Genomic DNA, 144,179 nt, shown 5'->3' on the forward strand with positions numbered 1-144,179 from the left:
GAGAAACTGTGTTAAAGACATGTGCTTGAGATTAGAATTTTCCCTGTTCGAATCTCAACGTTAGAGGTCAGGGGTAGCGCTAGGAAACCTCCCATGAGTTTTCTAGTCATTCGGATGGGACAAAAACCGAGGCTTATCACTGTGGACATTGACATGCATTTAACACGAAACCTTGATAGTGGAAACAGTCCGAAACTTCTCTGTCCGTTTCAAAATCATTCTCACCATGGCCATATAAGACAAAAATAGAACACCAGTCTCAAAGTGTGATCACGAAGTTTACAAATATATTCATTTTATACCCCGATCATAAATTGGAAACACCCTGCTTAGAAACTTATAAAATTCTACTTAGTATATAAGATTCCCTACATACTATTTGTACAAATTGTGAATCAATATCTTAGAATAAATTTGGACAACAGATTGCACGGTTCGTGCGCAGGCGTCCTATTTCTTCTCTGGCACCAGGTGTAAAGGTGTATGTCATGTGACTAAAATATATTATTGATGGAATTTTGACAACATGGCGAACACGATTAAATTGAACATGGAAGTACTATGTGTTTATATTTTAGTATTTATATTTTTACCACAGGTATTCACAATTTATTATACAATTTTATTATTCAATTTTGGTTATATATTGTTTATAATTTTTAAAAAAAAGTACCTTTACAAAGGTGACAAAATTCCAGGGGGCTAACTTATTCCAAAAATATCACCTACTTCTTAAATGCATGAATAAATCATAAAGGGTCGAGAGTAATTCCTTCATGGATAAAATGAAATGGGGTTTAACGTCCTACTGTTCTGACCCGAACTGGGCTAATGTTGACGGACATACGCCAGGGAAATTTTGCCCGGACAGCGGCACTACGGCCTACTTTTATATCGAATTCCAACCGTCAAGGGATCTTTTACAATGTGTACGCCAATGTGTACACGGGACATCGGTTTTTCGTCCCATCCGAACGACTAGACAGTTGTCCTTGTCAGGCCCTCCGTCCTGCATCACTGATAACGGGAAACCACGCCGGAAAATCTGGATGAACTTTCTCGGCTAATGCAGGGATCGAACACCCGACCTCCAGGCTAGCGAGCCAGCAACTTACTCTTACCCACTTAGCCACCGTGACCCCCTTCTTGGATAATGTACCATCAGAACCAATCACATTTCATAGTCATTTGAAATGAAATGAAATGGGGTTTAACGTCCTACTGTTTTGCTCCTAAACTGGGCTAATGAAGACGGGCATACGCCATACAGTGTGCTATGGGGGAAATTTTGCCCGGGCAGCGGCGCTACGGCCTACTCTTATATCGAATTCCAACTGCCAAGGGATCTTTTACGTGCACGTCAATTTGTACACGGGACCTCGGTTTTTCGTCTCATCCGAACAACTAGACAGCTGTCCTTGTCAGGCGCTCCGTCCTGCATGAACTTTCTCGGCCAATGCAGATGGGCTGTCACGTCAGGCACATTTGATTTTCCTATCTATGCCATCGAATGAATTTACGACTAGCTGTTGTAGTATAATAGGATGGGACGACAAACCGAGCTCCTATGTACACGTTAGCGTATACGTAAACGAACACTTGATAGTTGAAATTCAATTGATATCCGGCCACAAATTCCTCGTATCACAATGTATGACGTATGTCCGTCTTCATTCTTCCGGTCGGTGCAGAAAAGTGGAACGTTAAACCCCATTTCATCCACTTATTGTACTCCATAGAGTTATGGCCGGTTTATTTCCGGTTTAATCACTAAATGCTATTGAAACAATTTAAATTAATTAAAGTATTTTTGTATTTTTGAACAAGGTATTTTCTAAGGACCCGGAAACAATCTCGGTGGTTATTGATAAAACGGACTCTTTAGAACAGGAATATATTCAGATTATGAAACCACCAACCTATATAGACAGCTTAAGTGTATTAACGTTAGAATATAGATGTCCTGAAAACAGCGTAGTGGGCGTGGAAGTGGTTATCCATTTGAATGAAATCAACAGCACAATCCAAACACCACATAGATATTGGAAGTGCTCACAAAACTATGGATTAAACAAAAAGAAAAAGATTCGAATAAAGATCCCAGACGCCATTTCATTCAGGCCTAGTATATCCAACAAAGTCTATTACAGAGTGTTTACGTCTAAATTACGAGCGTGGATCATAAATAAAACACAATTTGAAAAATCTAAAGATAAACAAAACGTGTATGTTATGGCATCAACAAAAGCGTCTTATGACGTCAGAATTCATGAACCGTATTCCAGACGTATGATAAAACCATGGAAGGCATGTCCCATATGGTACTGGCGTATGTTAAACAGAATTCCAGATTATGTCAATAAACTGTCTTGTGAAAAAGAAGAAGGTAAATTTAGTGATGCTTTTGTTTCAGCATACCTCTTCTTCGATTAGTGTTTAACGTCCACTTCCACTGAGGGTGATATCGCAGACAAGTTGTCTTATTTCCATTGTCTATCCTTTGGGCTGCACGAGAGTGAGAAGGTGTCCCTATCTTCAGCCCCACTCCCATCAGCATATTTTGTTCCCGAACCATAAGATACTATGGACATGGTCACCATTTAGTTACGCAGTCTGTAATTTAATAGTAAGTGCAGGGGGACTGCACCACACAAAATTTACACAAAAACAAATACACGGACAGGAAATCATACTCAGGAAAACACAAACATACACTCAGCATTTCGTAATGCCATTCTTTTGCTTTATACAAATTTCATAATTATATTTACCCAATTTCAGAGGTAGTAAAGGTGGTATCATATCCTACCGCTTTAAATGGTCGAGCCTATGGTATATACCGTAGTTTTGAGCCGTACAAATCACCAGTTTTAGAGAGTGAAAGACTGAAAAAATTCCATAACCCAACGTAAGTTATGAACTAAATTTTCCTTAGAATGTGCTTATACTGAGGACGCCGCTGAAATGTTGCCCGATATGGTCTAGGCGTTGTCACGTGTTGCAACCTAGGCCTTGGTCGACTTCAAGTCCAATGAACCCTGGCTTCTGGACACGACCGTCCGGTCTCGTGAATTAACACAATGGCGCGATCTCGTGTTCACTTGACAACATTGGCACATATCGTTGAGTGTTTCAATTCCATGAATGATATACTGACCCTAGCTTTTTAAACAGCTTGTTTCTTACAATTTTGTTTGTCCTGTTCATAGTCCTTTTATTTTTTAAATTTTAACAAACTTTACTCTTGTATATACACACATTGATATAGTAAAACTTATAACAAACTTTACTCTTATATATACACATTGATATAGTGTTTTACTATATCCATGTGTGTATATATAAGAGCTAATATATTCCTTTCATTTTTAAGTTTTACTATATCCATGTGGGTGTATATATTGGAGTACCTAGTTTTACTATACCCATGTGACCGTGTGTATATATACAAGAGTTAATATAATATATTCCTTTTATTTTTAAGTTTTACTATATCAATGTGGGTGTATATATTAGAGTACTGTCCGAATAAAGGTCCCAATGGTAGACGATTCTGTTCTCTTGTTATGCATTCTGATTGGAAGAGATCGAAAACACCCTGTATTATACTTACACCCGACGGTTTGTATATCGATTTTAAAGCACATATTATGAGTTCGACTTTCTAGAGATGTATGTTCTCACTGTAGGATAAAGTCACGAGACCGAGGTTGTGCTGGAGAAAGAAAGACTGAAGAAAGTAACCCGAAAAAAGAAAAACCGCGGCCGGTAGGCTGATGTTTTTCTGTCGAAGGTTTGTCCCGAAATCTTTCTTCTCCAGCATAACCGAAGTCGAGGACTTTATCTTGCTTATAAATCGTCTATGTTTATATGTACACAAAATGAAAATGACAATATCCCAGAATTCCCGTAAGAAAAAAACCCTTATAAATATCATGTTTTCTTATGGAAAAAAACCTACCCTGGAAGAATAACCTTTTACAGGTTTAAAGAATAACTTTCAGAAGAATAACCCCAAATTCCCCTGTATATATCTATAGCCGCCCCGACTTTCATACCACAAGTTATTTCGGGCATAGAACATACCGTTATAAGTTTATAAGGGGTCATAATTACTAACAGGGTTACATGGGTCATATAATTTGAAAGTTTCCTAAATGCTAGAATAGTTAAAATGAACGGGTTTACTGAAACGAACAGAATTTGGGGCGCGTTGATGTGTGTGTGTGTAGGTTGGGGGTGGGGGGCACTGTCACCTGTATCTTAGAACATCGGATGCCACTTCCCGTTTATGTGTGACTTTCACATAGCTAACAGTTATATGTGCTGCATTAACATTCTTTTGTGTTCAATTTCCTTCAGGGAGCTTCCAGATAGAAGTATGGTTTAAAGATGGATCTACTTCGGCCATGAAGCCCCACTTTATTCTGCCTAGACATCAATGGTTTAGATTAACCCTTAGCTTCATGTATAAAACGGTAAGAAATTATCATGCAAATCGGCTGAATCGGTAGAATTCTTATACCTATTTCTGTAAACATATAAACTTCTTAATGCTTCAATCCACATTCCCCCATAACTTCCAGTAATAGCGAATATTTCCCAAACGTTGTAACATTCCGGTATAAGTCATGATCTACAATGTTTCGAGATATCCCAATGTCAGAACAGTTAAAATAACAAAATGAAATGAAAGTTATAGAAATGGCGTTTTAATGTCCTACTGTTGTGCACCGACTGGGCTAATGACGACGGGCATATACACAATGAAGTGTGCTATGAGGGAAAATTTGCCCGGACAGCGGAACTATGACCGACTCTTATTTCGAATTCCAACTGTCAAGGGTTCTTCAACGTGCACATCAATGTGAACACGGGACCTGTTTTACCTCCCGACTACTATACGTTGTCCCTTGCCAGGACCCCTGTACTGCACCACTGGCAAGGGGAAACCACGCCGGAATATCCCAATGAACTTTCTAGGTCAACACAGGAATCGAACACGAGACCTCCAGGTTAGTCAGACAACGTCTTACTCACTAAGCCAATTTATACCATTCAGTTTAGATAAATGAGGCAAAAAACGAGCCAAGCCTCCATCCCCCTGAATTATTTGGTTTTTGAAGAGAGTTGTCCCCCCTCATTTATAAATCAAACGAGTGTCTTCATTACGTAAGTGCAACACACGAGGGATACCGCTATAATACTCAACATCATCCAAAACCCACAATTGAAATTATATATTGTATTTTTGTTTTGTTTTGTTCTGTTAAAGTGGCTGCTGACGGTCAACCATGGTAAAAACAGGAACGAGACTTTCCAGACGTATTACACGTAAGATATGATACACCCCTATCCTACCCTAATTAGAAAATAAAATTAAACAAGTGCTTGTATGTTATTAGTCTTGGACCGGGATATGCTTAGTAAAATGGGCCAATGCCAATTATTAATTATAATTCTGCTGGAAAAATGTCAGATATTAATATATGAATTTAATACACACACTGGACTGGAGGTATATTGACATCATTCATGCCTGTCCGTCGACCAGTTTATATCGTAGCAATCTACACAGCAGAATATGTTGATTGGGGTATAAGCGAGCAAACTTTCATGATGTATGTTTTCAGATATGATAAAGAGTTATTTATGGATGATACAACAGGATATTTTGTGTTTGGTGGTAATGAGAATAGTATGCCTACCATATTAGGTTATATTGGTGAAACTAAATATTACAGAAGAAAATATATGTTACCTACTCAGGTAGGTGACGAAGTTTAATCAGGGCCGTAACTAGCTCAGAGCAACGAGGGGTCGGGAAGTGTTCTCAGGGATGCTGTAATATTGACAGACAATGTATATCTGTGGTCGACAATTTTTTCACAGGGGGGGGGGGGGGGGCGAAACCCGCCCCCCCTTAGTTACGGGCCTGAGTTTATTTAATAAAAACTACCGCCCCAGGGACAAACAATTTGTTGAGGACAAACAAGAACCTACGGGCATTTGCTGTGATATGGATTGGGTTTGGAACGGGTATGCGAAGCGAATCCTTGCAACTGGCGGTTAAAATCAGCCTGGAGCTGGCGGTAAAACTGTTCGCAGGTTGAATTTTGGTTGATATTTCAGTTATCGACAAATTGTTATACGTTCTTTTTAACAGAAGAGAATGTTTCTCAGTAGAACTAGAAAACGTAAGAACGACCCCCCATTATTCGTCTGCTTCAATACATTTACCAAAACTAACGAAACTATCCCAGGATTTTGAATAAAAAACAAAACATGTCTCATGATCAAAAATATCTGCGATTTCACTACCGTGGAAGCGGGCGTTACAGATATTTGCAGGTGTACAAACGATGTGATTTGATGATATATTTCGGCTAAAACATATTCATAAACTAATTGATTCAGGAAGGGAGGGGGGCACAGGCTAAGCTTGTTCCACAACACCATTCAGATATCCTGAATAAAAATATTCTTTAAAAGAAAAGTAAAGAAACTCACTGATCTATCAAAATTTTGCTTCAAATCCATCTCAAAACTATTTAACCCTTATATTTTTGCCCTGTTCATCATGGAATCCAGTATTTTTCCATTAAGATTTGGTGTCTCGACTTTCCATATAACACCACTGGAATACTTTTATTGGAAATAACTACCCGATAAATACCCTGTGGGAACGTGTCGCTTAGAAAAATGATAAAAATACACGATGGAAACTTTAACTGGAATTCTTGAAGTTATCGGGACATTGGATATATTTAGGCGGTGTATTTAACTGGGTATGAGTAAGTTCTTCTTATTAAACTTTCTTTTTGACGTCAGTATGATTTGTTTGACCCTAACGAACTGGCCTTAGGCGTCGCGGGGCCTAATTTGGAACATTTTGGTGGGTTCACAGTCAACGGCTGGAGCATTGGGCCCAACTGGTTTAAAACCAGCCCTGGTTTAACAAAACTGTCATATCACAGTACTAAAACGTATGAATCATCCGTAACTATTGAAACTGTAGTTGACTGTATTATTTCATAATATATATTCTATTTTGCAGATACCGTATCCCAGTCCTTATCATCCTATGTTTGAATTGGGTTTAACTCATCGAGAGGAAAAGTGTGCTAAATTCATCAATTGGATTGATAAAAGAGTAGAGGTTTATAAACGGTTAACTAAATCAGTATCTTCAAAAGGTAATTTAATTGTACAAGACAGAGAAATGGGGTTTAACGTCCACTCAACACGAACTATGTCATTTGGGGACTAACATAGGGTTCGATATTTTATTTCAATAATTCGCTTAAGCGTAGAGGTCTTAGCTGTGGGAGGAAACCCTAAATGTCCGATAAACCACTTACCACGTTGCTAGCAAATGATTGGTAAAGTGAATTGGTTAAACATGCGTTACGTAAGATTTAGATAATAGAGACTTTTGACATGCGGAATTTTTCCCATCCGTACCACGTATCCGTATCGTGTACGTGATACGTTGAATCAATGTAGTTTTAGAGTTTTGGCTGATTTTCGCGTCGCGTACGTAGGCGTCGCTGGACTGAGCTTAGTTTTATTACGGCATGATGACAGAGTGTCTAGCCAACAATTTCCTAGAGGAAATTGTGGTACCGGACGTTAAATAAAGATACTTGACATGCATCACCGACTTGCTGTTAAAAATTCCTGAGCATATGATTAAAGGGGCATTATGGGAGATTAGATAAAGAGTTGACAAGTCTCGCTATAATAGTTTTAAAAAAGTGGATAACGTAATTAGAATATGCTCCACTCTGAACCGAGATATTAGCTTTTGAATTTTAGACCAGCCCCGATCATAATTACTAAAGTCGGTGTGATAAAAAACAAAGTCTCTATTTTTACGTTTAATTATCCTTCACAAAATGTATTCGATTCCGCATTATATAACGCAGACTAGCGATGGCATCGAGAGTTGATTATGGTCTGGATAAGTTAATTAATGTCTAATTAATAATTTAGATAACATTTCTGGCCCATAGAAAGTCCCGTAGTAGGCCGATTCAGCTCTTGCATAATGTATGTTTAAGATGTCTAATGCCAGGAACCGTGATTGACATTGGTTTAATATTTGATTAGATTTAAGGATTATTTATTATTTGATTGATCGACTATCTATTTGATTCAATGATTATTTGATTGATCGACTATTTATTATTTGATTTATCGATTATTTATTATTTGAATTTTCAAATATTTATTATTAATTCTGCCACTTTGCTTTTTTTACAGACGTCTGTCAGAGTTATTTTAACGAATTATTGAAATCTATTCATAAATCATCGCGTGTAAAACAATGTTCTGTTGAAAGAAGTCCCAGGCCTAGATACTATAGAATAGTTAATTCCTTTATTAAAAGATCCGCTTTAAAAGGAAAAACAGTTTCACATAAAAATATGACCGAAGTAGCAGACCAACTATATAATAACGCTACAAGTTTGATTGTAAGTAAAGTTATATAATAATATGAAATAATAATTACTTGGAGAAGTACGGCAGCACATTGTTGTTACAAATGTATATGTGTGTATGTCATAAATTCTAGCTTATAGGAAGAGTTACAACCCCTTAACCCAACTATTCAAAATGATGATATTTCAAAATTCTAGACAAACTTAATATGTAATAGATTTGAATGTTGTTTCGAAGTGACCAATTATAATATTGTGATAGAGTTTTGAGGGTGATTAGGTGACAAATCCTAACGGGATATCGAGGTGACAAATCCCAATGGCAAATTTTAATGGGGTTCCTGTGGGAAACAAATCTCTAATCGGACTCCAGTCAATATTATATCGAGATACAAGACACGGAATCTAATGTCAAAACGTGCAAACAAAATACTAAACTCTTTAAAACACCTCGAGATAAATATTTTTAGACAAAGCCTAGTCTTCAATGACTTTAAGCTTGACGACATTGATTGTATTATTTTATATTTATTCGGTTGAATCCTGAAATCTGTTTTTGTTTCAAGGAAGTTGGTTTAACAAAGATACCTAGAGTTGTACCCCTTTTAAAACAGTCGTCATGTTTGGGTAACACTGACGCCATGTTTATGTTAGCCGTTATATTAAATAATGGTGTTTATGTTAAATCTGATGAAATACAGGTATGATGTTTACTGAAATTTATAAAAACATTCAGAAATCTAGCGTCCATTCTGTAATATTTAAGAATGGTGTCCTTGTCGATTTAATCAATGATTAGTAATAATAATAATGAGACATCGTAATCGTTTGGTCCTGTTTGAACAAGTACACGTGCGATCGTACTATGGACGAGGAACCGAGCAGTACGTCATCGCCGCCATCTTGTAAGTCTGTCATTCGATGTACAATTGTCCAAAGAACACGCATGCCAAGTGTCATGGCGTATTTGAACTGATCTAAGAACGTCGCCCCAAGACGAAAACAAGATAAGAATTGCTTGATGACCATTTCCTCGCCCAACAAAAATGTGAGCAGTAAAATCAATAGCTAAACGTGTTCAGCTCCATTAATGTCACTGAGTCAAGTGGCGTGGCTTCGATTATCCGCTGATACGTGACAAGGATCGCTATTGTCTACGATATCACCCTTGGTGGAAGTGGACGTTTAACGCCAGGACCGACCGAAGGATCGCTTGTCCAACCTCGTGGGTTTTCTCCCCCCCCCCCCTACACACCGCTAATGACTCCTACGCGCAAGCGAATAATTGAAGTAATATTAAACCATATGTTAGTCCCGAAATGACCTAGTATGTATCGAGTGGATGCTAAATTCCATTTCTCTCCCTCGCTCACTCTCGTGCTCCTATGTTCACTGGCCCATTCGACAATGGGTGTTTCCATAACACAAATCCATAGTCATGGTAACATTACTCCAGAATAATACTAATATGCTGAACAAACTCGATCATAAAGTAAAACTTAATGTCAATTTTATTTTGACTAGGGACAGGCGTATCTAATGATGGCATCTATGGAAGGTAACATTCTAGCATCACTCGCTCTGGCACATAAACATATGTTTGGTATTGATGGAGTTCCATTTGACAAGCCACAGGCATATAGTAAGTCATGTATTTAATTGTAATATTTCATGTATTTAATTGTAAAATTTTGCTAGATAGTGTCTAACTCACTCACTTTAGGATAAGAGAGGTGGGGGTCACGGTGGCTAAGAGGGTAAGACGCTGGCTCGCTAGCTTGGAGGTCGGGTGTTCGACACCTGCGTTGGCCGAGAAAGTTCATCCAGAGTTTCCGACGTGGTTCCCCCTTGCCAGTGATGCAGGACGGAGGGCCTGACAAGGACAGCTGTCTAGTCGTTCGGATGGGACGAAAAACCGACGTCCCGTGTAAACGTTGGCGTGCACGTAAAAGATCCCTTGACAGTTGGAATTCGATATAAGAATAGGCCGTACTGCCGTTGTCCGGGCAAAATTTCCCTTATAGCACGCAGTATGGCGTATGCTCGTCTTAATTAGCCCATTTCATTTCATTTTCTTTGATAAAAGAGGCGATACATAGAGTTAGTTACAGTTGATTGCACCAAATACGAAAAGTTGACGATTCCCCGGTTGTACGTGACAAGGACTAGGGTTTTCTGTCCAGTCTCGTGGGTTTTCTCCGGGTCCTCCGGTTCCCCCCTACAGCTAAAGACCCCTACGCACAAGCGAAGTGTTGAAATAAAATGGAACCATATGTTAGTCTCTCTCTCTATTCACAGTTGAATATTTGTCAGTTGCTATCATCTAATCACAGTTGATGCAGGAGTGGCTAACATGAGTTCATCATTGATAGAACGTGGCTTGCTAACGTGAGTTCATATATGTACGTGTTTTACTATCATCTGATCACCGTTGTACATACATGAACGTGAGTTGCTATCATCTGACCACCGTTGCGTATATAGGTACGTGAATTACTACCATCTGGTCACCGATACTAAGGTATATATGTACGTGAGTTACTAACATCTGATTTCCGTTGATGATGTGTTGCTAACATGATTTTACCGTTGATTATACACAAGGATACAACCCTAGCATCGGAATCCCAACACGTAGCTTATAATCTAAAGCGGACGTGTTAGACCACTTGCACCGCACGCCCATCTCAAATTTACTAAAATGTATTTAGCCATGAATGTTGAAGGGTTACTAAGGTATGACATCTACATAAATTCAATATTGATTATAATAGTTTGTCATCTTTATTCCAGTGTATTATAAATTTGTTGCTGATAAAACGAGAGATGATATTGAAGAACATAAAAGTACAAATGTAGGTATCTAGATCTATACAAATCTTTATTTTCCCATTAAAGCCTCAACACGCCCGAATAAAGGTTACATATTGAGCTTAAGACCATACACATGTAAAATTAATTTTATTAAAATAAACATTATTCATATATAAATATGTCCTCATGGCTCTTTGTGCATGGTTTTGAATGGATTTAGCACTCTGCAAGTGTATATTACTATTATTACTGATCTAATTAAGATTCACCAATTGTTTAGGTGTTGACGGAGTTTGTCAGATTAACGGATGAAGCCACATTACAGAAACAGACAGATGAAGAAGGGGATGTTTTTCTGTGGTTAAAACATCAAGCCCAATCGGGAGTACTTTCAGCCCAGGTTGACCGTTTTTAAAATATTCTCTTTGTTCTTACAACTGTACAAAAACTGACAGTATCTCTAATGTGAGCTTCTGCGAAGTACTGAACTATCTGAAGAGCAATCTGGCAGTTTGATACAATTGTCTCCTGATAACGTAACATTTAAGAGCTCGTTCAATGTTTATATTAAGAAACACTATGCTACTTTCTAGTCGTGTACATATGAATATTCATTAAATTTTACAAACAAATGTGTCGAAAATCTTCTCGTTACCAAAATGTGGCGATTTACACATGTTTTCTACTTGTGGACCAAGAGTGACTTGCTAGCTAGTCTATGTCTTCATATTGTTATTTAACCGCTGACATCTCACTTATAGTGGACAGCCACACCTTCATTCACACCCAAAATACAAATAAAATATTAACTATAAAGCCGACTGGGCTTCAGTCGGATTATCCTATTTCGTTTAGTTCAAACATTCGTTTTACTTGTGGGGAGCATCGAAAGTATAAAAAACGAAACGAAATGTAATTGTGTATTTTAATCCGATTGACTGGGGCTAAGCTAGGTAGGAAACGTGGAAAGTATGTCGTTCTTATTGTGACTCATTTTTGGGCCTCGAATACAGAATCATGATTAAAATCTCAAAACAGGATAAACTCTTTGTGTAATTTTATTTAATTGTCAAAGATGACGTATTCTTGCAAACAAAACTTGTTATTCAGTGGTTATCATCAGGGTTTTCAACGCTAAACCATGTAAGTCATTGTGAAAAATACCGGGGGTGGGGATGGTAACCTTTTTTTCTTTGGGTATACTAGAATATTATTATTATATTTTAGCGCCATGTTGCACGATCTTTATTCTGGGGATCACAAGGTCTAAAGAGGAACATAGATGCTGCTATGAGTTACTTCCGTGAAGGTGCTGCCACAAAAAACCCAAACGATATGTATGATTACGGTATATTGCTATATAAGGTAATGGGGCTATTTTAATCGCATTATGTTGTAAACCTTATTATCAAAGCTAAATCTCCAATCTATAATCACCAACCTCAGGCGAAGGAACCATGTGAAGTATTCAAAGTTGAATAAGGCATGGTAATGTTACCAAAAAGGGAGATTTATTTATTTGTTGACACTAAGATTAAATTGTTCAGAAATGCGATTTATTCTTAAATTACTCAAATTAATCAATTACCACCGCATTTGTTTAGAAATGTTCTGTTTCGCAATAGATACCAATCAGCAAATCAGCAACATGAACTAGAGCTAAGCACAGCATTTGACGCCATAGTTCTACTATGGGGATTGGTGGATCTATACGGAATTGGAGTCAGTCTCATTTAGGTTAAGCTTATCCACAAAAGATATTACTTTTGGAGTTCCTAAGGGCTCTGTTTTTGGGTCACAGTACACTTTCATTTACATCCATATATATCTGTCTATCCTAAGATGTGAACGGCGACATTCGTAATTCGGTTAGTGGATGTGGGCTTACAAACTAATACGAGCGTGAGAAGGGAATTTCTTTATTAAGCTAGATATTACTTTCAAACTTTGTTAGGCTTGCCAACTGGACGCCAAATAATATTTATTCTTGGTTTCTGAATTCCGACAAATATTTGTAATTCTGTTTCAAGGGATCTGGTTCAAATAAGAATCAAACAGAGGGAAAGAAAATGATGGAACAAGCCGCTGAAAAGGTAAAATAAAATAACATATTTTAAAATTTTACGATTCATTCTTTCATTCATTCAAATATAATTATAAGATTGTGTGTATTTTGCCGTAAGTGTATACCCTTAAATCTCACCTGTGTTACTTTTGCAGCTAAATCCTAATGCGATGAGTGCATTGGGTTGGATTGCGATGAGAGAAAGAAATTATACAAAAGCAGCGACATTATTTGATCAGGCTCATAAGCGAGGTAGTATGGATGGTGGTTACTATTTAGGTATAATGCTTATGCACGGATTAATACCAAATAAACCTGTCGATATGGTAAGTATATCAAAGATATTCTAGGCCAAGATTATTAAAAAGAAGACATTTAGCCGCCATATGAAGTAAGTACACTTATAAGCCGGCGAATGGAGAGCGATACGTTACCTGTCGACGTGTGAAAATGCGCGCGAAGACATCAACGGCAAACTGGAGGTTCTGAAATAGTTAACATAGTTCATTTACTGATCGCCCATTTAGAAATTGAGTCTTTATAAATATTTTCAGAAATAAATACAAAATTATATTTAAGGGTCCAACCATGTTAATACCTTCACGTACATTTTGAAGATTCTGGCAAAGTTGTCAAACAATCATTCACACAACCTGTTAGCTTATTGAAACGAAAATTAACTTTCTAATGAAGATAATCTATATTAAGACACTTTCCACATTTAATTATGCCAGCCGAACTAAATTGATCAAAATCATTTAAAATGAAATGCAGGTTTTACAACTGTTATTCCTCCAAAGAAACCACTTTTTTTTTATTCTAGGACCTGGCTAAAATATTTTTTATTGGGGCAGCTAAAAGGGGTCATATAGATGCCGGTGTTCAATTTGCTTTAATTAGTATGAAGGGTACAGCTATCAACAAAAGGAACGTACATATTGCTACCGAGTAAGTATACTTGACTTCAGACCTGATTGCCATGTCTTTTATTACAAGTTCAAAGATTACTTTATCACTTAATACAAACAATTCATTCTTCAAAATATGAAAACACTCCTGAAAGATTATTAACGAAATGAAATTCAATGTATAATCGGTCTTGTAAACACCTATAGAATGAAGCGCGCATACGATATGCAGCGTGCTATGAGGGGAATTTTGCCCAGGCACATATGCTCAAGCCTACTTTTTTAGAATTCAAACTGTCAAGGTTTCTTTACGTGCATCCCAATGTGTACACGGGACCTTTGATTTTCGTACCATCCGTAGAACTAGATACCTTTCCTTGCCATGCCTATGCATCACTGAAAAGAAAAAACACGCCAATAAATCCCGAGGAACTTTCTCAGTCAATACCGGGAGTGACAAGACTGAGCCACCATGACTCCTAAGTAAAACAAGCCATGGGATTAAAGCGACATGTCCCAAACCCATAGTCTCCCCCCCCCCCCCCCCCCGACTTTACTTATCGTCAACACGGGACAATTTTACAAACCATAATAAAACAACTTACAGTTGTAAGGAGTTATTGATAAAGCAAAATGAAATTGTATAAGTCTTTTTTCTTGATATTTTTATGAAAACATTTAAGGTGGGCCAGACATATTGCTGAAAAGAATCCAGGTCTTGGGCATATACTACATAAAGCACTACATTTCTATAGACAAATGAACATGTAAGTACGAATTATTGTTTAGCTGGAGATTGTTGAATATTAACCACAAACCATATTTTAGTCAGCTATTTGCGGGGGGGGGGGGGGGCGAATAGTTAGCACATGCGCGCTGTATCATAAAGTGTGTCATTGAGTCAAATGGCGTGGTTTCGATTTTTCGCGTGTACGTGACAAGGAGTAGGGTCGCCTGTCCAACCTCATGGGTTTTCTCCGGGTCCTCCGGTTTCCTCCCACTGCTAAAGACCCCAACGCGCAAGCGAATTATTAAAATAAAATTGAACCATGTGTTAGTCTCGAAATGACCTAGTTTGTGTCAAGTGGACGTTAAGCCCCCCCCCCCTCTCTCTCTCTCGTTATCACTGAAAAAATAATCAGATCTTCATACCTGTTTCATAACATACCTTTCGTTAATTCCTGTAACCACTCATTTTGTCATCATAGGACAAATTAATCACGATCTTAAACTACTCATTTGATGTCTGTACTGGTCGAAGTTACGGAGAGATTCTGAAATGAGCACACTCTGTCCTTATGTCCCAATTTTGTTTCCGTCGCACATCTTTCTGAAACTTTGTACAAAATATTATAGCTGTGATATACGCCAACTAAGCAGATTTACCAATTTCCCCAAAAAACCCCACATTTAACTTAATTTTCTGTATACAGAGTCTATGGGTTGATTACAGAGTCTTCATGTTGTTCCGTCTTCATTGATCAATCGGTGCAGACTAGTAGGGAGCTAAACACTATTTTATTTACTTCTTGTAAGTTATAACTTGTTCTATGGGTGCTGTACTTCAGTGATCTCTTATAATGTGGGATGGGAAGTGAAACTAAATGCAGTTTTTGATAGAAAAAAACTTAAGAACACAAGAGAAATGTTTTGTTGAAAATAAGCTGGCTTGGACAAAGAATAATTCTATATTATAGGCCACAAGCGTTGTTCTATTACATGATGGCGGCAGATACTGGCACTGAAGTAGCAAGTTTTAACCTCGCCTATTTATGTGAAGAAAACAAGGTAACACGATATTTTTATTTTTTGTACAAAACAAAGGACTTTTGACTTAAGAAAAACTTCCGTTGGAATCAACATCAAATAATATGGCTATACCATCATCAATTACTAAACTACTTTACTGTCGTAAAATTTATATAGATGTACTTTACTGTTGTTCAATTTATATAGATGTACTTTACTGTTGTTCAATTTATATAGATGTACTTTACTGTTGTTTAATTTATATAAATATACTTTACTGTTGTTCAATTTATATAAATATACTTTACTGTTGTTCAATTTATATAAATATACTTTACTGTTGTTCAGTTCCTATACAAATACTTTACTGTTGTTCAATTATATAAATATACTTTACTGTTGTTCAATTTATACTTTACTGAAATTACATGATTACATGTAGTATTTTATTGGTTGTAAAGGACTAAACAATACCACTAATAAGAATAGATGTGTTAGGGGGAGAAACAATAGATATCCGTAATCGGAATTCCGCTTGCACAGATCTGACCAATCCCAGCGAGTTGGTTTTTGGTCCCGAGGAGCGCCGGTGTCAACGACCCTGCTGTCTATTATGATGATTAATAGTATGATGGCGGTAGATACGCTGATTATATGTTTATTTATATTAAAGGAAGGAATGGTCCATTTAATAGAGAAAGAATGTCAATGGAGAAATTACAATATGACGATACAACGAGAAATACAATTTGTCAGCTCATACTGTAAGTATAGTAAATAAAGAATCGGATAGGTTTTAATCTAAACCACTTTAGTATTAACATAGGGTTGTTCATCGTTTGGTGGGGTGTACAATTTTCAACCGCCAAGTTATCCTTTTTGCACATGTTAAGATGTTGGGGAACATCGAGTTTTGTATAAAAAAAGTAATACTAGATCTTGACCAGGTCCCGATAGTTCTCGATCTCGCATATTTTACGAACGGAATATTATTTGGCCTAACATACAATATGTTCTGTTATATGTGATCTGCGCGTCCACATTTCGTTTAAAACTGTTTCACAATGCTGAAAGCAAAATATCCGGATAACATTGCTCCGAATTGGTTTTAGATATTTTTTTAAATTTTTAAGCCCTGATTAAGATGGGTGATTATCATTGGTATGGTTGTCAAGCTGATAGAAATATAGAGAAAGCAGCTAAATATTATGGTCTAGCTGCTAATAAAGGTGATCCACATGTAAGTTATGGGAAGATAAATGTACACGAATAATGTTTACTGCCTGTGATGTTCAGAGGTTTGGTAATGCCCGGGCGGGACCAACTCCTTGATTGTATGCCTTGAAGACGCATGGTACGGGGCATGGTACTGAGAAATGTATGAAAAGAATACATTTTATATATGTAAAAACATTCTGATTAAAACAGATCCTATTTCATTTCGTTTTTTTATAGTTCAAAATTTCGTTTCACTTGTCTTTACTACACCAGAGTTGTTATATAACCCGCGTTCTGGTTGATGTGAGGGATTTAGCCAATGAAACGGTCTGTTGCAGCCAGTTCTTGGCGTGCGATTGCACGGAACTGTGTATATCCCACTAGAAACATCAACGCTGATTGGTTAATCAAATGTCTGACGTCATAGGTCACATCCGCTCGAATGACCCCTGACGCGACCTCCCACTGTAACTGGTCAGATCTTCATGTAGTGTAGGCCATCGAAAGTAAAAAAAAAACGAAACGAAATATAGATCTGTATTTTAATCAGATTGATGTAAAAACAGCTGAAAAAAACTTTTATTCAGATTAAATATAAATCAAACATATTTTAAATTTTAAAAAAAATACTTATTTAGATTTCCCTCTTTAATGGGATAACACCCTGACTTATATACCCGGGGCCTTCGCCCCCCCCCCCCACCCTTTCCTGCACGCTACTGCGAACTACTAAAATGTGATGTAGCATCATGGTCTCTATAGTGATGTTTATTATTTTTCAGGCATTATTCAATATAGCCATGATGGTAGAAGAAGGTGTGACTATACCTGATAATACTTGGACGTTGGCTAGAGTTGGTACCCAACACAGAATTGATAATATGACTTTATTAACACATTTATACTCACGGTAATCAGTTTTTTTATCGCCTTTGGGAGGAAGTGCGTGGTTTAGATCCCAACCTTGTGGGGTTTCACTGGGTTTTCCACTTACCTCCCAATTTTAAAGACTCCCATGTGCAAATGAATTATTGAGATAAAATTGTTAGCTCCCTCTAGACCATCGGGTGACTTAGATATTGAGCGGATTAGACAGTGCCGCTATATCTTCGTTAAAAGTTAATATGTACGCCTCTCAAGAAGAATTCCGATTGAAGGACTTCAAATCAAGACTTTGTTTATTACTTGTGACAATGGTACTTAAAAATCGAGACAATCATAACGTCGCTCAGAATAAAGTAATTTTTCAATATCTTCATCTAAATTTTACATACTATATATACAGTAATAACTGTAATGCTAAGGGCTATTAGAATTATCAGCTACTAAGGTACTTCCGTTTTTAACTCTTTTATATACATTTCCTGTGAATTTATAGGGTGTTGTTTTATTTTAGAAAGGAAACGCTCGAATAATAGGAAGACACTGAATTAAACGGATATGTATTGTCCACAGAATTAAACGGATATGTGTTATTGTGCTTTCGATTATAGGGTTTGCCATTGAGTCAGGTGTCGTGGTTTCTATTCCCAGCTTGTGTTTTCACCGGTTTCTTTGAATAAAACTGAACCATATGTTAGTACCGAATGACCTGGAAACCCGTCAAGGCATTCGAAAGGGATGAAAACAGCTACCAATGGCAGGGCAAAATTTTCCTCATAGCACATTATACGGCATATGTCCGTCTTCTGAAAAATAGGACGATAAATTCTATTTCATTAAATTTTGTCCAAACATTTTATCCAAACAGGTGTAAAGAATCGAGAAAGACAGAAGCCTATTTACCCTGTACAATAGCTTTATTCCGAATACAATTTATGGACCTGTGGACCAGATATCATATTTGGATGAAGGTAAAAGAAAAATTTGCTTTTTATTTACAGTATTAATATTTGAATGATGATGATGTACAAATAATCCGGATCGGTATAAAGTTATTTTTGTTTTAAAGACAGTGACATCAAAATGTTATTATTGTCTTTTCAGTTATCAAGTATTATTGGCATTGCAGTATTTACAACAATGACCTTTTATACCGTATGTCATCACTTCCGGCACAGGCGCCAATTAGAGGATACAGTTTAATGGACCCAACACTGACATAAATTTATAATAAATATAGATTTGTATTATTTAAAGGAAATGTGCCCCAATAAGATGCATATATTACAGTTTAATACAAGTAATATAAATCAGTACATAATTAGAGCTTTGTTATGGATAAGTGATTCATCGTAAGTCAGTACATTATTAGATGTTTAGTTATGGATAAATGCTTCATGTCAAATCAATACATTATAAAGCGTTTTGGTTTGGATAATTAAATGCTTCACCCCAAATCAGTAAATTGTTAGAAGTTTTGCTATGGATATATTAATATTTTTTATTCCAATCATGACATTATTAGAGGTTTTGTTATGGATAAATACTTTATCCTAAATCAATACATTGTTAGGCGTTATGCTTATTCCAATCAGTACATGATTAGGCGTTTTGTTATTGATAAACGAGTCATCTTTAATCAATACATTATTAAGCGAACATGTAGCATCTAGTGTGCTTTGGGGAAAATTTTGCTTTGCATGGAAAGCAGCGTTTTGCCTTCTTAAAATTCCAACTGTCCAGACTTCATTGATGTGCCCACGGTTCGGCCCACTAACAGGGGAAAACCAGACTGGAAAACACCAGGGAAATTACTCAGATCGAAACAGGTGACCTCGGGGTTAGTGACCTTATATAGTCGCCTCAATATTTCGTCGCAACTCCAAATTCATTATCTTGAAAAATTACCTTGAGTACAATTTCACTTTATAAATTTTCAGTCGAGAGTGGTGTATGGAAACTACTATTGATGTTTGACAAAGATTGTTTGCTTGTTCAATCCATGCGCTTGAAATGTATCGATTTGGGTAAACAATTTCTTATTTGGATCACGAGTGCGGAGTCGATCTAACAAAAAAAAAAGTAATATTTGAATTTAGACTACACAGTGAAAAATATTAAGGTAGTTTACACCAATTGGGTGGCAACTAGTTGCCACCTAAATAGGGGTAACTCCTAGCCTTTAGTGGTGTAAACCGATAACACCCAACTAGTGTAGAACATTACACCAATTCGGATGGAAACGAGTTGCCATTTCCAGTACTGTAACCTGCCTGATGCACTCAGAAAGTGTAACGTTACACCCGTGGATGTAGATTAAGCATTACCCCTTAAGGATGGTTTGTAAATTACACTTCCATTTTAATTATTGCACCAACGTGGGTGTAATTTGTTTTGTGTTGGATATTTATTTCAAGCCAACGACTTCAGAAAACTTGAAATTGGCAATCGGTCTCTATGATAATTAGTATAGGGTGTTTAGCCCGACCCAGATTACATTTAGACCGTCGGCTACTTCGCTTCATTTTACAACGACATTTAATTGACAAATACCCATCAGACTGAATCAAATTCAACTGATGTTGGGCAATTAGACAATCTGTATCAATTCACAATAAATATAAATCATGAGGAAAAATCAATACACATATCTTTACAACTTAGCTAAATAATGTGGTTTATTCATTTATGCACCTTACCTGAATTAAGAATTACTAATGAAGATATTGTACTTGGTAATATTTTGGAACATTTACACGTCTTTAAGTGTATACAAGCTAAAATAATCTATACTTTACTCGTTATGAGTAAACACTCTAAAATGAGTTATAGTTGTTGTGTTACTAGTGCAATCAACGCTATATTTTACAAAAAACATTCAAATTGGAGTACACAAATACTTTTGTAACGGAAGATACAGTGTAAAATTGACAACTTATTCAAAGAAATGTTTCCCTAAAATAATTACACCTGTTGGCGTAAATGCAATAAAACGCCTGTAGAGGGGTAGCTCATCCCAAACACCCTTTAGCGGCTACAATTAGACCTATCCTGGTGTTGAGTACTCATGAATATCGATTACACTTTTGCAACCCAATAAACGCTATAAAATTTACGCTTTTCTATGAATTATTCCCCAATAATAGTTACACTCTTTGGTGTAAATGCGGTATAACACTGGTAGGGGTGTAGCTTATCCAAAACACATCACAATTACACCTATTCAGGTGTTAAGTAGTCATGAATATCGGTTAGGTGTAATTCTATTAGTTGGTTACCCTTGGAAAGGTATTACATTTAAAAAACGCTAGCTGTGGTGTAAAGTTTACACTTAATTAACACTGCTTTTAGTTTTTACACCCATTTTTAACAGTGTAATTTCATAATCTGCTTTGCGAAGATGGAAGTCTGGCCCCGAGTGAGAGAGAGAGAGAGAGAGAGAGAGAAATGGGGTTTAACGTCCACTCGACACAAACTAGGTCATTTCGGGACTAACACGTGGTTCAATTTTATTTCAATAATTCGCTTGCGCGTAGGGGTCTTTAGCAGTGGGAGGAAACCGGAGGACCCGGAGAAAACCCACGAGGTTGGACAGGCGACCCTACTCCTTGTCACGTACAACCAGGGATTCGAAACCACGCCAGTTGACTCAATGACAGGCTTTATGATACAGCGCGCACGTGCTAACCATTCGGCCACCCAACCCCCCCTGGCCCCGAGTTCACAAAGCATTCTTAGACTTAAGTTAAGAATTTACTCTTCTTCCATTCCCTGTTTTTAAGAAATACGTTTGATCCAAAAACTCAAAACGTTGCACATAGTTTCATATTAATGTATTTCATACATTAAAACAACAAATGTTTTATAAAGGGATATATTTTAGTTACAATGAGACGAACAATTTTATGTAAATTCTCAACTTAAGTCTGAGAATGACTTGTGAACACAGGACCAGCACAAAAACTTAATTAAAAAGTCTTAAACGCAAAGTCCTTATACATTTGGATTTTTACAGGTTAATTACGCCACTTAACTCAATGACATAACTTGTGTTCTAACGTTCACGCGTTAAACCATTTGCCCCCCCCCCCCCCCACCCATATCAATAGAAGTAAAGTCATGAATATACAATAACCTCTGAGTGTTCGAATTTCGAGTTTAATATGTTTGTTTAACGATTAGTATGATAAAGATGGTTAGGTATATCTGTCAAATAGTTCAGGATACTAAAATAGCTTAGTAGTTAATCTTGAGTTTATAAATAATATCAACATCATTAGCAAAATATTTTATTTCTTGTGAAATAACAGAAATATTTTATTAACAATGAAGCTATACTATTCAAAAAAAGTAGGGGATATTTGATTTTGGGGGCATAATACTAAAATATGCAAATGACTACGAAAAAAGTCACTATAGAACCTAAGTTACATGTGACGCCCAAACGCACCAATAGCTACCGCATGGAATGCAGGTGATGCTTGGGATCATCATGGGGGTCCAACCCAAGATTTGCACGACTCTGACTTTGAATGTTACAGTCATTGTGGCATTGAATTCCAGGGTGGAAACATCAGTTTAATTGTTTTAGTGACCAGAAAACAAATTTTGATATGCGTCGGCTTACCCAAAATGAAAGGTTACGTGCCCTTGGCATGCTACAGATCGGCACAACACAGGCGGTTGTGGCGCGGACGATGAATGTTTCTCAGTCTGTCATAAGCAGGCTATGGTCCAGATACCGTGATACACAATCTGTACCGGACAGACCACGCTCAGGTCGACCAAGGGCGACAACTCAATCCCAGGATCGATTTATCCGTACCTTGGCCTTGAGAAATCGTGTCATCACAGCAAATCAGATCAGCGCTCGTCTTCAAACAGACACTGGTGTGAGAGTGAGTGGCCAGACAATTCGCGCCCGACGTCCTCGCGTGATCCCTTGTTTGAGAGATCATCACATTCAGGCAAGACGTCGTTGGTGTAGGGATCGTCAACACTGGGATAATCGACGCTGGAGCAATGTGATGTTTTCAGATGAGTCAAGGTTCACTGTTGATTTTTTGGACAGACGTAGGAGGGTGTGGCGTCGTCGAAACGAGCGCTTCCAAGACGTTAACGTCATCAGACATGATCGATTTGGGGGTGGTTCTGTTATGGTGTGGGGAGGCATCACTGTTGCTGGAAGAACGGCTTTACATGTTGTTGCAGGGCGTGTTACAGGCCAGTACTACCGGGACAACATCTTGGCAGTCCATGTTGTGCCGTTCGCACGACGTCATGGCCGCCGTTTCATCTTCCAGGATGACAACGCAAGATGTCACAGGGCCAGACTCGTTACAGGTTACCTCCAACAACAGAACATCACCACATTACCTTGGCCAGCACTGAGTCCCGACCTCTCCCTCATCGAGCATGTCTGGGACATGCTTGGACAGAGGTTACGTCAACGTCAACAACGTCCTGCCAATGTCCAAGAACTTGCTGCTGCGTTGCAACAGGAATGGGACAATCTGGACCAAAATGACCATAGACGTCTCATTAGGAGTATGCCACGTCGGATCAATGCTTGTTTGGCAAACAGAGGAGGATTTACCCGTTACTGACTTGGTTGTGATGCTGTGGTAACTTTGCTGTTTGACCCCGGGTATCATTTTACCCTTATAATGGTCAGTCTGTGCCTTACTTAGTCTAACGATCATTTGGAATAAATCGATGAATGTGAACTTCATTTCATTTTGTCATTTGTTTCTTCGTCAGTTTCATTAGGTGACTTTAATAACACTTAAAAATCAAATATCCCCTACTTTTTTTGAATAGTATATATTAATTAAACCACATAAACTCTAGAACAAAACATTATTTTATTCACCAAAAAATCCACTTATAATCAATCTAATTAAAATATAGATCTATACTTCGTTTCGTTTTTTATACTTTCGATGGCGTACAGTAGTAAAGACAAGTAAAATCGAAATTTTGAACTATAAAAACGAAACGAAATTGGATCTGTGTTTTAATCAGATTGACTTATAATTGGATTATATTTATTTTCAAGATCAATACTCAGTAGAGTTTGTTTGGAAAGATTTTATTTCGCCTGAAAAGACTGTAATATAAGACTTTAATGAAATGAAATGAGACTTAACGTCCTACTGTTCTGTTCCCAATGAGCTAATGAAGACGGTCAGGGGCCGTACAGTGTGCTATGAAGAAAAACTTGCCCATGCCCGGACAGTGGCACTACGGCCTACTCTTATATCGAATTCCAACTGGGATCTCGTTTTTAGAATCCATCCGAACTACTATAGGTTGCCCGTCCATTGACAGATTCTTCGGCCTGCACCACTGCCAGTGGGGGAGGACGGGGGGGGGGGGGGGCGGAAAACCCCGATGACAACAGGGATCAAACACGGGACATACCGGTTAACAAGTCAACACCTTACTTGGATTCCGAGACAAGAATATATGACATCCAGGAGGGTCTGTATTATCAATATCTATCTATGTTATATTTATAGCACGGCTTTCATGCTATAAATGACTTGTAACATTGACACCTACTCAACATGCTTGTTGTTATTGCACAGAAAACCCACCCCACTTCTTTATATGATTTCTAACATTGAACATGTCCAGTTATTGCACGGTTAAGCTCCACCCAATCTACTAGAGGGAAAACAATCTGCTTATTCAACGAAAAGAACAAAGGAAGCTTTCCCGTCCATGTTACAACTATATAAATCAAGGATGTCTGTGTGTAAGTTCGCCCTTCACACATCGTCGCCGCGATCCATCCCAACATGTGGCATCAAACTCATCAGCATGAACCCCTGAATGTTGTAGGCCATGATTTATAAAGGTCAAGGTCATAGATCTTGGGCCATGTGCAGTTCTTGGGCCCTGAGTGAATTTGGATATCCAGATATTTATTATAATATCGAATGCGGAAATACCAAATTTATTGTTCATACAGTATTAGAACTGTAGGAACCCTTAAACTGTTATTACAAGAGAAATTTCAAAATCACATTGATCAGATTAGCGCAATAACGTAAAGCTGCTTGTTTTCAAAGCACAGAAACTCTGGTTACATATTATTTTAATGTAGAATGTAAACATTCTTACGCCTTTATTCCACATATCTATTGTGGGTTTGCCATTTTACCATTCTTGTGATGTTATCGTCTGGATTATCTTGTTTGGAATGAGAATCACGCAGAACAAAGTACGTAGAAAAGGCACAATAAATAATGTTGTTTTAATCTAGATTCAATTTCTTATCCGGCATTGTTGTGTGAAGTAAAGAAAAGCAGATCATATTAGAATTGTGTACTTGATCAGAGAAAGGACACGGTTGACCTTAAAACATAGGTTCAACGCCTTACGTTACTGCACGGACAGGGCCTGAAACCATAAAGTTGCATGTTTGATCCTCGCTATGGTTGTGTGCCAAATCTAAACCCGAATGTAATTGAATGCGGGGTAGGATAATGCTAGGTAATCTAGTGTAACATGAAAATGACATATGTTGCAGAAATCGAGGTCGGAACATCACAGCATATTTTCGTGATGAAATGGTGTTTAACTTCCAACCTGAATGCCCACTTCATTCCTACCCACTGAGTCACCGCGGCTCAATATTTACTATTTAGAACATGTGCACTAGTATTTAGGTGTAGACTACCAATTACATAGAGATTCTCTATAATTGTACCTTCCAAAACTTGTCCAAGAGTGTGGCACTGTCAATTTGATTAAACACAGATCCTATTTCGTTTCGTTTTTTATAGTTAAAAATTTCGTTTTACTTGTCTTCACAACACTAGGATCTGGAAGAGTTGTTATATAACCCGAGTTCTCGTTGACGTGAGGGATTGGCCAATGAAACGGCCTGTTACGGCGAATTCTTTGCATGCAATGCACGGAACTGTAGGTAAACTAATAGAAACGTCCACGTTGATTGATTAATCAATGTCATAGGGTAAACGTCATAGGGTCAAAAGCCTCTCGTACGACCCCTGACGCGACCTTACACTACATCCGTTCAGATCTTCATGCATTGTAGGCCATCGAAAGTATAAAAAACGAAACGAAATATAGATCTGATCAGATTGTGGTACTGTGGAAGGAGTCCTTTGCTAACTCGAAATTTCTCTGTTGAATAACAGTTGTGTTTCCATGGAAAAGAGTTTTGGTCCACGGTTATTATTCGGGAGCTGATCCCTTAAACCGTTTTAGATATCTTTAGGAAACTTTGTATATGCATCAACCTATTCTTATTTGAATATTTTTGAATAGTTACATGGTGTCCGTAATTGAACTCAATTTATGCCCCCTATAACCGGTTATCAACAATTAGGATATTTGGTTGTTGATTACCAGTACATCGAGATTGTCTATCCCTGAGTACTTTTTAAAAACGAGTATCGTCGTCGAAACTTTGCATGTTATTAAACCAGTAATTGTTATTCCATAAATAAAAGAATTATATGATTTTTATTACAATATTGTTTAAGCTATGAAATACCCACATGTTTATCGGCCTAGTTATTTATTTTAAGTTATTAAATCTATATAATGATATTTATATCAAAATAGTCTCCCTCCATTTATGGAAACATGGCGTTCAATATAATCGACGATTTCCGTTTTTGCACTAATAGTTAAAATTTATGGAGTTACCCCCGCGAAGTTCCAGACTTCACCGAAATCAATGGAGTAAAAGTCCCCCAAGAAACATTTATGACTCACCATTATTGATATAGTTATTTACTATAGGACATTTAAAACCATAAATCGACGATTTTAGACAAAAATACTTTGAATACGTCAAGAATGTTGAGAAGTATTTATTACGCATCCATCCAATAAAATTCAAAAGGTTTATTTGTTCTTTGTGTGTATAACAGATGTAAAATGAAGTAGAAACGCATTAAAAATAGAATACTATATTTTGGATGTGGAGGCCAATTAGGGCAGAGATCTATTCTCGAAGTATGATGTAGATGGATCTATGTGTGCAGAATGTTGTTGTCCCGGTGACTGGTTTCTTATTGACGTGGTTAAGGAATCAACATGCCAAAATAAAGGTTACATTATAGAGTTTTTAAAGGTCGTATTCATAGTTCTATTAGAAAAACATCTCTGTCTAGCGTATTTATCCCAATTGATTACTTCTCACTTAAGTAATAGGATACTTAGATAAATAAAGTAATGTTAATTTTGATATATTTGATTACTGAGTTCTCAAAATACTAAATTCCAATAGGATACAGTGCGTACCTTGGGGTCGTTTAAAGATGCATTAGACAAAGAGTCAGTCCTTCTTGCTATAATTAGTTTTAAAATAGAAAATGAAAAATGAATATATTAAATTACCTTATTCTAAACCAAGTTATAACTCTCGGTTGTCAAGTGCCACTATTACGACAAAAAAGAAAGTCTCGATTAGCCACTTTTAAATTAAATAATTAAACGGAGATCGTGTTTCAATCAACTGAAAATTGCGCCCATCCGATGCTCTAGAGTGATGATTATGGGATTGTCATGTTAATAAATGTCTAATTAATAATTTAGATAACATTTGAGGCTAAACGAAAGACCCACAATTGACAGATTTGGTTTTTACATAATGTATCTTTAAAAGTAAAATATTAAACCCCATTTAAAAAATAAACAATGACACAAATTATTAAAGATGTTCATTTATTTACAAAACTCTTAATATAATCTGAATTTTATACGGTAAAATAAGACTGTAACGATTCGCTATATTTAAATACACAGTGCACATAAGTATAGCAGTAAAAATATTCCTGTATACTGTTGTGTTGGAGTTTATTTCCGTAAGATTATTCTGGATTTATTTAATTATCAACTGTCCATCAAAAACAATCATCCATCTTGAAGTTCATCCAATCCTAGAATCCTATAGGCTTAGGTTGATTTGACATGTCACGGTGGCTCAGTGATCAAACAGGTTTAAACCAGGTATCCTAGTACTCTAATATTCTGTGCTTATCGCTTTATAATCTAATGGAAAGAATTCAAAGTAAAATCGTCGTTCAAGATAAAATCTGGGTGGAATAGCGTCTCCGAACATTCCACGTCGACTCTTTGGTCATTAGTTACAAGCAGTGACATGTCCTTGATATGGACCATGACCCAATGACATCGCTTAAATAAGTTTTCCGAATAAGCAGTTCCACATAGAAAAGTGTCGAATTCAGTTATCCTTTGTCAGATGTTTTGGTGATTGTCCTTAAATTTTGAAATTACTAAAATACAATTAAGAACATATTTTTGCCGAACGTTGATTCGTGCTTTTACTTCTTCTGATCGATTTATTTATTTAAAAATGATTACATGACTTGTTTCCCAAAACAGAAAATAAAAACATCTGAAAGATTGTGTAGAAATAAACAGATCACAGAGAAAAATAATTAAGAACTTTGAAAACACCTTCGATAAGTGCACTAACATCTGGCGATAATCTGTATAGTGTGTATCGATATAATGTAAGTCAGAGAGCAACCTATTGGTTGTTATTAAGAATCGGTTGCAATCTACAATATGCTTAAGACCAGCATGTATTCATGATTTACACAAATGAATGGCGTGGACAACCATTTTCTGTACATCAAAAAAAATGATCACTGCTATCACAGTTGAAACCATTATTATCCCGAAACACCCAATAGTAATGGCCGTTGGTCTATGGTCGGCAATACAATTCTTTTTATAAACAGTCTTTGAAAGTACGCCTTTCTGAACAGTTAATTCGCCGACAAGGCTACTGACAATGAGGTTGACTGAAGATGTATGATAATCCACCACAGGGACGTAGCGACACAGCCATGTTTTCGACGAGTCCTCCTCGTACAATGAACTGTTGTCATTGAAGCTGGACATAATCGGTGGTGCTAGAGATGGCGTCTCTGGAGAATTACCGCATAAGTTGCTACTTCCTGCTAGTGGTATTTGGAACACTGTTTTATATACCGTGGATGGTTGTACACTTATCACTGTCTCTGTCACGGAAATTATAACGGTTGCTGGAACGGTTGTAACTACTGCTGTTGGTAATGGCGTCACCGTTTGAAATATCGTATTTACGACAACCGTTGGTTGGTTGGTTATCACTGTTGTGTACATTGTTTGAATGTGTGTTTCCGTAAACGTAACTGTTAAGGATTGAGTAACTACCACTGAAGTAGTTTCTGTTTGCGTTGCCGTCACCGTCTGATTCACCAACTGTATGACACTGCTGTATATGGTCATTGTTTCATAGTGGGTAATGGTGGGCATCCACGTCGCTACAACAAATACAAAAATCCATAAAATTGTAGCAATTTTTTAAAAAATTTGCCTGAAAACATAAATGAAATGAAATGAAATGAAATGAAATGGAGTTTAACGTCCTGCATAATCTTCTGCGAATGGGCTATACTCTGTGCTATGGGGAACACTTATATTGAATTTCAACTGCTAAGGGTTCTTTTACCTGCACGTCAATGTGTACACGGGACCTTGGTTTTTCGACCATCCGAATGACTATGCTATCTGCTCACCACTGACATTTGGGGGGGGGGGGGCACGCCGGAAAATTCGATTGACATTCTCAACCAACACCAGGATCGAAAACGGGATCTTCAGGTTTGAAAGCCAACGTGTTACTCGCAGAGGCACCGCGACTCCCATAAAAGTAAATGGAATTATTTCTCAATCAGTGGTGTGGAGAGTGCGGCACAAAAGTGGGTACGGCACCAGGCATCTATTTCAGGAGGGGAGGGCATTCAATCAAATATAGAATAAAATTAGCTTTCTTCTTTAAATTTGAAATTTGCCCTAATTAATTCATTTAGTTTTTCTGTTTTGACATATTTAAAATGTCTTTATTTCTTACAAGTCCCTACACTTAAGTCTTGGGGGAAAACAATCAAGGAGCTAATCCGGACATCCCCAGACCTCTGCACTCCCAGTTCGCAGTAGACTACTTTAGGGATGGGCGGCGAAATCTGCTATTTTTAACATTGCGGTATTTCAGTATTCACATTGCGATATAACTATATATTGTGGCGATATGCAACATGCTGTTTATTTGTGAAATAATCGCGATATAGACCATAATTATGACCCGGGTATCGTCTTTTTATAATTTGTTTCGTTTTACCGGAATGACAGATCGATATTTAAATGTAGACAGGGTTACGTTAGTCCCTATATGTGAGATTTCGTCTGCACATAAATAAGAAACAAGTATTACCCAGAATAGTAAATAACAACATTTCAATCTCAGAATTAAACACATTTCTTGGCCCATTCATATCACAAGGTCTGTCATTGAGTCAAATGGTGTGGTTTAGATTCGCCGCTTGTACATGACAAGGAGAAGGGTCGCCTGTATAACCTCGTGGGTTTTCTACTGGTCCTAACTCTGCTAAAGGCCCCTACGTTACGCGTGGATGTTAAACCCCGCACCCACCCACTCTCTATCTCTATGACATGAAAAATAGTATCCAGTGTTCTTTATAAAAAAATTTAGCCGCTTCTTCCAAACCGAACCTCGACCAACGAATATTTCCGATTAGCACATAGTCAAAACCATCGGACCAGTTGATAATATACCCTCCCCTTCATGCACAATATATGGTTAAGATAAGGACAATTAATATTAAATATGATCTAACCTCTTTCAGGACATTCTCCAGGGTTTCCTTCTTTATACTGAGATACCAATTTCGCTGAAATACACAAAACAGTATGAAACAAATTCGTAAGATATACAGGATAGTCGAAACAATAAGTGTATTCTATAGAATTGTGTCATGAGTAATTCTCTCCATTGAAGTGTTGTAGCAATATAGTCGTGGCGACATTGTTTTAAATTTATAGACAAAGAATAGAGAAAAAAGATGACTTTATATTTCATTAATTAATATATTTGGCAAATTAATAGTTTTACACATATTCACATATATATAGTGTGCACTTAAATCAACTTCGGGTATAAATGACATATTGTTATATAAAAAAGAGTTAGTTAGCCAAAACATGTGTCTATAAAATACCACAGAGAGCACGTGTGCAAGGAAAAGTACTATTGCGTCATTGGGTTTAATTTAACCAATCATTTTGTTAATTACACAAGTTCGGGGCCACGAACACGCTCTGTTATGCGTGATATACGTGAATGCTATATAAGATATCTATTTGAAACTTTCAAGCAGACTTCCATTAGATTCCAGAGAGGTTCCATCTGAGTTCCTAGACAGCCGCGAGGCTGGCTAGGGTGGAGAAATGGTTTTAGCTAGTATTGTAATCTGTGCTATGGCTGTATACCTGTATTCGGCTATGCTATATAAAATGTAAAAACGAACTGTTGCATTGTTATAACTGAGAAGACAAACGTCTTAAAAAAAACAGTAAGAAGTAAATACACAACGTGAAGCAGAAGCAAATACAGCTAGAGACAAATTCTAGACGATCACAGGCTACAGTAATATGTAGTAAGAAAGATGCATAGGTCGTATGTAGGATGTGGCGACCGATTTCGCCAATTCCCGCTATCCACGTCTGACAAAAGGCCCATGGTTCTACAGTGTGTCCTGTGTATTTCTTTCGGAAAAGCCGCGCTCACTAATACACATTATTCCATAGAATCGTGCCCGGTGTATTTCCATTTGGAAAGTCGCTTAGTAAAAAGTAGTACTTATATTCCAAAGAACTGCATTCCTGTGTATTTCTAGTTTAAATGTTGCTTAATAATAAACAACAATTGTATTCCGTGGAATTGTGTCCTGTGTATTTCTAGTTTAAATGTCGCTTATTAGTAATAAACAACAATTGTATTCCGTGGAATTGTGTCCTGTGAATTTCTAGTTGAAATGTCGCTTATTAGTAATAAACAATAATAGTATCCCTAGATATTCCTATTTCAGTTACATGTACTAAGTGCCATTGAATCAATATAAATTCGAACGAAATAGGCCATTTTAATTTCACATTACGTTTTGCATTCTCAACGACCATGTTTGCGTCACATTTCTAGTATCACATTTTGACACCAATCTCTCTAAAATAACCGCTTGTGTTACGTGACTCGTCAACTTGACATACTTTGGCTACCATTATTTAGATAAACAAATATACATAATTTAGAGTTACAGGCATATAAGAAAAGTCAAATAAATCTGTTCAATTGTAACAAAAGCAAACAAAAATATTTAAAGCTTGCTATCGCTTGATAGACATACATGTACATGATCGATTCTTGTAATGGTATTTCCATTCTTTAGATTTTGTTGAAAACATAAAAATGAGAATCAAAGTCCGTTTATTTTAATGAATAATAACAATCATAACACTAGTACTTATAGACTATATCTGACTAATCAATACTCTTCAGAACTGATGGTTAATTATTGTTCTTCAAGAACATCAAAACTGGACAATGAGTTCTGCAGACAGGAAAGTGCCACTGCACGTTGGGGCTATTTAGAAGGTTAAATTATTGTTCTTCAAGAACATTAGAACTATATTAAGGGGTTTGAATCGGAAACGGCCACTGTGCTTGGGTACTATTCAGAAGAGACATAATAAGTTATCATAGCAATAGTTAAAATCTTAGAAACTGTAATGATCTAAAAGTACCACTTGTTCGTTTAACTGTAACAAAGAACTCATTTTTTCCTAAAACCATTCAACAATTCAATAGTTTAAGTCCGGGTTTAAAATTCACTCTATCTTTATCTGAGTTTAAAACTAATATAAAGACTAACGTCAAACCTCCAAGATTAAGAAACATTGGCAATAGAATATTATCCATTTACCATAATCGTATACGCCACACCTGTAGTGGTCTAAATTATGATCTTAAAATCTAACATCGTTCAAAATCCATACTGTAAATGTGATAATAAAAACATTGAAAATTCTTTTCACTACTTCTTTGATTGCTCAAAATATGTGTTACAACGCCATCACTTACTTGATAAACTTGGCTTTATAGGCCATCTACCACGACCTGAGTTGCATAAAATTTATTTAGATGGTTCTACTCTATTTCCTAAATCTTTTAATATCCATATTTTTCTCACCGTACAAAATTACATTAAAGAAACGAAAAGATTCACATGTAATCTGTAGCTATTATTCTAATTCCCCAGTAGTTTATCACTGTTAATACTCATTGAGCATGTAACGAAATGGACTAATTTATTATCCTAAGGTAGCATGTATATATGTATATAACTATATATTAAATTAAATTTCAGTGGTAATTGTAAATATTTTAGATTATACTGGGAGAAAATTCGTAAATTGTACAATTTGTTCTGATCCCGTTTGTATTATACGCATATACTTACATGTATGTATTTGCAAATAAACTTTATTATATTAAAAAAAATAATAATAATAAATTATGTTTCTTCAAGGGTTTTCGGGCTCGCAATCTGGCTACTCTGTACGATGACTCTGTTCAGAACCTAAGGTTAAGTATTGTTATTTCAGAACATCAGAACACGATTACGGGTTTTGCGGACCAGAAACTGTAGTGTGACCAATAAAGTAAACTTGTATAAAGATCGTGTGAAGAATTTGTTAAGATTTAATTGACAACTGTTTAAACAGTTTGAAGGGATGGGTTATTTTTGCAGTTTGACTGTAAGGGGATGGGGGGGGGGGCTGAATGGTTAGCACGTGGGCGCTGTATCATAAGGTCTGTCATTGAGTCAACTGCTATGGTTTCGATTCCCCGTTATACATGACAAGGTGTAGGGTCGCCTGTCAAACCTCGTGGGTTTACTCAGGGTCCTCGATTTCCTCCCATTGCTAAAGATCTCTACGCGCAAGCGAATTATTGAAATAAAATTGAACCATGTGTTAGTCCCGAAATGTTCTAGATTGTGTCCCATTTCTAAGTGTGTGTTTGCTGTTTGACTGTAAGTAGGGGTGTTTTGTTACGTTTTGCCAGAATTCTATATCATCTCATTCCAACTGGTATGAAGCAATCGGGATACTTGGACTCTTGGAGACATAACAAATCCATGACTATACCAACAACTATTTGTTAACCATTCCAAATATTACTATATTCAGAAACAACAACCAAAATATTACTACCCAAATCCAACAAACCTGTTGCACACGGCTCCTCCGTACAAGTACCTGAAAATAAAACCAAAAATCTATTTTATATTATTTGCTGGGTGTGTTGTAGTAATAAAGACACCCCCTTGCCCGCAGGGAAGACAAACACTTACTGTGTTTTGGAAAGGAAAATAATAACTTACTTTTATTAGAAGGCTGTTCAATATTCTTACGTGCAGTGCACATAAGACGTTTATAGTCTTGTAAAAAAAACAACTTTGAGCATACAATACAGAAATGCTTCTATAAGGATTTGAGCATATCCTTATAGGTATGTGGACATTCGATTGGTCGTCCAGTAAAGGTCAAATATCTTGTATATGTTTAGAAGGGAAGACCAACGATTTTCAACACGGTTTCGATCAATTTTAAATATATATTCAGAAATAATCCCGTCTGTAACATAAGTAAAACAAAATGTTTTTTGTAAACGAGAAATTAATTTCTATTAAAACCGGAAGTGATGTTTGTTCAACGCGCTGTTCTCTATAGTAAACATACAGATTTGGCGTAAACATACAGATTTGGCGTATGTTTAGCACTCTATTATGTTCACGCATTGTCGTTTGGACGAAAATCTGATCAAAAGGACTGTTTATTGACATATTATAAGTACGAAATTATGGTTTTTTTTTTATCGTTTAAAGGAGCCAAACCTCTGTCTCACATAGTTTGTTTGACACCCGACAAGTAACAGATAATTTGAATGCTTGAATGTGTTGTGCGTGCTGACAGTGTTTTTATAAATATTCAAAAAAATATATAAATATCCAAATCAATGTCAACGTCAGACACCAACGCATCTATGAGTCTACAATAATGTCGTATACAGATTCTAGCACAGCCATTCTCAAGAGGAAGTGGAAGAACAAAATGAAAAGTCGTTCACGTCGACATTGTGTGCTAAAATCAAGAAGCTTTAATAAATTACGATAATGACGATTGAAGCCAGTGATGCTATTTTGGTTAACCCAATACATTAAATTAATTGGTTGTGTGGATTAAATAAAAAACGAGAATAACGTAAAACCTAATTATCTCAGAGGAAATTTGTTTTACACAGTGAGAGGCAACACATATATAGATATAAATAATAAATTATTAAGTTATAATAAATCATGCAATTTCTATAAAGTTATAAAATTAAATATATCATCTCAAACAAACAGATACAGAAGATTGTATAGATTTATGACCAAATTAAACTTGTTTTACACGGTGAAAGGCGGCGCATATACAGTTATAATAAATCATGTAATTTCTATAAAGTTACAGAATTAAAAATATCAGCTCAAACCGTGTAGGCTTTATACAACAGATTGTAAAGATTTATGGAAATTTCAATTCACATAATGTATTTCATATCGAATCAAATGATGGCTATATTAAAATACCGTTTTGATAGTGTTTTATAGGTAGGTAGGTAGGCAGGTTAGGCAGTGTTTGCAAAAACAAAAGAAACTAGAAATAGTTGTTAGCACTCGAATCCGGTGAGATTTCCAAACGGGTTATAGGTGTGGGTGTGGCTATTTGCCCTCTGTTCCGAAACAGCCCCCCCCCTCCGCCTCCCAATCTACGTGGGTTCAGTGGGTAAGACGTTGGCTCACTAACATGGAGGTCACGTGCTCGATACCTGCGTTGGTCGAGAAAGTTCGTTGGGATTTTCCAGCGTGATTCCTCCTTGTCAATGGTAGGGGACAACGTATAGTCGTTCAGATGGGACGCACAATTGAGGTCCCGTGTACACATTGGCGTGCATGTAAAAGATCCCTGGACAGTTTGAATTCCATATAAGAGTAGGCCCTAGCGCCGCTGTCCGGGCAAAATTTCCCTCATAGCACACTGTCTGGCGTATGCCCGTCTTCATTATCGCAGTCGGAGCAAAAAAGTAATACGTCAAACCCCATTTCCTTTCATTTCAAAGAACGTACTTGCACCATTTATCAATCCTCATTCTTCGCTGGCTTTAGTCCTCAGTTGGACAGCTAACCAGTTAACGCTGCTGGTGATCGACTTGTATGGCTGGTATCTAATTTCCTCTGATTTCGGTTTCGATCATACTTCCGAATTTATCCCCGGATTAAAATTGTCAGAGGTCCACTGGGTAGTTCAATTCCCTCAGACCAACTGGTTTCGTTGGGCCCATATCGCGGTGAAGAAAAGGTGACCTGACGAGAAAACGATATTCCTGCACCTCACTCATATAGATCGTTTTTCTCCTCAGATTGTGGCCGTTATTTTTTTCAGTGGATACGAAGATGAATTTTAGTAACTTTGAGAAAAAAATATATATGTCAAATTATGTTTTTCCAAGCCCGCCTCTGACCAGAGATGAATAGTAGCTGTACTTATTGCCCTGGCCAAACAAAAAGTGTCGGATTTTGGCATACATTTCTGGAGAAAATGACGAAGTCCATATTTTGGAGATTTTTAGCCATTTCCACCAGGCCGAGATTAAGTGGGATTCTGACCAGACAGCAGCCAAGAGCCCCAATGTTAAAGGTGTCCCCCAAATTAGTTCTAAAAAAATATTTCAGGATTTGATTTATACTCTTCAAAAAAAGTAGGGGATATTGAAATGCAAATACCTATGCAGGTTGTTATATGATAAATAGTCATGGACACTTGACATGCTTTGAGAGTATGTTCACAGATGAAGAACTTATTGCCCCAACAGAACCACTGAGCTGCACATGCGACACGCAATAGCGCCATACACGTGGGAGGGGTTCATTGTCAAATTTGACACTTCAATGAAGGGTTGATGAAAACTGCCGCCTTCTGGTTTATTCTATCCATGTTTGCTTTCCTATCGGTCTTTGCATAAGATTTACTGTTTAGCGTATCTTTGCATTAGTGTGTTACGTTTAATTTGATCGGGAGACGTGTTCGTCGACATCAACGTCAACCGACAACACTGCAAGAATTGGCCGCGGCACTGCAAGAGGAGTGCGTCAGATTGTCCCAAATCGTGACTGAACGCTTGATTAGGAGCATGCCACGACGAATGGCTGAATATCTGAGGATTGGTGGAGCTATTACTCATTATTAAGACAAAAAAACAAAAACGTTCATTTTCACTTTTGACAGTGTATCTCTCTGCGAGTGAAATGTAGCCGTCAGATAAACCGCCTGTTATTAACATACACTGGTTACCTCTAATAAAAACAGCAGTGCATTTCCGCAGTTTTCTATTGTTTCTGAATATCCCCTACTTTTTTGAAGAGTATATTATGGTGTGCCAAAAAAATCTAATTGCATTTGTGTGTGCGACGGACAATGTCCAGAATATGCTTGTTTTTAATGTTGACATTTTCAATTAAGGGACTCATGGAAACTTCCACCGATGACTTACAGATTAGATTGCACAACCGGATTAATATTTCCATAATAATCAAAATGCTTATTTTTCTTTCCTCGTCGTATATCGTTTAAATCTTGTTTCTTGTCCATGTTTACATTTTCAGGAATTAAAACATAATCCCTGAACCAAGTGTCAATGTATAGTATGCCACGGCTCAGATATACGCCAAATCCATATTAGCATGTGCCGCCTCCCTCTAAAGTGCCCCAAGTTTGGGCTGTCTACCCCCGGAGGCCCCAGCACGCCTCTGGGGTTTATTATTTATTAGAGATAAGGGACAATTTATGTGACGTTTCACCCATTTCAAATTAAAGCAATCCGCTTATTTAAATCTGTTTCAATTAAAAACTGAGTACGCCAATCTATCACAAATAGGTTGGTCTACTTTGGTTTTGTAAACACGGCGCACTATATAATAGCTAAATCTGCAGGGCTTTCTTTTGGCTTCAAATGTTAGACATTTATTTAAACGTAAAGTCTATAATCAACTCTCTAGACCATTTTGATGGCCAAGATTTAAATTGATTTGGACACCGGTGTGATCTAAAAGTTTAACGATAATGTGAATAATTGATTCTTAGTCTCGTTTGTCAAGTACAGTTGCTACGATAACAAACGATCTGCGCTACATCTCTAAACAATCATAACTTCGCCCAGAAAAAAAAATAAGTTGGCAGTTCTCACTATAATAGTTAAAAACTAGATAATGTAAAGGCAATTTGTTGAAAATTTTATTCAAATTGATCCACTATGAACCGAGAACTAAGTGATTGAAATTTCCGCCTAGCCTCGATCATCATTACTAAAGTCAGTACGATAAACAGCATAGTCTCGATTATCCCTTTAATTATTAAATCGTGAAGGAAAGTTATGCAGTAAATCGGCTTATAATCCACTAAACATCACAGGCTAGTGATGCGATCTAGAGTTGATTATGGTCTGGATAGGTTAATTAATGTCTAATTAATAATTTAGATAACATTTCAGGCCTAAAGAAAGGCCTGCAATAGACAGATTTAACTGTTGCATAATGTATGTTTAATATATTCATTTTTCGTTATCTATTTTAAAATTATTATAGCAAGAACTATCAGTTCTTTATCTAGATCTTACGTAACGCATCTTTAATGGCATATTTACCCATGACTTGTTGACAGATAAAATATTCCACATTCTGACATACATCTAGAATAAGTAGACCACCTTCAATCTGAAAACAAAGTCTCTCTGCAGTATAGGTTGTAGCATGCGACGCGGTCGTTAAGAGCTCGGTAGCTATTTCACTAGCATTCGGACAGAAGTAATCATCCCATAATAAAATGTCTTCTGAATACCAGTAAAGACCGATCCAGGCATCACGATTCGAGTCAGTAAACCTACAAGAAACCACAAGAACATGAAACATTTCCCTGATGCGGAAACTGATATTTTGACTCAATTTGAAACATTCGTTGACGTTGCTCGAAAATATTTTAAGAATATAGATAGGTTTCAATTTGTTTCTTGTACTTACTTTAGTTTCCATTCATTTGCTATGAAACTATTTACTGTATCTAACGTATCCTTGTCAGTAATCGTTGCTAGGGTTCCACCATTTAAACGACAAATCATTCGAGCTTTCCAAAACTGAACTTTATCTGTAAACAATGTGTATTCCACTGCTGAAATAGAACATGCATACCATGTCTTGTTAGATAAATAATAACATAATCTTTTAGCTATATAAACATTTTAAATAAATGACATATGTTCCAGAAAGATTAGGCACATTGTTTCTGGTTAAAGACACCATTGTCGCGGTTTGAATAGGAACTCGGTTTGACTAGATTTCTAGTTTAATTAGGTTCCTGGTTTAACCCGGGTTTAACTAGATAACCAGTTTAGCTAGGTTCCCGGTTTAACTTGGGACCTGGTTAGGCTATATTCCCGAGTTAACTCGGTATCCAGTTTGGCTAGATTCCCGGTTTAACTTGGTACCCGGTTTGATTAGGTTCCTTAAATAGTCAAAAATTTAGATAGGCCTATGGTTTTAACTCTAATTATGTCCCTAACCCTAAACAGTTAGCTTCTATTAGCACCCATTTAACCTCCGTGGCCAAAACAGTGCAGAAACATCATCGCTTGACAAAGGATAACACTCCCAAATATTTTTTTATGTAACTTTATTTTTATATGTGTTAAGAGTTTTAAATTGAACGATTGGTATTACACCATATACTGCACTGTGTAATCAATAAACACTAAAGTTCAAACCACCTAAACAGTCGGAGCCATGGTGGCTAGGTGGGTAAGACGCTGGCTCGCTAGTCTGGAGGTCGGCTGTTCGATCCCAGCGTTGGCCGAGTCAGTTCATCGGGATTATTCCGACGTGGTATCCCCTTGTCAGTGGTGCAGAAAGGAGGGCCTAACAAGGACAGCTGTCTAGCCCTTCGGATGAGACGAAGACAAAAACCCGAGATCCCGTGTATACATTGACATGCACGTAAAAGATAGTGCCGCTGCTCGGGCAAAATTTCCCTAATATGCTCAGTATAGGAGCAGAACAGTAGGACGTTAAACCCCATTTCATTTCACCTAAAATGTCATTATCGCCAGCCATCCTAAAAACTCATCCCTTCAGCCACAATCACAAAAACCAAATCTCAAAAGACGGAAAACATAACAAGAAAAGTGATAAATTCTCGTGTTGTGTCATAATGAATCTCACAGACTATATCTCGGCGGCAGAAAATCAGTTAAGTAACACTAAGCAAATTAACCGCAAATGTAAGTCATAACAGCATAGATTTCCTTGACACCACCGTATTTATAAGAGCAGACAAAAACAACAGGTCAATGAGAAACGAAAGTATTTTTTAAAGAAACCGACATACATCAAATACTGTTGAGCTCTTTCAAATGGGAGTTGGGGGATGGCCAAATGGTTAGCGCGTGTGCGTTGCATCATAAGGTCTGTCATTGAGTCAACTGGCGTGGTATGGATTCCCTGGTTGTACGTGATAAGGGGTAGAGTGGCCTGTCTAACCTCGTGGGTTTTTCTGGGTCTTCCGGTTTCCTCCCACTGCTGATGACCCCCTGCACGCAAGCGAATGATTGAAATAAAATAGAACCATATGCTAGTTCCGAAATGACCTCTGGCACAATAAATCACAGATCCTTCGTTTTCATAGGATATGTACACAGAAGGACGACATTGAATCTGCGTGTAGTCTAGTCTTTCGCAGACTAAGGGAAAGGGGATACTCTTAACAATGTCTTCGGCGCATAAAAAACAATACTCTAGCTGAAATTGCCGTCAAAGAAACAAATAATATACAATTAACATCTAAAACTAAAAGTTGTGGCCATCCGAGATGTCAGACATGCAAAATCATATACATATACCATCACTTTTAAAATATCTGGTACACAATTCCCAATATTAGACCACTAACTTTAGTGCAGCAGTTCAAACATAATTTACCCACTTTCCTGTAGAAAATGTGACAAACAGTACGTAGGAGAGATCAAAAATGCACTCAGGGAAAGAATTAACAGTCACCGGTCAGACATAGTTACCAAAATAGACAAACCCGTCTCAAATCACTCCAACCAACCAAATCATGACATTTCTGATCTCATTGTCACGCCCATAGGAAGAAAATAAAACATTTAGGTTAACGAGAAAAAAACCCTGGATTGACAAATGGAAAACAACAGCCCCCTAGGTTTGAATATTCATACGGCTAGCTAGCACCATAGCCCCCCTTTTAGTCCCATTTAGCGCAACAGCAGCAACCGAATCCAAAATCATCAAAAAACATTACACTGATCTCCAGGAAATTCACCTAAAAATCTTCACACAGAAACTTATAATTGCATAAATAAAAAAAATAAAATCTGAACAACATCTTAGTGCACAGTAAATTAGACTAAGACCAAACCTTATCCTAAAGTAGAGTCAAGAATATATCGAACCCTAGTTCTAACCCTTAGTAAATAAAAACAATTAGATGTAAGAATCCCTAGCCCTAACCCGGGGATAGTGGAACAAAAACATTGTTAGTAGGAAACACACTAATGTGGTTCTCACCCGAGAGCCCCAAATTTATTCCTTTTACTTCAGAAACACAATTACCAGAAAACCACAAGAAAGTTCTTCAGCACCAGCAGCAACCAAAACAGCGAATCCAACTTTGTATCTAAATTTCATGTATCTTCCGTATTTTTATGAAAACTAGGAAATATCAAGGACTAAGTTTTCATCATCCTAGGTCAGTGCTTATGTGGAAACCTAAACTCTCCCCGAAATTCTTAAACCTAAACAGTTAGCTCCTATTAGCACCCACTTAACCTTCGAGGCCGAAACGTCTGTCGTTGCCGAAACGTCTGTCTACCAAACAAAAATACACAATGCAGAAACATAAATAAATAACATTTATAAAGATGATAAATTAATAATAAACTATTTACTATATCTAAAAACACGAATTAACAAACACGTAATGCTAATTACAAAAACAACACATGACATGTTCTATTTACTGAAATCAAAGGCGTCAGTAAAGATAAACAAATGAAAACGCCTACTCGACACAAACTAGGGTATTCCGTGCCAAACCTAATTTTGATAATTGCCTTTTATAATGATAAAACGGATTAATAAATCCGCGTGGCATTCATAATTTGTTTGAGTCGGAGGAAGCTGATATTCTTAATTTCCTAATCACGGGAAAAGTTATTAAGCTGGAATCAAAATAATGCAATGAAGCGGATATTGACAGTATATTGAGTTTATGATTAACGTTCGTTTGTTGTTTTATTGTATACAGCGGATCTATTAATCCAGATCTTATCCACCGTTAGCATGTGCATTTATAAAAAACCTTTACAGGAAATCTTTACAGTTGCTTAGCGTTACAAAATAACACCAAACACTTTTCTATGATCAATTTATTTATTTCGTGTCTGTTTTAAAAAAGAGGTGATAAAACATGAAGATCTAATTACTCCTGTAACAATTCATTTTTTCTATCATTCCATTTTAAAGAAATGAAATGAAATGAAATGGGGTTATGTCCCGACTGAGCTAATGAAGACGGGAATACGCCATACATTGTGCTACGGGGGACATTTTTCCCGGATAGCTGCACTACGGCCTACTCTTAGATCGATTTCCAACTGCCAATGGATCTTTTACGTGCACACCAATGTGTACACGGGACCTCGGTATTTTGTCACATCCGAACGAATATCTGTTGTCAATTGCCAGGCCCTTCGTCCTACGCCACTGACAAGGGGGAACCCCAACGGAAAACCGTGGCCGAATTCCGTGGTTTAACACTTTTTTCTGTTAATCGATGGCTTTTTTTTGGGGGGGGGGGGAAATTGTGTTAAAAGTATAAATTATTTCTTCAAATTACGTGTTTTATGTATTTTTATGGAATATTCAGTATTAAACAGGAAATTTCCGTGAAATTTAGGGATAAAATGTTTCATTCCCTTCTATAATGGACTTAATTCTGTTATTTTACGGAATAAACGGTGAAATGACAAGGAATTTCCGTGAAATTTAGAGATAAAATATTTTATTCCATTCCATAATGGACTGTGTATAATTGTATTATGGTAATCAAGCATGCTTAAATACGGATAGTATAACCGATTGGCCAGTGTAAGTCGGTTTGCTTCTATGGCAGAGTTTACATACCAGCTAATTGGTAGTACCGTAAGCCTTTAACTGGTCCAAACACTGACGAGTAGCGGTTTGCGATACCTTGCGCTCGTCTTTCGGTTAGAATATTCTGTATTCTTATATTAACAGAAAGAGGTTGCGCGTAGAGATTGTCTGTGATATCACTTCGGTGGAAGCGGTTGTTAAGTATTGTTTAATGGTTGAGAGCGAAACATTAAGTAATATATCGTAACAACAAGAGAGCTGTAGGTCCGAGTATTTTTACAATATATTACGCAATGTCTTAATATAAAACGACTTAAAAATACAGAAACCCCGCACGTGCTTTTACAGTGAAATACGTCACGCGATTCCAATATTTCACTAGTATAAATAATGTACGATTACTGTTGCGAACGATGTATGAGAAATCCCGAAATGGATTCTCAGACTGGGCCCATAAATAGCAGACTCATGGCTTCGAGTTACGATGGGTGAAAAAAAAGAACAAAAACGATGTTGATGGTACGAACTCTGTAGTGCATCTCACGTGCTTTATTTTGGACTACATTTATATTATTGCATGCTTGTATTAATACGCCAGTAGACGTAATTAACCAAGCACTCTTCACAGCTGAAGGGAGTTTATTTCTAACACATCCCCCTCCAGGATGTAACATACAATGGCACATCCTAAAACACAGATTCCGAAGCACATTACAGATTCACGAAATACGATATAATTGAACATTCCCGAACGACGATAGACGATATAACTAACACTACTTTAAATAGCGAACTATATAATATACACATCACTATTTCGATGTACACTTTGCGATGAATTCAACGATGAAACACTTTCGATGAACTTTACGATGACTCCAACGATGAAACACTTTGAAACAGCTGCATTTCCACATGGATAATAAGCACACCATATAACGATAGACACGAACAACGGATTTCGAACGATGACGATATATAACTAAGCACATTATCGATAGCCACTTCTTCACACTACACCTAGGTATCTAAGCTTCCAACGGACACAGACGATGTATCGGCCTTTTAAGTATATTATCGCCGACTTTGACGTCAACTACTCTAACACGATTGTCAATTCCAGGATACGACTTTACTATACGACCTAAGGGCCATTTTCCCCTTGGGGAAAGTGGGTCTACAACTAGTACTAAGTCACCCTCCAATAAGTCCTTATAGGGGGTTTGCCATTTCGAACGATTATTTAATGTGGGTAAGAACTCTCGTAGCCAGCGTTTCCAAAAAGAGCTAACCAAATTTTGAACCATGCGCCAACGATTACGTGGATTAAAACGAACGCCATCGATTAATTTGGACGACACTAATTGGTCACCTGTTCGGCCAAAAAAAAATGATTTGGCGTGAGAACCGATTCGTCCTTCGGGGCATCACCTTGATAACAGAGGGGCCGAGAATTTAGTAATCCCTCTGCATGAATAAAAACGGTCATCAATTCTTCATCATTTGCATCCGCATCGCCTAATACGGACTTTATAGCTCTTTTAGCCGACTTTATAAGAGCCTCGAACACGCCTCCAAAATGGGGAGCCGCCGGGGGGTTAAATCTCCACTCGATGCCCTTAGTACCGAGATCACTTCCAATCCTTGAATTGTCCAACTTAAACAAATTCCCAAGTTCTCGATTTGCTCCCACAAAGTTAGTCCCATTGTCGCTCAAAACGAAATTCGGTTTTCCTCTCCTGCTAACGAAACGATCGAGAGCCAGCAAAAATGAATGACTATCGAGTCCCCAGGCCATTTCCAAATGAACTGCCCTAGACGACAAGCATGTAAACAAACATAAGTACCGTTTCGTCCTAACTTTACCCCGTCCCTGTTTTGTTACAAAAGGGCCTGCGAAATCAACACCAACTTCCGAAAATGCATGTGAGGGGGAACCTATTCGACACAAAGGAAGCGGTGCCATTAATTGCTTAGCCGGCTTACATTTTCTCCTTCGACACTCAGGACAATGATGCTCTACGGATTTGATCACTTGTCTAACGCGCAAAATCCAATACTCTTCTCGAATTTTACTGATACAATGAGAAGTTTCTAAATCGTGGTTTCCTTCAACATGAATGTGCGTTGCAATTAATCGCGTCACATCGTGGTTTCGTGGTAGTATTACAGGAAATCTCGATTCATACGAAATGTGATCGGCTTGTCTCAAACGACCGTCCAAACAGAATACACCATCTTCATCGAGACAAGGATTTAACGACGCTAAAGGAGAACGACTGTCAACCTGTTTATTTGAACGAATAAAGTGTAGTTCACTTGGGAAACAATCATTTTGCGCGACTTTATGCCAATAAGTCTTTGAGGCTGACAACTCGTTTGTTGTCAAATATTCTTGAAAACATCCATCTTGATGCGAAATACGAATGTTCTTAATGAAGCGAAAAATCCAACTAGTTATTCGCAACAATTTAATCCAGCTTGAATATCTAGAAGTCTCTAATCTACCAAGATCGCGCGGTGGAGCCGCGACAAGGAATGACTTCTGAGCTGAACGAAGCTCCAATAAAGCATCTTCAGACGGATTAGAGCTTGTATCATTAGCGAGGGGCCAATTCTCCGACGACTGACTAAGAAATAAAGGTCCATGCCACCACAAGTCACACTTCGATAAAGCGGAAGCCGATAATCCCCGTGTGGCTGGGTCGCTAGCATTCGATTTAGTGTCAACATAATGCCACTGAGAGGGTTCAGACATAGAATGAATTTCGCCAACACGGTTTGACACAAACGGCTTGTATTTCCTCGATTCTCCCTTTATCCAAAACAGAACATTTTGGCTATCAGTCCAGTAAATAACTGCCGAACTGGAAACATTAAGCACCCGACAGATAGTTTGTGCGAGTCTTAAACCCAATACTGCTCCCGATAGTTCTAGTTTGGGAATAGTGATTGATTTTAGGGGGGCGACGCGAGTTTTAGAAGCCACCAAGTTCGAAGAACAGGACTGATCGGCGTATTCACAATGAAGATAAACAGCTGCGGCATAAGCAGAGGAGGACGCGTCAACGAACGTGTGGATGGTCTTGCGGATAATCTCTTTATTACTGACTAGACATCTAGCAATACTGATTCCTTCGAGAAGCGCTAGTTCACTCAACCAGTTATTCCATTGGCTTGATAGATCTAACGGCAGGGGTTCATCCCAACTAAGTCCTTTTACCCACGTTTCTTGAATTCCTATTTTAGCGCGAACCGTAAAAGGTGCTAGCAAATTAAGAGGGTCGAACAGTTTTGCAGTTTTACTAACGACAATCCGTTTTGTCAAAACGTCAATGAGAATAGGATCTATTTTGAAGATAAAACAGTCAGTCACTGTGTCCCATAAAACCAGACCAGAAGGATCAGCGATCTCCAAACTACCGATTCGATCATTGCTTGGAATTTCGGACAATACATCAACCGAATTCGATATCCATTTGCAAATGTGAAAACCTCCCAAAGCGAGTAATTCCGATACTTCACGCCTGAGACGGGTTGCTTCTTTAACTGAATCCGCACTATCCAGTAAATCGTCTACATACATAGACTCCAGAATAGACGAAGCACCATTTGGATATTTCGAAGTATGCGACATTGCATGTTCTCTTAATACAAGTTGTGACAAATAAGGCGACGATGCATTCCAGAAACCGAGTCTTTGATATTCATAAATTCGAACTGACTGATGGGGATTCGTGTCTCTCCAAAGAAATCACATTTCACCGATATCAGCTGCAATCGCGATCGATTTACTCCTAAATCTGACAAGGATGTCTATTAATCCCCTTTGAAGTTTTGGGCCAGCATGTATGCAATCATTTAAAGATTTACCGTTAATCTTTGCTGCGGCGTCCAAAACAATCCTTACTTGCGTAGTTGTCTTATCAAGGCGTACGACAGGGAAGTGGGGAATATACCAAACATTTTTCTCGTAATAATCCGAGGGGAATACCTCTTTAATGTAACCCTTCTGTTCATAGTCGCGAATGATCCGACTATATTGTGATGAAACAAGGGGTCGGTTTGCCAAAGATCGCTCTAAATTCCGCAAACGAGAGAGCGCTAGATCGTAATTATTCAAGATAACTGGTTCATTCCGTTTCCAAGGTATTGCAATTTCGTAACGATCACCTGTAAATTTTAAAGATGATATAGATTGTTCTACAACTTGCTTGTCGATCGACGAAATAACAGCGGAATCGTTACTAATTCCCGATGTATCAAGTTCCCACATATTGCGCAATAAAGTGTTTGTATCATCTTGTACAAAGAATGTTCGAACAAAGTGATTCGATGATTGTCTACACGAGTCCAGTTCAAACAAGGGACCTATACATGTCCATCCCAACGGCGTAAGTCTTGCGATGGGCTCTCCAGGTCTACCACTAATTTCGGTGAGCGCGCGATGTACATCAGATACATTAAGTCCTAATAATAAATCGACGTGGACTCTACCACCAACACGAGGAAAGTCAATATCATGCAAGTGGGGCCAATTATGTACATATTTATTCCAGTCTATCATTTGCAAGTCATCGGTAACGTTTGCAACCGTAAAAGCGTCAAGTTTGAGACTAGTCTGTCCATCAGGACTAGTGATAGTGAAGCTAACTTTAGAACTTTTTAAACAATCGCGTTTACCACCCAACACAGAAACATTCAAATAGGAAACTGGCCCTTTAAGTCCCAATTCCGATGCAACAGATTCACTAACATAAGAGTCGGTTGAACACTCGTCCAACAAGGCGTTCAGCTGGAGCGTACGATGTCCGGTGTTAATAACCGGGATTATGCGCATTCCCACGTGATCTCCAGAGGTGGCCATATTTGTTCGTGGCCATCGACGATCGGCTCCCGAATTGAGAAACGGTGGCACAACTGGATATCCCCCTCCGTGCAAAAGAGTATGATGAGACCGGGGACAATTGTCTATTCCACGGGGACAATTGTCTATTCCACAGCGACGAGAGTTCTTGCAATCGCGCCCTTCTTGACTTGGACTTAGACATCGAAAACATAAAGACTTATCCTTTGCAACTTGCCATCTCCGGTCAACAGAAAGCGATCGAAAGTCTGGACAATCGAAGAGTCGGTGATTGTTAGTACACAAGTCGCATTTCGGCCGGCTGTTAGTTGTATATGCGCGATTCTTTTTGTAAGCGTTACCGGTACCACCTTGATTGAGACTGGTCTTAGGGGCGTAGAAACCGTCAACCTCTTCAAGGGCTTCAATCCTAAACTTAACCTCTAAAGCCAACCATGCGTGAAGATTAACAAGACTTTCAGTTTTCTTTTCTATAGAGACCCAACGCTTAAAGTTTGCGATGTTCATTGGCGACAATTTTGACTTCGCAACAGAATAAAACATTGAGTTTTCTTCGAATTGGCGAGTTTGGCGAATATAGTCTAAATGTAGCAGAACAGTACGACGATGACCACCGTATTTTTCTTCCGAGTCTTTTCTTAGCGGACGCGTAACCCAAAGACGACGCTGAAAAACCTTCAATAGCCCTTAAAGCATCACCCTGTAGGTACTGTCTAAGCTGAAGCATTTTGTAACCATCACTACACGCAACCCTATCGATGCAATGTTCAAACGCGTCCTTAAAAAGTGGATAGTCTCTTTTATTGCCACCAAATCTTGGAATAGAAACGCGTTTCAACTGATTATGCATATCGCTATCTATCGAATACGGCTCACGGGATCGAGCAGTTATAGAATTATTTTGACTCTGTTGAATATTATCTGGGATGGGCTGCTCGTTTTCAGTCACAGAACTATTCTGAGGGAATTCTACATTTTCTCTAGGCGACGGATTATTCGACGATGATTGACGCGTTGTGTCTATCTCACTCGATTTTGACTTGATCAGAGCTAATGTACTAGATACAGTTTCTGTAAATCTTGGATCATCTTGTATCGCATCCAGTTCATCACCGTACCTATCTGGATCAAGCTCGCATAGCGACAACAAAACATTGATAACATCTTCTTGTGTTTTCAAGACCTGGTCAACACCACTTTTCAATTGTTCTAAGTTCGCGGTTTCTGAACATAGTAAACTAGTTAAATAAGACTTAGCTTTAGTGAAAAAAGTTTTCAGCAAACGTTGTTGTTTTAATACTTCTGACTTACGATCAGCTGGAGTTTCCTGTTGGTCACGATCGTGTATTTCTGCATCGATGATACCTGATCCATCACGTTCAGACATTCTATTGATTGTTGAAAACTTGATAAAAAATTAAATAATTATCAAACCTGGTCTAGGAAGATGACTGTCCTTGGATGACATTCTGGCGATTTGGTGGTCATGCACGTGGAGCTCGATGTAAACAGCAACCATGGAGTTCAGTTGTACCATATTATCATTCAGATTTCATATTTTCCACACAGTAAAACCACGCTCTGCTACCAGATTTATGTTGCGAACGATGTATGAGAAATCACGAAATGGATTCTCAGGCTGGGCCCATAAATAGCAGACTCATGGCTTCGAGTTACGATGGGTGAAAAAAAAGAACAAAAACGATGTTGATGGTACGAACTCTGTAGTGCATCTCACGGGCTTTATTTTGAACTACATTTTTATTATTGCATGCTTGTATTAATACGCCAGTAGACGTAATTAACCAGTCACTCTTCACAGCTGAAGGGAGTTTATTTCTAACAATTACCATGTTGCCCGTACGATTATTTGAAATAATGGTACGCCAACATCAAAGGGTGACGCCACATCTGTATTTTAAATGAAGCTATTTCACACTCGCGTATAAACTCAATGGTTAATTCAATGAAATTTTTATCACTTTCATGCACAGAAACAATAATTACCAGGATTTATTTTCCTGTATTTGAAAATGGAATTTATGTTATTTGAAGGAATTTCTGTAAATTACAGGAAAAACAAATACGGATAAAATTTTCCTCGTAATTTTTGTTTCCGGAATTTTTTACGTTTTTTCACGGATTTTTTGTTAAAGTGTACGTGACAAGGCGTGGGGTCGCCTGTCCAACCTCGTGGATTTTCTTCGGGTCCTTCGGTTTCCTCTCACTGCTAAAAACCCCTACGCGGAAGCGAATTTTTGAAATATTTGTTAGTCCAGAAATGCCCCACAGATCACTCTCTCTTTCTCTGCACAGCATACCACCGTCGACGAAGTGTCGGTTCAGAAAAAAAAAACCACGACAAAATATAGATCTCGGCGACAAAAATTCCATCATGGGTGGAGGCCTGTAGCATTGGACTTCTTGACTGTATATAAAACAACGCAACAAAAAATCAGGTATTTTACTTTCTTATCAACACTATACTACCCCCCCCCCCATATTTTATTATTTTGATCAAGTTACCAACAAAAGTGTGTGTTGATTGAACTTACCATCTAGAGCTAATGTAAAATACAGGAAAACGTACCATCTAAAGCTAATGTAGAATTTAGAAATCTTACCATCTAGAGCTATAAATGTAGGACATAGAAAACTTACCATCCAGAGATAATATAGAAAAGATCTACAGCTATGGTAGAATACAGGTAAACTTACCACCCAGAGATAATGTAGAACATAGAAAACTTACCATCTAGGGATAATGTAGAACATATAAAACTTACCATCCAGAGCTAATGCAGAACATAGAAAACTTACAGGGATAATGTAGAACATATAAAACTTACCATCCAGAGTTAATGTAGAACATAGAAAACTTACAGGGATAATGTAGAACATATAAAACTTACCATCCAGAGTTAATGTAGAACATAGAAAACTTACCATCTAGGGATAATGTAGAACATATAAAACTTACCATCCAGAGCTAATGCAGAACAAAGAAAACTTACCGTCTAGAGCTAATGTAGAATACAGGAACACTTATCGTCTGCGGTTAAAGTAGAGCATAGAAAACTTACCATGTGCTGCTAATGTAGAACATAGAAAACTTAGCATCCAAAACTAATGTGGAACATATAAAACGTAAACCTAACACCCAGAAACTTACCATCGGGAGATAATGTAGAACATAGAAAACTTACCATCTAGAGCTAATGTAGAATAGAGAAAACTTCAAATATATAGCTAAAGTAGAATATAGAAACTTACTACCTAGAGATAGTGTAGAACATGGCAAACTTACCATCGAGAGGTAATGCAGAATACAGGAAAACTTACCATCGAGAGATAATGTAGTATACAGGAAAACTTACCATATAGAGCTAGTGCAGTAGAACATAATAGGAGACTTACCATCTAGAGCTAGTGTAGAACATAGAAAACATCCAAGCAAATAAATATATATCTTCATGATGAAATATCCCTCAATAACAAAATTAAGATATTTTTTCTTTTCAATATGTAAAACAAAACCTGTTAATATTTCCTCCAGGTTACTTAAATATCCAAATTCTCAACGTATAAATGAGAAATAACTTTTGCCATGAGAATATCTCTAATAATATCCTCATTCAGACACAAACTAGAAACAAACGTCTATAGATCGTTTACACAATATCATCTAGGTATAAACTCAAGATATCCCTGGCCAGTTAGCGAGTATAAACCCCGTTTGCTTCAAGTCTCTAGTAAATCTGTGGTTTATGTATATACATGTATGTTAATCGATAGTATAAACTCAATACTTAGTTACTATTTAACGCAGGCGATGTAGGACTTTCAGTTTCTAATTCCGTGATTATTTCAATGATAGTGTTCACTGTTTATAGAGAATAACAGGAAAACAGTTAGGCACAACTTATCGTAACCCATAGCAATGGGGGTCATGGTTGCCAAGTGCGTAAGACGCTGGCTCGCTAGCATGAAGGTCGGGTTCAGACGTGATTCCCCCTTGTCAGTGATGCAGGATGGAGGGCCTGAAAAGGACAGCTGTGTAGTCGTTCGGGTGTAAAGAAAAACCGAGGTCCCGTGTACATATTGATGTGCACGTAAAATATCCCTTGACAGTTGGAATTCGAAATAAGAGTAGGCTGTAGTGCCGCTGTCCGGGCAAAATTTCCCCCATAGCACACTGTATGGCGTATGCCCGTCTTCATTAGCCCAGTACGGAACAGAACAGCAGGACGTTAAACCCCATTTCATTTCCAATAGACGTTGAGTTGACTTTAAAATCAAAGATAGGGCAACCCCTTTGTACCATAGTTTCATAAAAGCGTATGTCTAGCGCCCGGGGCACTTTGTAATCAAACGGATCAAGGGGATCTTAAAAGCAAAGTGTCTGGGTGTTAAAAGCGGTAAACCTGTTTAAGTTATCTTCTTTGAGCGGCATTTAGCAAACTGACATACGTAATAAACACAAAACATAATTTGGAACACAATTACTATTTTACTTAAAGCGATGTTTCTTTGAGGGTTCTCTCAACGTTTTCAAGCAAATGATGAAAGCGTTAGATCAAAATAAATTATTGAACTGGGTTAATCTGATGTGTTATATCCCAACACTGACGTCAAATGTTCAACAAATTGTCAGACAACAAAACAAATAAACACACAGAATCTAATGCTAGGTTCTCGCTGGCGCACGATACGACTGTCCTTCTTGAGTCCACGATCTGGTACGCGCAGATACGTTCGGATAAGTTTCGATACGGAGAGAGGGAGACAGAGAGACAGAGAGAGAAATGGGGTTTAACGTCCACTCGACACAAACTAGGTCATTTCGGGACTAACATATGGTTTAATTTTATTTCAATAATTCGCTTGCGCATAGGTTTCTTTAGCAGTTGGAGGAAATCGGAGGACACGGAGAAAACCCACGAGGTTGGACAGGCGACGCTACTCCTTGTCACGTAAAACCGGGGATTCGAAACCACGCCAGTCGACTCAATGACAGACTTTATGATACAGTGCGCGCACGCTAACCATTCAGCCATCCAACCCCCCTCGTTTCGATACGATCAGCGCTATTGCTACGACTAACCTTAGTATATGATAAGATCTAAAAGGATCACCACGATTACTCCACGATTAAAATTACGATTCCAATCGTAGCACGATTCTTGGTAGTGAGGGAGAGAGAGAAATGGGGGTTAACGTCCACTCGACACAAACTAGGTCATTTCGGGACAAACATATGGTTTAATTTTATTTCTATAATTCGCTAGCCCGTAGGGGTCTTTAGCAGTGGGGGGAACCGGAGGACCCGGAGAAAACCCACGAGGTTGGAATCTTGGTAGTGGGAACCTAGCATTACAAAATCGGCGATATTAATTTTAACCCACAGTTACATAACGTATGACACTTTCTGAAAAATTTAATTTCTTGTCAGTTTCAATTTGGAGTAGCCTTTATTTGTGGAGAAAATTATCCCATATATATCCCATATATACTATTCAAAAAAAGTAGGGGATATTTGATTTTGGGGGCATAATACTAAAATATGCAAATGACTACGAAAAAAGTCACTATAGAACCTAACAGAAGAAACATTTCCAGTTACATGTGACGCCCAAACGCACCAATAGCTACCGCATGGAATGCAGGTGATGCTTGGGATCATCATGGGGGTCCAACCCAAGATTTGCACGACTCTGACTTTGAATGTTACAGTCATTGTGGCATTGAATTCCAGGGTGGAAACATCAGTTTAATTGTTTTAGTGACCAGAAAACAAATTTTGATATGAAAGGGTACGTGCCCTTGGCATGCTACAGATCGGCACAACACAGGCGGTTGTGGCGCGGACGATGAATGTTTCTCAGTCTGTCATAAGCAGGCTATGGTCCAGATACCGTGATACACAATCTGTACAGGACAGACCACGCTCAGGTCGACCAAGGGCGACAACTCAAGCCCAGGATCGATTTATCCGTACCTTGGCCTTGAGAAATCGTGTCATCACACCAAATCAGATCAGCGCTCGTCATCAAACAGACACTGGTGTGAGAGTGAGTGGCCAGACGATTCGGAATCGACTGCATAGGGGTCACCTTCGCGCCCGACGTCCTCGCGTGATCCCTTGTTTGAGAGATCATCACATTCAGGCAAGACGTCGTTGGTGTAGGGATCGTCAACACTGGGATAATCGACGCTGGAGCAATGTGATGTTTTCAGATGAGTCAAGGTTCGCTGTTGATTTTTTGGACAGACGTAGGAGGGTGTGCTGTCGTCGAAACGAGCGCTTCCAAGAAGTTAACGTCATCAGACATGATCGATTTGGGGGTGGTTCTGTTATCGTGTGGGGAGGCATCACTGTTGCTGGAAGAACGGCTTTACATGTTGTTGCAGGGCGTGTTACAGGCCAGTACTACCGGGACAACATCTTGGCAGTCCATGTTGTGCCGTTCGCACGACGTCATGGCCGCCGTTTCATCTTCCAGGATGACAACGCAAGATGTCACAGGGCCAGGATCGTTACAGGTTACCTCCAACAACAGAACATCACCACATTACCTTGGCCAGCACTGAGTCCCGACCTCTCCCCCATCGAGCATGTCTGGGACATGCTTGGACAGAGGTTACGTCAACGTCAACAACGTCCTGCCAATGTCCAAGAACTTGCTGCTGCGTTGCGACAGGAATGGGACAATCTGGACCAATCTGGACCACGTCGGATCAATGCTTGTTTGGCAAACAGAGGAGGATTTACCCGTTACTGACTTGGTTGTGATGCTGTGGTAACTTTGCTGTTTGACCCCGGGTATCATTTTACCCTTATAATGGTCAGTCTGTGCCTTACTTAGTCTAACGATCATTTGAAATAAATCGATGAATGTGAACTTCATTTCATTTTGTCATTTGTTTCTTCGTCAGTTTCATTAGGTGATTTTAATAACACTTAAAAATCAAATATCCCCTACTTTTTTTGAATAGTATAGTTACAATATTCGCCGACACAAACACGGCAAAGTCGAAAATAAATTTCACTTTGTTGACAGACATTTAACCTATGTCCTTATTTCTGATCGGGAGTCGCGGTGACCCCATGATTAAGAAAAGAGGACACTGTTTTACTAATCAGGCGGCCTGGGTTCGCTCCCAGTAGGAGGTTAAACGAATTTCAATTCATTCGTATTTATTTCTATCTTATAAAGATCGCGCAAAATAGTTCAGTTGGTGTATGAGGTGTTTGTGGTGCTGGATGTCTCAAACGGGGCGAGCCAAATAAATTGTTTTATAGTACTTTAAATCTATTCGTTTAAAGTTTAAATACAGCCAACATGTGTATATAGCCCATCACACCACCACCAACCTGCCGATAAGTTGTGCTAAATATACATGTAAACCTCAAGGTTTGAAAACAATGCTGTTGTTGAATATGTGTTGACGTATTCAAAATCTCTAACTTGTAGGGTGTTTAAATGATTGTGAATATACGTATGGGCGGAAGGGCAGTGAACAGGTGTAACGAAAACCAGGGGTGTGTCCATGAATTTTGAGCAGCGGGGAGTTAAAGGTGGAGACAACGTCTAATGTGGCTTTAGGTTGGGGTGGGGGTGGAGGCTACCCGCGAAGCTTTGAAACAATATTTCTGCCCCTTTAGGTGTATATAGGATTACAATACGGCGTTATTTCCATGAATGTAGGAGATAAAAAATATCTCTGGACCCCCATCCCCCCACACGCCCCCGCTCCCTCTGGAAACGCGCTTGTCAGCATACTATCCCATAAAACCCGCTCGTATAAAAATATCACTAATGTTCAAATCTTTAGCATCATGAGTTGCACATGCGAATATTTATAATGTTCTAAACATGTATGTATACAAATAAATAAATAAATATCTACATGTGAACATTACATCATTTGCCTCACAGCCAGTTTATGTCTATATCTAATCATTTGTGAGATTTGATCGAGAGGGAGACATTAAATTTTATTAAATTACAACGGGGTTGGAGAATCGTTACACATTTTCAGGAAACAAGACACTTCATCCGAACAACTAATTCTGCTGGTACTGGACCTGTCGGCCTTAAATCCACGACAAGTCTTGTATTTATCTCTTGTATACAAAATACACCGTGCATCCAATGAACAGGTTTTGGCACACCTAAGATTAGAAGCTTTTTGAAGAATCATTATTTCCACCACTGATTCGTCAACAGTGCTTAATTTCGAATACATAATATCCAGTATAGAGCCTGGGTTCATCCATTTTGGATCTGCACAATATCCAAATATTGAGGTGTTCGGGTCTGTGGTTGAGTGGGACGTTGGTTCTAAGCTGCTTACTGTCACATCACCAGTAGTCAAGGACTCTTTATAAGCATTAGTACTACTTTCACCTTCCGTACTACTTTCAACTGTCGTTGTGACTTCTGGATCCTCAATCCACGCTTCCCCATATATCCAATCACCTCCAATATTCTTAACCTTTGCCAGCTTTAAATAACCTTAAACACAAGAGTACGAGTTGTATTAAGTGCTGGTTTAATGAGCGTGTCACTGCCTCACTAGCCTGGAGATCCGAGTAGTCTAGAGGCTCAGCGCGGGGGGGGGGGGGGGGTCCACCAAATGGGCACAAAACCAGACCCAACTTTTCTAGAGTAAAATTTTGCGTAGAATACGATGCCGAGTGGTAATCAGTCCGCCGTTGGGGCGCTTTCGAGATATTCGGGGTCAAAGGTCAAATGGGTTCATTTGCACTGAAAATGAATGTGCAGTCTTTCTTGTATCATGTATATAAGCTGAAATTGATCGAAAGTAATCACACTTTCAATAAAAATGTAAACTTTGCTAAATTCACCGTTGTTCTTTGTGACCACAGAGGTCAAAAGGTCACATTTTCCGTTTTAGCACTAGGAAGATTTAAAGTAATAAATGTCAGTGTAAAATATAAAAACTAAAGCGAAACCTGTTCTAATTAATAATAGGATCATTTAAAATTTATCTTTAGGTGGTCTTAGCACCGAACTTTTACTTTGGAACGTCGAAAATGATCTTGCATAACAGAACCAAAACGCTTCGGAACCTGTTTCAAAAATACCTAAAAACTGTTAAATCAAAATCTCTCCGAATTAGTTTTACAGCGAATGCTACACATAATGATACTAGTTGTCTGAAAAAAAACCCAATTGAATAGTTTCATGGCTGGACTCCAGCCTGCAGGCCGTGTCACAAAGCCTGCCAAAATTTCCCCGCTAACATTTACCAATACGACTATTATACAACCTGTGAACTAATATGTACAATGCATCTGTCGGTTTTATCTGCGTCCATGTTCGGGCGAAATTCATAAAAACTCATAAAAAATTTGCAAACTTTTAATCTCGCGTCAGATACGTGTTTTCTCGTCACAGATTAACGTCGGTTTTCCTAGACTGGGATTCTCGGAAATCCACGCGACCGGCAGGCTGGAGTCCAACACTGAAACTATTCAATTGTTTTTCAGATAACTAGAATCTTTAAGTATAATAATCGCTGTGAAAATAAATCGGAGAGATTTCAATTTGACAGTTTTTACGTATTTTTGAAACAGGTTTAAAAGTGTGTTGGTTCTGTTATGCAAGATCATTTTCGACGTTCCAAAGTAAAAGTTCGGTGCTAAGACCCCCTAAAGATAAAATTTAAATGTTACTATTTTTAATTAGAACAGGTTTCGCTTTAGTTTTTTTATATTTTACTTTGACATTTTATTGCTTTAAATCTTCCTAGTGCAAAAACGGTAAATTTCACCTTTTGAGCTCCAGGGTCATTAAGACTAAAGGTGAATTTAGCAAGTTTATATTTTTATTGGAAGTGTGATTACTTTCGATCATTTTCAGTTTCTTTTCATAATACAAGAATGACTGCGCATTCACTTTCAGTGCAAATGAACTCATTTGACCTTTGACCCCGAATATCTCGAAAACGCCCCAACGGCGGACTGATTACCACTCGGCATCGTATTCTACGCAAAATTTACTCTAGAAAGGTTGGGTTTGATTGTGTCCCCATTTGATGGACACCCCCCGCGCTGAGCCTCCGGTCTAGAGGATTGATCCCGGTGTTAGCCGAAGAAAATATTCCAGGGATTTTCCCACCTTTGTTCCCCTTGTCAGTGGCAAGGGCCAGTGTACAATTGTTCGGGTGGGGATGAAAAACCTGGATCCCGTGTACACATTGCTGCACACTTCAACGGGCCCTTGACAGTTGAATCTTGAAATATGAGCATGCCGTAGCACATTGCACGGTGCATGCCCGTCCCCATAAGCTCGGTTGGTGCAGAAAAGTTGGGCGTCAAACCTCATTCCATCCCATTTCGTTATCAATATGTGCTTGAATGTTTATGTATTTCATTATAACAGTTCAGTAACGTTATTAAACAAAACAGTTGGATCCATACATTTCAGTAACGTTATAAAAAAAAGTGAAGACCGCGACATTAGATTCCCCGAGAATATAATATACACCCGATCAGCGCCGTGCATGGCATCTATAAATACAGAGTAGCATTTTGAAATCCAGAAGACTAAGCTAAGCCTAGAGATTGTATATTGGTAATATTGTATGGAAGCGGAGAACTTACTGGGGGTGACTGAATCCTCACAAACAACGCCATAAATCTCTGTTGAAGCAGCTTTCTGCCACTCGCCATCTTCCGTGAGCCGTGCATAGGACATGTCGGTAGAATCGATACCACCGTTAGGTACCATATCCGAAACTTCTAAGTGGTTCTTATGGTACCAAGACCATTGTCCTGGAGCAGTTCGGATTTTACCAAGCCACACCGTTACTGGCAGACCGATATCTGAAAATGATAAAGGGTTTAAGCGATTTGACCTATGCCTTTCATATATATTGTAGAATTATGCCATGATTTGACTCCGACGATGGCAAATACAGTTCTAAAATAATATAAAGTCGTTAGGGTGTATTTTTTGGCACGATACGTACAATACTGGCTGATCAGGCAACAATTCCATATTACTAATTAGCTCACAGCATTGCGTATGTCCACATTTCTTTTCGTCTCATTGTAAAATTCCAGCAATATAAAAAGCACAGATGGATCAAATTTCCAATTTTATGATAAAATATCTCTAGTGTAAATTCTGTCCAGGACTTAATACTTATCATTGTACCAGTCAGGGTGGTCATCAACCATGATTTCTCTTCGTCTGTATTGGGTTGAACGACGTATGTTGATTCTGATGTACAGGTCTCTCGAGTTTGTGTCCAGTCTCTTCTATCTTCAAATACATAATAACAAGATCTGGTTTCATAGTTAAAGATGGCCAGAGCTGCTCCACTGAACTTGTGGCATATTCGATCATCTACCATATCTGTAAATTGTGAAGAGGCATTTTAATGAATTTTAGGTCAGGGAAATGGCATATGGAGGGGATGCTGAATTGAAATGGAGATTAACGCCCTACTGTTTTGCAACGACTGGGCTAATACAGTGTCCTATAAGGGAAACTTTGTTCGAACAGCTGCAATACGGCCTACTCTTATTTCGAATTTCAACATTCCAGTGGTTCTTTTACGTGCACGCCGGCTTTTTGTCCCATACGAACGACTTTGCACCGTCCTTGCCAGACCCTCCCCCCCCCCCGTCCCGCACCACTTACGTGGGAAAACCCCGAGCGAATCTAAGATCTCCTGGTAAGCCCGCCAGTGTGTTACCACGGCTCCAGATGGGGATACACTATACTTGTATATAGTAACAGAAAATTAGGTGAGATGTGGATGTAGGTAGAATGTATTGGAAGAAACGGGTTTGGGTTCTTTACAAATTTGACAAACGTTTTAGAATACATGAAATTGAAAGTTCCGGAAATGAATTCTCTCAATACCTCGGAGAGAGTAAAGACGAGAATTTCATGATTACGTCATGATTCTGCATCTGTGTTCGGGTTTGACATTGCAATTAGGTCAATTCCGAAAGCTCTGCACTATTAATCGATCGCCCCATCCCCACCCCCGTCCATTTACCCCCGGGCCATTAAAAACTTACCGGCAAACATCCTACTTGCCCTTCTCAGATATTTAGTAAATATTTCGTTTAGTTACTTGAATTTGACCCGCGTAGATACATTGTGTCACTTGAATTGTTGGGTCGGGGGCTTCTGGCCTTGAAAATACAAGGACATAAAGATACGTACCCATATGAATATGCCTACCTGTATCAACGACTTCTTCACATACACAACTTTGCAGGCTATCCTTTGTTTCCTGAGACCACAAACCGTCTTCAACACCAATTGCATATTTACGACTCTTTCTTGGGTCCATCCATCGTTCTTCGTCAACTGCCTTTGTAAAATCTGGCCCAATCCAACGCCATTCGCCATTTTTCCCCTTCTTCATTCCAAGCCACAATCCGTATGGATGTGTGCCATCAGATTCATCCATATCTATATATTGTTAACGAATTGTATCCATTCAATGTTACGATACGGCTGTCTTATTGCTATGCCCATCCGTTCGATGGTACGTTGCGGCCGTCTTATTGATATTTTCGTCTGTTCAAAAGTACTGTACGGTGCCGGAATTGGTATTCCCATTCGTTCTATGGTATGACATGGCTGCCCTATGGCTATTCCCATTCGTTAAATTAGTGATTCTCAACGAGATCTTCCTAAGTGTGTCGCGAAATTTTGAACCACGTGATCCCAAATGAGTATTCATTGGTGTCGACTGATAAGTTCATAGCTGTATTTTTCTTTCTTTAGTTTGAGTCATTCTTGTGTCTATGACTAGTCTCTGTCTACGGTTGTATTCCGTTTTTATTTTGCAAAATTCAAATACTTTTCAATTTAGCCAGATGTGCCGCTATTTTTTCGCGTGTTTCGTGTGTCGTTGGGAAAAAAGATTGAGGGCCACTGCGTTTGACAGTACGGTAAGGCTGTCGTATAGATATTAACACCCGATCGATGGTAGGTGCGTCTATCGTATTTATATTCCCATCCCTTCGGTGGTACAGTACGGACATCGGGTTGATATTCCCGTCAGTTTAATAGTACGGCACGACTGCCATATTGATATTCCATCAGTTCAGTGGTACGGCACGGTCGTCGTATAGATATTCCCATTCGAATTGATCGTTTTCTCTACTATAATCCGAGAATTTTGGTTGTCTGCCAAAACCAACGACTGAACAAACTCTGTGTATACATTGGCATGTACGTAAAAGATCCCTTGGCAGTTGGAATTCGATACAAGAGTAGGCCATAGTGCCGCTGCCCGGGAAAAATTTCCCTTATAGCACACTGTACAATCTGGTTAAAACACAGATCCTGTTTCGTTTCGTTTTTATAGTTCAAAATTTCGTTTTACTTGTCTTTACTACACTTGGATATGGAAGAGTTGTTATTTAACTCGCGTTCTGAATGGTGTCAGGGATAAGCCAATGAAACGGTCTGTCACGGCGAGCTTTAGGCGTGTTTTGCACGGAACTGTGGGTAATCCACTAGTAACATCAATGCTGATTGGTTAATCAAATGTCTGACATCATAGGGTCATAAGTCGGTCTTTTGACCCCTGACGTGACCTATCGCTATAACTTGTCAGATCATAATGTAGTGTAGGCCATCGAAAGTATAAAAAACGAAACGAAATACGGATCTGTATTTTATTCAGATTGCATGCTTTATGGCGTATGCCCGTCTTCATTAGCCCAGTCGGAGCAGAACAGTAGGACGTTAAACCCCATTTCATTTCATTTTATTTCTGAACAAACTTTTCAAATAAATATTACTTTTTGTTTTGAGGATTTTGACAAAAAGAATATACATGTATACTTGACCTTTAAGCGTACTGATGCACATTGCTGTAACAAGTTATCCAACGCGGTAACATATATATGGCTTGTAAGACTAACATGACCAGTTTGTATTTCCTAATTTATTTTTTTTAAAAATGAAATAAGGGTTCAATATCCCAGTTTTGTGCAACAACTATTCTAATGAAGACGGGCAATACCCTATGCGGTGTGTTACGAGGGAACTTTTGCATTAGGTCTACGTATTTCGAATTCAAAATGGCAAGGATTCGCTTACTGCACTAACGATTTATACACAGTACCATCTGTTTTGTTTTTGTACCATCGGAACCACTAGACGCTTATATAATGCGAGGTCGTACATCGTACACAACTAAAAAGAAGACACCAGACTAGACAATACTGAGGGACTTTCTCGGCCTACAACTGGATGGAGCCCGAGATTTTCAGAGTGGGCCAGCGACATACTCACCAAGCCACAATGGTTCCAATATTGAAGATTAAAATTACAGAATATATCTATTAATTACAATAAAGCATAATAAATAGAGTAAATCATATGCCACCATTAGTCAGGTGTTTGTACTAAGGATACAATATGTTTCATCTTCTATAAAATTCTGCTCCGCTTCATCCTCGAGAAATATCAAATTGCTACCCTTGCTCTCACACTGCATTCTGGCATCATCGAAGTTTTTCACTTCATTATAAATGTAATAGCAGTGTTGATTACTGGGATTATATACCGCATGGTAGGAATCCAGATGATGAAAGCAGATTAATTCAGAAATAAGTTCTGAAATTTAAAGAAAGACTACTGTATTTGAATTACACTAATTAGCTCGCACAAGGATTGACAAACACTCATGCAAACAATAATTCGGCCATTTTTGGACTATTTTACATATCAAGTAAGAAATAAGAATTCAAATAAGAATTTTGCCCGGACAAGGATTCGTTTACGTTCACCCCAGTGTCCGCGGGTTATAGACATAACGGCCAAAAGTAAAAACGACCAAAACACATAACGCCCAAAATCTAGAAATGAAATAAAATGAAATGGGGTTTAACGCCCTACTGTTCTGCTCCTGACCGGGCTAATGGAGACGGACAGTGTACTATGAGTGGCAATTTTGCCCGGGCAGCGGCACTACGACTTACTCTTACATCGAATTCCAACGTCAATGTGTTCACGGGACCTCGGTTTTTCGTCCCACCCGAACGACTAGACAGCTGTAATTGCTAGAGGATGAAAGCCGACACCTTAAAGCGATGTAGAAAAGATCATTAAAGTGTGTATAAGTACTTATAATTATATGATCTTACTTGGAAATAAATCTTCTTCACAAACGAATGGTTCTAGGTTGTTTTGGGTCATAGTCTCCCATTTATTATCGTTATAAATCACATTTGGGTTATTCAATGGTAATTGCAGACGTGGATTGGATTCAGGATATCTTTTATGACCATATTCCCAGTTCCACTGGCCGGTGTCATTTTCTTGAATACCCAGCCAGAAGCGTGGCGTTAGGGTTCTCAGTTGCAGTTCGCTGCTCAACCAGGTTTCCTCTTTCGTGGTTTCCAGGAAAATAAGATTGGTTCTCAGATATTCGCAGGTGCGTTTGCTATCCAGATACGACTCTCTCAACCCATAGAATATATAATAACAATGAAAATCGTCAAGGGGTCCTAATTTAACATTTTGAAGGTCCCATTGAATCGTGCATTGGGTTTCTGTGAGTTCTTGCAAAATAAACAGAAAAGAAAAATATATTTATAATACAAATGGTATAAATACTATGTTAATCATATAAATGATGCCAATAAAATTTTATAATAATAATAATAATACAAATAATAATAATAATAATAATAATAATACAAATAATATCATCCTTTAACATCAAAATCTGACATTTTCCCATTCGGTTTCTTATTTTTCTTTCATTCTGTATTTAATATTGTACAGGTTCCTGTTTTGCTTAACATATAACAACCGTTATCGTTATGTCGTATATTATAAACATCAAATGAAAACACAACATTTTTAATCTTGCCAGGGCCTGTAAACAGATCTTACACTGACAGAGGTCGCGTGCAGAAATGAAATGAAATGGGGTTTAAGGCCCTACTCGTGCAGAACATAATTGTCTGAACCGTAGATATTATATTGTATAAAAATCGGAATTATAAAGATGAAATGAAATAAATATACTATTTGAATTAAATTGATCAGGTAAAACATTGATTTCAATTCAGATCAACGTCCATAATAACTCTTTTATGAAAACCCTCGCTGGTATTCTGTGTGGAATTATAACAACAGATATTTTAGCACATTTAAAGAGGACGTGAATGGAGGATCAAAATTCTTAAATCGGGTCTTTGCTAAACTTTTGTGGACAGAGGGACTAGAAGTTTTCCGTCTAGAATTACGATTGGTTTATAAACATTTAAACAACCAATCAAGTGCCGGCCGTACAGCAAATTAAAAGAGATTACAGATGTATGATTGTGTACGATTTAGAAAAAAATTGGTCTAAAATAGATAAAAAAAAAGTGAATACATTGAAAATTTCAGCCATATTACTGAATTCTGAATGAACTCATGAATGGTTGAAGTTTTGGCAAGATTTAGTCTAAATAGTCTCGATTGTAAAGTACCATTGCTACTACAATAAACGAAGATTTGATTATCCATTTTAACATTTAATATTCGATGGTCTAGATGGTTGATTATTGTATATCATGTGAATAAATGTCTTCATAATAATTTACATAACATTTTCTCTTAAAAATACACCCCCTCCCCAAAAAAAAAAAAATAGATAAATAAATAAAAAAATAACTACCTGCAATAGACAGAATTAACCAGAAATATTAACATGTTAATGTTAAGTTGATAAGATGTAAATCTCAATTGAGAACAATTAACAGATCGGGTTTAAACTGTAACGGGAAATATCATCTGTACATCTGTAGTTGCAAGCTATTTAGACACAAAAACGAGGACTTAGTACAGATCAGTATAGCCTGTGATCAACCAAAGAAGATTATTACGATGATGACGGACGGTGAAGACTAAAACATACTTGGTGATAACGGATCTTCACAAACAAAAGGTAGAGTCTTGTCCTTGGTGGCCCCACTCCATGTTCCTGACCAGGAGGTTTGAGCGGCATCTATATTTGGGTCGTTGGGTGTTTGGTTGAGGTACCACCTTGTGCGTGGCGGGAGAATTGGGTAAAGACTGTCTTTATAAAACCACGCCCAACTTCCTTCTTTAGTTTTCTTCAAACCAATCCAGACGTCATGAGGTAACGTTTTTGCGGCTATTTATTGATTATAAATTAATAAAATATTTAGTTATTTAATTAGAGCTGTTTTCATATTAAAATAATATATCGATATGTATGAATGCATATATAAAACTATAAAAATGTTACCACAATTTGTGCCACCATTTCTAGCAATATGACTATGAGAGAGACCCTTGGTACAATTTTATTTCAATAAATTGCTTGCCCATAGGAGTCTTGAGTCTTGAACAGGAGGATGGGGGGGGGGCAGATACACTGAGTAAACTTCAAGCCTGGGACCGAAATCACAACATTTGACTCAACTGGTTAGGCCAGTGATTCTCAACCAGTGTGCCGCGAGATCTTCCTATGTGTGCTGTGCGCGAAATTTTGAACGGCAGACTAAGAAAATGCGAAAAACCAGTGATCCCAATCGATTATTCACTGCTGTCTACTGATAAGTTCATAGCCGTGTTTTTCTTTATTTAGTTCGAGTCATTCTATGTGTCTACAACTAGTCTCTGTATACGGTTGTATGCCATCTGACTTACCATGCTTATATTTTGCAAAATTCAGATATTTTTCATATATATTTAGCCAGGTGTGCCGCTATTTTTTCATGTGTTCCAAGGTGTTGGCAAAAAAGGGTTGAGAACCACTGGGTTAGATGAAGTAAACAACCAAAAAAAAAAAACCCCAAAAAAACCCAAAAAACAAAAAGGATCAAGTTGTTGTCGTAATTTCAATTATATGATTGGGTGCAATATTATTTCTTACCCCGATTCGTTGCCATCATTACTTCATCTTGTTCTAGCCTGGTTTCAAAATGAACCAACTGCATGTTCTGCGACTCACAGAATTGAACAGCCCCACTCCAGGTACGTCCATTGGAATAGAAATAATAACAATGGTTTTGGGAAAATAGTATCAAATTGGCCTGTTTCTTCTTCACACACAGGTTGATGTTATCCTCGACTAAATAGAAAATTTGAAATTCCAAATTAAAAGATTAATTAGAACATAGAACAGCATACTATCAATTTAGATTTTGTCCAAACCATTAGTTATATTTTAAAGTCCCTGATTGCCATTTGTGTTTTTGAACACTATGATTTTTATTGGCTAAATTCACGAATGATGTATTGATTATTTATTTTGTTATGTAACATTTAATCAAGAAAGCAAAACCAAAATATCAACTTGAATTAAATGGGGCCCATGTAAAGATTGTACCCAAGAAGGTGGTGCTGATTGGTGTTTACTTATATTTTCTGAAGAAGATGCCGAATGTTGTTAAATTTTGTAATAGGAAAACGTGATCCGACACCATCTTGAGGCATATTAATAAATATTTATATTGCTCGAGAATTCATGAACAATAAATTTTAATCAATGTGCATTACCGCATAGAAGAGAAAAAAATAATTAAAAGCACATAATAAAAAAAAAAAGGCTTAACACTGGTATCCTTATTCAAAATCACATTTCACATAATTCTGTAGGTCATTTCCAAAAGCACTATCACTGATTTGAAACCATTCAATAAATCAAAATATTATGTTAATTTATTTTATGTATGCCCATAACAAGTTGTCCGGTTTGTATATTATTTTCTGAGGTTATTGTAGCAGTGGAAAATCCAACTTCAATTATTTCTTCCTTTAAGAAAAGCGGTTTTCATCAGCGTTATATTAGTCCTTATATCGGAGAAAAAAAGGCAACTAAAAAATTTGTTATCTCTTACCTGCTGGATCAGGGCCAGGACCAGGACCAGGACCAGGGCCAGAACCAGGCCCGGGACCCGGTCCAGAAGCGCGACTGGGCTTCATGAAAACACAAATACTTCCTATGTTGCTTATTATCAACGTAAACAGAAATAAGGTCCGCATTTTATAACTCCGGTTCTTACACCCAAAGGATCTCTAACTACACGCCTTATCAAGGAAACGATGTCATGTTACTGTAATGTATCATAATTAATCTCATATTTCGATACACTTTAAGCTTTCATAATGCTATTTACACATTGACATCAACCCATTTTTAAGTTTATTTAATAATATTGTATGTTACATCTGTACATGATATCTTCAAAAGAGTTTTTTTCTCTGGAACAAATGATGTTTTTGTAATATTTAATTAAATCCGTCAACTTGACACCTTGTAAAGAAATCACTGCACTTTGATATTTTGTTGGTCTGTACAATAATGTTTGGTTTTATGATGAATAGTAAACTCACAACATCGATCTATAGATAATCGGCTCAGTACAGTCCATCATTTTAATTTATCCACAGATCGTTTTATAAGCTCGGCTTGTCCATTGTGGTCGTAAATTAATGAAACAAAAATATGCCATACTTCTATATTAAAGTAATGACAGTGTTTGTGCTGACTGGGGGGTTGGATGGCTGAATGGCTGAATGGTTAGCGTGCGCGCGCTGTATCATAAAGTCTGTCATTGAGTCGACTGGCGTGGTTTCGAATCCCCGGTTGTACGTGACAAGGAGTAGGGTCGCCTGTCCAACCTCGTGGGTTTTCTCCGGGTCCTCCGGTTTCATTCCACTGCTAAAGACCCTATGCGCAAGCGAATTATTGAAATAAAGTTAAACCATATGTTAGTCCCGAAATGACCTAGTTTGTGTCGAGTGGACGTTAAACCCCATTTCTCTCTTTTTCTCTCTCTCTCTCTCTTGTGCTGACTGGATGGTAATCGAGTCACCGTAAAGAACCCTTAGCAGCTGGAGTTCGATGAAGAGTAAGCGGAAACGCCGCTGTCCGGACCAAATTATCCCGATAGAAAACTGCATGAGGTTAGTATTTCGGTCTTCGTTAGTCCGCTAGAACAAAAAGTAAGACGTTCGAATTAATTTCATTTCATCCCCCTCGAACTCCATACAAGGGAGATAACTGCAATATATTGAAAGCATACCGCTAGAAGAACTAAGAATTGTTGCGAGAGAGATAGGCTTTAACGTCCACTCGACACAAACTAGGTCATTTCGGGACTAACATATGGTTTAATTGTATTTCAATAATTCGCTTGCATGTAGGGGTCTTTAGCAGTGGGAGGAAACCGGAGGACCCGGAAAAAACCCACGAGATTGGATAGGTGACCCTACTCCTTGTCACGTACAACCGGGGATTCGAAACCAAGCCAGTTGACTGAATGACAGGCCGTATGATACAGCACGCACGGGCTAACTATTCGGTCATCCAACCCCCAAAGAATATTTGCGATCATTTATAAAATGAAATGAAATGGGACTTAACGTCTTACTGTTCTGCACGGACCGGGCTAATGAAGAAGAGCATACTCCACCATACAATGTGCTATATGAAGATAATTTCGTCCTGACAGGCTTCTTTTACATGTACGCCAATGTGTACACAGGACCTCGGTTTTTCATTTTATCCGAACGACTAGACACCCTCCATCCTGCACCACTGACAAGGGAGAACTTGCTCGGGCAACAAAGGAAGTGAACACGAGATCTGGTTTCTCACAAAGCCACCGCTGCTTCCCCATTTATAAAGAGGGGGGGGGGGGCGAATTGTTAACTCATGCATGTCAGAAGGTCTGTCATTAAGTCAAGTGGCTTTGTTTCGATTCCCCGCTTGTCCCACTGTTAAAGACTCCTACGCGTAAGCGAATTAGCCACAGCTGGTCTAAAGGGTGTCAACTTCAGATAGACCTGATTGTGGATAAACTTTGTTCGGGGCAAGTTCCTGAATATCAAACCACAGGACGGCCTGACATAAAATATATTGTCAATGTTTAATTCTGTCTGCATGATAAGCTAATATTTATTACAATTTTGAAAATTAACACCTGAGTTTTTATATTAGGTTGAATGTTCACGTGAGAGAATGCTGCTGACAAATATTGCGGATACTACACTATAACCCTTTACCAAATGCTGCAAGAAACATTGGTGTTTTTATCACTCCTGGTTTGCAATATACGTAGAGATAAAATGAAATGGGGTTTAACGTCCTACTTTTCTTAATCACTGGGATAATGACGACGCCATGCAGTGTCCTGTGATTTAACTCCACTCTATATAAACTAGGTCATTTTGAAAATAACATATCTTTCAATTTTATTTCTGGTTCGTAGTGGTCTTTCCACGAGATAGGGCCGACGATCCTACTCATTGTCACATACTACACAACTTGACTCTGTGTGACAGACCTTATTATCTAATGTGCGTACGTTGGACTTTTAGAACATTCGACACCCGCTGTACCTCTAGAAGAAAGTTGTAGGGGGTAATGCATGAACAAAAAACCAGTGTCAATTAACGCTTATTTATACGACTTTGAAGCAAGAAAATATTAAAATAAAAGAAAGTGTAATGTTTATCTCTCTTGCGAATATTGAAACCTTTGTAGATAGTGTTTTACTTTGGAATCTCATAGAACCATATCACTGGGGGCCAACTAAAGAATAACAACTGATCTGAACCTAGGTTAATCCACATTATGGTTCTCCATGGATGTCTTTCAATTAACTGTCTTTTCTTTAGATAAGGAACTCTAGCCCTTAGAATAGCACAGCTCTCATTATGGTTATTCTTTCCAAACAAAGATCATACAATAAAAAAAGACAAATATTATCTAAAAATTAGATTCTGTTATTTGAATATACAATCTTAATATTCTATAATTATTTAAGAATTATACCCAGTAATGACATTTGTAGTTATAATCTTAATATACAATAATTATTTTAGAATTATATTCCATCAATTTAAATTTAGCTTCTAATACAACAATTAGATTCTTCATTTGTAAATTAAATTTTAATAGACATGAATTATCTGAGAATTAGATTCTTCATTTGTAATAATTAAAACTAACAGACCTGAATTATCTGAGAATTAGATTATATATCATTTGTTAACTTAAGATTCTGATATTTGTACAAGAATATAAACCCTTAGTCATCAATAATATTACACTATAATTATTTGTGGAATATACTCTGTAATTTCTCATTTATAATCTCAGTAGGCAATACTTATCTAAGAATTTGCAATTAAAAATCCTATAAGACAAATAGTCTTCTAGGAATTAGATACTATAATGTAATTTACAAAATAAAATCTTAGTAGACGATAATCTTCTAAGAATCAGATTCTTTAATTTGTAATTGATATAGATCTTCTCTTCTCTGTTTAGATATAGGCACCATTTCTCTAACTTGTTTTAAATATTCTAAATCTGAAAGAACAATAATATCCATATGTACCTTCAGTTGAAATCTTAAAACTGCACAGGTTTTGAATACTACAAGGACGCTATACAGGGTGGACCCCAGATGGATCAAGGGATGGTTTGACAACCTAGTGGGGTTGATGAGTCCAGGAGAAAATGTGGTATACAGGAGATGGTTTGAACAACCTGATTTGAGCTGAGATGATTCCAGCTCAAAATTTGTTGATCTGTTTTAGCACTGGGCTATCGACTGGAATGTGGAGTAAAACCTTCAGATACTTTTAAACCTAGTTGTTACTGGTTATCTTTGGCACCTGCAGGGACGATTAACATTGTGCACCTAGTCATTCAAATTGGATGAGAAACTGAGATCAACATTGACCCAAAACAACAGGACCTGTGACACAGCTGGAATTCATTGAAGAGCAGATTAAATTGCTACTCATGTTCTGGTAAAATTATTTTGCATAACAAATTACACATATTGACATTAGACATTGACCCAAAAGTAATGTGATGTGAAGTAATTAAATTTCATGTTTTTATTTTCCTTTTAAAATATTTATAATATGTACTAAATATGTTAAGTCATCTATATCACCAACCAGCAGTTGCCATGCAAGATACACCCACATTTTGCAAAAGATGAATAGAACACAAGCTAAACAAAACCCGCAATATTTCGTACAATCAGGGGGCATAATCAAAGAATTTATGGTCTCAAATGAGTGAATATCGAGAGGAACTGAGATCTTTGGGGTATAAACATATATTTTAAGTTCCATCACAATCGGACAAAAATTGTGAACTCTAGAGCATTCACAACCTTCACATTACATACTTTTATACTATGTACATAAAAGGACAGGCCATCTTAGCAATTCAAACTCAATAGATCTTTTTGGAGATAAAACTATATATCAAGTTTCGTCAAAATCAGAAAAAAATTGTGACCTGTAGAGTGTCCACAAATAAATTCTGGATGGACAAGGGTGACTACAATATATGTATTCGACTCAAAATACCCAGTAATTATAAATGCCCAGTTTCCCATCCATATAGCCACCTTGATTGCTACTGTACTGTGGTAACTTAAATTTCCTCATAGTATAAATTACTTAAAAAAACTCACCAATATCTGAATAAACAATAGTTTTTTCATGTTCTGTTGTTGATATAACATCTCCCCTGAAATACCAAATTCTATATTTTTAACATATCACACATTTTTTACATTGTTTATAGTTTACCAAGCACTATTCTACAAGTGGCATCTTACACTTTACTAAGCACTATTCTACAAGTGGCATCTTACACTTTACCAAGCACTATACTACAAGTGGCATTTTACACTTTACCAAGCACACAAGTGGCATCTTACACTTTACCAAGCACTATTCTACAAGTGGTACCTTACACTTTACCAAGCACTATACTTCAAGTGGTATCTTACACTTTACCACTATTCTACAAGTGGCATCTTACACTTTACAAAGACAAAGCGATTATACTTTATTTTAGTAAATTTCAAGTGGTATTTATAGCCTAATTAATAATCAACGATTGTTTATCCCTTACCATGGATTAACTACGGTGCTATGTCCCCATGCTGTATATTTGGCCTTTTCATCTCTGGCTGGTGAAATGGTTGCAACATAGAGTTGATTATCTAGTGCTCTTCCACGCTGTAATAACTCCCAGTGTGCTGGTCCAGTCGTCATATTAAATGCTCCTGGATACAGCAGCAACTGACAACCTTTAAAAATAATATTCCAAATTAGTTTGTATCACAAATCTATATGGATAATGATTTTAACTTGAATAATTTTCCATTATTTCTATCCTAGCTAATGAGGGATATTTTGCCCAGACAGTGGCGCTAGGCTGGGGTCTACTCTTATTTCAAATTCCAACTATCAAGGGTTATTTTACGTGTGGGCCAATTTGTACACAGGACCTTGTAAACTGTAGGTAGTAATGCCTTGGTTAGATGTTAGAGCAAATGTTGACTTTCAAACACGTCTTTCACAATACGCATTCAATATTACTTTGAAAAAAAACCCCTGATCCATTCATGTATGGAGTCGAATCGTTGTCATATTAGGAGAAAATATCATGGTTAAAATTGAAATATTGAGTGAAAATGGTAAAAATGGGCATTTTTGGGATTTTTCACTTGTTAATATTTTGATAACAGATCCTGATTACTTGAGATCGGCATGTCACTTTTTTACCCTAATAGAAACAGCTACTTTAAACCAAGCTTATTATGTGATCTAGAATAAGAATAGGGTAGTTTAGATAAAGATCATCTTATATTCATAGTCACACATAGATCAAAACCTTGCATACTCTATCATAACTATAAACCCATGAATCAAGATTATATATATATTACCCTTGAAAATAATTTATTTAAAGTTTAACCATTAACTTAGTTTCTATGGTTACACAGGGTATATCTTTATTTCAATATTTGTCTTACATGTAGGGGTCTCAAATAGTAGGAAAAAACCCTGAAGGACAAAGAGAAATCCCACGAGGTTACCCAGGAGACCATACCGCATGTTCAAGCCTGGGATCAAAACTAAAAACAGCCACAGACCTAATGATCTATAGCACATACATTTGAACATTCTACCCCATTCATAAGAATCGGACGTCATTTTGAACACTCTACCTCATTCATAAGAATCAGACATCATTTTGAACACTCTACCCCATTCATAAGAATCTAACGTCATTTGAAATCAGTGATACAATCTGATAAATTCTAAACAGAAAGTGTAGCTCATTGCTTTTTCACGTCAATTTTCGTTTTATTTAATCAAGTAAAAAGAACTGTGAGGTGATGGAAACACACCACACATATAACAACTTTCCTTTAACTCGGTTGACTGGTTAGTCCTGCCTATTGTGACAAGGGAGGTAAGTGAAATTGTAAGTGAATAATTGTTCTATTTAAATGATCAGGCCTCACCTTTTCTAGCATACGCTTGTCCTAACTCAGCAAATCTAATATCATAACATATGGCTACTCCTACTTTACAAAAAGCTGCAAATTAAACATCATAAAAATTCTTAATACAAAATATATATCAGATGCATGTATTATTCTTGCATAGAACATTAATCTTTTAAAACCAAAAATCATCACCAATCATTTTTGTCAGATATTGTAGTTATACTTAAATCCTTAAAGTATAACTTATCATATTTTGTCCAAATAGTGTTGACCACAATATGTTGTTATCATTAATAATGTAACAACTTGGACTGTTATCTGTTAAAGTAAGGCTGCAATAAAAAACATATAAAAGATCAAAACAGATATTTAGCAACTGGCAACATATATTTTGTGCTTTGAATCTTAATCTGTTGAACTGTTTGAGTTATCTTCCTATATTCAATTAAGGATGATAAATCATTTCCTAAATAGTGCTAGGAAACTGGAGAACACTGAGAAAACAAACGAGATTGGACAGACAACTCCTTGCTGTCAGATATTATCAGGGAATCAAAACCACGCCACCTGACCCAATGACAGACATTATGAAAACCACGCTGGAAAATCACAATGAACTTTGTTGGCCAATGCAGGGATCGAAAATACAACCTCTACTCCCGACACCAGCTTCACTGTTATTATGAAGTCCACGGTGTACTAGTAAATTGATAGCTGGTTATGTCCATTTGGGTTCTGTTAATAATCAAATAAAGATATAAACAAACTTACGAGTATCGAAAGTTGTATATTGACTGCCAGGACTTAAAACTTCAGATTCTTGAAATCTAATTTTACCAGGAACATCAATGTCAAACAAATGAATCTTGCAAAAAATATAAAAAAAAAATACAAATCTAGATTTTCCTTCCTAGGCCCAACTGAGTAACGTTTTTGTTGGAACCCATGAATTCCACCGGCATGGTTTCGAATCGCTTGGTGTACGTGACAAGGAGTAGGGTCGCCTGTCCAACCTAGTGGGTTTTCTCCGGGTCCTCCGGTTTCCTCCCACTGCTAAAGACCCCTACGCGCAAGCGAATTATTGAAATAAAATTAAACCATATGTTAGTCCAGAAATGACCTAGTTTGTGTCGAGTGGACATTAAACCCCATTTCTCTCTCCCATGAATTCCTGTTTATTGCGCCAGTGCCATGTTCACCGAGCGTCTCAGCACCTCAAGATTGGCAACAAGCATATTAACAACCACTCCTATTGGGGCATTACATTGTAACAGCAATTACCTATTAACGAGGGGATCACAGTGGCTAAGTGGGTAAGGCGCTGGCTCGCTAGCCTAGAGGTCAGGTGTTCGATCCCTGCATTGGCCGAGAAAGTTCATCCCGATTTTCCGGCGTGATTCCCCCTTGTCAGTGATGCAGGACGGAGGGCCTGACAAGGACAGCTGTCTAGTCATTCGGATGAGACGAAAAACCGAGATCCCGTGTACACATTGGCGTGCACGTAAAAGATCCCTTGATAGTTGGAATTCGATATAAGAGTAGGCCGTAGTGCTGCTGTCCGGGCAAAATTTCCCTCATAGCACACTGTATGGCGTATGCCCGTCTTCATTAGCCCAGTTAGGAGCAAAACAGTAGGACGTTAAACCCCATTTCATTTCATTTCATTTCACCTATTAACGAAGTCGTCAAATTTAACTACTTTCTCATTTTAGCAATTTTTTATGCTTCAGACGTGACATTTCAACAAAATCCAACCATTGAAAAACTATATTGTGTTTTTATCCTGTATGCAACAGCCTTCGACAGAACTTCCAACTTCCTAATACATGTAGCTATTATATGTACTTATGTGTCAATATGAAGATTCTATACCTACCTTTCTATGTTTGGCTATCAGTTTTCCTTCTGGATTGAATATTGTACTAGTGTTATAAAGTTTGCCATTGTGTTCTTCTGGAATTGACCCTGGAAATATACATTTAACATGGTTAATATCTTATTTATAAGTAGAGCTGGTCGCTTTTTTAAAATTTTAAACATTCACTTTTTCAATACTTTCAGTAATCTAAACATGGAGACTCGTATACTAAAAACTAAGTACAATTTGTGGAAATACACAAATGAAAATAAATTCAAGAAATTACTAATTAGCTAAATGCACACAACTTCCATGATAGGTTAGATTTGAGCACAGTTATAAAGATATCTTGAACAGTTTATTTGATATATTTCAGAAACAAATTTGTGACATCAGGATGGTGAGATGGATCCCATTTTAATATCTCTTACTTAACTTCATTCAGCATGCGATAATCATTGCTACTAAAGTTCAGAGAAGATTTACTTCATACGCCTAAGAGACTAATATATAACCCACAAACATTAAACAGACACAATGTCAATGAGCATTGGACGCAAACACAAAACAAACCTATATGTATTGGTGACCAATCCGTTCAGTTTATCTGAGGATGGTATATCATAAGATATGGCTGCCAACAATTTAAGAAAACATTAATTGTACAAAAACTATGAAATTATTATTTTCTTTGCGCCAACAGAATATTAAGTAGGGCCAACATTTTCTACTTTAAAATGATAACTAAAAAACATTATGTATCTAAAATTAAAATGACAGGTATGATCTCTTTAAAGTTTTTACTCCCCTGCCAGTTCACATAAGGGATTTGCTGGTGTTTTGATTGAACACTTTTTTCTTACCTCCAACAAGGAAAATCTGATTCTCTTTAGCAGCTTCAGCCAAGGCATCAGTTGATGGACCTGGTATTTTCTCAGCATAGTCAGCAAAATAAGATGTACCATATGGGGAGTTAAAGCATTCCTGTAAACAGATATTATAAGTGGTTAAAGAGAGAGAGAGAAAGAGAGAGAGGGAGGGTTTAACATCCACTCAACACAATACGAGTAAGCAGTAGTGCTACTAGTGCAGCTGTCTGGTCAAAATTTCCCTCATAGTAGACTGTATGGTGTATGCCTGTCTTTATTAGCCAAGTTCGTGCAGAAAAAAAGTAGGATGTTAAGCATCATTTAAATTTTAGGAAAAATGTACTGGTTTGTAGAAATAACACAGCAGAATTATTATTACTTTATGGCAGTGTAAAATCAAATAGAAACCAACTTTAAATAGCCATAAGTTAAGCTTGAATTTATTCATTTGAATTATTTTTGGACCAGTAGGTTTTTTAATAGAACTACTTTTGTTCTTGTGTGATGTAGTCCTACACTATAATTATTCACTTAAATTCTGGTATGTTAGGCCTTCAAGAAGTTCAACAACCAAAATTCAAGTAGTATCAAGCCTGCTAACTGCAAATATTTGTCAATTCTGATACAAAGTGAAATGGGGTTTAACATCTTACTGTTCTGTTCCGACTTGGCTAATGAAGACAGGCATACGCAAATCAGTGTGCTATGGGGAAATTTTGCCCAGGCAGCGGCACTATGGCCTACTCTTATATCGAATTCCAAATGCTAAGGGATCTTTTATGTGCACGCCAATGTATACACGGGACCTCACCTTTTCCCCCATCCGAACGACTAGACTGCTGTCCTTTTCAGGCCCTCCATCCTGCACCACTGACAAGGGGAAACCACATCAGAAAATCCTGATGAACTTTCTCGGCCAACGTCTTACCCACTTAGCCACCGTGACTCCCAATTCTTATACAAATGGGTCTTAACTTCTCATTATATATATTCTGCTCCAACTGGGATAATGAAGACATGCAATTCTGATACATGTATCTATATGAATATACAGTGGACCCTAATATTGTGTTAATCTTAGACTTACTGGTAGTGCTACTATCTTTGCTCCATTAGATGCTGCCTCTTTAATTAATCTTACAGCTTTAGTCAGATTATCTACTTTTGAGGCCCCAACAGCCAACTGCAGTAATGCAAGCTTAAATTCTGTAAGACACAAAATAAAGGACTTATCAACATTTACAGTACCGGTATGGTAACAGCAAGAGATCTAAGAACCAGCACCCTTGTAAACTCCAATTTGAATTGGAAAATCCCATGTATTCTATTTTTAGCTGAAATTTGTGATGACAGCACAGCTGTTTCCACATACTCCTCGCAGTGTTTCATTTGATTAGACCTAATCCCACTCGATCACCGCTGTAATGAAAGCAAATTTCTGTTAAAAATTATGACAGGTCAAGTCAGATTAACAACCAAAATCTAACTGCGTAACAATATCATTCAGGTTTAAACAGAGCCGCAGATAATGTTTACATAACGTTACGTCATGACTCACAAAATTTATTATGCCCAATTAACCAGTGTATAGCAGAATATTGCAGAAAAACTAATTGCGTGACAAACCGACTACAATTTAAACAATACTGCTTTGAGACGAACAATACTTTTGCCGTTTTTAATACCTTAAATGACTGTCCAAAGTTTTAGCGAAGACCCCAGATTAAACGAATGGGCTGTCATGTTGCTGTACTTAGGTGAGATTTGATTGTACGGGAAGAATAGACACACTCCCTCAAAAGCTCAAGTATCAGAAGTCAATCCAGCAATGGCCAGAGAGGGATTTCTCGGGCCATTGCTTCAGGAATATGCTGTTTCCATCACTTTTCATTTTTTTTATACTGAGAGAAAATTTGATTTTGGTGAGCTTTACACAGAGAGAGAAAAAAAATGGGATTTAACATTTCAGACTAGCATATGATTCAATTTTATTTCAACAATTAGCTTGAGTGCAGGGCTCATTTCACTGCAGTTGACTCATGACCTTATGATCTGAAGCGCAGAATGTAAGATGTAAAAGAATAACAACTGTTATATACTCTCTCAATCATGCTTCAAAATATATCTTGGTATAGGCATACAGGCCTGATGAGTTGGAGTGGGTGGGGGGGAGAAATGAAATGAACGAAAAAATTATTGTGGCAGCTGACACGATCGAAGCACAGTGTCAAGGGACCCCACCCCAACAACCCAGCAGATTCAACATGTGAGTAGGCCTACATCAGTGCTCAGTAGTTTAATATGGGGGACATCCCCTACAAAATTTACAAAAATTAGACCGCCATGACACACACGTTTACCTGCAATTTCAGACTGTAAGTAAGCTTACACAAACTTGAAAGCCCGGCCAAGTTAATAATAATAATAAAACTATCTAGCTTTAATTATTTATACGGTTTGGCATTTGAATTAAATCCCACGTTTTGTCCATCTCAATTTGAATCAACTAATCAATTAAAGTGTTGCAGATGCATTCACCGGACACTTCACTTTCAAGTAAATAAAAAAATAACCATCTAACTTTGTATTTATTATATATATACTATATAGTGGGTCAATATTTGTGTTAAGAATAAAACCATCAACGTGGAGCATGTACAAGTTATCCGATACGGGCTTACTAAACTATAAATTATGCATGTGTTATATATAATATATTGAATGTGAAAACAATAAATACTTACTGGATGACATGACAATTTATGCAACGGTTCTCCTTGAAATAATTCTCTTAAAACAAAAAGATCGTTTGCAGAGCTTCAATGTAGGTCGCCATTTTAAGTGTCACGTGACGATGGTTTTATACCAGATCAACGGTTGATCATGAAGTGGTCTATTTATAATTCTATGAATTTATTACATTTAAAGCCCGCCCATCAACAAACTAAATGAATCTACTTGAATTGGATTGACAAATATAAATAATTTGTATGTCTAGGCTATTGATTTTTTTTATTCAATTCATTTGTCTTCGTACGTATCGTCCAAAGTCTTAATCGACAATGAAAACACGGATTAGGCCCTATTTGTCAAAGTCAACATTGGTGTTGTGATCTTACCGAGTAAAGATGAGCCTCTGACAGAGCATTAGCCTAATGCTTGTCTGGTTATTTCAATGCATCAAAATACGTTTTCTTTCCTGGATAAACCCCAACCCTAACTAAAGATATATATGCACCCAACAAACCGTCGATAGCTAGCACATACACCAGCTATTTAATGCATCTGCTGAAACGAACCGATTTGTACACCTAAAGCCTACACATTTTCCTCCGAATAGAACAACCTCTTACTCCAGATATTGATGCGTCCGTTGACAAGAAGGGCTTTCCCCAATGAAACTCATCCCCCATTCAAGATAGTTAATGGCCCTGCTGCAAAGAGCGACTTTCCCCATGAAACACATCCCTTACTCCAGATATTTAATGCTTTTGAAAAGTCCAACTTTTCTCAATGAAACCCATCCCTTACTCCCGATATTTAATGCTGTTATTGAAAAGAGCGACTTTACCCATTAAAACCTACCCGTTACTCCAGATATTTAATGTTTCTGTTGAAAGGAGCGACTTCTCGCCAGATATCTAACGCATCCTTTGGAAAGAGCGACTCGCCCCTATGAAACACATATCCCTTACCCCAGATATCTGATGCGTTAAAAGAGCGATGTTCACCTATAAAACCCTCACTCAAAATATGTATTGCTATTGTTGAAAAGAGCAACTTTCCCCAGATATTTAACGCATCCTTTGGAATGAGCGACTTTACACTGTAATAACCATCCCTTCTTCCAGATATTTAATATTTCTGTTGAATAGAGCGACTTTCTCGGATATTTAACGCATGGAAAGAACGACTTTACCCAAGAGAAGCCAGCACTTACGCCAGATATTTAAGGCTTTTGTTGAACAGCGACTTAACCCTATAAAACCTATCCCTTACTGCAGGCCCGTAGCCAGCCTCCTGACTGCGGAGGGGCGGTGAACTTTATTTAATGAGGCAACTTATTTCGTTTGCAAAAAAATAATCTTCCATAAGTTGGAACCAGTACCAACAAACACACAATGTTGATGATAGACCTCGCTCAGGTCGTCCTAGAGCCACTACACAAGCCCAGCATCGATACATTCGTATACAGGTCCCGCGAAATCTAGGACAACCGGCCAATCAGCTTTCTGTAAACTTGTACCAAGTCACAGGAATTCGAGTTCCACCCCAATCGATTACATGCAGCCCATTTGCATGCGCGACGACCGCCTGTTGTGCCTCCATTAACTCGCCAGCACATGGCAAACAGGCGTCAATGGTGTAGGCAGCGTAGAAATTGGGGTTATCGTCGATGGGCGCGTGTAATGTTCTCAGATGCGTCCAGATTTACTCTGGATTTCACCGATAGGCGTGCCCGCGTTTGGAGGCGTGTAAATGAGCGTCATGCTAACGTTAACGTCAGACAGCATGACAGATTCGGGTGTGGGTCTGTTATGGTGTGGGGAGGAATCACCATGACTGGCAGAACGGACTTGCATATTGTTCCAGGAAAGGTCACTGGTGTGTACTACCGTCACCACATCCTGGTACCGATAGTTCTGCCGTTTGTTCAACGTGCAGGTCGACGTTTCATCTTTCAAGATAATGCCCGTGCGCAACGCGCTCGTGTCGTGAATGACTACCTCGAGTGTCACCATATTGTCCATATGCCAACCATGAGTCCTGACCTTTTCCATATATAGCATGTCTAGGACATGATCGGGAGACTGTTCTTCGACGTCAACGTCAACCGACAACACTGCAAGAATTGGCCGTAGCACTGCAAGAGGAGTGGGTCAGATTGCCCCAAATCGTGATTGGACGGTTGATTATGAGCATGCCACGACGAATTGCTGAATGTGTGAGGATTGGTGGAGCAACTCATTATTAAGACAAAACTCAAAAACGTCCATTTTCACTTTTGACAGTGTATCTCTTTGTGAGTGAAATATAGATTATATTAGGGTATACAGGTTGTGGGTGTTTATAACATACTGGCTGAATGGCCGAGCTAACTATGACAATTATTTACCTTTACGCCACACACAAGAGCTACGACTCCGTTACATGGAGAGAGAGAGAAGGGAGAGAGGGAGTTCCTGGCGAGAGTGTTATCAGTGTTTAAGAGAGAGAGAGAGAGAGAGAGAGTGTGTTTAACGTCCACTCGACACAAATTAGGTTATTACGGGACATGGTTCAATTGTATTTCAATAATTCGCTTGCGCGTAGGGGTCTTTAGCTGTGGAACATCATAGGTGGATGCAGACTACTTTATCCGACTCAGAGATATAGAGTTCCTAAATGTTGATAATACATTTATAGGGTCTAACATTGTTAGTTTTGGAGTACCTACGGACCCCACCTTACATTTGAGACCAAGTTTGCTTTGATGCGACTTTTTTCCAGGAAAACACATAAATCTGTGTTTATCCGGCAGACTATATCCCGAAATCACTTTGTCTGATACATTACCCTGGGCAGTGGCGGATTAAGCTCCACCAAGGCCTGAGGCGACAGTTGCTGGAGGGCCTATTTAGTTTTTAAATAGGGCCTATTTAAAATGGCGTGGGCCTAATTAATTTCGGGTCAGGGCCTATGTTGATTCCCGTTGGGCTTAAACCCAACCCCCTTAACATTCATTGTCTATGCGTTTTTAATCGTATCAGACAAGTCTAAAAAATTTTTTTTACAAAATCTTTGGGCCTGAGGCTGCAGCCTCATCAGCTTCACTGATAATCCGCTACTGACCCTGGATTTCACAATATGCAAATGCGTAGTTCGATTGATGAGGTGCGGTGGGAGGGTGAGGGTAATGCGTACTACAGTCCGTCTTAAACAGGTGTCTTGAAATGATTAAGTCAACTACGATATTAAGTCTAAACTTTTATTACAGTAAACCGTTCAAGGCATTCGACGTCCGTTCTGGAGTTTGTATGGTCACACATCATTAGACATCTTAATAAAAATATTTTGGATATTGCTCACGGATCCATTCATCGAAGCTTAATGGTGTTCGACAGTATTTACCGCATGCATCATCACAACATATTTCATCAGCAGAACAATTAGCATCAGTCTGACAAACATCTTCTACTGCAGCACAAAATACTACAGTTGGATCTAATGGAGCTGGACATAAACCTGAAGATAGCAAAACAATTTGGAACCATCATAGTAACATCAGAAAGTTGAGACGCTTTCGTGACCAATATCGGGATCAACCTGGAAGACCTGATTACTGCCCCATCGCCAAACATAGCGAGTTACCGTGTGTCCCCAGCAAGGCCATAAGTGTTTTGTTGGGATTGAGCTATATCTAGTTAAATATCTTACATAATATAAATAGTAAGAATCGAACCGAATATTAACAAGAGAGGGGGAATGGAGTTTAACCCCCACTCGCACTCGACGTGAACTAGCTCATTTTTGGACTAGCATATGGTTCAATTTTTTTCAATAATTCGCTTGCGCCTAGGCGTCTTTATTTAGGAAGGAAACCGGGTTACCCAGAGAAAACCCACAAGGTTGGACAGGCGACCCTACTCCTGGCTACGTAAAAGTGTGGGTTGTAAACCATGCCACTTGACTCAATGACAGACTTTATGATCTAAAGCGCATTTCAACACATTTTAGATTTAATGCACTTACTGTTTCTCGATCGTGCAGATATCTGAAAGCAAAAGAGAAAAATGTATTTTAGTTTTAGCTGAAACAAGATTAGTCTGTTTATTTCGTCAAATATGGAAGAAATAAGCTAAGCATTCCTAACAATGCATTAAGTTTATAACAGATAAGATTGAATATTATAATTATGAATATATTCATATACATAGCTTTGAATCAGAAATTCGAATAGATCATTACATATTTATAATGACGTATCGTTTATCTCTTGGGTTATAATTTGACTTATTTATTATTTTTATTAAACAAAACCATTTTATTGGTTAAAAATGATGAATGAGTTATACTTTAGTAATCGACAAGTAATGAATCGGATAATGTTAATGGCTTGTAATCTATATTGATGAATCAATTATGTTCTAAGGAAGTAACCTGTACCCACGGTGTACTAAGGAAATTAACTTTAATGAATTAAGTGATGTGGTAAAACAGGATGCCCTTTGGGAAAATTGGTCCTTTAAAACGAATCAAAAATTTTGATTGTACATTGTACATCGTTTTCGTTTTAAATGTTCGTAAACTGTAAATTGCAAATAAACATCGTCTCCAACATAATCTATAATTGATGAATCGGACAACGTTAACGGAATGTAATCTATAATTAATGAATCAGATAACGTTAAAGGAATGCAATGTATAATTGGTGAATCAGATAACATCAAAGGAATGTAATCTATAATTGGTGAATCAGATAACGTTAAAGGAAAGTAATCTATAATTTGTGAATCAGATAATGTTAAAGGAATGTAATCGATAATTGGTGAATCAGATAACATTAAAGGAATGTAATCTATATAATTGATAAATCCGTTATACCCTAAGTAATTATTTTATCCACCCTCTTTGTAAAAACGCCAGTATTTTAAGGATTAACGTCCACTTGGCTATGCAGATCGTAGAGGAATGGTCAATAATGTGTATCCAGATTTCTAGCCTAGCTATGGCTCATCGTAAACTTTGGAAGTGCAAAGTAGACAATTTGGAACTAGTTGAACTTGCAGCTGTCTCGCCAAATGGAATTAACAATATAAGATAAAACCCCAATGGATAATAAATTTAAACACTATTTACCCAAACAGGTCCAACAGCAACAAGACAAACCAGAACCAGACAAAGTTGTACAGTATTCATATTGATGACAATAGTTGTTATACTATGGAATACTGTCAAACGGCTCATGTTTTATACTTATTATAAATATATGTAGGTGTATCATATTATAAATTAAAACAGGTGTTTATCTATCTCAACACTTGGCTGATGTTTATATATTTAACTTTATAAGATCATTTTACTACGAATCAATAAAATATATCTAATTTTTGATATATGTAAGTAATCGTATATTTAGAAGCAAGGCTAAACAAACAGAAATTATTTACATATTGAGATGTCTTGTATCAGAAAACTGATTTAGAAAATAAATATATTTTACTGTGTATTTATCTTGTAGACCGGTGGGTAGAATCGTTTCAAGTTGTTATATGATTCGTGTCTCTTGAATTAACACAAACAGTCGTAAAATTGTGTATCATTTAATTGTAATGAATGGTGTTCAGAATAAACTGTATTCACAAAACTGTAATGCAATATACATTATACTGATCTACAAAACACCTAAAATCGAAAATAAAAGGCACAAGGACACGATTCCGTGGAATACATTTACGGTTTATAATTGATCAACATTTTGACTAAACAGTAATGCGTATTTCCAGTTCAATTGAATGGGTTTAGAGTTTTCCCCCACCCACACTACCCTTTTAAATGAAAAACAAATCATCTTTGTTTTTTTCAATCATTCATAATCATGTTGCCCAACCAATGCCAAACAGATACACTCCCTTGCAAAAAGAATACATTTTTCCAAAATAATATAAGTGCAACTTACTCACAAGGCCTCTGAATAAAAATCCGTGCTTTGAAATAGGCTATGATTTCTGTTTCAAATGTTTTGTATTGTCGATGTATTCCCACTACCACCTAAAACAGGTGACAGTGAAGGTTCGTTTGCCTTTGGATCGACTTTGGATGTGTCTTTACAATGTTAATGATACTGACACACCGTTATAAATATGTTAATTCTGTTATATTTTGGTTATAAAAGTGTAAGCGTGGTATCGTGTTATCGGAAGTCAAAATCTGGAAATTTTCATGGAACCCTAAAACACCGGAAACTGTGCTTCGCCAATAAAACCTCAAAATAGACACTGCTTTCTTATTAGTAAGTCTTCTAAATCCACCAAAACACACTGCTCTGGTTTTACAACTTTTATATACCCTGTAATTTTATTAATAAACTTCTCAAACTAATTATACTGACCTCGTCCCTTTTCAATGTTGTAATTATTTGCCCTGAAATATAACTTTATTTCTGATATTGGCCGTGATGTACATTATAATCACATTTAAAACTATTACTACGATGTAAATATTACATATTTAATATACTCTTAATATATCGATATATTAATTGTTCATTCCATAACTTTGGCCACGGCGAAATGTGTCTAATACAATAAAATAAAACCAAGTACGAACAATCCAAACCATAAGACAGAATTCGAAGTCCTAAAAAACGTTATAGGCAAAATAGTGTAATCAGCAAATGGACTGCTCCTCGTGTACAAAATACACGACAAACAGTGGTAACAAGTGTCCGGAAGAGTAAGCTTACCCTGCCTGGCGCCACACCCGCCATAGCTGCATCCAAACTATTAGGCGAAATCTCGGTAAAATAGCGTGATTGGCCAATGGACTATCAATGACAGCCAAAACCGGTTGTGTTCCCAAAACAAACGGTATAGGCAAATATATATGTGTAAATTTGACTGCCGACCTGTCAATAGGCACAATTCAATGAATCAAACAATTCAATATTAAAACACACAACCAATCAATTTAATTCAGTTTTCAATCAATGTCAATAGAACGTCATAATTACTGAACCCCGTGTTCAGCATAAATATAATATTCCTGAGCTCCGTGCCCACATTCCGATTTCGGATGCTCAGAATAATCACTTTATTTAATGTTCAATATAATAATATTCTAAGTAGTAGCCACATGATTATGCTTTTACTAGGAAGCGTACTACTACATAAACCGTGGTCAAGTAGATGCCTAGTATACAAAATATTTACAAGAAATCATTCCACAGTCCTTTAATATTATTGTATCCCAAACATTAATACAAAATACATCCTTTATAAACTTAGGGATATACCTATTTAGCTGACGTGATAAACGTTTCTATTGCCCCCTGTATTGTATTTATAAATAAGTAATTCCCTAATGTAGATAAGTGTGTGTGTGTTAGTTGTATTTTACGTCCGCTTCTACCAAGGTGGTATCGCAGACAATGTAGATAAGTGTGTTCCATCAGGGTAACGAATGTAGAAGCCTCCAAGTTTTAATGTTTCATTAGCTGCCGACGAATTTACCCCTTGCCCAGCTTTGTTATACTGAGTTGATGCCTCCCCGGTTAAATCCACTCGCCACTTTATTCTAGGTAATATTTGTGACCAGACGATTTTTGTGTTTGGGAGCAAAGTCTGAATCAATAGTAGAGTTTCTTCCCTGATTCGCTTACGCATTTTCAAAGCAGAGATGAAACCAATATCATTCCCACCAAAATATAAGACAAGCCAACAGTGAGGCCGATGTCCCCCGTCGAAATCCCAAAATAAATAGATGGCACATATTAATTAATCGCACTTTTTTTTCAAAAGTATCGAGCAATCAAACTATACACTAAGTTTCATCACTCTCGATCAGATAGAATCAAGATTATCTTGTCCCAAAGCATCTACCAATGAAATCGATTAGCTCTGCTTTAGCTTCAGCTCGAAATTTTAATCATTGAACTCAGTCAAGACATCCACCTAATAAACATCTACATCACGTTTAAACATTCTACCTCAATTAAAAGCACAGTTATGTTCCAAAGTCTTGACCAATCAAACTGTTTATCGCTCCTTAGCCTAAGCAGAAAATTCTCACCATCAAACTTAGTCAAGGTAATGATATAATGAATATATATCCGGAGTTTCATTGCTCTCACTTCATTATAACCAAAGTTATCGTGCCCCAAAGCATCAACCAATCAGATTGCTTATCTCTGCTTACCGTAAGCAGACAATGTCCATCATCGAACTCCATCAAGGCATTCACCTAATGAAAGCCTACACCGATTTTGAACATTCACCTCAATTAGAAGGAGACTTATTGTGTTCCAAAGTCTCGACCAATCAAATTGCTTATCGCTCTGCTTGCCCTCAACAGAAAATGTTCATTATCAAACTTAGTCAAGATATTGATGTAATAAAGCTATACACAAAGTGTCCTCACTCTCACTTAATTAGAACTAAAGTTATCGTGTCCCAAAGCATTAACCAATCAAATTGCTTATAAGAAAATTCTCATCTTTGAACTCCATCAAGGCATTCATCTAATAGACACCAACGCCAAGTGTGAATATTCTAACTCAATTAGAATGAGAGTTATTGTGTTCCAACGTCTCGACCAATCAAACTGCTTATCGCCCTGAGCAGCAAATACTCATTTTCGAACTTAGTCAAGGTATTGATGTAATGAATCTATACATCAAGTTTCATCACTCTCACTTAATTAGGACTAAAGTTATCGTATCCCAAATCATCAAACAATCAAATTGCTTATCTCTGCTTACCGTAAGCAATGTTCACCATCGAACTCCAACATGGCATTGACCTTAATAAACACCTACACCAAGTTTGAACATTCTAGCTTTATAATTAATTAGTTTATTTGCAAATACATACATATAAGTATATGCGTATAATACAAACGGGATCAGAACAAATTGTACAATTTACGAACCTTCTCCCAGTATAATCTAAAATATTTACAATTGCCACAGAAATTTAATTTAATACATAGTTATATACATATATACATGCTACCTTAGGATAATAAATAAGTCCATTTCGTTACATGCTCAATGAGTATTAAGGGTGATAAACCACTGGAGAATTACAATAATAGCTACAGATTGCATGTGAATCTTTTCGTTTCTTTAATGTAATTTTGTACGGTGAGAAAAATATGGATATTAAAAGATTTAGGAAATGTAGAATCATCTCAATAAATTTTATGCAACTCAGGTCGTGGTAGATGGCTTATAAAGCCAAGTTTATCAAGTAAGTGATGGCGTTGTAACACATATTTTGAGCAATCAAAGAAGTAGTGAAATGAATTTTCAATGCTTTTGTTATCGCATTTACAGGATGGGTTTTGAACGATGTTTGATTTATTAAGATCGTAATTTAGACCACTACAGGTATGACGTATACAATTATGGTAAATGGATAATTTTCTATTGCCGATGTTTCTTAATTTTGGAGGTTTGACTTTAGTCTTTATATTGGTTGTAAACTCAGATTTTAAACCCGGACGTAAACTATTGAATTGTTGAATGGTTTTAGGAAAAAATGAGTTCTTTGTTACAGTTAAACGAACAAGTGGTACTTTTAGATCATTACAGTTTCTAAGATTATAACTTTTGCTATGATAACCTATTATGTCTTGAAGATAAGACGGCCCTGTTTCGTGAATAAGCTTATGTAGTAAGCACAATCATGTTATCCTTCTGCGATCATACAATTTAGTCCATGCAGTTTCAAAATAAAGCGATTCACGAGATGCATAAATAGTGCAACCAGTTACCGTGCGGGCAGCTTCAAACTGCAATTTTTCAAGTTTTTCTGAGTTATAATTTGAACAGTTATCCCATACCTTACAGGCATACTCAAGAATTGGTAAGATATAACATTTATATAATTTATTTAAATTGGATTGTGTAAGTTGAAATTTAGCTCTATGTAAATGGTTAAGTTTAAAAGACGCTTTTTATATTATAGATTCAATATGATAGTTCCATTTAAGGTCATCTTGGATATACTTAAATGGAACTATCATATTGAATCACATTCTAGCTCATTAAGAAAGTTATTGTATCCCAAAAAGTGTGATGGACAGACAGACGGACGAACCCATTTTAATAGCCCGCTGCTTTCTTCGAAGGGCGGAGGACAATAAGAAAGTTAGGTGGGTCTTCATAATTTAGGAGTTGTTTTAGGCGATTTTTTTTTCTAACCATCTCATTCCCGACTTACTTTGCTACCACAACGCACAGTTTACTCTATTAAGTCCAAAGTTATTGCCCCCAGGTCTATTTCTTGCTGTTGGAAAGGCACGCGTAACTATGGATGAACCAACAATCCAAATCGACGTCAACGGACCTGCAAAGATTGCACAATTATTTAGACAAGTGATTGGATGTCATTGTTTTAGTGTCCATGCGAAGATAGCTTTGAAAGACCCCTGATTTCCACCGACCTTATCCTTTGATTTCATCTTCTGTCATACCGGACATGCTAGCTGCAGTGGCCGCGCCTATTCGAAAGGAATGCGACTTATAACGGGTTTGGTCTAAGCCTAGTTTCTTGATTGACTGTAAAAAATATATGAAAACTGATATTTAGTAAGGGGCTTCCCACCGAAATGACAAAAGAAAGGGCCTCCGTTATTTTGTCGCACATGAATAAAATCTAAAATAGCTTGAACGGGGCAGATTCCTTGGTCTCCTTTGGCTATTTTCAATATCGTACCTTTTCCCAATTGATCAGTTTTTGAATACGGGATTCTAACCAAAACGGACATATTTTGCTGTTCATGACACAATTTTATATCTTCGAATTGAATGACTTTACATGTGTCATTTTTATTGACCGTGGCTATTTCCCCCACCCTTAAAAATCCAAAATATGCTGCAGAAAACAAATTTGTTTTAAAATTTGAGGAACATAATGTGGGTAGTACTTGCAGAATTTTCCTCGGTATATCATATATAGGCGTTCTACTATCTTTCCCTTGTTTACCCCGTATGATACCCTCTAACATATTGCGAACCACACAGTTAAGGGTGATATATTCATGCTGTGATATTTTACATTTATCTCCAATTCCTGATAAATTTAATTTAAGTTTTACCGCTATAACCTTTTCATGAAAGGTGAGCAATGTATGTTGCGAATTTTTCGAAGATGGCACACGAAATAGAACAACTCATAGGCAGGCACTTATCAGAAAAATAAGAACCATTTAGTTTAAATCCCGATAAATAGGGAGTAAACGAAACACCGATTTAATATCCATCTTCGCTAGTAACGATCCCTTCTCCACTTTACTAATCATATCCATTACTTTATCAAAACTTGTATATATTGTACTGCGTTTATCTGTGGGTCTATAAAATAGTTTACACTGTTGAACTCCGAGTGAGATAAATGAATAATAAATCTCCACGAACCGTCCGTCTTTGGTATAAGGCCTACGGGTGATACCCTTAAGTTACAAATGGATTTCTCCGAGATACGACCAAGTTTTATTTCTTTTTGTATTTTTTCCCAAACCTCAGCAGGATTTTCCCTTGCCAAAATTAAATTGTCACAATCGGTACTTAATCTTGGACCTTGATAATGGAGTTTAAAACTAAAGATAAAACCCCGTAATAATTCGAATGCTATATCTTTCTTTGGATAATTTCGTAACATCTGCTGAAGAATTGCCTTATTTTTTGGAGAATATCCTATTTCCCATATCTCCTTGTTGGGTGCTGGGGTATCGAAAAGTGAAGTTTGGGGATTTTGTTTTTGATTGTAGATGTACCCACGAAAATTATCATTTAATTTATTCGGATAACGGATATGCTGGTTATTGTCTTTCGCATAACTATTATTATTATTATGCATTCCTGAAGCCTACTATGATTACATGAAGAAACTGATTGCTGGGAATCACAATTCATAGATGTGTGTTTATATAAACACGGATTTTTAAAACAACGACCTTTTAAATTAAAATCGTAACATTTACCCATAGCTTGTGAAGTTCGAGCTGTTGCCCCTTGTCGAATTGGGTGGTTACTTATATAACCAAAGCAGCTGGGAGAAAATATTACAATGTCAATACAGACCACATAACTGTTAAATCAGAGACAGAACTCAAAACTCTGACTACGGGATATGTAGAAAATGTGAGCCATGCAGGAGCTGAAGGTGCCGCAGCATACAAATATAAGTTACAAACTTTAGAACTTTTGACTAACTGTAATTGTGATGAGATTATTGAGGCTTTCGACTTTTGGATGACAAACCGAGCCGGGGACTGTGTCACGCTAGTGTTCGGCGCATCTAATCCTTGTGGTAGATTATGCATGTGACAAGGTCTTCCGCAGTGTTGAACAGAGGATAGGGGCAGTTACTCAACTGGAGACAAGGTATTTAACTCACCGGGATCAAATGTTCACACCCTCGGACAAATCGCCATCTCAAAACTGCTGTCACCAAGCCATGCGGCCAATACTGTATACATGGAATATACCTCTTGGATGGACGACCAAGGAATTAATCGAGCAGGTTTCAAAGCATTTAAATCAAATTGGTTTGGGAGAATAGCAGAAATCGCTAAACAGTTTCTGCGTATGCACGAACACATAATGAAGTTCTTTGAGATGGTGGTGAATGTCAATATGAACAAACTTGTTTTGGCTGTTTCAACCTCTCTGCAATCTGAGTGGTTCCCCACGTGCTCAAAGATATATAAAGAAATCAGTGATCTTGTGATTTTCCCATTCATGGGGGTTTTGGGTATTCATGAAGCAAAGGCCGTTAAACGTGAGGAAAGGAATTTGGAAGGTATCCGTCAGTTCTTTGTTAGTAAGCTACCAGAACTCGAAAAACTGAGAGATGATGCAGCACAGTTAGACAGTAATAAAAAAAAACTCTTGGTAACCTTTGTTTATTTTATGTATGAATATTGTCCATAAATAGTGGTTAAAAAGAAAACTAAGATATTAAGGCTAAACTTTTATTAACGTAAAATGTTAAAGAGATTCGACTTTCCTTCTAGATTCGTTACGATCACCCATCCTTAGAAATTTAAATCTAAATATTTTGGATATTGCTCTTGGATCCATTCATCGAAGCTTAATGGTTGTCGACAATATTTACCGCATGCATCATCACAACATATTTCATCAGCAGAACAATTAGCATCAGTCTGACAAACATCTTCTACTGCAGCACAAAATACTACAGTTGGATCTAATGGAGCTGGACATAAACCTGAAGATAAAAAAACAATTTAGACAATAATAGTAACATCAGAATGATAAGACACTTTTCAGTACCAGGCCTCTAGTCCTGTTCCACTGACAAGCGATAAACCAGGCCAGAAAATCACGAACAACTTTTGTGGCCAACACCGGGATCAACCCGGAAGACCTGGATTTTAACTATATCAGGCTTGGAAAAGTTTCGATATAAATATCCTACAAATTCGTCATACCTCAGCTAGAATCCAACCATAAGATACATAGGGACCTTATCAAGGTCATTTCGGGACTAACATATGGTTCCATTTTATTTTAATAATTAAATTTGTGCATTTATGTGTCTTTAGCTGTGGGAGGAAACCACATTGTCCGGAGAAAACCCACGAGGGTTGACTCAAAACCACGCCACTCGACTCATTGAAAGACCTTATGATCTCAAGCGCACGCGTTATACCATTCGGCCACCCAACCCCCATATTAACAAGATAAAACATTGTATTTCTGATTTGAGAGTAAAGTTCACAATGCTAACAAATTTTTGTTGTTGCGCATTTCAACACATTTTAGATTCAAAATACTTACTGTTTCTGGATCGTGCAGAACTCTAAAAACAAAAAAAAGAGAGAAAAATTGATTTATTTTCTGTTGAAGTAATGTCGACAGTAAAATTTGAAAAGAAATATTGTTAAGCGTTCCTAATAAAATATCAATATAGTAACACTCATTACATTAAAATATCGATACGCCATTTTTTGCAAGAATATCAATTACAATGATAATTGAGACATCAATTATGCTGTAAGGAATGTTATCTATTGTTGATAGTTATGTTATAAGGAATGTAATCTATATATGACTGTTTATCAACCATCTTGATCCAAACCCAATGTCTTAGGTTCACAATTATTTGAACGAAAACCTTTCAGAGATAACGTTCCCTAGGCACTTCAGGTTGTAGTAGAATTGTCAATAGTGTATACCCAGTTGCATGTACGGCCTCCCTTAAACTTTGGAAGTGCAACCACAATCGGCAATTGGAACTGGGGGAAGATGAACATGCAATTGTCTTCGCAAAATGGAATTAACATTTTAAGATAAAACCCCACTGAATAATAGATTTAAACACTACATACCCAAACAGGTCCAACAGCAATAAGACAAACCAGGACCAGACAAAGTTGTACAGTATTCATGTTGATGACAATAGTTGTTATACTATGGAATACTGTCAAACGGTTCATCTTTTATACTTATTATAAATATATGTAGGTGTATCATATTATAAATTAAAACAAGTGTTTATCCATCTCAACACTTGACTGATGTTTATATATTTAACTTTATAAGATCATTTTACTACGAATCAATAAAATTTATCTAATTTTTGATTCATGTATTTAATTATATGGTGCTCCTCTGATTTCACTCAGTTGTAACAGTGTGTGTAAAATAAAATGTGTTCACAAAACTTACTGGCTCACAGAACAGCACTACAATCCTGACCAGGTTTTAATTTAAGTCTGAGAAACATATTTCTTTATCTCATGAATGAATTCAAGATTTAAAAATTTAAACTTACTGTAGGTTTTCCAGTTGCTATATCCGGAAGGGAATCTGTGTCAGATAATATGTCCACATTAGCAGAAGCTCCATCACATTATTCATCACATGCGTCACTGATTTTCTGTGTATGTAGATATATTCTGACTGGTGATGTGTCTATTTGTTTGATGTAAGCATCAATAGTGAATTCGTCTCCATTTTCAAGATTTTTCGTGATTGGTGTTCCTGTAAAATTAGCTAATAAACTTCTACAGTCTTACAACAGTAGTTGGTGACCTCCCATTAGGATTCATTATCTTTTCCTGTAACCGAACCAAGGTGGGCTACATTCTTTGGATATATCTAGCAGCATTGTACCTCCACCTTTACTAACTGGTACAACTGAATAAATAAATATCTGGCAAATATATAACCTTTTTACAAACCAGCGGTTGACGGGCAAGATACGCCAACATTTTTCATGAGATGGATAGAGAAGAAGATGAAAAAGAAAAACAAACTATTTTTTGTACAATTTTGGCCATATTCCAGATATTTACGGTCCGATTAGCCCGAATATCGAAATGAAATAAGATCTTTTGGATATAAACATATTTTTAAATTTCATCAAGATCGAAAAAAAATTGTGACTTCTAAGGGTCCACAACCTTAGTATTAAATACTTTTAAACTATTTGCGTACAAGTAGCAGCCATTTTGTCGGGCAGTTTTGGTCTGATTTTCACTAGATTCAAAAATCAAACATCATTAAGGTGTAACGGTGATATATTTAAACGGTTTCTATACGTCCACGTTCATAATGTGGACGTATATTGCCGTCGCCCCTTCTGTGTTTGTGTGTGTGTGTCGCCTACAGGCCACAATTCTTAAGGGATCATCTTGAAACTTTACATACTTATTCCTTATACCCCAAGGATGATCCCTGTTGTTTGTGGTGCATGCCCGACCCCCAGGGGCAAAGCTACGCTCATTTTTGATATTTCTTTCTCAGCTACAGGCCGCATTTCTTAACGTATCATAATGAAACTTTGCATACTTATGTTTTGTACCCTGAGAAACATCCCTATCGTTTGGGGTGCATGCCCAACCCCCAGGGGCAGAGCCACGCCCATTTTCTTTTTGTGTGTCTGTGTGCCGCCTACAGGCCACAATTCTAAATCGATCGTCTTGAAAAAATTTCGCATGAATTCCTTATACCCTATGGATGATCCCTATTGTTTTTGGTGTATGCCCGCGATCCCCGGGGGGGGGGGGGGGCAACGCCAATTTCTGGTATTTGTTTGCCGTCTACAGGCCGCATTTCTTAACGTATCATCTTGAAACTTTGCATACTTGTTATTTGTACCCTAAGGGTACATGCCGAACCCTCAGGGGCAGAGCCACGCCCATTTCTTGTTTTTGTTTGTTTGTCGTCTACAGGCCACATTTCTTAACGTATCATATTGAAACATTGCATACTTATTTTTTGCACCCTAAGGAACACCCCTCCCTGTCGTTTGGGGTGCATGCCCAACCCCCCAGGGGCAGAACCACGACCATTTTATTTTTGTGTGTCCGTCGCCTACATGCCACAATTCTTTATCGATCGTCTTGAAAAAATATCGTATGAATTCCTTATACCCTAAGGATGATCCCTACTGTTTTTGGTGCATGCCCGAACCCCTGGGACAGAACCATGCCCATTTCTTGTATTTATTTGTTTGTCACCTACAGACCGCAATTCTTAACAGATCATTTTAAAACTTTGCATACCTATTCCTTATACCCTAAGGATGCCCCCTATTGTTTTGGTGATTGTCCAACCCCCAGGGGCAGAGCCACACCCATTTTTTCTTTGTGTCTCTGTGACTTGCCTACAGGCCACGATTCCTAATGGATTGTCTTTGAACTTGGGATATGTACTCCTTATAGCCTAAATTTTTGTGTTTATCGTTTACAGGCCGGAGTTCTGAATGGATCAACTTTGTACTTGGTATATGTATTCCTTATAGCCTAAGGGTGTCAACTATTGAATGCCCCGACCCCCAGGGGGCAGAGCCACGCCCAAGTTTTGCCTTTAGCGCCCGAAGGCCACAATTCTGAATGGATTATCTTGGAACTTGGAATACTTATTCCTTATACCCTAAGGACGGCAACTATTGATGTTGTCATTTCAATAAAAGGGTGGTACCTATTTATATTGTTCCATATCCAACGCCCAGGGACAGAGCCACGCCCAATTTTTGTATTTATCGTCTACAGGCTGCAATTCTGAAAGGGCCATCTTGGAACTTTGCATATTTATTCCTTATACCGTAAAGACCGCAACTATTTATTTTGGTGCTTGCTCCGACCTGTAAATTTGGCAACAAACCCAACGCCTAGCCTTTTTTGCCTCTTATCATATTACAGCCATTTCATAATTTATTCTCTTCTTTTTTAAAAGTACCATATCAATCAATGCTGGAATGTGGACGTATATTGCAGCGTTAGCGATGCTCTTTGTTAAATTTGAATACAAATTATGACTTCTAAAGGGTCCACAAGGTAAAAACGTGATTTTTCCAAAATTCAGGGGCGGGCCACAATCAATGAAGTTACGTCCCGATATACGCGATTATCAACAGGAACCAAGATCTTTGTAATATAAACATAAATTTAAAGTTTCATCAAAATCGGATCAAAATTGTGTGACCTGTATAGGTCCACAACACTTTATACTATTTGCTTATGCGAAGCGGCAATTTTGTCCGGCAGTTTCGGTCCAATTTTCATGAAATTCAAGCTCAACGTATTAGGGTGTAACTGTGATATATATGAACGTTTTTTTTTTTAAATTGGATAAAAATGCGATTTTCCGTACAATCAGGTGCCAAAATCCAAGAAGTTACGATATGTGCGAATTTTGACAGGAACCAAGATCTTTGGGTTATAAACGAACATTGCAAGTTTCATCAAACTAAGGATGAAAATTTTTTCACCTATAGAGTGTCCGCAAGCTAAAAACGTGATCTTTCGTACAATCACGGGTCATAATCCATGACGTTACGGTCCGATACATGCCAATTTCGACAAGAACCAAGATCCTTGAGAGATAGACCTATATTTCAAGTTTTGTCAAAACCAGATAAAAATTGTGACCGTCTAAAGTGAAAATGAACGTTTTTGATTTTTGTCTTATTAATGAGTAATTGCTCCACCAATCCTCAGACATTCTACCAATTCGTCGTGGTATGCTCATAATCAACCGTCCAATCACGATTTGGGCCAATCTGATTCACTTCTCTTGCAGTGCAACGGCCAATTCTTACAGTGTTGTCGATTGACGTTGACTTAGACGAACACGTCTGCCGATCAAATTAAACGTAACACACTAAATCAAAGATACGCTAAACAATAAATCTTATACATGAACCGATAGGAAAGCAAACCTGGATAGATGAACCAGCACGCGGCAGTTTTCATCATCTCTTCCTTGAAGTGTCAAATTTGACAATGAACCCCTCCGACGTGTATGGGGCTATTGCGTGTCGCATGTGCAGCGCAGTGGTTATGTTGGGGCGATAAGTTCTTCATCTCAAAGTATGTCAATGTCCATGACTATTTATCATATCGCAACCTGCATAGGTATTTGCATTTCAATATCCCCTACTTTTTTTGAAGAGTATATATGCGAAACTTATTAGACTATTAATTCATACAGTAAAAATACCTAGGCCTAACACAATAACTTGTCAAATGTAATTTCAATAGTTAAAAGTAAAAATTTCACATATAGTGAAAAATTAATTTTCAATATAGATGTTCTATGTGGTAAAAACTTAATTATTATCACAAAGGAAACATTTTCTGAAAATTTCACCCCAACTGATTCACTAACAGAAAAAGTAATGGCCATATTGAATTAAAGCTAAATTAGCTTAAATTCATTACATTGAAGTTAAAGGGACTATCCTGATTTGAACAGAGCCTCAAAAAGTAAAAGTCCGAGTATGTATGAAATTTAAGCGCAAAAATATAGTTGAAGGGTGTATTTAGCTTGTCTCAAAATTTCAGCCCAAAATATTGGACGTTTGGACATGAACGTCAAAACTGCTTATCCGGACATGTAACCCTTTTAAGATTTTTGGTCGATTTTTTTGTTGGTTGACCTGATAATCGATTCCCGTTCCTTTAGAGGTCTATACAGTGATTGACCCATGTGCTGTACTTGATAACGAAAGGTAAATTTCACCTACACATTATTTTTATAAAATAAAAGTCTGGTTTTATCCAGACACCGTATAATACCGGTTGGGACACCGGTCTCCATTTTCAGATGAAGACTGACAGATTTAAGTTGTTTGAAAACGTATCATATATATTGAGTTAGTTGCTCGGCTTGAGGTAGGGGATTTTAACAAAAAATTAAGCAGTTTCATTCTCCAAAATATTATCGGGATTGGCCCTTTAATAGAAAAATGAAACTAGGCCTATAAGAATTTTAGTGTGCCTTTTAGAAAGTGAATTATGACCATTCCCCAGCTTTCAATGTTGGCATGATATTCGCCTATTCCACTACGGCACTAGGCCAATGGCCTAAACAAATTATATTCTTGAAGATGGCCAGTCGCCAAGTGGAACAGCACATTGACATTGTATGCTGACAGTTAGGTGCCTGACTCTGGAGTATTCATGGGTTCAAGTTCTGTTGTAGGGCCAACTTTTTTTCAGTTGTGGATTTGCTACTTGTCCAGAGGACATGACCTTGAACTAGGCCCTGCCGCCTGGGCCTAATGACAATCAATAAGGGGGGATTAAACTTTGAATGCTTTGGCTTTAAACAAAGTACATAATAAGTATGTGTTCAAATTTGAATTGTCATGAATGTTCCACAACACAAGTACAAAACCAAATACTGACATGAATAAAAACAAAGATATGACCAAGTCGAACGTCGACAAGACGGTACACAAGCCAAAATGCAAGTTGAAAATTAGAAATTAGGAAAAAAATGAGAGGCTCTATTATCCCTGAATCGTAGTTATATTTTCTTCGTTTATTTTAACACGTGTGGTTGAAAATGGGCACTTATGAACTCCGCCCACCCCAAAGATCACCGTTGATTTGGAGTTAAAGCCTGAAATATGTACGTCATGTAAACAGTAATATAAACTAGGGAGTTATCATCATCTCCACAATAAATTGAGCAGCTGGGACCAGAAATTGTTTATTATATTTTGAATTGTATCATCAAACAACTATATCATCAACTATTAGGTACATTTATTTATTCAGAGGGTGCGAATACATGGTGGTCATTCGCTTGTGTCAGTCATAATACTTATGATTTATTTTCGTCAGGTGAATGTCAAGCAGGTAGATCCAACCACGGCAGTCTGTCGTCCAAATTCAACAGATGAATGTCTTTTTGATAATGAATGTTCTGGTGAAATGAAATATAACAAATTCTGCGTCCAGAACTTGTTTGTTTTATTTTGAATTGTATCATCAAACAACTAGAAATATCATGTATCAAAAAATAGATATATGTATTTATTCAGAGGAAAAGCCTTCTAAAGTTAGATACATGTAGTTAGCCATGTATTCAGATGGACAAACACCTGCTACAATACTTAAACTGATACACCTATTTATAATAAGTATAAAAGATGAACCGTTTGACAGTATGTCATAGTAGAACAACTATTGTCATCAATATGAATACTGTACAACTTGTTCTGGTTTGTTTTGTTGTCTCAGCCATAACCAGGATTGAACCCGGACTTTCCACGTTTATTATAATTATTTAAATTACAACGGAAATTAATTTTTGATAATAGTAATGATGATATATACACTTGGAACAAAGTTAATCACCCACTGTCAAAATATATTAAATATAATGTGAAGTCACAATACGAATACAGGGCGTCCATTCGCTTAGTAGAGCGCAAGTTGAACATCGTCATCATACCAAGTTATCTTACAGACGATCAGTACGTTAGGATTGTCATAGAATCGGTTGTAATCGTCCATTTTGCCAACCATGTACACGCTACAAGGCCAGTTTACATGGATGGCAACGCAAGACTGTCCTTCATTTTCGCAGTTCGAACAAGATCTATCGTTGCGGTAAATCCCAAATTCAAAATATATGTATATTATTTTTATATATAAAATGTTGTTATTGTGCAAGTACACATATCCAAATATTAAAATAACCCTTTAAGATGGGTTTCCAGAAAAGTATTTATCGGGTGGTTATTTCCAATAAAAGTATAGTAATTTTGGTATATATGGAAAGTAGAGATATCCAATCTTACTAGAAAAATACTGGATTCTCTGAAAAACACTCATGGAGAGTATACAGGACAAAAATGTAAGGGTTCCCCTAATCGACAGCCCGAGGATTAGGAATTTCTGCACGCGTGATGTCAAAGGTCACACGCGAACATTGAGTGCTTGATGTACAAGTTGATAAAATTAATGAAGAGTTAGACGTACAACACTTTCTGAGATAAAAAAAAACGGAAAAGGACGCGGGTAGTGGATAATCCGAGAATTTAATTAGGATTCGATATTTGTAATAAATATACTGAGCTCCATGGAAAACGCATCACTTAGTTTGTCGTATAACAAAATGATCCTGTAAACATATCTTATTTATGTTGCTTCTTATTGTGAACAATATTCAAATGGGAACACATCAATAACAACACATTTTGTACACTTATGGATGTTTAATCTGTAATCAAGGGTACAAAGTCAGAGGGGTCAAAACCAAAAGTACAACACAGACGTCAGTAGCGCGTGTGTCCTCCACGGGCCATCATCACGGTAGGCTACAGCATTAACGCGACCCCTGCAAATGTATAAGGCGGTCCGGTGATGAAATGTGAAGCCTCCCCACACCATTACACTTCCCCCACCCCATCGATTCGTTTCGAAGACGCAGCAGTCTGCAAGACGTTCCCCAAGACGTATCCTCACACGTTGACGGCCATCAGCGTGATAAAGATGAAAGCGACTCTCATCACTGAAGAGCACACTTTGCCAGTCTACTCTTCTCCATGTCTGGTGTCCTTGAGCCCATATCAAACGCCGCTGACGGTGATGATCCCTGAGGATAGCTCCAACATAAGGTCATCGTGCACGGAGTCCTACTTCTCTTAGACGACGTCTTACGGTGTTGGCACTTACTGGTCCTTGTCTTCCGACGACTGCTGCATCTGTTCGAGTCGCTGGGCGGAATCTGTCACGCAGATGAGTGACCCGAATGTAGCGGTTTTGAGCCTAGGTTGTAACCGTTGTGAACCAGGACGTTGACGGTCACGTGTTGATCCAGTAACTCGAACATGTTCTACCAACCTTACAAAAGTGGACTGATGACAATTGAAGTGTCTGGCAATAGCACGTGTAGACATGCCAGCCCTGGACATTCCCATGGCTTCATTCCGTTGATATTCAGTAAGTCTCGGCATCGCTAGCTCGATTCCTTCACACGTCCAACAACAAATTACGACAGATTGACGTTTCACAGTTCATGTACTGCACATTAAGTTGAAAACATGTTTTTAAAGGGCTCACACACAATGCTGCACGTGAATATTGGGTTTTTCATGTGCATCTCGTGCAATTTTTTTTTGCACACGGGGCGATATTTTTTGCGTTTGGGAGCATTGTGTGAAACAATAGTTCATAGTATTGCATAATATTATACAGACAAAACCACCTAGTAATAAAATATTTGGGAAAAAAAGTGATGCGTTTTCCATTGCGCTCAGTATAGTAAGCGATTAAGACAACGTCGTCTTATGTATGCAATGAATTCTTCTCCGACTTCCAAGAGAGGTAAGTCACGTGACGTAAACATGACCTGGTTTGATCGAATTTTTATAGCAGGACATTCCTTCGCAATTACAATGTTTGAGAAGGATTTGAAGCAAAATTATGACCCATTAATTAGTTTGAATAGGTTTTTAGTCCACATATACCATTAAATCACCCAGTTTGTACGCGGGAACCCATCTTTAATTTAATATTTGACATATCCAAGACACATAATGCTAGCATCATCTTTTAAGATATTTTAAATTTTAAAATTAAGTGTGTTTTATTTGTTTTCAGAAATTTTCGCAAAACAAACCTGGCAAGTTGTCTTTCTCACAACACGCCAGTAACATCATTATTTTACTTATTTGACAACTTATTATTGTTTACATTTTTGAACCTTTATAAAAATTGAGGAAGGACGATTTGCAAACATAACATTGATAACGAAGGGGTTCGATATTTTAAAGGTTGGTGATATTAGATCGCCACATAAGGCAAGTTAATGCTGACCAACATCAATGTGTAGTCGTAAAACCGTATCCATATATTGTCCGTAATATACTCCCATATATGATATACATTATTCAAACTTTCTTCCAACCATGGGCCTGGATTTAGGGGGGACGGGTGCCCCCTTAGAATCGGAAGGGGGACGAATAGGTCTCTGCCCCCCCCCCCCCCTGATTTTGATCGCCAGGACAGATTTTCAGTTTTATATCTACTGAATCAGGTTTGGAACAAGAATTGGCATTCTTCAAGCGACAGTTTTCAGCCAAATCTATTTCATTTGTGCGCGAAGTGTTCCTAAGTATGTCATCTGAAGTGAGACAGATGTTCCCCTCTGTCTCTGTCCAAGCTCCTCTCCGTCTCACACTGCAGAACCCGGCTAGTTCCTGCTCAGCCGATTTGGTAAGTAAATCTTAATTGTTAAAGTTATAGGTAATAATTGTTGGCGTCACATTAGTTTGTAGCCGTTATAAGATAATTGTATCCCAAACACAGATGAAAAAGTTGTTGGTGGGTGTATTTCTCACTGCCTGACAATCTTACTTTAAAACATTTTGTATGGGTATTGTCATAAGTAGTGATGTTTGTCCTGTCAAGAGAAGGTAATGCGTACTACATTCCGTCTTAAACAGGTACCTTGAAATGATTAAGTCAACTACGATATTAAGTCTAAACTTTTATTACAGTAAACCGTTCAAGGCATTCGACGTCCGTTCTGGAGTTTGTATGATCACACATCATTAGACATCTTAATAAAAATATTGTGGATATTGCTCACGGATCCATTCATCGAAGCTTAATGGTGTTCGACAGTATTTACCGCATGCATCGTCACAACATATTTCATCAGCAGAGCAATTAGCATCAGTCTGACAAACATCTTCTACTGCAGCACAAAATACTACAGTTGGATCTAATGGAGCTGGACATAAACCTGAAGATAACAAAACATCATATTAACATCAGAAAGATGAGACACTTTTTTTCTGTACCAGGCTATCCGCCCTGTACAACTGACAAGGGTGAACCAGGCCAGGAAACCCCAAAGAACTTTCGTGACCAATACCGGGATCAACCCGGAAGACCTGATTATTGTCCCATCGCCAAACATAGCGAGTTACCGTGGGTCCCAGGCAATTACATAATTTTATTTTTGGGATTGAGCTATATCTGACTTGAAAAGTGTCGATATGAATATCTTATATAATATAAATAGTAAGATTCGAACCCAATAAAACATGGGGATATTAACAAGAGAGGGGAAATGGACTAGAATATGGTTCAATTTTATTTCAATAATTCCCTTACGCGTAGGCGTCTTTATTTAGGAAGGAAACCGGGCTACCCGGAGAAAACCCACGAGGTTGGACAGGCGACTCTACTCCTGGCTACGTAAAAGTGTGGATTGGAAACCATGCCACTTGACTCAATAACAGATATTATGATCTAAAGCGCACCCAATCGCCGTATTTCTGCTTGGGGAGTTCACAATGCTTACAAATTTTTGCTTTACTTTTGCATTGTACATTTCAACACATTTTAGATTTAATATACTTACTGTTTCTGGAACGTGCATATATCTGAAAGCCAAAAAAAGAGAGGTTTATTTAGTTTCAGCTGAAATAAGATTAGTCTGTTTATTTCATCAAATATGGAAGAAATAAGCGAAGCGTTCCTAATAAAAAATATTAATATGTATATTTTGTTGAACGATGCATTAAGTTTATAACAGAAATTCCAATAGATCATTACATATTTGTAATGACGTATCGTTTATCTCTTGGATTATAATTTGACTTACTTATTATTTTTATTAAACAAAACCATTTTATTGGTTCAAAATGATGAATGAGTTATACTTTAGTAATCGAATGAATCAGATAATGTTAATGGCTTGTAATCTATAATTGATGAATCAATTATGTTCTATAACTTCTAAGGACGTAACCTGTACCCACGGTGTACTAAAGAAATTAACTTTAATAAATTGAGCGATGTGGTGACAGCTCTAGAAAATAAAAAATAGCCTTATTCTAAGTACTAGATGTGTTAGTGTCCTACCTGTTGTGTGAATTATCCATTAAATCTTATTTTACTTGTCCAGAGGGTTCAAAAATATTTTTAAATCCAAGTCACATTTGAAAAGCTTTACGTCAGACTTTTCAAATCATTTAGTTGAATTTTTCCAATTTTTTAAATTAGGTGTGTTAAGATGAAATTTGTATCCTCAATTAATTGGAATATTGTAAAATAGTACAATTTGTTGACCAGAATAAAGATTGGGACATATTATTCAGTTCCAACAAGAGTGGTATTGAGCCTTTAAAAAGAATCAAACATTTTGATTGTACATAGTTTTAAATGTTTGTAAATTGCAAATAAACATCGTCTCCAACATAATCTATAATTGGTAAATAAGATAACGTTAAAGGAAAGTAATCTATTGGTAAATCAGATAACGTTGAAGGAATGTAATCTATAATTGGTGAATCACATAACGTTAAAGGAATGTAATCTATACTTGATGAATCAGCTTATGTTAAAGGAATGTAATCTATAATTGGTGAATCAGATAATGTTAAAGGAATGTAATCTATAATTGATAAATCCGTTATATTCTAATTATTTCATCCACTCTCTTTGTAAAAACGCCAGTATCTACTGTTCAATCTATTCGTGAAAACCCTTTTAGGGATAACGTCCGCTTGACAATGCAGATCCTAGAAGAATGGTCCATAATGTATATCCAGATGCCTGCAGCCTTCATAAACTTTGGAAGTGCAAAGTAGACAAATGGAATATAAGATAAAACCCCAATGAATGGTTAATTTTAAACACTACTTACCCAAACAGGCCCAACAGCAACAAGACAAACCAGAACCAGACAAAGTTGTACAGTATTCATATTGATGGCAATAGTTGTTATACTATGACATAATGTCAAACGGCTCATCTTTTATACTTATTATAAATATATGTAGGTGTATCAGATTATAAATTAAAACAGGTGTTTATCTATCTCAACACTTGACTGATGTTTATATATTTAACTTTATAAGGTCATTTTACTACGAATCAATAAAATGTATCTAATTTTTGATATATGCAAGTAATTGTAGATTTAGAATGGACGCTAACCAAATAGAAATTATTTACATATTGAGATGTCCTGTATCGGAACTGATTCAGAAAATAAACATTTATTTTACGGTGTATTGATCTTGCAGATGGGTGGACAGAAATCGCTTCAAGTTTGTGTGTAGTTTGTGATTTAACAAAAAAAATAAACAGGTTTTTTTTTAAGTAAAGTCCTAGAATTAGGCGGTGGAATTAAATTACATATTGCACAGTTCTAAGTTGACCCATATGTTGAAAGGTGGAGACATAATACAAGATTTTCAAGAATCCTTAAACATTTTGGTTAACCCCATTTCTTTACCTGTTATTGACGAAATGCCTAGCTGGATAAAACCGTAGACGGCCGTACCGTTGGCATGTATAAAACATAGGATCGGAACCATGACTTAATTAGATGTGAGGCATTGTGATATACAACCAATAAAGGAGTTATCCGTCTAATTTTTGTAATATGTAGAAATATGAATTGTAATATTTTTAAAGATGTCATCTTGTAATTATCTGGGTAAGCAATCTATTGTCCATGTGACCCTTTGATACAATTGTAGTCGTTTCCGGAAATATTCCGCCGGTTTCGCAATATGACTTTCCAAATGGCCATACTAATCGACACCTCGGAAGTTAGTTCCACCCGAAAGACAGGGTTCTTTGCCCTGTCTGGCCCCTGTCCAACACCACTGAAAAGGGTAAATCAGACATGAAAATAACGATAGCTTCTGCGGCCAACAGTCTTTATGGAGAGAGAGAGATGGGGTTTAACGCCCACTCGACACAAACTAGGTCATTTCGGGACTAACATGGTTCAATTTTATTTCATTAATTCGCTTGCGCGTAGGGGTCTTTAGCAGTGGGAGGAAACCGAAGACCCGGGATTCGAAACCACGCCAGTTGACTCAATGACAGGCCGTGTGATACAGCACGCACGTGCTAACCATTCGCCCCCCCCCCTCCCAGTCGTTATGGACCTTGTCGCACAAGGCGAAAAAGGGCTATTTGCCCTAGTAATTTGGTAAATAAATCTTTATATTTATTTGTTAAATTACGTTTATTTTAACACGTGGTGGGGAAAATGGACACTTTTTTTTATAAAAAAAAATATGTAAAATCTGAATTTGCATTGGCAAACAGGCAATGCCTATGTGTAACCCCTCTCCTTGTTTTAGATACATGTACACATAAATTATAGACATAATTATATAGTATACCTAATGGACAATCTAGAGATATATTTTTTATAAATATTTTAGTCGGTAGAAATACATTAAAAATGGACAATTGACCCACACGCCACACATAAACCCTATCTACTCCAATGACCACCCTTGATTTGGTATATTGTACATGATTAAATCCTGAAATATGTACACGTAGTTAACATTAAATATTAACTCAAACAAGGGGATATGATGATGTAAGCCCCCAAAAACATGTTTATTTTATTTTGAATTGTATCATCAAACAACTAGATATTGATGTATCAAAAATTAGATATATTTATTTATTCAGAAGCAGAATCTTCTAAAGTTATATAAATAAAAAATAGCCATGTACTCAGATGGACAAACACCTGCTTCAATATATAATCTAATACACCTACATATAATTATTATACGTATAAAAGATGAACCGTTTGACTGTATGTCATAGTATGTCAACAACTATTGTCATCAATATGAATATTGTACAACTTTGTCTGGTTCTGGTTTGTTTTGTTGCTGTTGGATCTGCTCAGGTGTGTATTAATTACTATCTCCGGGGTCGAACCCGGACTGATACTTTATTAAAGTGAAAGTAGCTATGTCTCTAACTCAATATCATCCAAAATCTTCGACATTGAAAACACGATTTATTTGTCGCTTTATATCAACATTGATGTTGTGATCTTACCGGGAAAAGATGGGCTTTTGATATCCAATATTTAAGACAAAATAAACATTTTACAATTGGTACACGAATCGTGTACCATAATGCGTTTCAGTGCTATTTGTAATAATGGACTCGAAAAACGAGGCTAGGCATATTCCACAAGTCATGTCAAACGGTGACGCTATATTCTTATCTGGAGAGCAAGCCCAATAAATACTATCGGCGTAGACTAGAAAAACCAGACGCTAGACATTGAAATTCGATTGAGAACATTGGCGTATTTCGCCGAACCTAACTGATTAGAAATTACAGTAACAACAGAAACGATTGAATGTAAATCAATTTATATACATTCATATTACATTTTTGCATGCGTTGCGACCTATTTGTGTCAATTTCTAGTTCCCAAAAGTTAGCGACTTAGCTCCTTTAAAGCAAACATTAATATTTGAAGATAATAATGGCGGTAGGCCTATACACAGCTGGAACAAAATCAGGCACTCCCTTGTCAATATGAACTAAATAAAAGTCTTATACTTTCGAGTTTCATATTAATGCTGAATTTAATAAATAATCATCTTTCCTACAAACAACTGATTCTTCATGAGTGACTACAATGCTGCCATATTGTACACTGGCATAAATAGGATATATCGGTTTCTTGTAATATCGACATATTCTTAGTGGGGTTGGCGCGACGTAGATTGTCAGAAATACAAGTGTGACAGAAAACTGGTATTCATTCGACTGGAATGTCCTTCAAAACTATTAGTAGTCAACTAGGTTTCCATCACACGGTCAACAGGAAGGGTCATCAAAGATGCCTTACTGCAAAATGCCCATCAGAGCATACGCTTAACATTGTGTTCAGCACTACGGGGCTGGGATCTGAAGACGTGGCTGAGCAGGGTGAAAGCAGGTTTCTGCTCCACCGCAAGGATGGACAAATGAATTACTGTGATAAGGCACAAAGTTATTCTTTATACACCTATAATTAGCCTAAATCATTCCGTACGGTGGAGACTAAGTCATTGGTGTAAGAGAATGTCCCACACAATGCAAACTTGAAGGCGAGTACAAATGCATTGTCCTGGAAACGGTTGTAATCCCCAATTTTGACAAGGTCTGAGGACAACGCCCGACTTCATCGTGCCCGCGTTGTACTGGCCTACCTTCAGTTTCACTGTTCGATCATTCAAAATATATGTACTATAAACTGTTATTATTGTGAAATTAAGCGTAGCCATGAATTCTAAGAAACCGCAATTTAATCTTTGACGTAAGATAGCGTTACCTTTAAAAAATGGGGGTGGGGAATGACTTAACGCGTGCGCATCATTTCGATTCCTCGCTTGTGCGGGATAAGAAGTATGGTCGGCTGTGCAGCTTTATGAATTTTCACTGGATCCTTCGGTTTCCCTACTGCTAGAGACCCCTAACCGCAAAAGAATTATTGAAATAAAATTGAACCATTTTTTATCCCTAAATGACAAACTTTGTGTCGAGTGGACATTAAAACTCTTTGCACTCCCACCCCCTACTCTCTCTCTCTCTCTCTCTAAGAAACCAATCTAATCTTTAAATGGCAAACATGTTTTTTGTAAATACCTTTGATTACGGACGGTCTTTTAACTCTATATTAAAACTCTATTCGGCTATGTTGATATTTTAAATCTTAAAATTAAGATTATTTGCTTTCAGCGATTTTAACGATCTAAACCTGGTAAGTTGTCTTCTCCACACATCGTCAATGATATGCTCAATTTAATAACTGTGTACGAGGGTATTACTTATTTTTATGAACCTAAAACAGAAAATCTCTTTGATCTTTGGGGTATATTCTATGTCGGGAATAACTTGCGGCTTTGGATATATACAGGGGAATCTTGGGTTATTCTTCTGAAAGTTTTGCTTTAAACCTTTAACGGGTTATTCTTCCAGGATATGTTTTCCCATAAGAAAACATGATATAAGGTTTTTCCTACGGGAATTCTGAGATATTCTCATTTTGCGTACATGTAAACATAGACGGCTTATAAGCAAGATAAAGTCTCCGACTTAGGTTATACTGGGAAAGAAAGACTTCAGACCGACCTCGGGTTTTTTTTTTCAGTCTTTCTTTCCCCAGTCTCGTGCTTTATCCTACATATATAGAATTTCACAGGTTGGTTTGTAGATCCGGTGAAAGTCACCGTGAACTGTGGAGTCCAACATATAGCCACAATACGCATTATGATGCACATTATTCAAACTATCTTCCAACATGTAGCGATACGTGAAATTGTACAGGAGGGTATATAATCCCATTTTCACGCTTCTGTAAAAGTAGGAAAATCTTTAACTCAGTATCATCCACAGTCTTCGACATTTCAAACACGACATATTGGTCAATTTAAATCAACATTGATGTCGTTATCTTACCGTGAAAAGATGGGCTCCTGGTATCCAATATTAATTAAGACACAATAAAACATTTTAAACTTGGCACACTGATCGCGTGCCAGAATGCCTTCGAGTGCCATTTGTAATGAAGTGACTGAATGAACGAGCCTAAACATATCCCACAAGGTAAGACTATCGCGTTAGACTGGGCTAAGCAGACGCCAAAGACTGTCATTCAATGTAAATCCGTTTATATACATTCATATTACATTATTATATGCGTTGCGACCCAGTTGTCTCCATTTCTAGGTGCCAAAAAATAGCGATTTAATTCCTTTAAGTAGAGCCTAAAATGTCTTTCATTAATTTGTGTTTGATATATAATAAAGGTCGATGCCCTGGTATAAGAAACCCGTATTCAACATTTTATGGTCCCAATGCTAGAAACGTGTGATTCTGATAATGATTGTCCTGATGAACTGAAATGTTGTGATGGTCCTTGTGGAAGAGGATGTGATCTTTCTACACCTCAATCACAAACTAAAGCCGGTAAATATAGTTAATTCAATGTATCACAAAATACTATATATATTTATTCTTATAAGGATATGCATCTTCAATGGTTTATCTATTTAAAACATTTACGTGTTAATGTTCTTATTAGTGATCTAATGAGGTCATGTGTGTGCTTCCAAAATGTATTTTTTACCCAACGTTGCACAGGTAGTATTTGTTACAACGATTGTGATTACCATCACGTTTTTAAAATTGCATAATTTGTATTTATTCTTTTCGAAGTTATAGTGCCTATAGTCATGCCTAGATACTAAATTTACGTTGTATTTTCAAAGATTTCAATGAGAGATTATACAACAGTACCACAGGGAAAACATTTGTAAACAGAGAGTGTCCTGTCTTAATTTTAAAAATTATTTGATCTTGTGTCAGTTATATATATCTTATTATCTTCAGGTGAATGCCCAGCTCCGATAGATCCAACCACAGCATTCTGTCTTCCAAATTCAACAGATGAATGTCTTCTTGATAATGAATGTTCTGGTGAAATGAAATGTTGCACCGGACCGTGTAATGACAAATTCTACGATTACCCGAATTTCATAAAAACACCCAATCACCCGTTCCATAACATCATCGATTGGCTACGCCAGAGATATCCAGCATATTTCAACCAATTCTAGATTTAGATTAAACAGATGCTAAAACGAAATTAAGCCGAAGCCTTACGATAATAAAACTTACAACTGAAAGGGACAATAACACTCTTGCTGGCTTGACAGATCCAGGAAATAAAAAATAGCCTTATTCTACGTACGAGATGTGTTAGTGTCTTACCTGTTGTGTAAATTATCCATTAAATCCTATTTTACTTGTCCAGAGGGTTCAAAAATATTTTTAAATCCAAGTCACATTTGAAAAGCTTTACGTCAGGCTTTTCAAATCATTTAGTTGAATTTTTCCAATTTTTTAAATTAGGTGTGTTAACATGAAATTTGTATCGTCAATTAATTGGAATATTGTAAAATAGTACAATTTGTTGACCAGAATAAAGATTGGGACATATTATTCAGTTACAGCAAGAGTGGTATTGAGCCTTTAATACAATATAGTCTTTCCTGCACTAACCTGGTAAATGAGAGGGGCATTATGGAAGATACGATACTTCATTCTGGGCCAAGTTATCACTGTTTGTAGTTTGGACAAGATGTGTGCATTGTGGTAACCAGGGCACTGTCATATTTCTGACTTGACCTCGCTTTCTCATGGTTCGACATTCTAATCTAGTTAAATCTGGAGTATCCGACCCCATCGAGAGTTGATTATGGCCTTGTTTTGCTATTAATGTCCCATTAATACATCTAGTATATATATAACATTTCAGACCTACAGAAAGACGTGCAATAGGCAGACTTAGCTTCTGCATAAGTTTTGAATATCTCATTTGTATACATGTATCTTTTAAATTACAAGGCTTGCACAAGAGTTTGGATTCCCAGTTCAGAAAAAACAATATGAAACTCGAGATACTAAAATTGTATTTATTCTTAAATATCTGAACTGATTATAGGTTTAGTTTAATGGGTATCGTACAGACGATGCCTGATAACTCTCAAATTGTACCCGTAATTTATAGGTTAACAATTAAAATATAATTGTACTTAAACGATTTAATTCCATGTTGTCTAATTACAATCATCTTCGCTGGATTCTTTAGAATTTCTTTCATCTGAATCTGGTGTACTTTCCTTACTTTCTCTGCTTTCTGGACATTTTCTTGGTTTCTTTCCGGCAGATGTTCTAAAACTGCTAGTTTGAGAACCATACATTCCGTTTATGTCAAGCTGGCCGACATTTGAGATTGTTCCACCAGCAACATTGTTTCCTGCATTAGTACTTGTAAACACTGAAAAATAATAAAATATCAACGTAGGCCTATTTCAATGTTTAACTCTCATGCTAGGTCCCAACTGCCGTGCGATGCTTTCCGATATGATTATCCCTACTGAGTTCATGAAACGTTCGGATACGTTTCGATACGATCAACACGATTGCTACGACTGACGACAAAATATGATAACACCTGGTATGGTCACTGTTAGTCTGAGTATATAACCATGTAAAGTGTAACAGGCTAAGCCTCACTGTGGTCACGTGGTCATATACGTAGGCATATTTCCCCGGGTTTATTCTGTAGTGTAGTAATAAAGCTATGAAGCGAAGCACATGTGTTGTGTGTATATAATGTCATTAATGACTGATAAGACGCTCGCAAACCCCGAACATTACAGTCACCACAAAACTACGATTTCAATCGTGGTGCAAATCGGGATAGTGGGAACCTAGCATTACATAATAAGTGTACGCTTGTAATGCGTCGTCACGTCTTCATATCCCGGCTGGTGCAGAAGAGTAGGACGTTAAGTCATATCTATTAAGGATGCATCAACCGCCAAGTCCGAAACATACTCAAGTGTGGCTATTGTAGTGACGGACAACATGCACAAGACATGATATTTTCGCTCTTTATAGAACACCTGCTACCACTTTTTATTTGTGTAATTCACATAGCTGTCGGGTGACTGCTGGTGACCTATCCAGGAATTTTTAATATGCATTTAAAGATCTTTATCATCGGGGCTAACAAAGATGCAGTGTAGCGTGACGAAATTTTAAATTCACGTCATCGTGTACACGGGACCTAGGGTTTTTTTTCTCGTGTCATCGGAATGACTTGACAATGATCCCTACAATATACATGTATTCATTTTGTATTATTTATTTTTTGAACTATTATAGCAAGAACGACCAGTTCTATATCCAAATCTTACATACTCTATCTTTAAAAGCGATAAAGAATGTGTGAAACCAATGAAATGAGATTTAACGTTCAACTGTTCTGCCCCAACTGGGCCAATGAAGACGGGCATACGTCATACAGTGTGCAATGAGGTAAATTTTGCCCGGGCAAGACTATGGCTTACTTTATATCGAATTCCAACTGCAAAAGGGATCTTTTACGTGCATGCAAATGTATACACGGGGCTTCGCTATTACGTCCCATCCGAACGTACTGCATCACTGACAAGGAGAACTCACGTTGTAAACCCGATGAATTTTTACGGCCAATGCAGGGATCGAACACGCAACCTCCAGACTAGCGACCCAGTGTCTTACCCACCGTGAAACAAATAGAAACTAAGGTAACCTTAAAATGGTCTTAAATTACAGGATTTAGCCATTTATAACCAGAGCAGAGGACATGTTTTAAGAGGTTCTGGGGGTATTTTTTTTTGACGATGAATAATGTCATATTGTTGGGGTTTTTTTTCAGAAATAAAAGGAACGTTGTGTGGTCTTATAGTGAGTCAGGTGGCGTGACAAACTGATTAAAACACAGTGTTCAAAATTTTGTTTTACTTGTCTTTACTACTCTAGAAACTGGAACAGTTGTTATATTACCGGCGTTTTGGTTGAAGTGAGGGATTGGCCAATGAAACAGTCTGTTCCGGCAAAATCTTTGGGTACAACCACTAGAAACGTCAACGCTGATTGATTAATCAGTCTGACGGCATAGAGTCAAAAGCCGCTCGTACAACCCGTGACACGACCTTCCAGGTGATCAAAAGTATAAAAACAAACAAACGAAACGAAATATAGATCTGTATTTTAATCAGATTGGAGGCGTGATTTCGATCCAACACGTGTACAGGGTCAACACGTGTACAAGGAGCAAGGCCGCCTGTCACGTCTCTGTGTTCCTGCTACTGCTAAAGACCTTTACGCGCAAGCGAATTATTGAACTAAAATGGATCATATTAATCACAATATTTTTTGTTGCGAGGACGTTAAACCCCATCTTTCACTCAAAACCACGCCACTTGACTTGATGACAGATCTTATGATTTAACGCGCCCGTGTGGAACCACTACCCAACCAAATGAAATGAAATGGGGTTTAACGTCCTACTGTTCTTTCTTCGGACTACCCAATCAAACAAAGTAAGAATTATAGTTGTACAAATATACTTACATGCTGTTGAAACAATAAGAAACACAGCTATATAAACACAATTCTTCATTGTAAAGCTTTCGTGAATTTATTCAGAAATGAGACATAACATAGTTCATCTTTTATTATATAATGAAAGCAGTTGTGAGGAATTTGGGAGGAATAGTTCGTTTCAGTTAGATAATCATGGTTGAAAATTTTACCTACCAAATACCCAAAGGTCACTTCTGAACATTTAACCTCATAATAGGTTATCTTTATATTTTATTTCTTTCATCTGTACAACTACGGCTTACTGTAACATAGCTTTAAGTACAGACTTATTTGTTTAAGAAATCGACGACCTTTCTGGCCATAACGTAAGAGTTATAGCTTTAAAACATAATTGCATTTTCTAAAGTCATATGTTTAAAAGAATTAAAATACATAGATAGACAGGCCCACCTTGTTAAAGAATAAATCCTGTTCATCCTATAATCCACTAGTGTCTGTTGAGAAATTGGCAAAACGTCAAGCTTTTGAAAGTGTCACAATGGGTAGTCTACATCATTCAGACAAATATTCTACGAATAATAGTCTGTATGGGTTGTCAACATTTGAAAATAACTAGGTCATTATTGGCTCGGTTTTACGGTTATTTACATTATCATAATGAAAATCCAAGGGAGATAACTAGACGTAAAACAAGATGTCGATACCCATGAAATTAATTCAAGAATTGCCATTTCAGAAAATCCATTTGCATTGCGAGTTCAATATCCAACACTCTTAATTTTTTGTTGTTAAATTTCTCTCTTCATGGACTATATCTCTGTGTTTTTAATTAGTCCTAATTCGTCGTCACGATTCATGTTTGTTTATAATAATGCGTGAATTATTATGGGATTTATTTAAGGAAAGGTTGCAACTCTTACTTGACTTAGCGAAATTTACTGAATAATCAACCACATAAAAAAACAAATTCCCGGTTACGCATGGGCCATGGAACTTTTAAGCTAATGTTGACAACTGACCCAAACCCTCCGTACATTCAAGGATATGAGGTTCTGTATGAAACCCGACTCTCACTATGTTACATACGTGCACGCAATCAGCGATGTTCTAGTGTGTATAAGGGTCCAACATGGAGAGAGAGAGAGAAATGGGGTTTAACGTCCACTCGACACAAACTAGGTCATTTCGGGACTAATATATGGTTTAATTTTATTTACATAATTCGCTTGCGCGTAGGGGTCTTTAGCAGTGGGAGGAAACCGGAGGCCCCGGAGAAAACCCACGGGGTTGGACAGGCGACCCTACTCCTTGCCACGTACAACCGGGGATTCGAAACCACGCCAGTCGACTCAATGACAGACTTTATGATACAGCGCGCGCACGCCAACCATTCAGCCATCCAACCCCCCGTCCAACATGGAAATAGTCAATCAATCAGTGTTACGGCGAAACTCAAGAATATACATTGTTTTTGTTTGTACAAGTTGTTCCTTTCTTATAACGGTCACTAATCTGTTATATCACGTTTTGTAAATATTTTAAGCACTAAAAATATTGATTGTCATTTGGTGAAGTCTCTTTCAAGTGCTGTACCAAACGAACTGATCTCTTCAATACCTTGACTTATTCGTTATAATCTGAAATCGTTTTATGACATTTTGTTTCGTCTGAACGTCACATTTATTTATTTTATTGTTTCTGCTCACACCACATCAATTCTCTTAATTAGGAATTTTCAGTATCTTTCGAACTGACAATCGAGAACTATCATAATGTTAAATCTTATAAAAGTGTTAATGTCCAACATCGTTTTTTCATTATTATTGTTATAACTATTGTCATTTTTTGGAACATTATATCTGTTGAATCTTGGTAACTGTGATTGTTGTCTGTATAGTGAAGTTGTTGTTTTCATCAAGAAATCCATTTTGTTTATCAGAAAATCTATTCCAGTCTATAAATCTAGGCCAACCTCTCCTTTTACCAGGTGGATATGTATCACTATGTTCTGCCCTTTTCAGAGATTGATGTTTATCTTTGTTATTAACCAGTGTTACCACGCGTTCGGCCTGACACGATATAATATCAGCTGTTTCTGGGTATTCGTTTAGTCGGAGATAAATACCTAGAGATGGAGGAATGTTTGTAGTTATTTTTTCAGCGTGAATACACCACGGTAACCCTTTAATACAACAACACATCTCAACATCAAGTCCATCGAAATGTAAACTTGTTGTAAAAGTCGAGTGTTCTTGGAAAAGTAAATCTCCGAGTTGTTTTGCTATCAGTGTTTTATCAATCGCTGATTCTTCGAACCACGTGCATTTAACATCAGGAATATCCAACTTTCTTAAACGGCCCCTTTCTATGAGTCCCTGAATTTGTGATTTTATGTTTAAAATCTTGACGATAGATGTATCTTCTACAACACAATTACGGCTGGATTTTAAATCTTCTATGATTATTTCCACCTCGTCCTGACGTTTGGTCATTTTATCTACTTCCTCATCACGTGATTTTTTAATTTGAACTTTGATTTCTTCAGCTTGATTCCTGACTTCACAGCAGATTTTGCCAACTTGCTTGTCGACAGCGTCACAAGATGTTTGAGCAGAGTTTTTAATATCTGAAATAAATTGTTTTATGGAACCGAGACATTTATTATATTCTACGAGTAGTGATTCAAGATCAAATTTTAAGTATATCAAACTTTCTCTCTCTTCATCTGTTTTCGATTTATCCTGTAAATCAGTCATTTTATGTGCTAGGTGATCTGTTACAAAACAATCGGAACAAACAGCTATTGAACAACTTTTACAATAGCATCTCACTTCTTTCTCTGTGTGATTTGGACACAGATCTTTCTTAGTAGTAGTGGAATTATCTTTTCTTGGCGTCTCAAAAGCACCTATCACAACGTGGCCACGGCTCAATTTGAAAGAATCGTGTGTTGTTTTACAAGACTTACACATATATTGTTCACAGTTCTCGCACCTGAATACGGCATCAACACCTGTTTTACAAACATCGCATGGTGGACCTTTAATAGTAGAAATACCACTCTCCAACTTCTGTTGCACATCTTTTGTATTGCTACTCCCCATATTGAATACACTAAGAAACATTTAATGGATGTGGTCAGTTTTTAAAGTCGATATTATCTTCGCAATTTGAAATCACTATCCCACCATCCAATTTATAATACACGTATATGTTGTATGTTTAACTCAACCAATCTTATTTAATGATGTGCAGTTGTTTGGCGTTGACGTACATAATAGATTCACTATCTATATAGGTCACTGGTAAGTTAATCACTTGTAAATATACATGTACGATTACCAATTATAACAGATTCACGGAGACTGGTGAATATTATAATAAAAATGAGTTTAAAATGGATAACGGTTTCTCGGAGAATGGTGAATATTTTGATAAGTATGTCTCTCTTAAACAAGCTCGAAATGAAATGAAACTGATTTAACGTCCTACTGGTTAATAGGCTATATCCCTTAAAGCACACCGAATGGGCTAATGAGAACAAGCATACGCCATACAGTAGCGGTACCGCGCTCTACTCTTATTTCGAATTCCAACTGTCAAGTAGCCGTTCGGATGGGACGAAAAACCGAGGTTCCGTGTACATATTGACGTACACGTGAAATATCCCTTGGCAGTTGGAATTCGATATAAGAGTAGTCCGTAGCACCGCTGTCCTGGCAATTTTCCCTCCTAGCACATTTTATGGCGTATGTCCGTCTTCAGTAGCCCAGTCGGAGCAGAACACGAAACCCCATTTCATTTCATCTGTCAAGGGTTTGTTTACGTGCACGCTAATGTGAACACGGGGCCCCGGTTCTTAGTGACATCCGGACGACTAGATGTTGTCCCTTGCCTGGCCCTCCGCCAATGTGGCCTGCAGAATGAGTACTACAAACAAAATGTGTTTACGAACCGATAGGGGCAATGGCAATATCATAATGGAAGAATCACGTTCCAGCAATTTCCATAGCAGACCAGTTGTGAACATAGATGGATATAGCTTAATGTCGAAGCGCTTCAAGCCAAAGCATGATATTCGGCAAAATACACAATGAAGAACACACTTCAATTCTAGTCACCCCATCGTGTGTCAGAATGCGAGGTTCCATCAGATTTTCTGTGCCCTGGAGTCTCTCCGTGATGATTGCAGGCTTGTTCTGGCTAATACTAAAATACAATAGTTCAAGCTCTTGAAAATATGTAGTACTATGCGTCGCTGGTTAGATGAGGAAAGCACAATTACCCAAAAACTCCCCACATCCATACTCTACACATTTTATTAGCCTTGTGATCGTCTAATATTCACCTCTGGTTATATTTGTAATTTTCTTCCTTTGGCTAGGACCCCTTTTCACGTTGTGTATTTTCTTACTATCTCAGTAGTTAAGATGTTTATCTAACATGGACATCAATGGAACACAGCATGTCAGAATACTCAATGCCGAAAGTACTAGATGTAGAGTACCGGAATCTGCCGAGTGTGTATATGACGTGAGAAACTCAAATACCAAACGCTTTTACAAGAGATTAATTAAATTATCAAGGTAATTAACAAAGACCATCCTCGGTTACCCAGTGTACTAGTTCCGTTCTACTCCACTATAGCCTGGGTTAATCTATAGGGTTTCCACGATTTCAAATTATCTGCCCTGGCCTAGAATGTAGCTACAGTCTACGAACCAATCAGAAAACAGTTTACAAACCAATCGTTTCGCCTTCGTTTTTATAAGGGTAGATAACCATATTCATGGCCATTTACTGAATGATTTATGTAAATAATGTATATATTTATAATTTATTTATATTGAATTATATTATCAAAATCTGTAGTATGTTTCGCTGATTTCAAATATGTATAACATCTATATGTTTGATTTTTGTTATTATTACTATTCGTTCTTTGTCTGAAATATGTCATTCTGTTACGTTTATTATTATTGAACTTATACTTGGCAATTTGATTCACAATAACTTGTCTACGATATGACGTGGACATAAAATTCCGGGAACGAACGAACGATTCTAAATAAAACTAATGACCCTACATTATTATATGAACTTCTGGTCTTCATTAACATAATATATAATTGGTTGTTAATAATTACGCATTTAGAATAGGCCAACTCCTAACATTGTCCGATGAGAGTTACTTACCTTTGCCAACTTCCCTTTTCAAATAACAATTTATGGGATTGGTCGATAAAAATAGCACAATCATCAAGGGCGGTTAACTTGAAAACGTGTCTCCCCCATAGATTAACCCAGGGTATAGTGGGTAACCGAGGATGAACAAAGACCGACACCGGGTGATTACTTGTCGGTTAACACCCACTGAGTGAAGGCCGGATTATCCAATGTTAATACAACGCAATTACGTAATTAATACAAGTCCCGATAGGAACTGTCAGTGGACATCGTCCGCTCAGACAGTCCCTAGGAACTAGCGTAAACATTGATCTAAAACTGAAGGTTTTTGCTAGCCATACTAATAAAAGAGACAAATATGAAGCAGTAAATACTACCTTGTGTCCTCTGAAAGGCAACAGATACAATGGTAAGATTTGCATAGATAGAAATTGTAATAATTGTGGCGTTCATAGACTTAAAGAAATTATAGACCCTCTCAGAGTTGTCATCAAAAGATTTTCAAGAGGCAGAAGTAGGAAAATAGTTTAGTTGGATAACAGAAAAGAAAAATACTAAAAGACAAGAGTGGCACAGTTGAGGAACTGATTGATGAGCTGTCTACAGAAGTCCATTGTCTGTCTAAACATTAATTGATGCTAGTAGGCGATATCAACAACTTAAACTTTTGAAGATTAATCTCCCACAAGATTGGCTTGTTACAATATCAGATCTTAGTGAAAACAATAGGTGTAGTTTTCAGAATGAAATGCAAAGCGCCTATTTTAATTATACACATGACACACTGGTATCAGTAGTATGTTATTACCGATGTAATGTATGTCAGGAGTTAATTGAAGATACAAATATTTTTATTACCAATGATTTTAAACACGATGCACACATTGTCAATGACTGCAATAACCAATTGACCAAAGATTTGGAAGATAGAGGTTACATATTTAAGAAGATCGTTAATTTTCTGATGGTTGTGCGTCACAGTACAAATCTAAATTATTTTTTTTATGATGTTTCCAATTCAGAAAACTTTGAGGGGGCATATTTTGGAACCCGCCATGTAAAGAGTCCTCGTGATGCAGCAGGTGGCATTGTTTAAAAGGCTGCAGAAAGTGCCGTGAAATCTGGTGAATGCACAATAAGAAATGCCAAGGAAATTGACACGTTCTGCACCAGTACTCAGAGTTCACTATTGCAGGTTAACTCCATCCAGCAATTAAAATGTTCCACTGTTCATAAGTCACGACATTTCTTTACTTTGAGAACATCTCAAGGCCGAAAAGACCAAGTAATATCCAAAGGGTTGATGGAACTCAAAAACTATATTCCATAAAATATGCAAAAAATAGGTGCTGTATTAGTTCGAAAACAAACATGTTTTTGTTTGCCCTGTATAGTAGGAAGTGGTGTATGTAAACATCAAGACCATGTTGATTAGGAATTCGGATATTTGTTGCCGGACAGTATTCCTGATACCAAAAAGAGAAATAGATCACATTTAGAATCGCAAAGAAGAGTTTGGTTTTTTTTAAAAAAAGAAGCTAAATCACAATTACAGGGTTGCCATACTAGAGCTGAATTGAATAATGTAACAAGAACCCTTCCCCAGCATCGTCTCGGCTAAGACAGTTGTTGACAAATTTTCCTTAAGAGATCCTGGAAACATGACTATAAGGATTTACTTGCGAAATTAGTATGCGACCCCAAAAATCAAAATTGTATGTTACAATCATGTGAACTGATGAACTGGGGCCTTTCTGGAAGGCATTTTCGATAAAAAAAAAAAACGATGATAACATCAATTATTAACAATGGATGTATCCCGCAGAATACGGTAAACAACTGGAACCGTGAGAAATGAAGGTTATTGACTCTTGTTGTACGACTGCGGATAAAGTAAGAATACATCAGTATAATGCAAAGACGCGATCAGGGTTCCCAACAGGATTTAAAAACTAACTTGGATAATGATAAGGTTATCATTTTCTTGGATTTTGTAGACAATTATGGTTTCGTGAAATAGGATGATATCCTGGGCTTTTATTGAGGCAACCCTGTATCCTTTTGCCTCTTACATTAAGCACGACAACGATGAACTGGTATTGTGTTATATCAGACAGTTTGAGACGTGAAATGAATACTCTCCATGCTATTCTAAATTTCCTTATTCGTGATCTCAAAATACAATTTTAAAAAGATAATATATTGTATTGGCGGCCGGTGCTGCGAGCCAGTACAAAAGTTTGCTAAAGTGTGCTTGCCTTCAGACGATTCGATTACATGTCTTAAAAAGCACTTTTTATTTATTTTTTTAAACAGTATTTTTATTCAGTAAATCTGAATTTGGATTGGGTAACAGGCTATGCCTATGTGTAACCATCTCTCTGATTTAGATACATGTACACATTATAAATATATACATACATAATTACATAAATATAGGATACATAATGGATAATATAGACATTTTTTTTCAAATAAATATTTTAGTGGAAATCTATTTTAAAAGTACTGCTTGTTTATTATTATTTGTAATTTGTACTGTATTATTTGTAATTTTCTTGTCGCTAGATAGTAATATGGTGGCACGATGGTTTCTGATTTGTTCAGTGAGTTTCCACAGATAACAAGAGGTCGCGAATTTCTAATTTCAACGTTAAGTTTGTTCAATTCTCGTATACTTGAAGGGGTAAAGACTGAGAAAATTTTGGTTCTGCATCTGATTTCCTTTAGTTTATTTTTGTTTCTAATAGTATAATTACTAGGAGTTCTAATAGATCAGAGAGATATATGATGGCGCTAGGATGTTAATAATTTTATACATTAATTTTAATTTATAACGTCGGCGACTGTCCGAGGGTGGAACACACCCAGTGGCTTTATAGAGTAAGGCATGGCTAGTACCTCTAACCGCACCACAGATCTAATTGTAGGGATTCTAGTTTGTTAGCTAAATAATCGCTGCACTTGTCCCAGATAATGTCGGCATAAGTGTGGAAGGATAAAAGAACAGTATATTTTCTATTCAGTCGATAATTTAAGCGGGGCTTATGTCGACTTAGCAACTCAGAGCAACTACTTGCAGTCAGTAATTATGCTTATGTCGATGTTATCAGCAACTGAAAGCAACTGAATTCGGAGGGCTTATGTCGACTAGGAACTGATAGTGATTACACTTAATACGTGACTGTTAATTTATTCATCACATGAACAACAAAATGGCGAATAAATTAGAAGAAGCACGCCAAAGGCATGGCCGGTCTTGCTACAATTCTATTAATATATTATTGTCGACATCATCAACATTTGAAAAGTGGGTGTTTTCGTTCGCCGCTATTTGTTTATTTATAAATCACATGACACATGTCTCTTATCGCGTGATGTTATTTCCACGGAAACGAGTTGACGCCAGTTGCAAGAACGCTCATGTCTCGATTCAAGTCATCGTTGATGGCAGCAGTACTTGCCCCTGGGTCTTCAATTTTAAAGTATAAAGTGATATCGTCAGCAATTAATCTGATGTTTGAATTTATATTGTTCACAATGCCATTAATGTATATTAAAACTAAAAGAAGGTCTAGAACAGATCCTTGTGGGACACCAGCAAGGATGCTTCTGCGGTCCGAGGGGGTGTCATTTAAGGTTAAACATTGTTGTCTATTTTTTAAATAATCTACGAACCACAGCAGCATTTAGCTTATGACAGAGTTTGGAATGTCAAACCCTATCAAAAGCCTTACTGATATCACAGAAGACTATGAAAAAAACCACTCAGGACACGTGTTAGTGTGCTTCTTGTCCATGACATCACCATGGTGAAGAATAACGGGGTTGTTACTTTGTCTGGTTTCTGCAATGATACAAAAACAAAATTTCCCACTTCAGTGGGACAAAACATTTTCTGTATGCCCTCTTGTAACAGTTTAGCGTATCTAACTAGCCCGAAGAACAGAAGTGAACGTACGTACCCTGTTCAATTGAGATTTGGTGAACCTAAAAGCCTAGCTATCTCGGGAATCGGTTAACATACCTTCTAAACTCCACACAACCCATGCATATTTAAACGTACGAAATCCTACCAAGTCTTGTATAAATGAATAGTTATATTAAATTATAATAAAATTAATCACTTGATACGCAGCGTGTAGTTGTAGAGGGCCCAAATATTGAATGATTAATTTGTCAGTATTCAAGGCATTATACATAGATTTTTCGTTCCAGTAAATCAGAACGTACATTTCTTCATATTAACCAAGCCTTCAATCTCACCGAAAAGACGTATTTGTGGCACTTGACCGTTGGTTCAATTTGCGAAACGAACCCAACGCTCACTGAATCACGCTACTTCCATTTTCTGCTACACTTTGACGGAACAGAACAGAGAAACCCAAGATGGAGGAGATAAGCAAGGACTAAATAGATGAATTTGCTTATTCGCCTTTGCATTTTTTGCATTGTAACATTCGATGATGATATTGGGATTTAATCTGTGAATATTTTCTAAACACCAGTAATTTTTTCCCTTTTTGTCTGTGCCCAATGGGTTAACGTTTCGAAAATCGTCACAATATACATGTATCTGCATTCGTTAATTATAGGGGTCATCGCTGAAAATCTGTCATATTTATAAGCACCACTTTCACAACACCCACCACCGAACGATACCCTGTTTCCCGACCACAGTTATATGGAAATGAAATTAAATGTGGTTTAACGTTCTGCTCCGAACTGAGCTACTGAAGACGGGCATACGCCATACAGTGTGCTATGGGGATAATTTGTGCCAGGACAGTGGCACTACGGCCTACTCTTATATCGAATTCCCATCCGAACGACTAGACAGCTGTCCTTGTCATGCCCTCCGTCCTGCACCACTGACAAGGGAGAACCACGCCGGAAAATCTGGATAAACTTTCTCGGTCAATGCAGGGATCGAACACCCTACCTCCAGGCTAGCGAGCCAGTGTCTTAGCCACCGTGACGCCCCACAATTTATATGGGCGAGTTTTCGTTTCTGATAATATCAAAATAAAACATGCAAAACAGTCGTGGTGTTTTTTCTTGACGTGATTATTGTATGATTCAATTACTTCAAGTGGCGCTGAATTGGTGATACCTTGCGCCACCAGCAAGATCACAGGCTAGGCATCAGATTGGAATCAACGGGGCAAGCTAAGGGGGAAGACAACCTGGACACGAAAACCGGGCTCTTAATTAAAGGCCATGGATATCCAAAGAAGAATAGCTAAAAACGTAGCCCAAGTAAATATGATGGCGATAACTTACATGAAACCTATTACATCGATGACTTGCTCCTGTAATTCCTGAGATACCCAGCATATCATTGGTATGTAATAGTCTGTAATTGGAACATATCATTGGTATGTAATAGTCTGTAATTGGAACATGTCTCAAATGATAAAAATCAACTCATTATAATGCCCTACTCGAACTGGTAAATCGCAAATTGTTATTTAAAAGGTTACAGAAGATTCCCAAAGTGCCCGTGTCTACCTGTCAATCTAACTGGATTTACTTCCCCTTAATCGTAATGGACTGGATAATGACATATATTATATATATGATTGCTGGGATACCTTGAAGACTTTTAAAATGACAATATTGGTGTCCGCCATTATCACATAGAACTGATTAACGTTTCAATGGAAAACACGAGTTGTCCTTATACAATATTGGTGTCAGCCATTATCACATATGTGATAGAACTGATTAACGTTTCAATGGAAAACACGAGTTGTCCTTATACAATATTCTTTGAATGGCATTTAGTAATTGGAACATAACCAAAAACACACTTTTATGGATAACAATTACTATGGTTTATTTCACTGCGACGTTTTCACCATAGTAACCATAGTAATTGTTATCCATAAAAGTGTGTTTTTGGTCCTTATACAATATTGGTGTCCGCCATTATCACATATGTGATAGAACTGATTAACGTTTCAATGGAAAACACGAGTTTTCTGAAGTAACTGGCGATAAAGCGGTGGATAATAGCCGAATTGTGAACGGACGTCCACATGAAAATGTGGGCGTATAAAAGATCAAACAAGAAACCACTGACGGGTAATTGACGACAATAAAGCCAAGTAATAAATGTAGTTTGTAGGGTGTTGACAACGAATCTTGAATGATCTAATTTTACCATGGGCAAGTACCTTTAAAATGTTGCAAATTAGATAAAAGAGTTTAAAAGTAAAACTAAAAACGTCAACCGGAATGACATCGGAAACTGAAACATAACACAATAATGTCTATTATATGATGACAAAGTATATAAACAATGTATAAATGCCAAACCTTTTCTTGATAGTTCCATATGGTTACACAGTCCGTTCTGCGTTTTAGCTACACCCTAGTAATTCCTTGAAGTGCCCCAAGAAATATATAGTTGAGAATATTGTTTAATTTATTTCTATATTTATCTGTTTGAAACGATTTTTACAAAAGACATCGCGTAGAAAGGGTTGCTGTTGTAAACAGACGTACGGATTCAGACATGTTCCTGAAGTAACGACTACGAGTTTGACAACATCTTGTATTTTACGTCCGCTTCCCCCGAGCTGATATCGTAGACAAGCTAGATTACTGTTATGGTTCTTAATGTTTAACGTCCGCTTCCACCGAAGGTGATATCGCAGACAAGTTTTCCTTTTTTCATTATGTTAGCGCACGCGCAGGGTTCTTTCCCGTGGGAGGAAACCGGAGTACCCGGAGTAAACCCACGAGGTTGAGAAGGCGCCCCTATCTTCAGGCCACATACGCTCACATCAGGGGTCGAAACCGCAAGCCAGAGGTGACCGGCCAGCTAGAGGTCAAAGCGTGACCCTCTAGGCCATCCCAACCCCCTAGCTAGATCACTTCACAATTATAGCTATATACGTTATCTACAGACACGTGAACAGCGGCATCCAATCAGGGGTTGCGACCTCCGCGGAAACCATGACATTGAACAAACTTTGAATTTTGCAACTCGATTGCCACAGGTAGACATCTTAGCTTGAACGCGTGAGACTTATTATTCGCGACGATCGACGAATCTGATAGGCTCACAAGCTGGGCTTGTACCCAATCGGAATTAGCGCCGAAATATGCAGGGAATTACGTGAAGGCCTTGATAAGATGTACGTAGTTAAAGCGAGATCAAGCCTTTTATTGAAGATGGGATTTAGAGGGTATTGGTTACGATAAAATGTGTTTTGATAAATGTGATTGGGCGCTCTTAAGGCTTGTACAAAGTCCATGGTTATTGGATGTAGAAAAGATAACAGCATAAATATTTGTGTATAAATGCTAACACATCAGAACGTAATTCCTATTCTAAATTTGTTGTTCTATTATTTTGTACTTATCTCCCAGCACTACACGAACTTCAAGCCACCGTTGTATTTCCAATCACGCTATAACCATGTTATATTAGATATTATAACAAATACATATTTTAAATAAACGTACTGCTTTAAAAACAAAATCAAAACCGTATCTCCAAACTCTTCGAAGATCGATCGTGTTTGAATATATACTTCTAGATTGCATACGTTTGTCAGTATTACATCATATCTATTTATCTGTGTAACTAAGTGGAAGGAAATGGTGTTTAACGTCCCACTGTTCTGCTCCGAATGGACTAATGAAGACGAGCATACGCCATACAGTGGGCTATGAGGGGAATTTTGGGGCGGGTAGGGGCTCTACGGCCTAATGCCAGTGTTCCATTACGTACACTGGACCTCGGTTTCTCCTCTCACCCGAACAACTATACATTGTCCCTTGCCATTACCTCCGTTCCGCACCACTGACAACAGGGAACCACGGAATCGATCACGGCATTTCATAGATAGCGCGAGTCACCGTGTTAATTACTGATCCCCATGTAACTAAAAATAAAGTATTAAGTTATTAGATTTAAAGAACGCGCTTGAGTGGATGTGTTAAATTCAATCGTCTGCCAGAGTGTATTCCGTGATGTCCAAGCAGGTAAAAAAACAACCTTTCCCGACTGAGGTAATTAAGTATTCATTGCAGTGCTCGTCCGTTAAGACTTAGTTAACCCTTTCGTGTATGCCTTATATCTAACTCAATATTACCCAAAGTCTTCGACATTGAAAACACGAATTATTTTTCAATTTTAATCAATATTGATGCTGTATCTTACCGGGAAAAGATGGGCCTCTGATATCCAATATTTAAGACAAAATAATCGTGTACCATAATACGTTTCAGCGCCATTTGTAACAAGGGACTCGAAGAACGAGACTTGACATATTCCATAAGCCATGACAAACGGTGATACCATATTCTTATCTGGAGAGCATGCGCAATTAACACTTCGGTGTAGACTGGAATAACCAGACGCTAGAGATTGCCATTCGGTTGAGACTTCTGTCGTATTTCGCCGAACATAACTGATTTTAAAAACGGAAACGAAATAATGTAAACCAGTTTATATACATTTATATGCGTTGCGACACATTTTTGTCAATTTCTAGGTCCTAAATATTGGCGATTTAGCTCCTTTAAAAATAGGCCCAATTATCGGTTGTTTAATGTATTGTTTCTGGTCGTGGCGGTCGATAAAGACACACAATATGAGTAGTTGTATTATATGTGTGGGATAAAGCACGAGACTGAGGTAATGCTGGGGAAAGAAAGACGGAAGGTTTTTTTCTGAAGTCTTTCTTCCCCAGCATAACCGATTTCGAAGACTTTATCATGCTTATAAACCGTCTATGTTTACATGTACGTAAAATGAGAATATCCCCGAATTCCCGTAAGAAAACCCTTATATCATGCTGTCTTTTGGAAAAAAAACCGATACCATGGAAGAATAACCCGTTACAGGTTTAAAGAAAACCTTTCAGAAGAACCCCAAATTCCCCCGTATATATCCAAAGCCTCCCCCGTCTTTCAGACCTCAAGCTATTTCCCAAAGATCAAAGAGATTTACCATTATACCTTCCATACTACAATAAACAACTACAAGTTCTACAGAATTACGACAACGCTGGCAGAAGTCGTGATTATAAAATGACCGCAACATGCTTCCATAGTCCTACAGTAAAACAATCTTATTTTGGTAGCCTACCAATTTAAGGATTTGAGTTTTCAAAAGCTGTATTTAAGAAATGTGGAGGTTAGTAAATTTCAATAAGTTTGCGGATAACGATAACATGGCTTGTTTAAACTCTGTAAGAAAGGTTGGGTTCTTTAAGTTATAACAGTCGATTGTTACAAATGATTCGTGTACCAATGGTAAAATGTTTATTTTCCCGGTAAGATCACAACATCAATGTTGATTTAAATTGACAAATTATTCGTGTTTTCAATGTCGAAGAATTTGGATGATATTGAGTTAGAGAGTTAGCTACTTAAGCGCCATTCCACAAGAAAACCATGCAGAAGGTTCGAAGGTGGGGGTCGGCCTATTGAGTTCATATTTACAGGGTTTGGTCGACCCATCGAGCCTACTCCCCAGCCAATATCGCCGATTTTAGAAATCAACCGTTTTCAGGTCAAATTTCGACCATTTTTGTAGACTAGCTATAGCCGTTAATCGACCAATGGCGAACTAAGTTTTGGTTGGTGATTATAGTCCAGGTCTCACCCTACCATATTATAATGGTCACCCAGTGCAACCTCTCTTATCCGTAGGTGCCATGACCCTACACAAAATACGTGTCTGCAGACACCTGAATTATACCCTTTCTTCAAATTATGATAACTCCAAAGGAGCAGGGTTTGCGATAAAAAAAATGAAAACTGTTTTATTTGCAGCGTGACCTGTTCTAACAACCTAAAAATAAAATCGTTGTCAACTCACCTTCAACAGCATGAAAATTTGTGTCGAAAGTTCCGAAATTCGTCTTTTTTTGCGTCGAATTTCGGTTTAAGTCTTGGGATTTCGCCCGTATATTCCGGACATGTCCTACGCTATTTTCCAAATGTCCGACCAGGAATATGCGCAATCGGACATCAAGATATGATAAATAATATTCAGAATTTCAAGATTAATATAGTGAACTGAGTGTATAACTACCACTTATCCCGAATATCGGTGATAATAGTCTAGATTGATCAGGTAATTAAGTGATCAGCGTATTTATCGTATCATACCGTCTATACACATACGTTGTTTATCTGCTTAATCTGTCCTCCTTGACTGACTTATTACTTTGTCGGGATATTCATCAATCTAACCTTGAACAAAAGTCATTCCTTCGCTTTTGTCGGACTATTTATCAATCCAATAAGAGTGAGTATCAACCTTATCTACGTAATCTGTTTCTCCATTACCGGACAATTTAATCTCTTTGATATCAACCGACAGCACGTAGAAACTAGTCCTTGATGTCACATAGTATTTTAATAGTATATAATACTCCGAATCAGTGGACAGTCATTATAAATTTCAAAACCTCTGTCTATTGTTAGCTATTAAACCTTTAACTTATTTTCCGTAATGAAACTACTGCTATATAAATTTCAATCTACAGTGGTACTTTCCCGCGATCTCGATTATCGCACGAAAATCGCTTACTATATAAGGCAGTGATTACTACGAAACTACTGTATGTGTTATATGTTAACGGTCACGTACGCCATAAGCTAAGTTATGTATGCCCTTTATAAGTGATTTAACTATCAATGTAATTTTAAAATACCATTTTACAAAAATGATTTGACATCACCACAAATAATTCTTATTTCGGACCTCTTTCCTCATTTGCTGGAGGAATATTACTGGCGTGAATTTGATTGAAACTGGCACGTATCGGCAAATTTCATTCTATCGTATTACGAAAACACGTAATTTTGTAGGAATATTACTGACATGAATTTGAATAAAATACGGGAATTAAATATGAATAAGCGTTGCCATGCAAGATACACCCAAATTTTGCAAGAGATGGACAGAGTACAAGCTAAATAAAAGGCGATTTTTCGTACAACCAGGGGCCATAATCCAGTACGTTACAGTCCGACATGCGACAATATGAAAAGGAACCAAGATCTTTGGGATATAAAAGTATATAAAAGTAATTCAGGAAGCTACGACGTGATATGCGCGAATATCGAAAGGAGCCGAAATCTTTGGGAAATAAACATAACATTTTAAGTTTCATCAATACAAAAATTGTGTTTCTAGTGTCGACAATCTTGGAATTACATACTTTTGCACTATTTGCGTATGAGGAGCGGCCATTTTGTCCGGCAGTTTCGCTCGGATTTCCATGAAATTCGAACTTCGTCATTAGGGCGTAACGGTGATATATTGAAACGGTTTTTAAAATCGGATAAAAATTGTGACCTCAAGAGGAACTTAAGCTAAAAAAGGGATTTTTCGTAAAATCGGGGGTCATATTCAACGAAGTTAAGGTGCGATATGCGCGAATATCGACAGGAACCGAAATCTTTGGGATCTAAACATATATTTTAAGTTTCATCAAAATCAGATAAAAAAATAGTGACCTCGAGGGTGACCACAACCTTGGAATTACATACTTTTACACTATTTCCGTACGAAGAGCGGCCATGCTGTCCGGCAGTTCCGGTTCGATTTTCACGAAATTCGAACTCCCGCCATCATTAGCGTGTAACAGTGATATATTAAAAAGTTTTTTAAAATCGAATTAAAATTGTGACCTCTAGAGGGGCTGCAAGCTAAAACGCCACTTTTTGTACAATCATTGGTCATAATCCAGGATGTTAAGATCCGATATGCGGGAATATCGAAAGGAACCGAGATCTTTGGGTTATAAACATACCTTTTAAGTTTATTCAAAATCGGATAAAAATTGTGACCTCCAGTGTTCACAAGCTTAAAATATGATTTTTCGTAAATTCAGGGGCCATAGTCCACGAAGTTACGATCCGATACATGCCAATATCGAAAGGAACCGAATTCTTAGGGACATAAACCTATATTTCAAGTTTTGTTGAAAATGGATAAAAAAATGTGACCTGTAGAGTGCCCATAAACAAATTGTGCACGGACGGGTGGACAGGGGCGACGACAAGTGGGCGTACAAAAATAGCGAGGTGTTTCTATTTTTATTACATGCGGATTTGAATATTTTGTTGACATTTTATAAAGAAGAATAAGATGTTTTGACATCACAAACTATTCTTATTTCGGAAATTCTGCATTCATTTGCTGTTGTATAAACGAAGATACGTAATTTTGAAGGAATATAACTGTTGTGAATTTGAGCCGAGGCAGGATCGGCAAGCTTTCATTACGAAAACACGTAATTTTGTACGAATATTACTAACATAAATTTGAAACCATGCGGGAATTAAATAGAATGAATGGAATGAAATGTGGTTTAACGTCCTACTGTTCTGCTCCGAATGGGCTAATGAAGACAGGGGAATTAAATATTAAAAATATCGGGGTGAACCTATTTTTATTACGTTCAGGATTTGAATATTTTGTTGACACGTAATTTGTTTTTCAATATTTTCGAATGAGATATGGTTTGTCGATAGAACAACGTGTGAACTTCAAATTGTATGCATGATGACCTCGCGATTGAAGGTCACGGTTATAGCTAATAGGCGATTTTCATGGAAATTGGGTCTGTTTTGCATAATTGTCGACTTTCATCTGCTCTAACTCGACTATTTTTCAAAATTTTGAGTTGAAATTTCTTATTTTTCATAGAAAAAAAAAATGGTTAAATAATCAGGATCCACATTTTAGATCGACAATTTGCGAAATTCGATATTCACTTGGAGACGCCATCTTGGATTTGTAGACTGGATATTTTGGCAAAGCGGGTTGAAGGGGAGCTGGAGTTGATATATTGACCCTTTGAATAACAATATTGGTGATTGGGTACCTGAATAATCCGCCGAAGTATCCCAATCAAAACTAAAGTTTTTGGTAACATTCGACACAAATTTTCATACTTTTGCAAGTTAGCTGACAACAATTTTATTTTTTATGTTGTTAGAACTGGTCAAGTTGCAAATAAATTGATTTTAATTTTTATCGCAAACCCTGCTCCAGTGGGGTTTTCGCGATCTGAAGTTAGGTTACATTTCAGGTGTCTCCAGACACGTATCTTGTATAGTCTCCTGACACCTACGGAAAATGAACTTGAACCGGGTGGCCATGATAATGTGATAGGGTAAGACCCCAACTATCACGAACAACCAATATTTATATTAAACCATGATGTGACAATGTTTCGCAACAAACTTTCGCTTCATCTTTTCTGAATCCGGTTCACGTGCCATACTGGTTTTCACAATTTTATTTTTTTTAATAATAATATTACTTTATTCATATACTGAAGCCTTGCGGCCATATTATAAATTAAACATATTGAAGTGAAATTATGTACACTTATTTCAATTTTAAATATCTTTTGTGTTGCACCATTAACCAATAATTCCTAAATTATGAAAAGTATATACATGTACATACAATAAATGAAACGGTATACAAAGTAGCCAAAGAAAAGGAGCAGTTTAATGTAGAAAATTAATACTGTTTACAATGTAATAATAGTGTATAAATAATTATACCTGTGACAATAAGTGTAATAAAATAAGATATATCTACAATTTATTATGTATGTATAATTCCCTTCAAACAGGATATACGAAACAGGATATGCAGAGGTTAATAATTTTTTATGTATTTATATTGCAAAATATATAAATTTTGAGATATTTATAACGACAGATTGTTCTTTAATCTTCCCACTCGTGCAGATCACATAAACGCCATATTATTTTATAATCCTCTGGCAATTTACATAGTGTGTTCATAAACAGGTATGATCCACAGCCAAATTTACTAAGCGCGCGCTTAAATTTCTTGTCATATGTTGAGCGCATACGGTTCTAGACAAGGCATACTTTTAAATTGGTTATAATATACAAGTCTTGAGTTTTCTACATATAATTAATAATGCCATTCTTGAGCACGACAGCTGTCTAGTCGTTCGAATGGGACGAAAAACCGAGGTCCCGTGTACACATTGGCATGCACGTAAAAAAATCCCGTGAGTTTGAAATCGATATAAGAGTAGGTCGTAGTGCCGCTGTGCGGGCAAAATTTCCTTCGTAGCACACTGTATAGCGTATGGCCGTCTTCATTAGCCCAGTTCGGAGCAGAACAGTAGGACGCTAAACCCCATTTCATTTCGTTACGAAGTCTCTACTTGAATAAATAAATACATTGAACACAATTGCCTATTGTTTGGGAAGTCCATTCTATTCCAAAGCCATACCTAAATAGAAGATTTTTTACATCGCTTGCCCATGTTTTCCTACCATTCATACCCAAGTTATGTAACATTAAAGGGCCAATCCCGATAATTTTGGGAGAATAAACTGCTTAATTTTGTGTTAAAATCCCCTACCTAAGAGCCGAGCAACCAACTCAATATTTGTGATACGTTTTCAAACAACTTAAACCCGTGTCTCAAGATGTATTATGCGGTATCTGGATAAAATAAGATTTTGTTTTTATCAAGTACAGAACGTGGGTCGTGCACTGTATAGACCTCTCAAGGAACGGGAATCGATCATCAAGTCACCCAACGAAAAAATTGACCCGAAATCTTAAAGGGTTACGTGCTCGGATAAGCAGTTTTGACGTTCACGTCCAAACGACTCAATATTTTGAGCTGAAATTTTGAGACAAGGTAAATACACCACTCCTCTATATTTTGGCGCTTAAATTTCATACGTACTCGGACATTTATTTTTGAGTCTCTGTTCAAATCGTCGATGGTCTGGGATGCATACAATGCAATCAAATGATTTGATTGTCCTGCGCCGACTTTGCTAATGAAGACGGGGGGCATGCATAAATGTTTAATATCTGATGCATCTAATTGCAGAGGTGACAAATAGATAGGATCGATCGATTTTACCTAAAACAGCAGAATTACTAGTATGGGAAGGCAAGTGACCCCCACTCCCTCCCATATTTTTGTAGAAAGAAACCGTATGTATTGGTACATTATTGTAGCTCCATATTTTATAGGCTTTTAGTTTACCACCGTTTCTGAATACAAGTGTCTTGGGTTTTTGAGTGTTGATGGACATTCCATATTTCTCACAAATTGATTCTATACAGTTAATTTGGTATCATCGACAAATAGCAATGAGAATAAATTAGGAAATACATTGATACCATTGCATTCGTTGTCCTTCAACTCACTGACATATAGGGTGGCTAGGTGGGTAAGGCGCTGGCTCGCTAGCCTGGAGGTCGGGTGTTCGATCCCTGCATTGGCCGAGAAAGTTCATCCCGATTTTCCGACGTGGTTTCCCCTTGTCAGTGATGCAGGACGGAGGGCCTGACAAGGACAGCTGTCTAGTCCTTCGGATGAGACGAAAAACCGAGGTCCCGTGTAAACATTGGAATGCACGTAAAAGATCCCTTGGCAGTTGGAATTCGATATAAGAGTAGGCGATAGTGCCGCTGCCCGGGCAAAATTACTTGGCAGTTGGAATTCGATATAAGAGTAGGCGATAGTGCCGCTGCCCGGGCAAAATTTCCCTCATAGCACACTGTATGGCGTATGCCCGTCTTCATTAGCCCAGTATAGGAGCAGAACAGTAAACTCCATTTCATTTCATTTCATTTCACTGACATATAGATGTGTGAAGAGTGAACATAATAACGGGCTTAATATGCAGCCTTCAGGGGAGAATCTAGGAATTTTGAAAAGGGGGGGGGGGGGCGCGCCGCAAAATGAGCAAAAAAGCCAGTTGAACATGCGGCTCGAAAATTGTCAAGGGCGACCGAGGCATTATGATGGGAAAAAAGACGAATCTATTCCCTGGCCACTTCACTATTTAAGCCTTGTAACTTGTACTTTGTACTGTCCACACATGAAACAATGCTACATCAAGTTGCACTCATGCGCGTCGGTGATGGACATGAGTGTATACGCCGCCGATTCCACAAGATGTCTGTCTATAGTCACTCTATAGGATTAGGGCACCGTCAGCTAAACAACAAGAATTCGTTTGAAAGTGGAAGCATTAATTGGACCAGACTGGTGTGTTTGAGTCCATGGTTTGAATCATTTGGGATCCCTGCAACGGGTTGGGAACGGACATATTTGGGTCTGAGAAAAGGCACTTTCAGCAGTAAAAAAGGGCGCCCCCCCCCTTGAATCCGCCTCTGGCCTTGCCTAGAACCCATATAACACCCAAAAAAGTCAGTTAGTGCCAGTTGTGCAGACAATACACGATTTGCACTTGGAATACATGTTTCGGGTGATACTGATGAATTTTCCATGGATACCTGTTTCCATCATGCTGACACAGAGCAAGTCATCCTGGACGGAATCACCATAAATAACAGATATATTCGCCCCACTTTACTCGATAAATATTTACTTATAATACTCTGTAACGATAATATATTATCGACAGTTGAGAAGCCCAGCTTGATACTCACGGATAGCATTATTTAAATTACACCCGGATACAGTCTGTTGTTTAAAACGATTGCCTAGAACTTTGTTAATCTAAAAAAAACTTAATCAATTTTAGAATTATTTCATCCGTGTCAAATTATTTAAATTACACCCGGATACTAGTATCCTGTTTGAAACGGGTTCTTAGAACTAGGATTTATGTAAATTTCGTGTATTTTCTGACGTCCACATACACACTTTGTTAATCTAGAAAAAAATAAATCAATTTTAAAATTATTACATCCGTGTCAAAAAGGTGGTCTAGGAGACCATCCCATACGTCTTCATTAGTGTCGATCCTAGATGGATATAAAATCATAATACTGTATTTTTCCTGGATTAAAAAAGGTCACAGGAGTTCATTTATCAGCATTGCACCTAACAACCAATATTCCAGATTAAGGTTAGCAATGCACTCGAGGCATTTCAAGAAACTGGTAGAAAATTTGGTTTGATTAATTTTATAAACTCCACAGCAATAGTGATCCATGGAAATATAATTTAATGTCAATAGAATTATAGGATGACTGAGATCTAGTATGTTGTCCAATGGCGCTATACTATAGATGGTTTATATAATCGCGAATTATACACATATTATGGAATCAAATGGGGTTTAATGTCTTGTCAAAACACAGTAATTCTAAATGAAATGAAATGGTTTTTAACATCCTACTGTTCTGCTTCGACAGGTCTAATGAGGAGGAGCTTACGCCCGGAAAGCGGAGTTACGGTCTACTCTTATATCGAATTCCAACTGCCAACAAGGTTTCGTTTACGTGTAGGACAATGTTTACACGGGGGCTCGGTTTTTCGTCCCATATGAATGACTATACGTTGTCCCTTGCCAGACCATCAGTCCTACATCACTGACAAGGGGGAACTACGTAGGAAAATCCCGATGAACCTTCTGCTGACCACGGCAACGCCACTACTGAATATAATACAATGCCGTCTTCTCCCAGACACTATAACCATTCCATGCCACCATGTCTACTGGGAACTTTACATTGCCTTCATATAATAATGAGTAATGAGGGTGTCATTTGTCAATTTATACTGATTCCTGATATTTCCTCAGAGATAAACATGACCTCTCGATGCTTTTGAAAGATACTTCGTTACACCGGTAGAAATCAGTTGTTATCCTCACATAATTGGACTTATAAAATCGATATATTTCTAAGGAGGACATTCATGGTAATATTCTAATCATTTAGGTTTGGTATGCGTGTTGGTACCTTCTTACTGACATGAATAAAAACAAAGTCGAAAGTCGACAGTACGCTATATCTTAATTTCCTATTTTCGAGTTGATTATGGCTGGTATATAGCGTACTGTCGCCTCACATTTTGTCGTAACTTCTACTTTTCGACTTTCGTGTTTCGAAAGGGCGAAATGTAGAAATTACGAATTGACGATTTGAACATGTATGCTGGTTGGTTAATAAAAATCGTTCGCTCGACCTGTTCCCCAAGATTCTCTTTGCACCAGTATACAGGAGCTGCAGAGGCTCAGTAAGTAAGTGGCTGGCTCACTAATCAGAAGGTCTCGGGATTGGCGGACTAACCGGGATCTCGTGTACATTTTGACGTGCACTTAAAAGATTCATTGACAGTTAGAATTCTATGTAAGAGTAGGTCGTAAGGTCGCTATCCGGGCGGAATCTCTCTCATCGCACATTGTATGCAGAATGCCAGTCTTGATTAGCCCCGTCGGAGCAGAAATGTAGGGCGTTCAACAACATTTCATTTCGTTTCAGTGCTTTGAAATTTGAATTTTAGGCTTCTCAACCACTTTCGCAGTGTAAAAGCTAGTAACAAAAAGACGTAGATCATTGTATTAATTAATGGTGACTGTAGGCATTTTGGGTTTATTGGATAATTAATATTGGAGAAGGATGTCCGGGTACAATTTTTTTACCCCGTATTGCGCATGTAACCATATATAGGCATGTCATTATCATATGTTGTTCTAAAGCTGTTTCTGAAAAATTAATGACACGCTCATGATACATTTGTGTACTGTGTTTATATTGACTGAAACACGGCCGATCCCCATGGCTGACTGGTTAGAACAAGGGCGAGTAACTCTAACCTCTTATAATAAGGAGTAAGACAGCATTATAAAAAGGAGTAACACCACTTAACTATCTGTCCTTCGCAACATTCTCCCCTTCCTGATATGATTAATTGTCATATATCACTTCTACTATATAATAATGAAACAATTTCGAAATTGAAAGCGCAAATACTTTTTGCCCAACTTGAACTTTAACAACTCTCACATGGCCGTCTTGTCCTGGAAACACTTCAACAATTCTTCCAAGCGGCCACTCTGCACAAGGAGTATCTGCTGAAAGTACCAACACGACATCGTTTACAGCAAAGTATCTTTGAGTATTAACCCACTTTTTTCTAGGATTAAGTCGAAGCAACCACTCTTTGAACCAACGGTGCCAGGAGTGACGAACCAATTCCTGAGACCCCTTCACCATCTTTTACGTGGTTAACTCTGTATTATCAACGTATTCTTGAGCGATTTCTCCTCCGAGCTGACCTGTGAGGAAGTGATTTGGCGTTGACTGAACACCATCTTGTGGATTTGAAGACTGATAAGTAAGGGGTCTGGAATTAATAAGTGACTCGGCACCTGTCATGGCTGATAATTATTCTGATAATAAATAAAGTTATTTGACGTTCATGGAACATCATCTTGTGGATTTGAAGTATGTAAGGGGTCTGGAATTAATATGTGGCTCAGCACCTGTGATTACTGATAATAATTCTTCATCTGTAACTTCTGAACTTCCTAAAATAGCATAATATATCGCTTTCTAAGCCGATTTTATCATTGACTCGAAAACTCCACCAAAGTGAGGAGTGATTGGAGGATTAAAGGTGAATTTAACTCCCTCATTTAGAACACATTTCACTTTTCTCCATTAAAAAAATATAATACTCTAAGAATCGTGCTATACGTCAACAGGACAATTAACCATTTTCATAGCTGTCTGAAAAATTTTGACAGTAGTATACAACTCATGACAGCCTGTCATGAGTAGGCGTATTAGGCGGAGATTCAAGCCCTTAAATGTCACTTGAAAAAACAGTGGAACTCTATTTGTATTCAAAGGTAAGTTTCTTTACTTATTGTATGTAAAATGTTTCAAGCGTATTTCTGTGTATTTTTATTGCATGAATTATGTAATTGTAATAATAAGATTTGCTATTGATTGGATGCGTTATTTTATAGCATCGGTGAACTGAATATATCTTCTAGTTTAATAATCAGGTAAATACTAGGTTTATTACAATTTAAAATGCTCGTCAATTTATGACAAATTATGATATGATTTAAATAAACGAACAAGTACGTGTCTTTATACGAAAACGAACCAATACTTGTTTAAATTAAGATTTCAATTATTTAATAATGTATTGCGTTAATTATACATACATATATAACTTAGTAAACGAAAAAGCACGATTTTGTTATAATAGGTAATACTTGTTTTGCTGCAATTTATAGTTGCACCCTGCACGTTTCAAGTCAGTAGCTTGAAGCGTATATATGGTATTAGTGTCAGTGGCTTGTGGCACGAAGTAACAGTATATTGTCGCATACATAATATATTATGTCAACGCTTGGGCGACATAATATATTGTGTTGACGTTCCAAGCGTGTTAGCATATTAGACCTGTAGACTCAGTGGAATGTACGCGCCATCAGAGCGGATCCAGGGGTTGGACCATGGGGACCGGTCCACCTCCTTAACAATAGAAAGTGTCCCTGTAAATAAAAGGAGGGCATCCTTATCAGAAAAAGGGCACCTGTGATGTCAGAATTTCAAAAAAGGGCACTTTTCTTTCGGATTAGGGTTAGGGTTAGGACACAGAAAAGAGAGAAAAAACAGAAAAGAAAAAAACAATCGAAACTTACCGATTCCATGATGGAAAATACCGCCAAAATATGTCTCCAAAGCATTCATTGGTTATCAAAGCGCCAATTAAATCTATCGTTGCAAGTTCATGCCTAGTCACCTCCATCCTAGTTCCAAGCGTTGACATAATATATTATATCGCCCAAGCGTTGACATAATATATTATGTATGCGACAATATACTGTTACTTCGTGCCACAGGCCACAGACACTAATACCATATATACGCTTCAAGCTACTGACTTGAAACGTATCGCCTGATATTTAATGATTTCAACAAGAACAGCTGTCTAGTCGTTCGGATAGGACGAAAAACCGAGGTCCGTACACGTAAAAGATCCTTTGCCAGTTGGAATTCGATATAGCACACTGTATGGCGTTCGCCCGTCTTCATTAGCCCAGTTCCGAGCAGAACAGTAGGACGCTAAACTCGATTTCATTTCATTAAATGATTTCAGACATCAGATTATCTCTCACAAAGCGAACTATATTTAATTTATATTTTGATATTACACCACCCATAATTGATTATATTTTTGCACCTTTATTTCATATAGTACACTTGAATAGATTATACTAATAACTATAACATAGGAAATCTATTTTTATTTAAAGAATAGGTAACAGCACGTTTATAGCATTCCTTTGCTGACCATCACTATGATATCAAAGGTAAGTGTGAAGCGCAATCGTTAAAATCCGACACTTTTTCATTACTCAGTTCAATATTTCGTGCATGATTAGTCCACTACTGAATTTCAGACGTTTTAACAAAATCATATAACTTCATTTTCATCATATTTTCTTGTCGGGTTTGTTGGTGACGGATCCATGTTCACTAGGGCGTGAATTTTCTATTGGATATGGTATAGTTTTCTGTGGGGGTTTTTTTTTTGGCAACCTCCATCTGTTCATAATTCAGAAAAATTTTGTAGACTATGAAATGATAAATAGAATTTAAGCAATTTTTAGAGCAAAAAACGCTGAAAACTGTAAAGTTTCTTCGGGGATTCCGGGGACAACAAATTGACGAAAGCTATGATAATAGCGAAACTGGGGTTTTACAAAGCCCCCACCTACACCCGCTGTCGTCGAAAGTTATAATAAATGGGATTGCAAATCTGAAATACAGGACATTCTAGTCGAAGGGCCAACTACCGCGGTTACACCATGGTTTATAATTAAGGAGTAGAAGAAAATCCAAAAGTGACCCATTTCATGAACATTTTAAGCCTGTATGAAATATTACGATTTGTGTTAAGCCTTTAAATCCTTTTAAAAGTTTGATTTAAAAGTTTGATATTATTTTCCTTTGCTGTGTTATCCTTTTGTAAACAGGCATTATGTAAGCGCTAAATCTTCCTATTGCAGGTTTTTCTTTGGCTCTTAAAGATACATTAGTTAAAGAGTTTAATACAGAGTTGGCGATTCTTGCTATAATAATTCAAAAAGAGATGATAAAAAAAGAAAATATTGAATATTTCAGCCAAATTACTTTATTCTGAACGGAGTTGTGACTGTTGAAAGTTTGGACTAGAAATAGGCAGAATAGCTGATCGTTTGATTTACATAATAACCAATCCACCCACATATTATCAAGTAACATTCTAAATGGCAATGGTACCCTCGCTTGGCAGGCCTTTCATCACCCGTTTCCGGTAGTGACGTTAGCGACTAACGGTAATAATTAGCTTGGTCGGCCATTTATTGATTTAATTTTAAATGGACGACTGTTTAAATCCAAGCTGCATCCAAGGGTCTACAGAGTTGATTTGAGCTTTTCATGTAAATAAAGTTCTAATAATTTCTATAACATCTGAAGCCTAAATAAAGACTAATAATAGGCAGATTTAGATATTCCATAATGTATGTTTAAATGTTAGAAAATTACCTGGGATTTTTCAGCGTGGGTTTTCTTGTTTGTCGTTCAGGACAGCCGGCCGGACAAGTAGCCTAACAGTCGTCAGGATGGACGGTTATACAGTGTCTCGCTTTATGTTTTTGATAAAAGTTATAATTTGTCTACATATACTCGTCAATTTTTCTATAATAAATGAGTGTCGTGTATTGTGCCAATCTCTACCCCAGAGATACGTTTACCCTTCGTGTATCTCTGGTAAAACTCACCGGCAATTTTGAAATCGGCAGCATTTCATTATAATCAATCCTGCCAACCAGTAGCTACCGGGGGCGGAGATAAGGAACCGATTTCAGGCTGATTAATGGTCGTCGTGTTTTACTAGAGATAAACGAAGGGTAAAGTTATCTCTGGGATTGAGATTGGTATTGTTCAAGACATTTTTATTTCTTAAAGGTTGTATCGTTATTTGCCTGCCTTGTTATGGTGTCCATGGCATGGCAAAATGACTATGATAGAAATCTAGAGTTTGTCTGCCCGACGGGTCAGTCTATAAGCCGTGTACAGAGTGTTCATAGTAACAGACACGAAGACAGGGTATGGCAATTCAGCTGTAGCTACAAAGGACAACTTGGACATTGTCGGTGGTTTTGTAAGTTTTATTTCTTTTGTCATGAATAACCGCGAATGGATTTGCGTTTACCGTATCTTTTCCTTTATAAAAGAAATGATATGGGGTGTAGCCCACGTTGACATCTAACTATGCTGTGCCCAACATAGGTGATCTCCGGTTCTTAAAGGGTTTAGCCTGTCCCTTAAAAAACCTAAATCTGGAGCTAGTATCTATCTTTTAGATTTTTGATATATTTTAGGGGAAAGTATAGCTCATGATATGGGTATTCTCAATACGATCATGAATCATACCAGAACCGACACGGTGACAAATATGGCATCTATACCTATGCTTTGAGTCATTATCACTTTGGCGCCAGTTGCAACTACCCTGGTTGTGCACCATACCCAGAAAATACTGCATTGCATCTAAACACCTCTTCTCATACGCACGATCACTATGGAAAACTGAGTTCCCCTATACGTTTGAACCATGATTCCTCAATTTGGATGACTCCTCCAATTACGCTCGATGACTCCCAATGGACATTGCCGGTCTGAGTTATGTATAGTCTGTGCAATGGCATTGGCCAGGCCCACGAACTGAACAACACAGTTGTGGAGGGGGTGACGGAGCTGTGGGCTTTATAATTGCGTCAAGTAAGTATAAATATATACATTTATCATTTATTAAACCCCAGTCTATTCACGAAGCTTTTCTTCCCTAGAACTGTACATACTTTTCTAACTGGTTTTGTATTATTTGTATTATTATCACCTTTAAATATTTATTTATTTATTCATTGTATTTGCTATAAGTTATGTAACTTTCAGCAATAAAACATTACTTACTTACTTAGGCTTGTATAACCAGGATACATTCCAATTTTAGCAATATGTGCATGCGATCCAAATGGACCGACCGTGTCTTTACAAGGGCCAATGGCACGCGGTTTCGTTGTTTTGTTTTCTTTCTCCAACCAGAAGATAGAAAGGAACTATTAAAATAGACTACGTTACACATGATTTTAATTTCTAGTTCGTATGTTCAGACCAGGCGTAGGTTGATGTCTTGGCTGAGCAGAGAATAGCAAATTGGTTGAGAACATGATAACCATTCGATGATCAACATTTTTTGTTTTTCAGATTCTAATTGAGAAAGGATTTTCAAACTAACAGTTCAGACATAAGTAGAGGCTAGAAATTGAATTGCCTATACTTGAGACTGCTCCTGACTTATAAAGTGAATCTCATCACTGCGCAAGTTAAGCACATGGTGATAAACAATTTCATTGCTAGATGCTTCATGAAACAATAAATGTGCCATATATATTTATTTGTGGTATTGGGGCTTACTGTTGGTTTAGTTTGTAGCATTTCTTTTATTTATTTAAGATAATGTAAATCAATTTGATGGTGTACTGTTTTTCCAATGTCCCAACTTTGGACATATTGTTGCTACCAGAAGCCACCACGACAATCGTCGCGAAGACAGAAGATTTAGTTTTAAATGTTGCACCCCGAAGAACGGTTAGTATATTGAAATCAATACGGGGCGGGGCGGGGGGCATAACAAGGCCAGTGTCTAATCGTTCGGATAGTACGACAGGCATTGGCGTGCACGTAAAAGAACCATCGACATTTGGAATTCGGAAAAAGAGTAGTCCGTAGAGCAGCAGACTGGTCAATTTTTTTCTTCGCAGAACACTGTATGGTGTATGCATGTCTTAATGAGCGCAGGCGATACATACAAATCGACTTTAAACCCCATTTCATTTCCGTTCACTTGAGTATATATATTTAATTATTTTACAAGTTGTTGTATCTGGATTGCTACCGCAGTAAACATCGAAGATTATAACTATTAATCAGCAAGGCTGACATGATATTTGAAAAGTGATATACTCATCATGGTTCTTAGGTTTAGTTTTGGGTACAAACTGGAGATTGTGTGATAGTCGAGAGATCTGATCACCTGTGAGGAGGGTACGTTGACGGTAAGATTGATCACAGTTTTGGTAATACATTCATTCTGAGATGTTTTAGCATGGGCTTGGTTGTTGAATTTTAGTTTGTTATTTTATTTGTTTGATGGCTTTTCACAATGATATTTTGTTTGGCAGTGGCTTCAATCTGTTGCGAAGAACGTTCTATGTATCAGAGGGTAATGCGGAGCCGAGCTGGTCACTCTGAACTTCAGATAATTTGAACATACACTGTTTTTCATTCCTAAATAACGACGAGA

At 37.4% G+C, this 144,179-nt stretch overlaps 4 protein-coding genes and 4 long non-coding RNA genes across 9 annotated transcripts; 2 read left to right on the top strand and 6 right to left on the bottom strand.

Annotated features, from left to right (window-relative positions):
• The first annotated feature begins 502 nt into the window (after window positions 1-502).
• On the top strand, window positions 503-20,178 carry LOC126829803 (protein sel-1 homolog 3). The gene is made up of 24 exons (XM_050559934.2): window positions 503-598; window positions 1,828-2,386; window positions 2,782-2,908; window positions 3,485-3,621; window positions 4,363-4,478; window positions 5,276-5,334; window positions 5,634-5,769; window positions 7,058-7,196; window positions 8,266-8,477; window positions 9,011-9,145; window positions 9,969-10,086; window positions 11,238-11,299; window positions 11,539-11,658; window positions 12,486-12,623; window positions 13,289-13,351; window positions 13,479-13,649; window positions 14,147-14,271; window positions 14,915-14,998; window positions 15,929-16,019; window positions 16,654-16,744; window positions 17,114-17,220; window positions 17,981-18,108; window positions 18,949-19,051; window positions 19,185-20,178. Exons 1-24 carry the CDS (start codon window positions 527-529, stop codon window positions 19,281-19,283), a joined length of 3,192 nt encoding a protein of 1,063 aa, XP_050415891.1. The 5' UTR covers window positions 503-526; the 3' UTR covers window positions 19,284-20,178.
• A 7,665-nt stretch (window positions 20,179-27,843) lies between these two features.
• Window positions 27,844-49,840, bottom strand: LOC126829817 (uncharacterized). Of its 2 annotated transcripts, none has more exons than XM_050559951.1 (6): window positions 49,560-49,840; window positions 39,113-39,260; window positions 38,740-38,975; window positions 34,224-34,253; window positions 30,773-30,826; window positions 27,844-29,398 (listed from the first exon to the last, which is right to left on the bottom strand). In XM_050559951.1, exons 1-6 carry the CDS (start codon window positions 49,660-49,662, stop codon window positions 28,677-28,679), a joined length of 1,293 nt encoding a protein of 430 aa, XP_050415908.1. In that variant the 5' UTR covers window positions 49,663-49,840; the 3' UTR covers window positions 27,844-28,676. The 2 variants fall into 2 exon arrangements, with proteins under 2 accessions (XP_050415908.1, XP_050415909.1); XM_050559952.1 differs by having other exon boundaries at window positions 49,437-49,840.
• A 6,224-nt stretch (window positions 49,841-56,064) lies between these two features.
• Window positions 56,065-59,454, bottom strand: LOC126829838 (uncharacterized). Its single transcript, XR_007683542.2, has 3 exons — window positions 59,315-59,454; window positions 58,759-58,980; window positions 56,065-56,644 (listed from the first exon to the last, which is right to left on the bottom strand). It is a non-coding gene; the product is annotated as an uncharacterized LOC126829838 (long non-coding RNA).
• Window positions 59,455-69,871: 10,417 nt separating this feature from the next.
• LOC126829826 (omega-amidase NIT2) lies at window positions 69,872-79,017 on the bottom strand. The gene is made up of 9 exons (XM_050559974.2): window positions 78,912-79,017; window positions 77,255-77,373; window positions 76,162-76,282; window positions 75,317-75,405; window positions 74,212-74,305; window positions 73,456-73,530; window positions 72,054-72,231; window positions 71,608-71,663; window positions 69,872-70,481 (listed from the first exon to the last, which is right to left on the bottom strand). Exons 1-9 carry the CDS (start codon window positions 78,919-78,921, stop codon window positions 70,384-70,386), a joined length of 840 nt encoding a protein of 279 aa, XP_050415931.1. The 5' UTR covers window positions 78,922-79,017; the 3' UTR covers window positions 69,872-70,383.
• Window positions 79,018-82,201: 3,184 nt separating this feature from the next.
• Window positions 82,202-84,106, bottom strand: LOC126829837 (uncharacterized). The gene is made up of 3 exons (XR_007683541.1): window positions 84,007-84,106; window positions 82,900-82,921; window positions 82,202-82,392 (listed from the first exon to the last, which is right to left on the bottom strand). It is a non-coding gene; the product is annotated as an uncharacterized LOC126829837 (long non-coding RNA).
• An 18,563-nt stretch (window positions 84,107-102,669) lies between these two features.
• On the bottom strand, window positions 102,670-111,105 carry LOC126829840 (uncharacterized). The gene is made up of 3 exons (XR_007683546.1): window positions 110,986-111,105; window positions 103,514-103,535; window positions 102,670-102,889 (listed from the first exon to the last, which is right to left on the bottom strand). It is a non-coding gene; the product is annotated as an uncharacterized LOC126829840 (long non-coding RNA).
• A 279-nt stretch (window positions 111,106-111,384) lies between these two features.
• LOC126829820 (tripartite motif-containing protein 45) lies at window positions 111,385-116,930 on the bottom strand. The gene is made up of 2 exons (XM_050559965.2): window positions 114,313-116,930; window positions 111,385-111,763 (listed from the first exon to the last, which is right to left on the bottom strand). Exon 1 carries the CDS (start codon window positions 116,832-116,834, stop codon window positions 115,716-115,718), a length of 1,119 nt encoding a protein of 372 aa, XP_050415922.2. The 5' UTR covers window positions 116,835-116,930; the 3' UTR covers window positions 111,385-111,763; window positions 114,313-115,715.
• Window positions 116,931-138,612: 21,682 nt separating this feature from the next.
• LOC126829832 (uncharacterized) lies at window positions 138,613-141,958 on the top strand. The gene is made up of 3 exons (XR_007683536.2): window positions 138,613-138,657; window positions 140,080-140,136; window positions 141,779-141,958. It is a non-coding gene; the product is annotated as an uncharacterized LOC126829832 (long non-coding RNA).
• The last annotated feature ends 2,221 nt before the right edge of the window (window positions 141,959-144,179 follow it).

The sequence above is a fragment of the Patella vulgata genome, chromosome 8, assembly GCF_932274485.2.
Source record: "Patella vulgata chromosome 8, xgPatVulg1.2, whole genome shotgun sequence".
Lineage (NCBI taxonomy): Eukaryota > Metazoa > Mollusca > Gastropoda > Patellidae > Patella > Patella vulgata.

Coding starts and splice junctions, on each gene's coding strand:
- LOC126829803 (XM_050559934.2), top strand. CDS start 527: ATGGCGAACACGATTAAATTGAACATGGAAGTACTATGTGTTTATATT. Junction 2,909..3,484: donor AAAAAATTCCATAACCCAAC/GTAAGTTATGAA, acceptor TTTATTTTTAAG/TTTTACTATATCAATGTGGG. Junction 4,479..5,275: donor TTAGCTTCATGTATAAAACG/GTAAGAAATTAT, acceptor GTTCTGTTAAAG/TGGCTGCTGACGGTCAACCA.
- LOC126829817 (XM_050559951.1), bottom strand. CDS start 49,662: ATGGTACAACTGAACTCCATGGTTGCTGTTTACATCGAGCTCCACGTG. Junction 30,827..34,223: donor GGAGGAGCCGTGTGCAACAG/GTTTGTTGGATT, acceptor TGTGTATTTCAG/CGAAATTGGTATCTCAGTAT. Junction 29,399..30,772: donor TGGAGAATGTCCTGAAAGAG/GTTAGATCATAT, acceptor TATTTGTTGTAG/CGACGTGGATGCCCACCATT.
- LOC126829826 (XM_050559974.2), bottom strand. Junction 76,283..77,254: donor CAAAGATAGTAGCACTACCA/GTAAGTCTAAGA, acceptor ATCTGTTTACAG/GAATGCTTTAACTCCCCATA. Junction 71,664..72,053: donor AGCACCGTAGTTAATCCATG/GTAAGGGATAAA, acceptor TTGGTATTTCAG/GGGAGATGTTATATCAACAA.
- LOC126829820 (XM_050559965.2), bottom strand. CDS start 116,834: ATGTGTAAGTCTTGTAAAACAACACACGATTCTTTCAAATTGAGCCGT.